The following is a 144179-nucleotide window of genomic DNA, read 5'->3' on the forward strand; positions in this document are numbered from 1 at the left end:
GAGCTTTGTGACTGCCTTCTCCCCTAAATGGATTTGGCTGCAGCAGTTTTGGGCTGTCCTTCAGTGGGAGGGCATTTTCTCAAGAAGTACTTTGACAAAAGGGTTTAGCTTCCTCTGAAAAGATGTGATGCAGCTTGTATCACGGGCAACTTTTAACCATCCCTGGGAACCTAGGCCTCAGCTGGTTAGCCGCATTTTGGGTTTTTTCCCCATAAGCCATGCTTTTAATTTGTTTGCTGTGTGTAACTTACTGCCTATGTCTTCCTCAAAGCCAAAACAACCAGTCTGAAAAGTACTGAGAGACCTAATGAAATAATTTTGCCTTGAATTCCTGCTTTGTGACTGAAAGATCTTCATTGACTTGAATGTTACATTTTCTAGTAATTCATGGCTCTGGAACTGAACTCTCTTCAGAGACTAGGGGACTGTGTAAGGGGAGCCCTTGGCTATGTATGCTGGGGGTAGGGTGTAATGGATAGTGACCTTGTTTTAGGAAGCAGGGTGTTGTCAGGGAAGTGATTTATGGCTTCCTGACAAATCAGATCTTGGGAAGGGCCAGATAGTGGCGCAAGGGTAGAGTCTCAATATCTTTACAGTATTAAAGCATAAGGAGTAATAAAAAATAAACACAAATTGCCATCCCACATCTCTAATCCATTCAGTTGCAAGTAAGGGCCATTGAGTCTTAGCAAACTAGCTTCTGGCTTTATTCCATGGTAGTGGATTGGTACATTTCTATGTTGAGGTAAAGCCCAAGGAGCCTGAAGATGACAGATAACTTGTAAAAGTATATATCAATTACTGTTGTAAAACAGCCTGGCTTGCTTTGCAAAATACAGCCATGCAAGCAGAGATTTGAAGCTACTCACGTGGGAGAAAATAACCAAAGTTCCTGCCATGTCTTTCCGGAACCTAAACGCAAGGAAAAAGTGAGTTAAAGCTGGGAAATTACACGCATTACACATACAGCCATCCATACTTGGTGCCTGGCTGAAGAAAGTTGGTTGTGATCAGAGACTGTCATGCAGTTAAAATATATGTGTATCTTGTTTCTGTTTGCATTAGTGTAACCAGTCCTGGAAAACTCTAGTTTGGGAGAGACTGGAGAAGGCCCAGGGAAGAGCTATAGGAATAAAGTACTGGAAAAAACAGGAAAGCTGTGTAGGAGTTCAGCATGATTAACTTGATGGTTAAAGAGTAATTTAGTTTTGGTTAGTAAATGCATATATATGAAATACGAGCTTTATATTTAACAGACATAGAATCTTAAAGCAGTAAGAATATGAAAATAGATGAATTCACACTAAAAATATGGATTAAGTACTGGGCCAATTTGCAAAGGTGGATTCTTTCAATACTGATATGTTTAAAATTAGATGATTTTGCAAAGGATGTGCTCAAATAAGATGCTTTTATAAGCCTTACTAGCTCATGATTATTTGAGGCATTATACATTTCAGTTGACTTTAAAGAGGTGGAGGTTTTTAACTCTCATCAGTATTCTTGCCTTACTAAAGAAGCAGATGCTGCAGTAATTTTAACTAGGGTGTTAACACATCTTTTAAACTGTCTGGAATAGATCTTTGAGGATAACTTCTGGCTTCTGAAAATTTTTGGTTTGTCAAATCTCAGTGAGTCTTGAGTAAGGCAAGGGTAGTTGAGTGGCTTTATTAGTTATTTCGGTTTTTTTCACCTCCTCAATAACACTGTAATTATGAAGAGATAGCAAGAAATTGGAGAATAGGCATTGTCTTTTTGGAGTGCAACCGGTCACAGAACTAATGTGTCATTCAAGTGGGGCTGAGAGGAAGACGCTGATTGAGAAGGTAGAGTGTTTCCTTAGTAAAGGCCACAGTGGAAGTGAGTGAACATGCAAATTAAACTGCAAATTCAATTGTCAACAAGAAAGAACAGCAATCAGATGAAGCTGGGTAGACAGGTGATCCCCTTTTTAAGAACAAGTTGAAATTTTACCTTGGATTGTAACAAGTTCTGCTGATAAATGGTATGCCTTGAACTGCAACTTGGAAGCTCAGATGCAGAGGAGCTGGAAGCTGGGGAGAAGAGGGAGTTGGGTAATCTTGGTTTTTTTCCTCTTGAATTAGAGACTGAGCTTGTTAATAATGCACAATTAGGCTAATAACTGCTCCTGTAGAAAACTAAGTTCTGAGGGGGTTTAATTGGTTTTATTTTTGTGTATGTGCATAGTGAAGTGTGTGGTTAAACTTTGCAGTGGTTTGTGCAGCTGTTTGTTGAGAAACAGGGTTTGCTCAGGGCAATATAGGTTTACTAATACCCATAGTAATCTATTTCTTGTACCTTTGTTTATAACTTTGTAGTGAGTTGACCCTGGCTGGACACCAGATACTCTCTACAACTGCTCTCTCACTCCCCTCTGCAACTGGACAGAGGAGAGAAAAAAAAAAGGCAGCGAAGGATTCATGAGTTGAGATAAGAGCTGGAAGAGGTCACTGATCACCATCACAGGCAAAACAGTCTCAAAGTGGGAATATTACTTAAATTTATTACTAACAGGATCAGAGCAAAAGAGTGAGAAGTAAAATAATCTTAAAAACACCTTCCCTCCATCCCTCCTTCCTTCCATGTTGTCCCTCCTCCCCCACCCCAGCAGTGCAGGGGGATGGGGAATGGGGCTTATGGTCAGATGTTTCTGCCACTGGTCAAGGAGAGGAGTCCTTCCCCTGCTCCTATGGGGTCCCTCCCATGGGATACGGTCCTTGATGGACCTCTCCAGCATGAGTCCATCCCTCGGGCAATAGTTCTTACTAAACTACTGTCCCGTGGGTCACTCGTCCATGGGGTGCACTCCTTCATGAGTAAGGTACCAATGTGGATCCCCCACAGGGGGCACAAGTCCCACCCAGGAATAACCTGCTCCAGCGTGGGCTTCCCTCTCCATGGACTGCAGGTCTCTGGCAGGACCCTGCTCCATCTTGGGCCTCCCACAGGGTCACAGCCTCCTTCGTGCATCCACCTGCTCCAGCATGGGCTTCTCCAAGGGCTGCAGGTGGGTCTCTGCACCCTGATGGTCCTCCATGGGCTGCAGGGCCTCAGCTCTGGCACCTGGAGATTGTCCTCCCCCTCCTTCTGCACTGACCTTGGTTGTCTGCATTATTGTTCCCATATTCTCACTCTGCTCTTCCCTGGCTGGAATTCTCATCTGCGCAAAAACTTTCTGTTCTTAAATATGTTCCCACAGAGACATTACTATCACTCCTGATTGGCTCAGCCTTGGCCAGCAGCAGGAAGCCCATCGTGGAGCCAGCTGGCATTGGCTCCACCAGGGGAAGCTTCTAGCAGCTTTAACAGAAGCCACCTCTGTAGCATCCCCCGCTACCAAAACCCAGCTACAAAAACCCAGTACAAACTTCTACTTCTCCAGATAAGTTGTAAGTAAATGGCATCATCTAAATCCCAGACTGCCCGGCTTAACAGTCACGTTAACTAAATCTGGGCGTTCATCTGCTTTCTGCAGGTGAGATCGGAGTGCTTTTGAGATTTTTATGGACAGAGGTCCTTTTTCCAAGGATTAGAAAACTCAGAGAAATTAGACTCTCTGTTAAGGTTTGGTGCCAAAAGGCTGGGTGATGCAATTACTTCCTTTCTGATTTTTTATTCGGATAAGAATTTCTAGTTCTGCCTTGTTTCTTGTGATACAGAGCTTTCCCGGGGAGTAGCAGCTTCCTTTTCCATAAGGTCTTTGGGCTTGTTACATAGGGAAGGAGGAACATTCTTGTGAAAGGTTAAAAAGTAGTGTTGCCTTTGGAAACTGAATATTGTTTTTAGAAAACAGGGAAAAGAAGAAAAAGCTTGAATCTGCTTCTGTGATTCCTTTGGATTCTAATTTATTGTACCTCCCGAGAATGCTGAAAAACATTCAGCATTTTCGTGTCAGTTGCTGGAAGAAGTTTCAGGTGTAGCTTTACATCTCTGTGACAGTACAGAGATGTTTTGGATGGCACATGTAGGTGTGTTTTAGGGATTGCCACTTCCTAGTTTTGGTTCAAGTGAAGAATTCCAGGGAGATAGTTTAGACACTTTCTGAATTGTGTACCTAAGAAACCTGCCTTCCTCTAGGGAGGATTTTTTGGTTTTACTCTTGTACAGGGGAATACTAAACCTTCAGAGATAGAGGAGTGATGAAAATAGTATCAGTAGGTCTTGCACTTGCTAAACAATGGGAAAGCAAAGGCAGCCTAGGCTCTGCTTGTAGTTGATCTGGAGGGTAACCCTGTATGTCTGTATTTCTATGTACAGAATGTTCTTTGGGTAGGAAGAGAATGGATGCTTTAATACTCCAGAGGATCATTAGCCTGGATAAATGTCATTTGTTCTCTAAATCAGGCCATCTGTAGATTGCAGTCTGTCTCTTTGGTAGCATCCTGACTGAAAGACTGTTGAATGCCACTGTAGCATGATTTGGTTTTATATTCAGTAAGGGAGAAAATGTACCTGCTAGACTGGACAACAAACTAGATATGAAAAAAATATTGTGTGGGAATCCTGTAAGTACTGCAGTGTGGGGCATCCTGGGGTCTTTGGTACTTATGTAGCTGCCCTGTGGTGCCTGTGGAAATGCACTGAGGGAAAATAAATGTCCAAAGATTTATGTGTCTTAAGGATTAGGGACTGTTGAATAGAGTTGCAAGAATATTCTGGATGTGGAAAACCAATTTGTGGATATAACCCCTGTGAGCAAAAATGTCCTAATTGTCAGCTGGAGCAGGTTGTTCAGGCAGTGTCCAGTTGGGTTTGGAGGGACAGACCATATAACCTTCTTGGGCAACCTGTTCCAGTGTTTGACCACACTCACAGTAAAAAAAAAAGTAATTTGATATGTTTAAATGGCATTTCCTGTATTTCAGTTTGTGCCCATTGTGTTTGGGTACCACTGAGAACAGTCAGGCTTCATCTCTTTTGTCACCAATTCCCCCTCCTCCCATTTCAGGTATTGGTCCACATGGACAAGATTCCCCCCTGAACCTTCTATAGCGCCGAGTAGAGAGGAAGGATTAATCTTGGAGTTAGGTGATCCTTGAAAATCAACCAGGTCTCCTGGACTCTTTTTCAGGGCTGTACCCCATGGGATTCTTCCAAGCCAGGTCCATGAAGGGGCCAAAGTCTGTTTTTCTAAAGTTGATGGTTGTGATCCTGCTTTTGCTTTTCCCCTTTCATTCCCAGGATTCTAAACCTTACCATCTTGTGGTGTCTTTGGCCAAAGTGGCCCCTAACCTTCCTGATCCTGACCGGGTGTTTTGTTTGTAGATAGGAGATCTGAGCATCTCCCCTCACCAGCTCCTTGACTGTCTCAGGATGTTACCAGGGCATTACAGAAATCTCCTGGCTTGCTTGGCTCCTGCCGTGTTGTCCCTCCAGGAGATCTCAGGGTGGTTCAAGGCCCCCAGGGAACTGGGCCTGTCCATGTGGGACTTCCAGTTTTCTGAAGGCGGCCTCATGTAGTCCTGTGTGATCAGGTGCTCTTGCAGCAGGAACTCACCACAATGTCACCTGTCCTGGTCTGCCTTCTAATCCTGAGCCAATCAGATCTCATCTGGGTCACACTCATCCCAAGGCATCCATGCCTTCCCATATAAAGGTCAACTTACCCTCCTCACCATCCTGTCTGGTCCCACCTAAAGAGCCCCTATCCAGCACTGGCAATGTTCCAGCTGTGTGAGCTGTCCCACCACAGCTCTGATCCCAGTGAGATAGTAGCCTTGCAACTGCATGCAGCCTCCAGTTCCTCCTGTTTGCTCCCCCTTTGGAGCCACCCAGGTCTCCCAGCGCACTGTGAGAGTTCCCCACAGGGCTCTGATCTTGAAACTTTGCTTATTTGGGCTCACTGTAGGTGAGCCCCTGGTTTTGTCATCTCTAGGGTTGAGCTTGACCACATCACCCTGTGCCTTGTTTACCAAAGCTGGGCCACCACTTTGTCACTTGACCAAACAGGCCTCAGTGGTGTCTCCATAGTGACCCAGAGCCAAGTCCCTGCAGACCTCCCTAGATGGCCAGTGGTGTTGGCAGCAGGAGTTTCCTGCTGCTGTCAGTTGCTGCTGCCTCCCAGTAACTCTGTCCGGACCAGAGGCTTCATGGGACACAGCCCCAGGGCTCTGGCTCTGTCCTGTGGATGCAGGTCTGGCAGTGGAGCAGGAGCTGTTCTCCAGCTCTCAGCCTTCACCATCATGGGAGTCTCCATTTTGCAACATGGTAAGTATGGGCTCTGGTGGCCCCTCCTGTGTGGGAGTCTCTTTTCCACCATCTCTGATGTCTGGGAGATATTTTCTCCTCCTTGTTCAAACCAAGAGGATGGGACCTGGTATCCTGCAGCCATCAGGCCTTAAGGCAGGCAGCACTGTAGTGTTGTTTTGGGCTCTGGCAGTGAGCTGGGGACAGGCACATCATCCTGAGTCATGGTGAGACTGGCCCCAAGCTACTTGATGCTGTTGTGGGTCTGGTGGTTTCTTTTCATATGCCCTGGTGCAGAAATTTAGGCTCCTTGATAGAGATTTTGTCATTGCTGATGGTGTATATATTGGATTAAGTCTTACCTGCAGAAAGGGACTTGCTTCACTTTGGCAGTTGTACCTTGCAGAAAGGAACTTGTTTTGTATGCTACACAACCAGACTTATTTTGGGGCCATAAAAGCATTTTCTTGTATCTTAAAACACTTTCCTTTTTTTCACTTGGATAACAGCTATTAATGAAAACAACATTATGTGCCTCAACCTCAATTAAGCTCTGCATTAGATACTTCACATGTTTATGGGGAACAGAGAGGGAACCCAAACCACTTACAGACAAGCTGCAGTCTTCATTAAAAACCACCCCATGACAGGCAGTTCAATCTTCTCCTCCAATTCTCAAGTAGAAAGTGACCCATTATGGATTTTTAGTGTTTCTCAATTGCATTTAATATTTGCTAATAGGGTAGGCCGTTAAAATGGGTGGTGCAAGAGGGGGCCTGTGATGCAGTGTCAGTGCAGCCTTTTTTCCTGAATGCTTGTGTTTGCTTTTTAATCTTGTTTCCCTTTATACTTTGTTTTGGCAAGAAAAACATTTTCCATGGCTTAAACTGTGAGCAGTGAGATGGACCTGTGCACTTTGATGTCTGTCCAGGCTTTAAAGCACAGCAGCAGTAACTTATGAACTTGGCAAAGGCTGGTGAAGTCAAGAGGTCTCCTGCCTCTGAGAGATTGGGGTCACTTCCCTTAAAAATGAAAGCAAAAGCAGCAAAGTGCTCAGTACGAGAGGAGGAGGGAGGGTTAAGAATTGACAAAAAGACTTTGTTCAGTTCAGGCTTTTCATAATTATTTCCCTGCATGAAGAACAGCAATGGCTGTGTATATCTTGCAGGTGAGCTTGGCTGTGGTTTGGTGAAAAGTAGTGGTGACCATAGGCCTGAGTACTCTCTGAGTACTGTTCAACAGGCTCTTCTTCCAGCTGGAAAGGGCCTGCTATGATGTGCGGAGGTGGCCCCCGTTTAGGTGGGTTTGGGATGCTCACAGACCTGAGCCCTGGGCAGGCTTCTTTGACTTTACAGCACAGATTGTCATTTGGGGGAAAAGCCTCAAACCGCCTATTGTGCCTCTGGCTCCTTTTGCATCCATGGCTGCTGTACCAAATCCAGGGACGATCTTGCAGAGAGGTCAGATCAGCCCAAGACCCAGCTGAACCACAGATCAGGAAAGTCCCCCCAGGGCTTGTTTCATTCTTCAGAACCTGTATTGTCTTCTAAAAATCTGTCTTTCTGAACATCAACCTGCCATGATCGCCCTGCCATAGTGAGGGTTGCTCTCTGTGGTCAGACTTCGCTGTTCTGAACCTCAGGTACTCAAGTTCAGGGCAGAGATGATCATAGAAGGACCACCCAGACTGCCTAAACAGTCCAGGAAACTATGCAGCTGTAACAGCAAAGCAGTTACTTCAGTGGCCCATGATTTCAATTCCTCTATTTTATGTGTCAAGGGTTTTTTGAGGACTTGGAATAATAGTAGGAGTTTGGTCTTTTTCCTTGTCAGATCCCGCTCCTGTTACATTCAGAATGCTTGTTTCCTGCAGCCAGCTGTTATCCACCCATCTAGATGGAGACAGGGTTGGATGATTTAATTGTGTAGCACTTTTAAAGTTGTTTTTTACCTTGCTCCAGCCTGTTGATGAAGCAAGCATATGGCTTCCTGCACCTGTTCTGGGGCTTTTCCTACTGCCATAATAGATGTGGAAGTATAAAATAAAAAAAACCCAAACATCCTGCAGAGTAGGTTTCTGGGACTTTTGTTTAAAGAGAAGACTGGCTGTAACTTCTTTAACAGCTTAGGTAGGTCTGCCGTCTCTTCTAAAATCCCTTATCTATTTTTTTCCTCATTTTTTTGTGTGTATTCCCTACCCCATAAAGATTCCAAAAGCAACCAGTGTAAATAGCTGGCAGGTAGAGTCACTCAGCCAAGCTACAGCATGCTTCTCTCTTTTTAATTTAAATTTTGTAATTTTTTGCAAGGAGCCAAAACTTCAAACCCACTATGGATTAATAACAAGGCTGGGCACATCAAGCTTTTGCTATGGTAGAACAGTTAGAGCTTGCTGCAGTTGATGGGAGTTGTGCACTGCTGCCTGGCAAATAGCAGCCTCCTCACTGCACCATGGACTCACAGAATGGTTTAGGTCTTCTATTCCACCCCCTCTGCCATGGACATTTTATTGCTAGATCAGGTTCTTCAAAGCCCCATCGAACCAGACCTTAAACATTACCAGGGATGAGGCATCTGTCACTTCCCTGGCCAACCAATCCCAGTGTCTCACCACTCTCACTAAAATTTTCTTCCTCATATGCAATCTAACCCCTACACTCTTTCAGTTCAAAACCTGCCCCTTGTCCTTAGGTCCTGATAAAGTATCTCTCTCTGTCTTTCTTACAAACTGTCTTCATAAATTGAAAGCAAGCCACAGTAAGGTCTCCCCCCGAAGCCTCTCATCTCCAGACTGAACAACCTCAGCTTTCTTGGCCTTTCCACATCGGAGAGGAGCTCCAGCACTGACTGTTTTTGTGGCCCTTCTCTGGACCCACTCCAGCAGGGAGGACTCCTGTGCAGGCAAGTACCTTGTCTGACTCAAAAGGGAAGGCTATACTGGTTTTTGTAATTAGTGAGGGGAAAAGTCAATTTTATGCTTAGGAGAGCACTGTTAATGAATACCCAGGTCTGACTGATTGCAAAGCCAGTGTGCCTTGGAGCTGGAGGCTGGATGGTTACCCAAGGCCAGATTTGCTGAACCTGCAGGGCCCGTTTGGCTGTGGTACCCTCGTTTCCTGTCACAGGGGAGGCTCTGTGTGTGTGTGCATGTGTGCTGAGCACACGCAGAGGGAGGACGGCAGCCCCCACAGTGGAAAGAAGCTCGTTTGTGCTTAGTTGGCCAGCAAGGTGCTAGACCATGTCAGCATTTCTGCTTCTCAGCTGAGGCAAAGCCTCTGCTGCTTGGCTGTTGGCAAGCCTGGTGGTTGCTCTGCTTCCTGCCTTCCCCATATGGTGGCTTGTTTAAAAATAAGACATTTACAAGGAGCAGAAATTGTAAAAGAAGGCTAACCAGAGAGGGATTTATAGTAAATGCTTGGAACGGAGCTTGACAAAGTTAGGAGAATCCCAACACTGGCAGCTGCACCTTTACTGTGTTAATGTCTTACTACTGCTCTCAGTAATCATCGTTAGGAACTGCAGAGAGAAGACAGGATCTTCCAACTACTCTTTCTCTGCCCTGAGGCTCCACCTCACATACTCTCAACAGCAAACATGGACAGTACAACCAGCACTCATTCCTCAGTGGTGCTTATCCAGCATCCCCTGGCACCTGCAGTGGATATGATGGAAGGTGGCAGATGGCAGTTGACAGAGGCTTTCTGCCTTTTCCTGGGAAAAGGCAGCATGATGCCAACACCTGGGTGCTGTGTCCTCACGTCAACCTCCTACTCTGCTGAGCCTTTCCAGGCTCAGATCCTGGAGCTGTCAGGACTTGTAGGCCATGACATTCTTTGTATTTTCACTTGGAACAAAGCTGCTGCTGCTTCTCTACTCGCAGTCACCTTGTTGCTCAGGTGGTCCCATTTTTTTCTAGCATGTGCAGCCCCTAAAGTTTGAAGAGCACTTAAGAGGATGTTGGGGGAAGGCAGGTGGCTGCTTGTGGCCAAGTGGTACTGCTTCAAAATACATCCGTGTCATGCCCATGCTGGATATGGAAACAGCAGCAGGGAACAAGGTAAGTCCTATTCTATTCTGTTGGAAGTAAATCATGGTCACTTAAGAAGACCAGAAAAGTTACTTGGAAAAGTTATTTTGTTAGTTTTCTCCATGAGCTGTTCAATTCCCAGGGCACACACTCCAATTCCTCTGAAGCAGCTGTTCTGAGATTTGTAGAAACCTTGAATCATCAGAATCAATTACATCAACTTTAATAAACTTTACAATAAAGACTGTTAATGAATTACCACTGTTTTCATCTGCTCTAGGGGTTCTGCAGCTGTTTTTATTTTAAAACAATCCACTATTGAACCAGAATATGCAACTGGAATGAAGCATATTAAATCAAGATGAACATTATGAGCGTAGAACAATCAATCTGTAATTTTACTAGGATGATGAACTGTCCCTGTTGTCCCAAGCAGTGCTGAGCCTCTACACACAGCACAGATAATCCTCTCACAGTGGCACTTGGGTTGGGAGTTACTCTGCAGCCGAGGCTGCCGAGGAACACATGCTGGACACTTCCTCGGAAGTAGGGAAGTATTGTTTATAATTCTGTAATTAAGATTTTTTTTTTTTGCCTTAAAAATGTTTATTTGCAGGACGATAGCTTTCTTACTCTAGTTTTCAATAAATCTTCATGATAATAATGCATCATTGTACATAGGGATTTCAATTGCTTTTCTTTAAGCAAAATCAATTACATTTTAAGTACCTCTGGCTTCTTGGCTTAGTTTTGTTTTTGTTTTTTTTTTTCATTTGAAAGTGTGAAAAAACTGCATTGCAAAGGATTCAAACCTAATTTCAAAACCTACATATTACAAGAAATCAATTCTTAAAATGAATGACTTGGTAGTGCAGTTTGGGGGGGGAGGGAGAGGAAGGAAAAAACTCCTCTGCAACTACAGTAGTCTTGAGTAAAAGGGATGATAATTTCAGATGCTTTTTGACCTAAAAACGTGGTGATGATTCAGAACATCCTTCATTGAACTTCTGCAATACCCTTAATTGTCCCAATTGTCCAATCAAGACAGGAGTTTGTGTGTGTGGGGGGGGTGGGTGTGTTTTTTTAATTTGTTTTGTTTGTTTGTTTTTAATCCTGGAAGTCTAGAATCTATGACCTAAAAAACAAACACATACATTTTTTGAGCCTTAAGGAACAGTTAATTGGCTGTTTTGAAGTCAATACAGTCTCCTCTTTGCTTTTAGCCTAACTGCTTCAGCTACTAAAAAGTGCTGGAGTTGATTGTCCACGAGTGTTTTAGCAACTACCAGATGAATGTAATCTAGAGCAAGTTTAGCAACCACAGACTTGCTTAAAGTTGCAAGAATCTGTTTAACGATTTCAGTGGTAACCCAGCTGGGCTGAAAAGCAGCCTGGCTATCCCTTGAGCGCCTAACATTTTTGGCATTGCAGATAATTACAGCCTGAGATGAAGAGGATTTTGGGCAAACATTCTCTGCTATGTGTACAAACTAGCACTCATAAGTGTAAATGCACCCCAGTGTAAACCTTAGGTATTTCCCAGTTAATCCCCTTTGTAGATGTCTTATTTACTGCCAGAACTGCAGCCCAAAGTCAGGAGTTCAGCCCCCCCTTAATTCTCAAGAAAGTTATACATTGCAGAAAAGGCGGCTTATTGAGCGAGGAGCTGCCAGTAGTGAACAGTAAGAAATATTGTGGAAGGAAAAAAGTTTTGTCTTTAAAAAGTGTCAGGCATCTACATCAGGTTCTCTGACGTAGTTACCAGCCTCAGTGCTGGGGCTCTGGGTGGGCTAGGTACAAAGAGAAGATTGGACTGTCTTTTCCCATTATACATGAAAATATACTGCTAAGCATCTGAAGAACTTCTCTGGCAAAAGTTGAAGTACCTTGACACTTCCAGGCTATGGGGTGGGACAACAAACACTACAGTTTTGAACAGAGCTGTTTAAAACTTGCTGAGGGTTCAGCTAGATGAACTCTGGTCAGTCCAACACCCCATCCACTGATAGCTTTTTAATGGAGGCATCAAATGCACATTAATGCTTCTTGGTGCAGCCATTAAATGATGTTCCACTGCACTCAAGAAGAAGCTGGTCAATTCAGTGAACTTCTATATTTATACACTTATTTTCAGGTACTCAGTTATCTAATAGACCATGAGGCAAGAATTAACTGAAGGTACAGTTAAGTGGTAGTGAAAAGCTTCACCAATGTAAAAGGAATATCAACCAAATTAAAAAAAATGCCAAATATAATACATTGTAAAGCATCTCCTATATAATAGATATAACTGGCTACTGACATATCCTCAAGCTGTACCAGGGGATGTTCGTGTTGGACATCAGAAGAATTTCTTCCCTGAACAGGCTGCCCAGGGAGGTGATAGAGTCACCATGTCTGGAAGTGTTCAAGAAATGACTGGACGTGACACTTAGTGCAATGTTTTAGTTGACATGGTGGTGTTTGGTCAAAGGTTGCACTTGATGATCTTGGAGGCCATTTCTAACCTTTATTATTCTATGATCCATTTCCCCTTCTTTTGCTGTAAAAGAAAAGCAGCGAGGCTAAGGGACGTGGCCTTGAGTTCAAATTTTCTAACTGTCCTACTGGATTACTATTCAAAAACTAAATGAACTGTTAGGTACTGTCTAAAACTGGTCGTGTTTATCTTTGGATGCTTGTTATGTATCAATTCAATAGCACACCAGCATTCCAGAGGGAATAAAGTTGTGGTTTTTTGTCAAAATCATTTTATTAAAGAGTTAATGTCACAACAAGCTCAAAATAACACATGCTTCAGAAATAAATGGGATGAAAAATTCTCAGAACAGAAACATGAATGGTTTGAAGGCATGATAAAGCATCAGTTTGAAGAAACTTCTGCAAACAGGTGCAAATTCTGTTGGTGCAATGGAGAAAAACCTCAGAAAAGAAGCCTCCTGGGCATGACTTCCGTTTATGTAGTGCAGTTTGTCTAATAAGTTAAATCAGAAAGGTAAAATTTTCCATGGCTGCACAGACCCAAAATTACTTCTTCAATAATTAGCCCCAGCACAGATTTTTTCACTGTGAGTACTAACAAAACAAGTTCAGTTGACATCTTAACATAGCAGTAATATATATATTACAGACATGATAGATGTTTGACTCATGCAGCCTCCTCAGTTACATGATTTTGTTTTTAATTTACTCAAGAAACATTATAAAAAAATAGGTTTGCAATTTGTATTTCACTCCAGTGTTAGCTCCGCACCACCCCAGGCAAAGACAGTGTTTTAGCAGATAATCTAATTTGGCAAGAAATCTGCCCTAATTCTTAACCTTATTTTTGTAAATCCACGTAGAAAATAAATGTGAACTCTTTATACAAAACAAGAGCAAATAACTGCACCTATATAAAAGGGGATTCATTCCCTTTAGTTTTATTATCATGGCACATACTTTATAGTTTCACAACAGCATACTAACTTTCATTTAGTTTTTTTTAACTCCAAAATAGTGTTGATGAAGGGAAGAATGTGAGTTACCAGAGGCAGCTGACTCATGCATTAAGCAATTCATGTTCTTTATCAGTTTTCCCAACAGCATCAGGGTTGGATAACGGGTCAAGGTCAGCAAAGAGACTGAACCAAGCAGTCAAGTCTTTAGGATTCTTTGTAGATTCTGGAAAAAAAAGAGAAAAAAAGAAAGGAAGAAAAAAGAAATGTACAGACTTGTCAGCTATTTTAAAACAAAACTGACTGAATGTTTGACTGAGGTCAAACAAATGCCATGCTATTGTTTAATTTATTACTAAGGGCACTTCTGACAAGAAAATCAGAATGAATGATTGCATTTTAAAACACTATCTTTATCAGAATATAGAACTTTAGTAAGGATGAATGTTTTACATCTGTCTGCTGTGTATTTTATATGGCTCCTGCCATGGGAAGTACAAGAACACTTGAATTAAAAATAGAAACAATCTCACTCTGTCTAGCTTTGTTTCATGAAAGGTATTTGAGTGAGCACCTGCATGCCTGCAAAACAGCAAAAGGGAAGTGAAGGCAAATTTTACTTTCAACCTCTCTTACAGGACTGAATTCCTTTGCCTAAATCCAGTTCATGTGACTGTTCTGTCTCCCCTGTATACAACTACACAAGGTCATTACTCATCTGGAATTAAGTTTTAATGGGAAGGCATTGGCTGGAGGGAGAAGGGTTACACTTGACAGCCAGTCCCAAGTACAGTTTCTAGTATTATTTTGATGAATATAAACAAAATGTGAAAAGGGAATATGTTCCAACAGCAGCTGGACTATTGCACCCCTGTGTCCACACTGACATACATATTTCACAGAGGTCTCCTGCTTTGCTTTGTTTTTGTGACACTATGCCCAGCAGGTATTATACTGATAGTGAAATAAGATGTGCTCTTCCACTCAGAGAGATAATGTCACATGAAAGTTTTCTTTGTGACACAAGGAATTTACAAACAAAATAGGCTCTGCCTGGCATGATGCTCATCTTGGTGTCTGCAAGGCTGCAGTATCTGCCACTTTCGTAACCACAGACTTCCAAGTAGCTGAAGGCTGTTCCTTTTGCTGGTGCCAGTTCTGTGGCTGTGTAATTCCACTGCTTTCCAAAACAGCTTCCAAAACACCTTAACCTTCTATTTTTTTTTTTCTGCTGAGCTGAAGAATGTCAGGGGAAGGGTGTCACCCCTTTGTTCTTCACTGAACATCTTCCATTTTGCTTCTGATCCAATGTGAATGCACAGAATAGGTACAAACTGGCAATAAGAATTCAATATAATCCTGGTTCACTTATCCTAGTCAAAGACATCAGGGCTTTGTCTCAGTAGATGGCAGGACTATGCACACTTGGCTCAGTTGCAAGAACTGAATTAAGTTTCAAATAGATGATTACTGACATGATGTATGTTTATAAAAAAAATTTGCAATTAGGGCTCTTCTGCCTTATCAGTAGCTTGTATTTTAGCCACAATGCTAAATCCACTTAGCTTAGACTAAGTGCATGCAGGTGCTATTCTGTGTGACTCAAAAATTAAAGTAGTATAATGAAACTGTAGCTTCAGCTCCCTTATTATATAGTAAATTACTCTTCTGACATGCTACTAGCAGTGAAGCCTAGCAAAAAATATAATGCACATACACAGACATATCATACATGTAATCAAGCTGAAGCAGAGTAATTAGGGGCATAAGATTAAACTGTAGCTACTACAAAAACAAATTTTATTATAACAAAGTAACTGAGAAGACATGATAGATACAAGAGCCACAGCTAAAAAGGAAAAGTAAGAAACTGAAGAAAATACACGACCATCACCTTTCACAGGCGTTTTGCTATCATTCACATTCAGGCTGTGTGGTTTCTGTGCTGGCTGTGGTCTCGATGGTGGGCTCACACTGTTAGCTGCCCATCCTAGAATTCAATAATACAGCAGCATTAGCGTGAAGAATTACTTTGTTAACTCCAACACCCCACTGTCTGGCACCATCAGACAGTGGAGCAGAATATTACATTTATGGCCATTCATATCTTTCCTTGTATACAAGAAATCAGCAGTCAGATGCTGCAGATGAGCAACATCCTTAACAACAGGGTAGCTATGGACCAGTTTCATCATCTCCAGATTCAGGCAACTATACTCTTTTCAAACCTTTAACCTGGCTAAAAGAGATTTTTGTTTCTTTTACTGAATCACAGTTAATACTCATTCACAGCAAGGCCAGTTCAGTAATAAGTCAAACACAGCTGTAGGGAGAAGAATATCACTTACATTTGGGTGAAAATAACACACATAATCAACATTTTTTCCACCTTTCTTTACTTTTACAGTTCCAAAGACTTTCGATTCATCCACTGTTCCAGACAAAACCTTATTCAGAGACCCTAGATTTTTTAATTTTGAAATAATTCTGAAAAAAAAATATAGTAAAACACTGAAGAATAAATTCAAAATTAATTACTTCAAGTTAACTTAAAACTACATTTTAATGAAGTATTTTTTTTGTTCTTTATTTGAATGGATCTTTACAGCAAAGAGAGATTAAATATGCAGGAAAAAGTGAAACTTAGTATTCAAAATTTTTTGTTCTTACATGCGTATTTTATAGCCACAAAAGAGTAATGATAAATACAGCTAATGAGGCCAGATGAGCAGGCTGGCAAAATGACTAGGGGTGGCATACTGTGGAAACATATTAGGAAAAAGAAAGCAATTTTTGTCCTTGGCATAAGATATTTAAGTTTTTATCCTTTATTACATTTAGAGAACTGGAGGTTGTATTTATAACTTAATTAATATCTCTTTTTAAAGTTTGGCCTGGTCAATTACCCACCCATCTCAGAGACCTAGTATATCTAATTTGCAAGTGTCACAAACACCCATCTGTGCACACAGTTAGCATTTCCTTATTCAGTTTCTTTTTTCTATAAGTTTATGCTCTCATATCCTTTTTTACTCTTCTTGTCCTTCCTCCCCTTATTTTCTGCTCTTTTGGGAACCCTGTCAGATATTGGTACCCAGTGTCCTGACAGTTACTGCAAGAGCCACGCAAGTCACATCATTCCTTCCTCTCTCTGATAGGTTATTCTCATCACTCTCTGGTCTTACCTTGACTATAAAAGGTTTGAAGCCCAAGCTGTGCTATTAAAAAGAGGCAAGAGGAGTGTTTCTGTAAAATCAGATGAAATAGGAAGGAAATTTAAAGCCACAATCATCCTCTGTGTCTCTAAGGAAACTAATCAAAAACTTCTTACAAATCTGGATGCAGAGTGCTCACATGTATTTGTTCTACACTAAGGTGATACAGGCTTGTGAGCCAGCTTGTGCCCTCTGAAAATTAGGTTTTCATCTTTCAAATAAGCAAATGTGAATCATAAATAATGAAAATTATGACATTAACTCTTCAGAATGACATACTTTTCCAGGCATTTTCTCTGCTTGTGTTACAAACAAGAATGGCAAAGGACATTATACACAACCAGAGTAGTCTGTAAGGCTTTTTAGAGATGTGTGTTTGGAGATGTACTGTGAGAAAGTGTTTTGATATGTCAATGAATGACAATGGCTAAATTGAGCTACTTAAACAAATAGGGGCAAATCCTAATTTGATAGAAACGAATGAGAGTGCTGCCTGAAAACGTTCTGTGTGAGTCCCAGTGAATTCAGGGAGATCAAGACTTGGCTCCCTGAGACATCACTGATGTTCCTTTACACTGCTGTGACTGGTATACCAGTGAACTCCTTTGCAGGCCTCCTTTTGAGCCCCTGCACCAAAGTGTGGTAGGCAGCACATCCATGAGAGATGCTGTGGCCTGGGTGTCTGTTTACTGAAATGCAGGTGGCACAAGTGCCACTTAAAAAACAAAAAGAATCTAACAACAGCAACAAAAAATCCAACCAAGAATGCTCCAGAAAATACGTGATGCTTTAGTAATGAACTTACCTATCTGTGAAGGCACTGGGAAAGACTGACTCAGAATTTTTATTAAATACTTTCACAAATTATGTCTTTAGCGAGCTACAGAGAACAACTTTGCCTTTCAAAAACAAACCACAGCCTATCAATTTGAAAGCAGTTGCTGGCCCTAAGCCTGTTTTGGTTTGCCTGTTCACAGGATGGCTTTGTTACATGACTAGACAAAAGGTTATTGCCAAGAGAGCAAGGAAACCATCAGCTTGCTTTTCAGTTAGCATCTTCACAAATGTTACCACAATGAAATTTAGAGATAGAAATGGTGAGCTGTGCATTTGCTTACCAACCAGAATTTATGCACATGTAGAGAAGATAAAGAGGAGTCCTTAATGGTATAAGTAAGTAAATGAGATCATAAACATCATCAAAAAAGAAAGCCAGTGCTCTCTAAAAAAGCAGAAAGGCAACCAAACTACAAAACTGTATCTGGAGGAGAATCTAAAAGATTTGTTAGGAGCACACTTTGTTTCTACTGCATATATATATTTATACTCATACACATTTATATGTATTTTAAACCAGTACCTGGTGGCCCCATAGCAATTCAAAGTCCTATTGTGCTAGATCCTGCCTATAAATACAGCCAGAGAAAACTCTGAGCTGGGAATTCCTGACCGCAACAGTTTATAACCTGCATAGCATTGTGCCTGTTTTACAGATTAAGATCTGAGGCAGAGAGAAAACAAAGCCCCAAAGATTTATGAGCGTGCTTAACATAAAATAAGTAAGTAATCCCACTGAAGTTAATAGAAAAGTTAATGTGCTTAAAGTTAAGCATGTGAGTTTTAAGAATCTTTATGGTCTTAAGGCCAAATTCACACAGGAAGTATGCAACATCGAGGCTACAGTGTAGCGCTTCACACTTAATAATTATTAAGTAATCCTTCCACACAGGGAAAAAAAGTGTAGGAGATGCATCACAAGCCCTCAGTAAAAATATAATCCCTATATTCTAATATTTCTTACTTGTATGTCTAGATATGCTTATATGTCAGTTAGTACTTTGTTTAAGAAAAAAGTCTCTGTTCCCATATTTATTGATAAGGTCAAATTATGAAAGAGACATTGTGAAGTGAAATGAAATGTAGTTTAAGATTAAAGCTGAGTTTTCACCAGATATAAAATGGACCAAATTTCACCTTTTGTTGAAAAATAAACAAAAAACTTAAAAAGAAAAATAGCCTATGAAAGTTAGTTTAAATAATGCATTTTACTCAGCAAATTAAGTTAGCTGGGAACATGCTGGTTATCAGATACAATCACTCAGCTGATTAGCCCTGACCTTTCAAATGCCAGTACACCAATTACCACGATCTTCTGCCAAAACCTTGGAAATCCATTTGAAAACATCAACATATTTTGCTCTTCCAGTACAGATTTATTCTTTTTTTTTAATTCAGAAATATTTTGGGATACCATGTTGACTGGACTGGATTTTCCATTTCTAATGTTCCTTGAATGCAAGATAACCGAGTTCTGATTTTGCAGTCAATGCCAGTGCCTTGTGCAAATGAGAGCTAACAGCTGTCTCAGAAAGGATACACAATCCTGCTTGCTCTTTATACCTCAAAAATATTTTTCCTATAGAAACATATTTACATTTAAAAATGTAAATTATGCTGATATGTAAAATACATTTAAAAACATGTAAAGCTGTGGAAAAACCCCCAATCTCATAATAATTCTCTTGCTATTTTCAGTAACTTGCTTAAAATCGTGTATCTTATCATAAAAATACATCTAAAACTGTGCATCATTACAAATGTCATTCCCCCATTTTCCAACTAAGAGCTGAAGTCAGTGAACCCAGACATCTTGCTCTAGGGGTGCTGGTGGTAAGTGTATTAATTGTAAGGTAAATTTGACTTTCTTATTTTTGCCAAAATGTGACAGGTCATTTTACATCATGTGTGATTCTACCAGTTGCACAGATTCCAAGAAGTAATCTTCAGGACAGAGTCAGCCTGCTAGCCTTTCCTATATCACTCTTCCACAAGTGAGATTTAAATGACTTGGGACAAAGCCCAAAAAGCCAAGGTCCTTCTCCAGCTTGCAAAGCCCTAGGAGAAATCTAGCCAGACTGTGGGAAGGATGAAGGTAGTTGCTGTTGGCTGGTTATCACCAGCCTATCCTTCCTGTCTCCCTTCCTCAAGGCCAAAGCAGCAGCAGGAAAGCTCTGCCCTAGTTCCCCTCTTTCTTTCTCCCCCAGCAGTAGCTTGGAAAAGCCAAGAGAATCAACTGCATAGAAGAAAGAGGAGAGAAAGAGTTGCATCAGCAAACAGACTGCAAGAGGAATCCACCTGTACGTTTGCTAGGATGAGACAACCCATTCTACCTTACCCATATCTGTACATGCAACGCATAGGATGCTTTGGAGGAAAAAAATGAACAAATGCAATTCTTCTTCACTATGTTGTTTAAAAATACTATCCCCAGACAAAACACAGTAATTATTTTTGGTTCCCTGGCCCTTTAACAGAGACGAGAGTTGTGATTTAAACAGTAGAACCCACTCAAACAGATTTTCTGTTTCAGGGAAAAAAATATCTCAAAGACCCACAGAACATTTCAGGAAGCTCAGTGAAAACATTCAAGACAGTAATCTTGACTTTAGGTTTTAGGTACTTAATACTTCACACATACTAAGAGAACAAGATGAGCTCTCACCATGTAAGGACGACTGCAAGTCATTCATGTTTTGGTCTAGCAGCTGTGAGGGCAAGTAGCCTGATGGTGCTGGTACCACAGATGATGAAGTATTCTCCCCATCTCTAGCTGAAGAGTTCGTGGTGAGATCAGCAACCTGTCCAAACACAGCTGTCCACTCTTTGCTGAATTCCCCCTCATCCAGGGAGGAAGCATTGAGGATCTCATTCAGTAATACCATGTCATCCTTATCACCAGGTTCTGGCTCCAAGGACCTCACAAACTGTTCCTTTGAAGCTGTCTCAGAACAAGAGAGTCAAAAGAAATAATTTTTTAGACAAAGCAGGAACTTCTTAAAAAATAACCAATCTGGGTTTTGTATGTTAAGTGAGATGGAATATTTTTGCATGAATATTTTTTTTTTCTCTTTTAGACCCAATTCTCTTGGACATCTGTGTTTGTACCTTATGCAACAAATAATTCCTTGATTATCTTAGATAACCTCACTGCTATTAACACTCACTTCTCATTAAAAATAATACTATAAGTATGCTTAAAAATCTATTAAACACACCAAAATCATTACGTAGTCTAATATTTAAATAATTGGAGAAGACTACTTTTATGTTGCTTCTTGAAACATTATGTAAAACTCCCCAAAAAACCAGATTGGTATAAACTGAAAAATAAGTAAGAGTTAGGGATTATTCTAGCATTTTGTAAGAACATACCTAAGATCATCTTTATGACCTTCTGACCACTGCTTGAATTATTGGGGTATTTCCCAATGAAAAAAGGTTACTTTAATGCACAGTTAGATTTCTACACTGTTCAAACCTATAGTCATTTTTTTCTTCTCATAAGCTGCTGAGAAATAACTGGGGCCCACTTTCCTTCTGATTGCCTGTGCTAGTTTTTCCAGTACCAGAACTGCAGCTGAAGAAGCTCTTAGATCACTTGAGCCATTACTCCTTAAAAAAAAAATTTCCTATTTTAGAAGTGTCAAATAGTTATATAAAATACACAAAACTGGTAACCAGGATCATAATCCTTTTCCAATATATTTGGAATGTTAAAGAACTATCATGGAAACCCAAGTGTTATTTTACTTGGAAACATTTGGAGCTCCACTGTGGGAGTCTGCAGTTCACAAAAATGGTGGTTAACAAGGCTGATAATGTTACGTTACTGAAATCCACATCAGTTTATCTTAATTATGCCTGTTTCAAACTTGCGGTAAGGCACAGAAATAACCTCACTTTTCCAAAGTTGGGGTAGATCATCTGAGCTCTCCAAGTTCAAAACAACTTACAAAGATGCTTTTTAACCCTTTTGGTTGGGATAAAAGATTAACAGTAACAAAGTGGTTGCAACAGGCCATTTTACTGAAATGCAACAGCATTTTCAGCAAAGTTTCCTTTTAATAGCTGTAGTAATTTATAATGAAATGGTTGAAGTTGAGTCAGAGGAGGAAAAAAAGTGCAAAACTGTGTTTTAAAATAGACTCATGCGTCAGCACACACACCTACATACTAAGAAACTGATAAACAAACACATAATAAAAGGATTTTATTCATTACTGAAGTCAGTTGTGAGATTCAGCTCCTTTCTAATTCATATTTTTATATACCTCTGTACTCCCTGACAGGGCCTAAAAATCAGAAATAGAAACATTACAAACACATCAATTCTCCTGATGTTCCCACTAGACTATAACTAAAATACCATTGAAAACAATTTATTCTCCTGAATTTTCAGGCTGTTTTCCCATCTTCAGATAAACAGCAAAGAATATTAATGTTGTCCAAGTGTTTACAATTCCCTCAAGTTATTCAGCAGGTGAGGCAGAGGGGTAAATCCTCCCACAGGGGAAACACACCTGCTATTTCAAAGGCACTTAAGAACTCTGATCTCTATGGGGCATCATCATCTCAAAGCTGCTTTCAGGAAGCCCCTGCAAGGGGAGATGCAAAGGGAGCAGCACTTGTAACAGATCCGCTAAGACACACCGCCAACACCGCACCTAACCACAAGTGCCCCAGAGCGGAACAGTTGCAGCAGCACAGCTCAGAGCAAAGCTCTGCTCTGTCGGGGTAACCACTGCAGGAGTCCCATTCTTACTGGAGGAGAAAGTACAACACAGAGCTTTACTTCTAAAGAGCAGTTAGGTCTTGCTGCAGTGTGTAATGACCACCAGAAATCTGAGGAGTGACACATTCCTTGGCTTAGCAGTCTTTCTGATGTTCCTGTGGGGACTGTGCACCCGCCGCAGGAGAGGGCAGGGGTGGTGTTTAAACTCAGGCTACCTCAAGTAAGCAGCAGCAAGTTCTACCCTTGTTTGCAATAAAGGTTATCTAGAAACCAGTCTTGCTTACTGAGATATTACTTATGCGGTATTTCTGCTAGATTACTAGAATGATATGGACTTTCTCACTTCATCCGTAAATCTTCTACTACCCTCTTTTCCTGTTTCTCTGTTTTCACTGCCCATTTTCAGACAAAATCCTTTTTTCTGTATGCACATGCTGCCTTATAAATGTCCATGAAAAAAAATCCAAAACTTCCAATAAAACACTGAAAGAACAATGTCACTACATTCTTTTTCTAGTCGTTTGAACAAGTCTCTAGCAATGCTCATATTCCTTCACAAACATGCCTCATTTTGCGCGTATTAAAAGAAAAGAAAAAGTGAAGAGAAACTAAAAAAATTACAACAGTACATGATTGGCAACACAGGATTAAGACTTCCTTCTGAAACACATGAAAGTGTACCTCTAACCATACTGGTTCACTTAAAATAATGCAATATTCAATAGCCTAAGGCTAGCTAGTGTGTAAAATTAGGGCAAATGGCTGATATTTTAAAAGTGCCATAGCCATCCTTAGCTGATGCAGACACACCACAACAGTTTTTGTATCAAGTTAATTATTTGACTAAAGAAAAAAGAATGACACAGCTAAACTTGTATGAGCAATAACTACAAGCATTTTCTGTATCTCCACTAAGAAGGCCCAACAAGGAATGGAACTGAGTAAGAAGAAAACCAGAAGAAAAAATGCCACTATCAGACATGCACTGACCTTTTTTATTAACCACAGAAAAGAAGTCATTGCTACCTTATCTATCCACAGATTAGGGCTGCTTCTGCACAGACAGCTGAGGAACTATCCCTGTTTCTGCTTTCATGGGTGATTCCCCACATGGATAATTTCCCCCCAGCGCAAGAGAATGCCCGTGGCAAATCCAAAGCCAAGGTGTTCGCAAATGTCCTTACCTACCATGAAGACAGAGTCTTAAATACAATTACACTCTCAGTCTGACTGACTAAACCACACAAAGGGATTTTTTTCTTTGCTTCATTTGCTTTTTGAGTTGCCACAGTTGGTTTTGTTGTTGAAGATTTTTTTACTCGTTCTTCTGAGACATATGAGTGAAAAGCAAATGAAAAATTACAGGCAATACTCTGACTTCATATGAAAACTCAATGTAAAACTTTTACCCAGATCTTTCACATGTTATATGGTAAAACAGCACAACCTCTTGAGCAATCATGGAAGCATAAAGACAGCATAATGGATTTAATTAACTCACTAGATGGAAGAAGTCACCAGTTCTTATATGGTTTTAAGAGGACTAAATTATTTGTTTCTGATATGTACATTTCTAACAAAAAATCTTGTGGTTACTAGTGTGTTCCCAAGAGTTGTAGTTCAGCAATTAAAGAGCCAAAAAGAAAAGTCTGTGAAATGTTATAGAAGGGGTAAGTTTTATAGTGTAACCCTCTTCAGCGGGGCAAACAGGATATACTCCAGTCTACCTAATCTTGAATTAGCTGGTACAAAACATTTTATCCCCAGTAACGTTTACTTCATATTACGACATCAGGAGTAGTGCCTCTGCTGAGTTTCCTTTAACACTTTAAACAGTGCTGTAGAATAATTTCATTCAACCTTTCAGAGTGTGAAAACATTTAAGAACTAAGATTAAAGTTACACTTGGTGACTATGATGGAAAAGCAGACGAAACAGACATGCACAATTATTTCATACCATTTTCTTCAGGTTGCAGGTCTAATAAGTCATCTATGGCACCTAAAAGAAAAAAAAAGAAAGAACAAATAAAAAAAAATTAAAAGCAACACAGGAAGATCGGCGGCACACTGACAATCAGTATGTATGTATACATCTAAAGATAGTTTTCTTAAGTCTCTTCACCTGAGTTCTGCTTGTGGCTACAATTTCCTTGTAACATGGAAATGACATCCTTGCCATCGTCAGCTGTAATCAAGATCCATAAACACGTCAAACTGCACTTTGCAGGAGACTATGCTTATAAATAACATCACTATAAGATCAACATGCAAGGTGGTTGGTATTCATGTTTTAAATGAGTCATGTTTAAAATAAGTCTGGTCACAATGGATGAAAGAGCCAAGATACAAGCATTTCGAAGAAGTGAGGCAAATTGCTGACTAATAAATAACCTGAGGGGGATCTTCCTTTGAATGCCTGCCTGTCATCCTAGGCTCTCTTCAGGCTGAGTCCACCCAACTGAGGCAACTGCAAGAATCAGACAGGTCTCTCCTGTCCTCCAGAAGCAGAGACATCTCTTTTAGAAGCTTGTACTTGACAGGCCAGGAGGGAGCGCAAATGTGCCAGGACCTTGTCATTCTCTAAATACTGCCTTCCTTGGCAGTATGTTCTTCTTAACACCAAGTCTGGGAATAGGGAAAAGGAATCTTGCCACAAAGTACCCCAGGTCAGGATATAAGTAACAACATCTCCTCTGCAGGAAAGTAAATGGGCTAAGAACAATGGGAGGGAAAATGTATACCCGAGGGTTATAAGCTAGAGGTGACAAAACACCAGCATTTTAAACTCTCAGCAAGTCTCACATGAGACATGGAGTCAAAACAATCATCTTGATTCTGTCTATCAGTGAAGAGAAAGACAACTCCCTCAGGTAATTAATCCCATTTAAGACATGTAGCAAAGCAGGAGGGATGAGCTACCTGCTGAACATGCCTTTCTCCCACCAGTAACCGTTGGGGAAATTTAGCTCCTAGACAACTAAGTCTATAGCTCTAAAGGCAAAAGAAGGGTTTGGTCACAGTATTGACAGATCTGGAAAGCCCATCTGCTGGAAGCCTCACACGAGAGACTGGAAAGGAGAAATAAAACTCTCTACAAGGAATAAAAATGGAATCCCAAACCCTTTCAAGAGAAATGCTAAAACCTTCCAAGAGAAACTTCAAGGTGTGTTCAGAACTAAAGGAAACAGAACAGCTTGCTGTTGATATAATTTTATTTTTATAAGGCTTTGCTAGGACAGAAATGTGCTATCAGAAATAGAATCAGCTGGTCATTTAAGAACCCATGATCACATCTGATTGCACTCTGTACAGAGAGAGATAGGAGAGGCATAAACACACATGAACAAATATACATTATGCTTTCATAAAAGGACAATGCATAGAGCTAAAGAGGGAAAAAGCCAATCCTAGACTGACTGGTAGAGGGGAAAACAAAATCAGAAAGAGAAGTCATGATAGGTGGGATATGGATGGCCACAATTCTGTAATGAAAAAGGTACAGCTGTGCTGGAAGCCTGCCTTAGTTGAGTGGTAAACATCATGGAGACAATCTTGAAGACATCCATAGTATATTAGGGAAAATGCAGAGTAAATGACAAAAAATGAAAGTTATGAAGTAGAAGCAGTTGGTGAGGAAAACTAAGAAGCAACATGGCTCCCTCACAAGAGGCACTATATCTGTATGACTTTTGAACATAAAGGGTAGTTTAAGGAAAAAAAAAAATCTTAGCAATGGCATAGACCTGCTAGTGTATGGAGATGGAAAAATTTAGTAGAGCAGTTAGAAGTATTTAAAAACACTTCAGTTCCTTTTCGGGGTGATGGAGAAAGAGACAGAACAAGGTATTTATATTACGATGAAATATTTTACAGTCCATAAGTAACTGAGATTCTAGAAAACATCGGCTAAGAAAATATAAGTCAGATTTTATATCCAAGAATATTAAAATATTTTGTCAAAGATATATCTGATCTAATTAATTGCAAAATGGGTGAAACTTCAAAACACTGGAAATGTCCTAATATTGTGTCATTACTACAAAAAAACCCCATCCAAACAACAAAAGTAATTAAAGAGGGTGACTCAAGTAATTGTAGGTAACTCGGGGCTGGTAGCTCACCATTACTCCTAGTTAAAACACTAACAGAATGCCATTCAGTATAGGATTCAGCAAAAGAACATGACCATAATAAATGCTCCTATAATAATTTACTGTTGTTTTTATGGCAAGCAGATCTAGTTAAAAAAACACAACTAATTTAATTCTTTGATAAAACTGTGAGTTATTTTTCAGTAAAGATATTTGTTTAGAAACAACTTGACTTTGCACTGCAGAGCCTTCCAGCTAAAAGTTACCACTGAGTAAAATGTATAGCAAACATATTGAACGGATTAGGAATGTGACAACTAACAGATGTCAAAACCACATTGTTAGGAGAAATAATTGCAAAGTAGAAGTGTTTCTAGTTTAGATCTGCAAGGCTTAGTGTTTTATCCATTGCTATTCAATGGCTTTAGCAGTCATCTGGAAGTAAATACAAAATCACCCTTGAAAAAAACTTGCCAACAACTAACAGACTATTAGAGGTGGTCAGTCAGGCCAGTCAATCAGTTTCTGTAGTCAGAGCTGGAGGAATTTAATACCACCAACTTGTAAGTTATATCTCTAGGCATAAGGAATATAAGCCATGTTTTAGAAAGGATAAATGAGTCCTGGAAACCTGTGACCAAAAGGAACTGAGTCTTGATAAACAACAAATTCAGATATGAGTTTTAAACTTGATGTTGCAGCAAAATGAGATATCCTTCTTAGATCTAGAAACAGGAATGTGATTTTACCTTCTAAAAACATGACACATGAGAACAACATCAGAAATGTCTTGTACAGTTATATATTTGAAAAGGGATTTGTAAAGTGGAATGGAAACAAAACCTTCAAAAATAAAGCAGAAGATGTCTTCAAGACACCAACATTGTGGGTCCCTTCCAACTTGGCATATTCTGTGATATGGCTAGCCTGTTGAAATAAAGATTTGAGAGGAGTCTTGATTTTCATGTAGTATCTTTTAAGTATCTTCATGGAGGATAAAATACAACATATTAAAATTATTCTCCATTAATTTAGTAGAAAAAGATATATTAAAAGCCAGGAATTGTTTAGGCTGGAGAGACCTGTGGGGGTGATCTTATCCAAGCCTTGCAGCTATGAAGTTATTTTGTCTTGAAGATCTCCAGGTGTGAAGATTCTACTTTTCCCAGCACTTCACTACCCTCACTGTAAGCACCTTTTTCTTAGTATGTACTCAGAATTTCCCTTCCTGTCACTTGTGCCCACTGCCTCCCATTCTTTCACTATGCACTTCCAAATGGAGCCTGGCTGTGTTACCGTGTAATAAACAACCCATAAGGTCATTGGCAGCAGCTGAATATGACTTTGCCTGGCTTTTGGGAAGAAGTTCCACTGATTTCATCAAGTTTTTCATGGAGTACATGTTTAATCACCTGAACAAACTAGTGAGCTAAGTGGCACACTTCCCTTCCCTCAACACCTACTAACCTGCAGAATACTTTCTTGAAGGCTACATGCCCAAGGTAAGAATTAGGCTTCAGAAGACAAGCTATTTGATCTAGCTGAGAGTGACTGAATGAAATGCAGTGGGATGTAACATGTAAGAGATTAGTTTTAAGAGATCTTCCTGGGCTTAAGTTTTATGTGTTTGTAGGGATTTGCTGGGTGAAACTGATATAGGAAATAAACAAAACAAAAACCCCCATGTTTTACAGCACTTATGAAGTTATGATAACATGAAATAAAATACCTGAATAGTTCGATTCCTTGGTATGGCTCTCCTCTTCTAATGAAATCAACCTTAATTTGAAAGAATAAGAAAAAAGATTGAGAAATTAATTCTAAGGCTCTAGAATAATAATAATAAATCTTCCTCTTTTAGGTCACATTGCTACAGAATCATATCAGTAATAAATAAACAGTAAAACAGATGGACTCTTGCATTTGCTGTATATGCTGGTCTGTTGTTACCTTTTATTGTTTCATTGGTAGAAGTCTGTTGAAAGTAAAAATTAGATTGAAAGACCAACTATCAAAACCTACCATCCTTCTATTTTTAATATAACTAAATCTGTAATGAAAAGTATAGTACATTCTGCTTTTCCACATTTGGTCTTTCATAGCTATCATGGAGGTACAACTGCTTCCCCTCTCCCCCACCCACTCAGAAAAAAAAGCGACCAAAAAGAAACCCAACCAGTTTGCCCTTCTCTTTTTAACAGCAAGTAATTAAAAATCAACAGACAGGTGAGTTTTGTCCCATTTCAGCAGATTTCTAAAAGAACAGATCAGCAGTGTTGATGAAACAAGCTCTCAACAGGAAAAAAAAAAAAGCTGTGGTTTACATCCAGTTCTTATACAAAAGTAATCTCTTCAATGAAGAATATATACTTTCTAACTGCTATTACTTTGTGTAAAGCCATTCAAGGAGTTGGGAATGAAGTAGCCACAAGGCTGATATAGTGCTGGAAAGGACTGGGTAGGCACATTCCTCCTATCTATCTCTAGTGACAGGACAGAAAGAGCCACCTCCCAAGCTCTTGAGGTTAGGCTTGTGTTAGACGAAAATCAGATTCAGGCCACATTCTATTATAATGAATGTTTACTGTGAATGGAAAGTTCATGAGGACTTTAAAAGCTTTGTTTTGTATAACATCTAGAGTCCTAGATGTTTGTTTATGATTTTAGACAGCAAAATTGTGACAGTTTTTCCCCTCAGGTTTATGCCAGACAAGGTAAAAGATAATCCATAAATAAAAACATTTGCAACCATGACATGGCATCTGATGCATTTGCTGGTAGGTGTCAACACATATATCTTGCATAAATCATGCATTCATTCTAGAACTTTATATTCAACATTGAGGAAAACAGTTATTTATTACATTCTTTATTATTGTCACATGAGATGCAACAGATTTAAGGGAAGTGCTGTGGAGACAACAACCTGCCAAATGGTACTTGGTCAAGTCCTTTCTAATCTGAATAACACCAAATCTGACCAATTTATAAACTGGTTTTGGTCGGTGGTTCTGAATCTAAACCAGAAAGAGGACTGAAAACCTGAACTCTTTAAAAATCCATTATTATAAATAGTTGAGCAAAAGCCACTAATCAGTCAAGCTGTTCTCTGCTTTTTGACAACTGATCCTTTGCTGGGTACTTCATTGAAGCGAGGACAGTCAAAACAACAGGTGGCAGCAGGATTATATCAACATTGCATCTTCTGGCAACTGAATCCTGATGGTCAGGTAGGGGAGAGATCGCATCTCACTCTCCCGTTCTCCTGCTCTCCCCTCCCCATAGCAGTCCATTCATAAGTCTCTCTCACCTCAGAGTTACAGGTAACTCAAACCTTGACAGCATCAGCTCACTTAGATATATTTTATACTAAGTACCTACTGCTTCATTGGATTACTAACTGATGGTGTATACATTACAAAAACTGATTGCTGCTCAGAGCAATCAGTAATCTATATCCTATTCCCAGGAGAAAGGAGATGCTGCTGAAAGGTGAAATACAAAGCTCATGTATCTTCTCCCAGGTATAGCTGTTTACCATTTCTATTAATAAAGAAAAAATGAAGCAAAAGCTGATAAAAATAAAAAAAAGGCTAGGAAAGATGAAAAACACGTAAGGGTTTAGTGGGTCTTTAAAGTTCTTATTTTCACCATAAAGTTAATTAGTTTTCAGAGATTACAACATTTCAGAAATTCTTATATTGAGCTAACTAGTAGGATTAGACTAGCTGTGTCTATATTTCTACTTCTAATTTTAATTTACAATTCTACTTATATTTCTACTTACTTTTGGTGACTTTAACAACCACGAAGCAGATTATAAACAAAAATATTATTATTTTAATATATAGGACATGTGACTTACTGACTTTGCTGATCTTCCACTGAATTAGTGCTTTCAATCTGCAGGTCCTCCTTTTCTGCTTTTTCAGTTAGTTTATTCACAGGATCTTGCAAGCTCTAGACCAGGGAAGCAAAAGTGTGTCATTTAAGGCTAAATCAGATTATAAAACCAACAGGAATTAGCAAGAATGGTCTTGAGCTATATCTGACTCAATGAAGCAAAATTAAAAATGTAGAAGATATTCAGTCGAGTCTGTGAACACACTTGGTATAAGAAGGTGATAGCCACTTCTAAATTCATGTTCTGTTTCCAGTATTTCTCAGTAAATATTTGAAAGATTTCTATGTAAAACCATCTATTGTATGTGCAAAGCAGGCACTGACAGCATGTTTATTTGCTGTTTTGGGGTTTGGCCTCTTTTTCTCCTCCTTGTTCTCGTTTTTTGTTTGTTTGTTTGTTTGTTTTTTAAATATGAGAAAAATAATTATTTACATCTGTTTGTTCATCATATACTGCTTCTTTTCTTATTTATTCTCTTTTTTTCCTCCACAACTATTCACACAAACTTGGCAATTACAGTGTAGTGAGTATCCTGAACCTGAAAACAAGGGTTAAAATCTTGGAAGATTAGTCTGATAGAAGCCAGGTGTGGTATTATGAAACCCTACTGTCCTTTTGCAATCTGAAAAACTGTGCTACAAGACAACGATGTGCAGTTTCACGGTCACCATTTTTATAACCAAAATTAGAACAAGTGAACAGGCCAACACATAAAGCGTTATAGACTGACTCTTCAAGTGATAAATATACTACCAGTTGCCCCTGTTATGCATTAATTAGGAATTCTGTATGAAAATTTGAAAAAATGAACACAGTAATTAAGTAATAGCAGATGTTGGCAAGTGAATATTTGTTTCTATCAAATGGTTTTGCTCTGAAGGTGAAAAAATTTTCCTCTTTCCAAAGCCCAACTCAGTTTCTGAAAAATAAAACCAGAGGAGTCCCCAAAAGGGGCATTCCAGTTTCTGCTTGGGTCAGTACTTGTCTGTATGAGGAAATCTACACTTCAGTGTTTTAGAAACCAAACTTATGGATCTATCCTGTACTGAAGTTGCTTTTTTTTCCCCCTTTCGGTAAGCTAATTCTACCTAGAAATGCTGATTAATTTGTCATAAGCACCCTTACCATGCAGACATCACAGTCAAAAGATGAGGGATCATAAAGTAGCAATAATAAAGAGAGGCATTAAAAAAGTTTACCTTATTCTGTGAGTTGCCACTTTTTTTTTGACACTGTGACAGCGTTAACCAGAATTACATGTAAGCCTACTTCTTGGATTCTGAATAAGGACGTTAGACAGCTCAGCTAGACCACCTATGAATGAATGTTACCATTTTACCTGCATTTGTACTGGGTATTGATTCGAGTGCATTTCTCGTACCACTAAAATTGATGGGCATTATTCCACTGACTCCAAGAAGACCTGGATTAGAGTTCAAATACATACAAATATACACCCCTTGCACAAAAATGCAGTGTAGAGAAAGACAGCACCTCTGCATTATGGGGACTGTACTGCTTTGGGCACTTGAACCATCTTGGACACGTTCACAGTAGGACATACAGTCCACTATAATCAGCAGGTAATGGTGGAACAGCTGGGGTGCTCTGCCTGCCATCCAGTGCAGCACCACAGAGCCTGCCCCAGGAAGGTTGTAACGGTTTTGAACAACGAACAGAACTACTTCAACCACTGCCTAATTATACAGGTCAAAGAAAATTATCAGAAGTAGAATATTCTACATCTTCACCAAGAAAAATACAGGGAAATCAGCATCCTTCTCTACGATGCTTTCTTTATTAGTGTTTCAGGAAATCCATACTTAAAGGACTGTGATCAAGCCATGGACACAGCACACAGACGTGGAGCTCAGAAGTACCTTGGGAAGGCAACAGCATGATAATAATGACAGTTACTATTTCCTGTATTAGAAAAATAAACACAGCTCTGAAATACAGCTTCGGTTTCAATGGAGATTATGATAAGATTGTTAAAAATCAGCAGCTGTATTTTGATGCAATAATTCAATATAAGAATTTGCTTCCAACACTATTCCCTCAAAGTCAGATAGTAAATAATGAAATTATTTTCCTCTCCCCTGCCTCTCTCTACTCCACATCTTGATGTGCACTACAAACCACAGTACACTTTTAAAAAGATTTTAAAAAGATAGAGAACGGGTATGAAATAACACTGAGTGTTAAAAGGACACTGTCAACCATTTTCTAAACATGAACCCACAAAAATGTGATCACTACTGTCAGGAGGCATGAAAATCAAACTATGATATTCTCTTAATTGTTTCAGGTTACATTAGAAGAGGGGAAGAAGCTCCATAATCTAGAAAGTGCAGTGATTACACAGGGTTGTAAAGACACAGACTGAGTTCAAACAAAAGCAATCACATTTCAGTAGGACATATCCCTGACTTTGTTGCTCAGAGCAGACAGATGTGTAGCTTCACTCTTATGGCTGCTCACATGAACTAACACGGATTTTGTTGTGAGCTACGCCAGTATGCGGCTTAAAGTAGGATCCTTGCACGTTTAGAAAGCTTATCTTCCTAGCTTCCATAATTTCTCTTTTACTATACAAATAAGAGTAAGGCAGTACACACTAGCAGAGCAGGTTGGCAGTCATTCACTCTGCCTAACTTTTCTGTCTCCAACACCAAAAGTCATCCAGTGATATTTTGCTTGCTCACAGTACTCAGACTAAATATCCAAGCTGACAAGCGATTCGTCCCGTGTAGAGTTAATTCTGGTTCCAGCTCAGGCTCCATTCCAAGGCTGACTGACTAAATTCCTTCACCTGCATCTGCTGCTTTCAAGTCAAGCCAAGATCATCTGGACTGCACACAAAACTTGCCCTCTGCAGTTAAATCACCAGTGTTGACAACACACTCAGCTCGCCTACAGTTCCCCCCAGTGCCTTGGACAACTAATGCACCTCTTGACTGAGAAAAAAATCAAAGCAACACAGCTAAGGGCAGTTACAGGAGCCAGGGATGCACCCCAAGACATCATAACATTTATGAAGAAGTGCAACATCACTGAGGCGACACAAACTCGGATATATTTCATTTGTGGGGAGAGCTGAAAGGGAAGTGGAAAAGCAAGTAGTCTCAGAATTTCTTCATGGACATTCATCAGGGAAAAAAATACCAAACCTTCCCAAAACCCTTAGAGATACAAAATCATAACCAATCGTGCCTATGGATAAAGTCATGGTGCGATGAACAGAAACAAAAAACGATAGCAGACTACAGCAGAGGTCAGCAGAAGGCACCAGTGTCGTAGCATCTGTTTGGACAGAGTGCTCCAAACCATGTAAGGAGCACAGGCAGCAGCAATCCACTTTAAATGGAAATAAATGGATGCACTGAGATTTACATCTTTTGACTCCTTTACCAGCCCTATTATTATTTCTAGCCTTGTATGATCTCTTCAGGTATTATAGCACTGAAATGTAAAAAGTGCAACTAAATATTTATTAAGTGACCAAGGCAAATAAATGGTAACAGAAATTAGAAAGAGGTATTATTCATGAAAAGTAGCCCCTGAAATAAACTTGAATTCATTTGATATAAGTTAATTTTAAGACAACAATACCTTGAAGGCTTTACCAAACAGCAGCCCATCATCTGTAATATTACAGCAATGGATACAGTAACAGATACTTTTACATCACTATACATGGAGTTGTTAGCACATTAATAATCATCTTTCATCAAGCATAAAACTCACAGTTGGGAAATACAGCTGCAATAGCACAATTCTACTACTCTCAGCATATACCCTGAAGCAAAGAAAACAAATGGGCTGCTTTTCATTAAGGGAGTTTGGCAAACATCTCTAAAGACAATGTTTTCTTTCCAGATACAATCCCAAGAGGCATTCCAGTCTCTTTCCTGAGGTAAACCTGGTACATGAACATATATTTATACTACAAAATACAAACAGCAATTTTCCAGTACATAGCACCTCTTAATTTTTCAGTAAGACAGTCTACATCTAAGTCAAATATTAACAGTTTACTTAATTTCTTGTTTTAAAGTAAAATGCTAATCCTACATGCATATATGCTTAGTTTAATTCAGAAGGATCACTTGTACGAGCAAAATTTTGTCCTTTATGGAATCATAAAAGACAAAAATGATTTGCAAGCACTGAATTCAGAATTTTCTTTTAAGAAGGATCCCTTTTATGATATAAGACAGGAAAAAATATTCTAAAAGGGGTAAATGTAGCAGTTCATGCAAGAACAAGTACCACAGGTAAATCTCAATTAAATGTAGAAATGGGCACACTGAGTGTATTTTAAGCAATTATATATTCTGATTGTATATTTTAATGTGTAAAGTCAACAACAGACATGGCAACTTCATTGGGTACATTTTTAGACTGAAAGTTTCTCCATCAGAAACTATACTACCCTAGATCAGCCATAGCCATTTATTATACTTCATTAAAAATTAATCTCAATGCAGAATTAGCTTGCAGCTCCTTCTTAATATTTAGTTACTCTGGCATGAACATATGATATGACTAGTAGGGGTCAGTTCCCTAACCATAATCATCTATTGTTATTCCACACCCAGGTCTAGCAGAGGAGAGATGGGACTCATGGGAGTCCCACACCTTCAGAAGTGACAAGTAGAGGTGAGATGACTTACCCTAGTAATGCACCTGAAGTAGCAGCAGACATCTATTCTCTTAGGCTACACAATCTCACCTGATGCAACCACCAGATTTTGATTTAATCTCCTTAGCAATCATTTAATGTACACAAACAGAAACTAACAGTTGGGACAAAGAGATCATGGGGAAGACTCTAATATAGAAGACAATCCCACATTCTAGAGACTGAAAGAAATTAACTGATACTGAAAGCCAGTAACATAGTCTTATTCCCAAATATTTGTTTTCTGAAAGCACAGACTTACACGAAATTTTGTAGTATAAAACTACCTCCTGATTAGCATCACTTATCACATACATATCACTGCAAAAACAGGAAATCACATCTTTCAGTGCAGGAGGCCAGCAACAAAAATGGTTAAGATTCTCATAACAAAGTTAGGCTGCATCCTAAACACACTACAATGTTCACAACCATTTCTGCAGATACTTCAAGGGAGTGCTTGTTACATGTGGACTCAATATAGATGGTATTTTTTCATCACAGATTCCCAAGCTAATTTCGAATTTAGATTGTACTGAAATGTTTCACAGGAGGAAATTCAAAAGACAACAAGCATCCCCACATGTTTCTCATCCTCTGTCACAAGGGTACTTTGCACTCCAGAACGGGTGCATTTTCTGTACAAGCTTCTCTCCAAGGTATGCAAATGTTACTATACGTCTTGAAATATCTTATGTCCTGTTCAAATAATATTTTTAGATATGAAAGAGAATAAAGAATAAATACCCAGCAACAATACAGGCTACCTACACAAATTAGACAGGAATAGCTTTGTATCAAAGCAGACATAGAAAATTCCTCAGAAACCTTTCAACATGAGGAAGTTATGAGAACAGCCCATTAGCACAGTGCCCAGGCTCCTGAGCAGGACTCTGGCCATGCTAAACCCAGGCTGCAATGGGAAGCAACAGTGGGGAAGTAAAGGGTACTTTCTTCTCTGGTTTGGCGTTTAATGGGTAAGTCTAAAGGTAATTACTAGCAATGGCAAGATAGCTGTGCCCAACTGTCTCCTGTTGAAATCTGGACATAAACTCTGGCTAAAACCCATCTTCTGTGATGTGGACTATGCAAGAAAGAATCTTAAAGTTATGTTAACTTCATAGCAAATGAGGACTTTTCCTGCAAGACAGGATTCTTCAGAGGCTGGATAACACAAAATCTCCTTTTATTTTTGTCCTCAACCAGGAAAGATTGAGCTTGAAATTTGGTTGGTTGGTTTGCTGTGGTGTTTCAAGCTGCAGAAGTAACAGTCTCCACAAGCTCTTTATGCACTTCAAAGTTCAGAAAGTGCTCCCTCCCAACACACATTCTAGAAAACATCTTTAAACACAGCAGTCATGTATAGACAAGTTTGGTATTCTGGGGTGAATTACACCTTAAACCTTCAGGTGATTATTTTCCAAGAGCTCTGAGGTAGCCACAGGCTATATAGCAGAACACAGCCCAACTTCTACTTGTACATGTCATATACACATGCATTTCAGGGATTGAGGCTATGACTTGTAATCACTTTCAAAATGCATTGTCTCTCCAAGCAAAGAGTGTCTTTGCCACATACTGTTCATTCCTCACTCTCTTCCCAAAGGTAACCCTTCCATCAGACCTCTGTCAGACATATGTTATTTTTCTCCCATGCACATAGTATTGGCCAATCACATAGTTATTTCATTGCCCAAAATAACTACAGGACAAATACATCTATGAGGAAGGTTCACAGAATTTTCCACTGTTTTTCCATTCCTCTAGTGAACCTCGAATTGCAACACACAAAGCAACTTCATATGCAGGGACAGGCCTGACCAGGAAAATACACAATGCTTAGTGATTATTATTAGATACTTCACAAAACTCTGATCTCAGACTTCCATCAGATATTGCACATATGCCATATTCAAAGATTACAAAGGATCAGCAAATACCACTAGTCAAGCAAAGCAGTATTTCCCAGTAAAGGGTTCAAAAGTGAGTAAACTATGGGAACACTGAGCATCCACTTATATTCAGTTATTATGTTCTTAAAGAGTGTGAGTTTTTAAAAACAGATGCAAAGGTTTTAGTATTAATTCATTTGTGGGATTTTGGAGAGCAACATAAACCCCTAATTCTGCTGGATTTTACAATTCCTTAGGAAAAATCAAACACAACCCCACTTAGCATTTAAAACACATAATTAAGTGCAGACCTTAATAATGTCTCTCTTTGAAATATTCCTCAGTCACTGCACTGTAGATGCAGTTTTCGAACCTACTAGTCAAAAGGACATTAAACAGAAAAACTGTAATTAAATGAAAAGACAAGACAGGGATAAATTGTCAGACAATATATGGACACAATATCAATGTGTGCTTTCTACATCCTTGTATGATCTTATTTGTTATCATGGGGCAAACATACATATCTATATATTACTTACCTTTAACATAGTGAATTCATACGGCTGATAACCTTTGAAACTTTCATGGATGGCTGCCATCGTGTGTGAAGTTTTTTCCCAAAAATGAAGCAGTGTTGTCTGCAAGGTAGGATAAAATTTCAATGCAATGTTAACTTTAATACAAATCTGTTTTGGCGCAAATTTCACATTTTCCCTCCAATAATAGTTACATATTCTTACAGTTGAATATTGCCATGGTAACTTCTTAAAAAAAACATATTAACAGGATCTTTCTTTTGGAGGTCATAATTTTCCTTGGATACCTGATATGTTGTTAACACATGAGAAAGGAGGTTGCATCTGCTTGCTCCCAAAAGATCCACTTTTTGACAGACATCAGTCTTCAGTTTGTCAAAGTTGAGTTTCGCATGTCGCACTTGTGCTTGAACCTTCAAACAAAGGGACAATTTTTTATGTAGTGAATTTTTTCTCCATTTTTAATGAAAGAGAAAGCTAATACAACTTTTAAGGAAATCAGATAACTGAACAGACTCGATTGCAACTTCTATTTTCATCAATCCCACTGAAATTAAGGTATGGGAGGCTGATATATGCTGAAATATGACTCTTACTATCTTCTGTATTATTACTTTTTGTCATATATTCAGTGAAGAAATGTTGTTTTCTACCCCCTGTTTGTATGATGGATATTAGTATAAAATATATACTAAGAACACTTGGAAAACGTATTCATATTGGTATTTCAAGAAATACCGACACAAAGCCTGATAAACAAAACCAGGACTAAAAGTTTACTGCATAACAGAAAGGTGCACAATCAGAGACATCTCTACATACCTACAGTAAGAGACAAATTACAGTGACAAACTTTAAAGTCCATCTGCAACTCTTGCTGATGATATAGCACTTCAGTATCTTTGAACTGTTACAAAAATTTCACTCATTAAAGTTTTCCTCCTAAAATGCGAGTGCCTTTCCTGTTTATTCCTATCAGAAAAATACCAAGTCCCCTTTTCTTAGGAACTAACAATTTCAGTTTGGAAGGGGTTTAGGTTTTCAAATTGTTTTTCTACCACCTGTTAAGTATATACACATGTACTTTAAGAACATGTGTAACACCCTGTTACACACACTGTACATGCTTGACAACAATACTGATCATGATCAGGTGTCAGGGTAGAAAGTTGATGTAGGTGTTTTGTACCCAGGATTCCCCATTTTTATGACAGCTTTGTACCCTACCTGAATACTATATTAACAAACGAAATTTGTTTAAACTCTGTAAACAAATTTTGTTATCTTTTTCTTCCAAGGAAATGGGAAACAATCAAATCACAAAACATTTTGAATGTCCTATAACTTTTTCACAGTTACAACAAAATGTTTACCCCCAAAATAAAACGTTTCACAGTGGAAACAAACTACTGAATGTAAATTACACATTTCCTTTCCTTTCCTGGCCCAACTCTCAGAGTAAACTTGTTTAATTCAGAATATGCAGACCCAATCAAGGATTTGACAAACTTGTATGCTCCTGATATTCAGAACTGAATCTGGAACTTTGCAGCAAGTGCCAGTGCTCCCCGTGCAGTAAGAACAAATGCCTATCTCATAACGCAATCTGAAATGTTATGGTCACCATATTTCTAATCTTATTTTCCCAAACTCACTTTGAGTATATGAGACCTCCAACCAGGTAGAAAATGAGCCAAAGATCTGCATCACAAATTCATTACATGACCTATTCATAAAAATTGTGGGACTCTTGGGTTGCTAGATAAGTGGCAACTTTATTTCACTGATCAGGTTGGCTTTGCATAAGCAATATTGCACATTGGCCTGATCTGTTCATAAGGAAGAAACTATCACAATTCAAAATTTCTCATAAATGCAGAATTTTACAGTTGAGATTTTAATCGTAGAAAAGAATGATGCCCAGCAAAAAAACCCCAACTTTTTTTTTTTTTTTAATAAATAGCAGTGCTACTCTACCTTTACAAAATAGCTTTGTGGTTAGTGCATTCATCTAGATGAGGAAGCCTTCCAGGATAACTCCACATATTACACAAAATAATCAAGGAAAAAATCTTGAGTTGTAGTAGTAACAACTACATCTCAAACTTCTGACCTGATCCAGTCCTCTAACTACACAACTACAACATCTTACTGATGACTTGTTTTGTTGTTTTTGCATGTTGAAGAGTTCCAAAAAAAGAGGGGTGTCCAGAGATGGAAGAGTTCTTGGGTAGTTAGGAGATGCTTTGGTGAGGTTGAGACAGATTTAAATTCCCTCAGGAAGAAGGAAATTACTCCCATGTGTTCCACTTCTTAGGCAAGCATGACAAATGCTAAGCTATGATATAAAAAGCCACGAGCAGCTACTGCCAAGATATCTCCCTAGAAAGTACGTTTTGTGAAAAGCCTTACCCAGCTGGAACTACAGTGGTATGAGCTGAGGCTGCCTCTTAATTTTTGATCCTTGAGAAATGCTACACTACTTTTAGCCTGTGCCCAAGCAAGGCACCATGCTATTGATGCCAGGACTGCCATCCACGCAGAACTGTCTAGTCAAAACAGCAGGTGGAAAAAGAGCTTGTGGGCCTCCAAAATTAAGCAGCAATGGAGGAAGATGGGAGCAGTGGCAGAAGGAGTGTAGAAGCTTTATCCAGTGCTGGATAAACACACTGGTCCTGCTAGGTTCTCAAATCCCTTATTTGCTTTAGCTGCAAGTGTCTGAGAGCAGGGATTTACAGCTTCAGCCTAAAAAGGAGAGTTGTGAAGAAAATCATGGGCCTGTGCAAAAAGGAACTTTTAACTGAAATCTAAATATGAGATTACCTGCAGCTTTTGCCAGAAAGAATTGCTACAACAGGTAGGGATTTAAGTAAGAGCTGTTGTAGGGCTTTGAAAAAACTAATCTCGCTTATAGCCATGAAAATCCACAGAAATTCAACTGATGTCAATGGAAACATGTCACATATAAAACTATATTTTACAATGGTGCAGCTGAGATCAAAATCCCTTTCCTACTCAGTATATCACAGCACTGGTGAAAGCACAGTAAGAACAGCTGTGGCTTGGTAGACTGAAAGTCCAAGTAAGCAAAGAATGTTAGTTCTGGGGAATATAAATACTCTGTCAGAGATGGTGAGCCACGAGGAAAAAAAAAAGTACTAGTAAACGTAGTTATTAATTCCTACAATTGCCAGTCTGCACTGCACAAGATTTATACAACAGACTGGGATTTGGGTCTACCTCATGTCTCCAACTCCTTAAAAAAGGAGAAAAAAGACCATAAAATAAAAACACCTATAAAGTTTGAGTTGTTGTCTTCCTGCACACATTCTTCAGGGAACCTAGCAAGGAAAAATGTCAGCATTTATCTTAACTGCACATGTAATCAGTGTCTCTTTTAAGAGCTAGAGCATTCACAAAGAGAAAGAGGTGACCCACAACACAATGTAGAACACAAACCCATATGTTTGTCATGCTCACACAGATGATTCAAAATATTTAATGCTGTATTACCAAATGTCACACATTTCTCTTGCCAACCATTAAATATGCAGTACTATGGGACCTATTAACTGAAGGATGCTCTTGGTTTTTTTCCATATACTGAGAGTTTATTGAGCAGAAGAAGTCTTCTTTCTTCATCAGCAGTGCAGGACAACCAAGAAGGAACACCATGTACTACATCAGCATGACCTTTTGCCTTTTACCTGTGCCAATAAATGTATTTTCAATTCAAATTATTATTAGACATCTTTTAAGATTACTTGTGGCTTCAGGAATTAGGTATAAAACCTTAATGCTTACAAAGTATAATCTACTTAATACCACACAAGTTATCAGAATGAACCTTTGGTTTTCTACTCAAGGGAAAGCTGATATAATACATACTAATCTTCTCCTTTCTCTGCAATTATTCCCTAAGACATGAGAAACAGGACCTCATTGTGGTCTAAATTTTTATTCATATATTTAAGTTCATTAAAGCTGAACACACAAAATTTCTTGAAAATCCTGGTCTGCAAACCAACAGGATTTTACTGACTGTAAGAGAACTGACATGATCCAAACAAAACTTGAACATTTTATGATGAAAGAGCTTCTAAGCATCTGAAACTGTAGGTGCCAGATGTGAGGTTTCTGCTGTACAAGAAAATCTTACGGTACCATTGACATAAAAAAGATTATTACTCTTCGGCTTTTTCTAAACAGCAACCTGCTTTTAATTTCCCAATACAAACATCTAAGTACAATATTGATGGAGAGCACATATGAAAACAAATTTGGAAAGCAATATCTTATTAAAGCAATAGCTTGATAAATTATCAGATGTCAGATAAAACTGAAATAATTACGAAAGAATATATAAGTAAGCAAATAAATGCTAAAATCCTAAATCCTAGGGGCTCAAAAGTCAGACTCTAGAATGCTTGACTGTAAGAGCAAATAGTTGCTAACACAGGTTCCTAGGCAGAATCACAGAATGAGTCAGGTTGGAAGGGATCACAGTGGATCATATGGTCCAACCTGCCTGCTCAATCAGGCCATCCTAGAGCACAGGGCACAGAATTGTCTTCAGACAGTTCTGGAACATCTCCAGCGAGGGAGACTGCACAACCTCTCTGGGCAATCTGTTCCAGTGCTTGGTCACCCACACAGTAAAGAAGTTCTTCCTCATATGCAGGTGGAATTCCTGTGCATTAGTTTCTGCCTGTTCCCTCTTGTCCTATTGCTTGGCACCACTGGGAAGAGCCTGGTTTGATCCTCTTGACACTTTCCCTTCAGACACTTATAGACATTGATGAGGTCGCCTCTCAGTCATCTCTTCTCGAGACTGAATAGGCTCAAATATCCCAGCCTATTCTCATAAGAGGATCTTTGTAGCCCTCCAGTGGACCCACTCCAGGAGTTCTGCGTCTCTCTTGTACTGAGGAGCCCAGAACTGGACACAGCACTCCAAGTGCAGCCTCATTAGGATGCAGGATCACCTCCCTCAACCTGCTGACAATGCTCTTCCTAAAGCACACCAGAATACCATTGGCCTTGGTCACAAAGGCACACTGCTGGCTCATGGACAGCTTGTTGTCCACTGGGTCCCCATGTCCTTCTCCACAGAGCTGCCTTCCAGCAGGTATGTTGGAAACCTATATTCAAACAGAAAAATCCTAATCTTCAAGCATGCTAACAAAACCAAAATAGTATTTAGACCCAGTTAAAAAACCTATTCAGTATGTTGTTACTAAAATACAGATTTGTCATGTATTTTCAAGGAATCTTTATGTCCTCTACAGTATATCTGTGTTATTACTTTCTTTTAGTCTCCTATAAAATGCAAAATTTATTTTCAGTAGTAGCCTAATTTCAGGGATGATTCATCTAGTGAAGCATCATCTCTAAAATTAACTTATGTCAGATAAATGCACTAACTCACTTTACATGCAGTATATTTTTGTCTCAGCATTTCCAGCATAGAAGCAGAAACAAATGCTTTCAGTTTAATTTGTCACCCAGCCTCTCCTTACTTGAGCTGAAAAGCACGCACAGCGTGTGTACAGGCTGGAAGGAGGAGGGTAAGGAAATCAAGAGGGAAAAACACCTGAAATATAGCAAATCTTCCTGTTGGGGGCTCTGGGTAAACTCTACCAGCAGATGGAATCAGCACAAATCTCTGCATTAAATAAGCATAGCACCTTCTGGCATACCTGACAGTTGTAAAGACTACATGAAAATGAAGTCAAACTCAAGTAGGCTGTAGTTTGAGGAGCAAGTATTTAGCGTAGAGTGTATTTTACAGGATTTCTGCATATAGCACTGAAAGCATGAAACTGTAGTAACTTCACAGCTTGAATGGTGTTTTGACAAGGAGTGCTCATTACACTTTTACACAAGCATATCTAAGTCCTTACTGATTTATTTTCCCCCTTTTTTTTTAATTCAAGATTGATGATGCATAGTCAGAGAACAAGAAAAGGTAGTGTTTTATACAAAATAATGCCTGCAACTAAACTTTTCCATGTGTAATGTAAGGACTTCCAACATCTTGCACAGTATGAAACCTGATTTCAGTGTATGGTATTTTCTACATTTAGTATATCGTATGTTCTACATTTTGCAGACTATACTTTAACTCAACTGTTCCCTTGGGTTGGAACAGTATTTATTGCATTCATTAATCTCTGCTCTATCAATTTGCAAGAATAACACACAAGAATAAGGGTTAAAGAAGAGGTGGCATACTTCTGTTCATCTGCTTCAGGTCTGGTTATTAAATTCTTCATTTATGATCTGATGAGAAATACATTAATTTTAGGAGATGAAATTTATAAAGCAAGCCATGCCGAGCTAAAGAGGAAAACTACCTGGACAGTATAAACAGATCCAAATAATATCTTTTAAGTCTGAAACTCAGCAGATGTACATCACATTTGTTCAAGAAATGAAACTGTTCTTGAGATTTGAATTAAGATAACCTTAGTGCAGAATAAGTTCCAATAATACATTTCTTAAATTTGCCATTTTGGACTTAATTATGAAAGTCTGTGCTTGTGCAAACATCCCCATGCACTTTGCTCTATTAAGCCTGATTAAGCGAATTTCACGTCATGGTGCAATTCACATAAAGGACTTAATTACCATTAAATGCCTACCAGTCTCACTCTGGAAATCAACAAAATACCTTCTAGTGGAGGGTGTCTCTGCCCACGGACCTTGATGATCTTTAAGGTCCCTTCCAACTCAAACTGTTCCATGATCCTATGAAAAGTACTGTCTGCCTTTCTTCCACAGAAGAACAATTGATAGGTCTGCTTTGAATAAGAAGTTATGTCTGAATGAGGACAGGAGAAACCTGCTCTACAGACTGCCACCTTCTTTTTTTCCTGTGCAAACCTAGCAGAGTGCAGAGTGGAGCTGCTACCTATGACTCAGATATCCAGTTGCTACAGCGGTACAAGAAATAACACTTTGAAATGGCTGTTGAAAATATGTCCTGTTTTGACGTAGCTTAAATGTATTGGCAAATTCATGTGGGAAGACAGTAGAGAGGTGAAAACTGAATTAAAGATGTATTAGGCCAGTTGCATTGCAAGAGATAAAGATTCTGGAAAGGAAAACGATACAATTTTCTGATATCCCAAAGTGGTATTATATACCAACTTCAACCAGGCAAATCTATCACAAGATACAAGATAGCACAAAGTCGTTTCAGCCACCAAAGACAATTTTTGTAATGGCTGAAACATTAATGGTGAGGAACAAATGAAATATTCAATTGACACACAGAGATATCCAACAAACCCAATACTATACTGCTCCATAACAGAATACAGACAAATGCAGCTTAATATGCATTAGTATAACAGTGGCTGCATTTCACTGTATTTACTGAGACCAGAACAATCATGTTTCTCTGCCAGACAACTCAAAGTGAAACATCAACTGTCTACAGAAAGAATGACCATAAAGTCAGTACACATTGATAAAAAGATTTTTTCATTTAACAACATTTTTGTTTCTAGTCAGAACCATCAAATCTCCATGATTTAAGCATGCTTTTTCCTCTCCTTACCCCATGATGAAGGGGTATAGAGAAAAGAACTAGTAAAAAGTCACATTAGAACCAAAATGTCATTCCCCCAAACCCAGCAGCTTTCATACCAGCTTCATCACTCAAACCTGCTACAATTTATCTACTTTCACAATCCTACCATATCTGAATTCACATGATAGAAAATTACCCTCAGTCTTCCTTCTCAAAAAAAAGAGTTCAGTCAAAACCAGGATTTTTCATCTACCTCTGCAATCACAATAGGATATTAAATAATAGTTGTAATAGTTCTAATTCACACACAAGAACAATAGCTTCTGATGATAACTCATATTTTCATTTGAATATGTGACTATTTCCTTTGATTTCAATAGTATTGTTCACTATTATTTAACATTTGTATTACAGGAGTTCCTGAAGTTTCAAGGAGACCTCAAAACCAAAAAGCACTGAATAGAGGGCTGCCTCTAGAGTTACAGAACACTTAAGCACAAACCCAAGTGTTTGAAGGAAAGGGGTCTTAAATTAAGATTGCACAGGGAAAACAAGCCCTTACTGGGTATCTACACAGGTGAGTGACTCTTGACCTTGGGATAGTGGAGTCTAACACATCAGAACATTATAACATTATAGCAGCCACTTGTTCCATTTTGCAAAATACACCAACTAAAGATCCCTGTCTTGCAAACATGACTGTGAACAGCCTGCACCATTCTGCCAGTTGTGTGGTGCAGATCCCTTAAAGCCCCATTGTGCTGTACCACACATGTGCACACACATGCAGCTTTACTATAGTTTTCTATTTCAACATCTACCAGCTAAAGAAACATTAGAGCTGCCACTGGGTGTCTGGATATAACACATTCGAGCAAACTTCAGCTGTGTTCTTGTTTTGAGTTTGATGGGCTTCGAAGTTTTCCTTCTTATTATAGTAATTTACAATTAAAATATATGCTTAGTGGCATGAAAATAAAATTGAACTCTTCTACATAAAATTCCAAGTCTTGTGAGGTGCAATTTTTTCAATTTTGCAGGGGTAAGGCCACAGGATTTTAAACTGCTCTCTCCCTTTTCCGTCTGTTCCCCTCAGGAAAGGTTAATACATATGCTATAGACTGGAGAATATTTGCATATCAGGAAAGGAAAGGATAACAGAACTAAATTTCACATGGACACTTTATACTGACATATGATAGCTCTGATATAAGGCACAGCTCTAAATTAGTATGCAGCATGCAACTGATAGTGCAACGGAATTATTCCTATTAATTTCATGGAGTTGGAAAAAGAATGATTTCTGTGTTCTATTCCCATTTCTGTCTGTTCTATTGCCATAGAACAACTGGGGGATTAATTATTTTTTCATCAGAAAAGTGATCATACTCAGATAGCTCTTACTTCTGCCTCTAACATGCCCCCTTTAAGTACTGGAAGGTGCTATAAGGCTTCCCTGGAGCCTTCTCTTCCCCAGACTGAACAACCCCAACTCTCCCAGTCTGTCTTCATAGGAGAGGTGCTGCAATACTCTGATCATCTTTGTGGCCCTTCTCTGGACTCACTCCAACAGGCCTGCATCCTTGTTGTGCTGGGGGCCTCAGAGGTGGACACAATACTCCAGGAATGGGCTCATTGGAGAGAAGTAGAGGGGCAGAATCACCTCTCTTGACCCACTGGCCACGCTGCTTTTGATGCAGCCCAGGACACAACTGGATTTCTGGGAGCTCACATTGCAAGCTCATGTCCAGCCTCTCATCCACCAGCACACCCATGTCCTTCCCTTTGTGGCTGCTCTCAATCCATCTTCTGCCCAGTTTGTATTTGTGCTTGGGGTTGCCCTGACCCAGGTGCAGGACCCTGCACTTGGTCTTGTTGAACTTCATGAGTATATTTGTTTTGTATTAAGTTTTCATGGTTTTAAAAACATATCAGATGTCATTAGCTGTAGCTGAACTACTACTTTCAGAAATACTGCAATTTTTGATACTCCAGGAAGCACCAAAAAGATGCCATATTTTCTCAGATTTTGTGATTTTTCAGCATGTCCTAACAGGACATAGTCCATTTCAGCAGTTCTTTTAGGACAGCCATTATGACTCCCATAGTAATCTTCAAAATTTTCATCACCATTTTGGTTCAGATTTTGCCAGAATTTGTCTCTGTGCACTCACTTACCCCCTTGGTCATTTATACCTGATCTGGCTTTGGGAAGCTCGCCAGGTTTCCTAGAAAAGCATTCCTAGACAGTTGCTATGTATTTTGCCAGAGAGTGAAAGGGCAGAATAAATCAGTAGATGAAAAGCACAAAATACTACTCCTGCATTTACCCTAAGGCATGCCTTCCATAAAGGTATGCTCAGTGTGCCCAGCTCAGACCTTGACATCTACCTTGTTACCTTGTGATCTGTGTTAGTGGAGACTAGACTTCAGTTCATATTACCCTAAAAGAGCCCACTTCTCTCCACTGGACTATAAAGGGAACTCCTGTTGATCAGTTTAGGTGTAGACAGCTACACAACACATGTCTGAAGTTATGCTTGATAAATCCTAACCAAATTCCAGGAAAAAAATCTCCTTTATTGCTAATAACAACCACAAGTATTTAAATACGTGCCTTATTTATTATTTGAATTCATGCAGTATAAGCTTCCAAGCCATGATTCTTGATAAACTGCTAATGAGAGGACTGAAGAATCTCAGGAGCTTATGTGTGTGCCATAGTCAAGCCAACTTTTCATCTTCTTTGTTAAATGACAGAAACGCCTCATTTTAAGTAGCTTCCTCTACTCCTCACATTACATCTTACTTTTTGATCCTCTCTCTCTATCTATCTAGTTTTTCAATCCAGAGATGTGGACTGTGATCTGTGCTCAAACTGCACCAAGAGACACCACTGGCTGACAGCTAAGCTACATCTTTACAGATCTTCACAAAATCTGTTGCAGAAAGCTTTCAACTGTAGTTGCAGAGCTGCAATTAGCAATTTGCTGCCTGAGAGAAAAGAATTAAATATACAAAAGAGATTAAATTGCTATTAAATACACAAATGAACTCTTTAATCTAGAACTTCAAACATACACTGTTTTGTTGTTTGTATCTCCAGACAATAAAGATGTGGTCATTGTGCTCAGGATACAAATATATCCCAGACAAAGTACAACTACCATTCTCTGTCTTCTTTGACCACAGAGCCTCATGCTCTTATTTACTCCTGCATGGGTATCTTTGTCCTAATTTCTAGCTCTGTCATTATCTTCTCAGTACTTTAGGTCTGACGCCTGCTTTTTTCTTCCTGTTTGAAATCCATGTCTATGGTCCTGGGTCAAGGAGAATGCCATGTTAAAGAGCAATGTATTAATGAGCATTGCTGCCTTTTTTTTCTTTAACAGAAATAGAAAAATCTAAGGTAAGAAAATATGTTGAATTAACTACTACTATTTTTAAATCTCAATAGAGGATTTTTTTCTATAAGATACACAAATATTATATCTACCAAACAGCCAGGTCGTAGACATGCACCAGGACTTCTCTAGATTCTATTTTTTTTTTCAGTAGAATATGAAATTTGCTTTGTGTCACATTTATGCCACATTTCCCTGTTCAGTTTTTCACTATTTGGCCTGTAAAAATTTTACTGCCTTGAGCCTGTTGGCTTGCATACCACATAACTCCAGCCTGGCAGTAATGAGTAAGCCATGGTCAGAACTGCTTACTTCATAACCACTGACAGTCAGCAGATGTGAGCAATTCTCCGAACCCTGTGAGGATATAAGGTTATGGCTGGCTTGAATATTCTTGCTTTTTTTTTCCCCCTCCAAAAAACAAAGGTTGGCTGTACCATCTTCTGATATATTCAATGATGGCTATCACAGAAATTGAACAGCTCTCCCTCTCTCCTTTACAGACACATAGACATTTATCTCACTCCTTTCTCTCTTCTCTACTGCATCACTTTCTTCCTAACCTTGTGTTTATTCCTGCTGTTTTATAATGTATCTTTTCCAACTCTCTTGTGTCTCTTTAAGGATAGGGAAAAATGAGAACCTCCTTGCACGTTATGCATGTGATTCCATAAATATTATACAGGGACATGATTTTTTTTTTTCACTCTGTGTTTTGCTTCCACCCAAAGCCAAGTTGGATCTGCAAAAGCATTTCAGTTCAGGCTTAGCAATGGGGAAAAAAAGGCAGGCAAGAACAAAATGTCTGACCAAATATGTAAATTCTTTTCTGTAAAAAGAATGATAGATTAGGATCTTCCAGCCCAGAAGAAAGAGATAAGTAAGAAGGAATATTAAGGATAGCCATCATATGACATACACACAAGTTGTAAAAGACCAGACTTTGGCCAACACAGGAATCAGAGGTTGTTATATCAAACCAGCCATTCGAACTCAACACAAGGGCAGTGGATCTTTACACAACATCCGTGTCTGCAGGGCAGCTCTCTAATCACACCCACGCATTGGGATGGCCAGAATTTACACTGGTTCAAAAGGCAACTAGACAATTTTATAGGAAAACAAACAAACCTGTGATGTCTTCACTGGTCACAGCACTACAAGAAAATGCCACTGTTTATTTGCTCTGTGCAAAAGCTACCAGTGGTAGCTCTGATGGCTACCACTGGTCACCAATGAAGAAAGATGATGGACAGGCAGCACAGATAATTCAAATGAGCTTTTCCACCCCAACAGTTGGGTAACTGCAGATTTTCCATTATAAAAATTCAAAATCACAACGAGTTATAAAATTTTATAACTGTTAGAGGTGCCAGGGTATATTCAAGCACTGCCTATATACATCTGCCCATCCCACTGCCTATGCCCAAACTATGTGATTTCTGCTTAAATAACAGAAATCACATACAAATGCTTCACATATTGTAACTGTAAGACAGTACGTAAGTTTTGCATTCACACAGATTCATTTGGAGAAGGGGTGGGGGCAATTTTCAGATGCTCCAACATTTCTACAATTGCAACTGCAGTGCAGAGGGGAAGTTACATCTCAGCACTTTACTTTCAAAAAATTTTGTACCCCTGTGTACCCTAGAAGCCTACATATACATTAAGATCTGAGCTCTGAATTTTGGAAATTGATTGCCAAAACCTATAGGACTTACCTGGACAGCCCTAGCTTATCTTCCAGCATCCATCATAATTCCCCTCTCCTCATTCAAGTCCCAGAGGGTGAAAATTTTACTCATGGTATTTAAGTGGGGACTGGAATACTAAACAGTGTTATTGTCTACATGAAACCTCTGGGAAAAAGTAGATAATTTTTTAGCTCTATTTTTTTAGAAGGCAGTTTGCTAAAAATAAATATTGTTGAAACAGCCTTACTACTGGGTTAGATATTTTATCAGAACAGGTCTATCAATAAAAGATAATATAAATTCATATGAAAAGAGTCTTCAACTAAGAATTGAAGAATTAAACAGTTGCTATTAAATCAACAAGATGTTCTAATTTTAGATGCCTCAAGAGAATGTGTTTTTTTCCTTGACTGTTTTAACCTTTTTTGATGTGAATTTGATATACTTCCCTCCTACTATTAACACTATAGTAGTGTAAAGACATGGACCCAAACATCTCTTTGCAGCAGCAAAGTATTGTTACATTCAAATCAAATTTATCTGAGACATGAAAACTATTTGTGGCAAGTAATATAGCTCTCTGTACTAAATAACAACATTCTGAACAGCTGCCCTGCAGCAATAGAAATATACTTCCTTCTTCATTATTAAAAAATCATTTTGTCCCCTCACAGGAAAAAAACCCCACAAACACAACAGGTTGTAAGGTACTGCCCAACAGCAACAGAAGACCTTTTTTTCTAAGGAATTAGCAGGAATTAAAGAGGTATTTATTCTTCCTCCTTCCTGATTTTTGCCGTTCTAGAATGGCCCAGTGAAGGGGGAGAGTGCCACCTCTGCAGAACCCTTTCCACTTATCCAGCAGCTGGACACAGCCCTGACCAAAGTCTCGTTTCTCAGCACAATCCAGCAAGTTCATCCAGCCAAAAACCAGACAACAAAATCTTCAGCTTTAAGTCTCACAACAGCTTTCACAAACAGAACCTACAGTGCAGCCCCAGAATATGAATTCAATTGCTTAACATAAAAAAATTGCAACAAAACATAAAAAGGAATATTCACAGACAATACAATTTATCAGCTTTAAAAAAAATTTTCTATCAAATACAGCATACAACCAACTCTCAAATATATGATGTGGATCACTTCCATAATTTCAACCACTATTTACTGTAAAATGAAAGAAAGTCTGTTAAATTTAATAAGCTGAAAGCAATAATAGTCTTCAATTTTTCAGAACCACACTCAAAGTCATTATCAAAACTATGATCACAGCACAACATAAAAAAATCACGCAACATTACTGAGTCACCCCATTTTAAAACATTCAAGAGCCTTTGAGCCCACAGCCCAAGAAATGAAGAAGGTATGTTATTTTTCTACACGTTAACTAAACTGTTTTAACAACAATTTTGAGTTAAACAGATGCTGAGCATGTTTACACAGAACTTATTTCATATTAAGAGTTGTTTACTTGAATTTAAGTTTGAGGAAATAAATTTTTAAGCTAAATAGATAGATGCTGTTCTCAAAATGCAGTGAGTGTTTACAAAGAGTTCTGCCCTGGTTCAGCTTCATCTAGGCACCACCTTTCAGAAAAGCAGCATCTCTGCATTAGCCATACATCTTCCCCAGAAAAACAGCTACATATAGTTTTGGTTTTTCTTTTCCAAAAATCTTCCCCCACTCTTCAAATACATAGCCCCATACTCCTTACATGTTGCTAAACAACTTCTTATCTCCTGCCTGTGCAGAAAGAAATCAGCTCCAAATGAATGTGCCCACACTTTATGCAGTGTGGGACCTGGCCTCAGTAGCTTTGATCCAAAAAGCTGTAGTTCTTATTCCAGAGAGAGGTTCGGGGGGAAATAAAGGGGTACGGGTCAGCAGGAACATCCCAGCTGACATTACTGCTGTCTGCACGAGGCCTCTCCTCTTATTTTACCCAGCATAAAGACAAAGTACGTATGGTCAATCTGTTTAACTTCGAACTGTATCAAAGGAGGGAGTTTTAATGCAGTGTGATATGTTACAGCTGAGAGCTGGAGCGCACACAGCCTCCCTTCCCAACTCATTCACATTGGATTGTTATAGGAATAAACTGTATATGAAAGCAGCACTACCTCTCAGAGCTTACACCTTCTGGCTACTCTCCAATTATCAGTGAGCAGAGAACTTAACGTGCTCCTCAAGACATTGTATTAATTTTTACAGCTTGGGTCAATATGCAAATTGTTTTAAAAAGGGAATAAACATGAAATGACAATTTAAATGAAGGGAAGGCAGCAAATATATAGCTTCTAGCCTTGCTAGAGAATCTGCTTCTTTTCTCCTTTAAGAAGCCTAGGTACATGCCTCAATTTTCTGTTGGTAACAGGTTCCAGTATTAGTCAAACCTAAAATGTGTGCATTACTAGGCTGAAAGGAAAAAAAATACAAAAACCATATGTTGACACTAATAGAGACCTTGAAGCAAGGACATACAAAGAAAACATTCATGTGACCAGGAGACTCTTAAATTAAATTCAGAATGACATTCATCTAAATAGCATTACTTCAGAGTTTGGGGATAGACTTCTACATTTCAAGCCTCAAATGCAGTTCCAGTAGGGAGCACGCATCTGTCAGTCTGCAGACGTAAGTCATTACCACCACAGCGTGCTTGGATATACCATTGCAAACTACAAATGCATGCACATTTTCATGCATGGATATATATCCTCTTCAGGGAAGAGTTTGGTCCTGGTAACTCGAAAAGTCTCCTGTCCTGAAATGTCTATGAAGGAGTTGATAAAATCCAACAGTTCTTTGCACAGATACAAATAAGTTTATGTAGTTTGAAAACGAAGAGTTACATTTTAATAGTATCACAAAAGTCTCTGAGTTGCCAAAAATCATTGCAAAGATTTGTAGCAAGAAGTAGGCCAACCAAAATAAATGGCAAAAGCAAAGAAATAAGCTTTTAGAGCTGAAAGATCTTATACAGCTCTAAACCAGGCATAACCTGGACTTGGTGCTGAGAATTGCTGAGTTTATTATAACTCAATTGTGCTAATCACATCAGACATTCTGAGAGCAAAGGATGGTTGGCCACATGGTGCACAGGGGAGAATGCTGGCAAGTGGAGAGCAATTAGACAGCCAGCTCCTGCAGAAAACTGAAACAGGTAATTTTACTATCTTTGAACACAAAGACCAGGGAGGTGATGTAAAGAAAATTGTAATATAGCATAAAACTAATATGTCTACTATGCCCAGGATACTAGATGTATTCATCTAGTAATTACACAGTTCAGTTTATCTGATTTACTGCAGATTATTTGGAGGTCTTCTTGACTCCTTTAGGTGCAATGTCCTCATAGTTAAAAAATGTAATTTATATTTTTAATTCCTTTGCATCCAAATTAAATTCTTCTAGGCCTGAGCAAGATTATTATTTGAATCTGGGTTCTTTCTGAGTAGGCTGATGTGAGGAATGAATAAACTGGAATTAGGCAAAGAGGCGCGAAAAGCTCAAGTTCAGTAACAATATCCCCATTGAAAGCACCGTAAAACAGTAAGCTGGCCTGCACCATACTTCTGGCCATTAGGAAGAGCAGCAGGATGGGCAGATGCACAAACTGCCAGGGAATGCCACTGACACAAATCATAGCTGCAATTATAGCTGGACGAGACAAACAACACTCCAAGAAAGATACCTTTAACAAAATCACTGTGATGACCAAATTCCTTGAATATTCAGTTCCCAGGTGCTCTCATTGTCCTTAGTGCAAAGTTACTCTGTTTACAGTGTTAATGCAGGAGTAGAATTCCTGTAAGTTGAGGTTTTGTGTTTCACTTTCTATTTAACCTTTTGGCAAAGAATACGAAATGACACCCATTAATGATCAAGATTCATTTGTAAGCCTGCTGTACATAATCCTCTGCATTGTTATTGCTGTTCCTGGTTGGCATTTAATACATCAATAAGCATGCCTTATTTCCCTCAAAACAATTTAATTATATTTTGTCAAGATACAAACTCTGAAAGAGTACAACCTTACAAAAAACCCCCAAGTCTTTCTGTAGTGGTTTTCAGACATCACACTGTGCTACTACAGAAGAAACATTTGAAATCTAAGCAGGGTTCATGCAGAGCCCTGAATCAGAGATGGTGGTATATTAGCCATTTTTTTGGTTAGAACAGTACCTTTTGTTTGTTCACTTTTTTTAATCCTGTCTAATTTGGTTTCATTATGTAAAGGAGGAAAATCAAACATAGCATCTTTTTAATCATTCAGAGCCTATGCAGCATATAACTGAAGAGCAAAGGCCTTATGAGTAAAAGCAGATGGACTACATAATGCATATGCCCAAGCATTTTAGGAAAGTATAAGAAGAATTCCTGGGCAGTGGGGACCACAGAAAAACTTGGTTCTCTTGTGTAAACAATGTTTTCCCCAACAGCTGTATTCCCCTTCCTGTTTATCCTTCTCTCCTGCAGAATTCTCTCAGTTCAGTCACATCTGTATTTCATTTATTTTTTAAAAATATTTCTTTAGCTATCCTCCTAGCCTTTTCAGATTATTAAGGCTGAGGGAATTTTCCAAGTCTCATTTCTCTTTTCACAATCTTCTCTGTTCACATTTTTACACTTCATTTAGGTTCTGAATTCACATAATGATCCACATGGGTGAGGAGCTTTGCCCACACAGACCGGCCTGCAGGGTTAGAGTTTTCATGTGAGCAACAGAAATTCTCTAGGCAATTACCTTTTCTTTCCCATTTTAAGATCAAAATACAACAGAATAAGTGAAAATAGTGTTCAGTTGTTCCTTTCTTTTTTAAAAAAATCCACTATTAAATTTAATATTTACACATTTCTGTAATTATTAGACAAGAGAAAAATACTTGGAGCTTAATTTTTATCACACCATGTTTGAGAGAGTCTTTTTAATATTGGGACTAATAAAAATTGTTACATGAAAGTTAGACTATTGATTTAAATCACTGATATTTTTTTAATATATTTGTTGTACTCTGTTGAAACATTTTAATTTCTGCTACTTAAGTGAACAGAATTTTTTTGGATGTGTCTGCCTGACTTTTCTTGAAATAAATACCAGTCTGAAAACGCACAATTAAACCAAGTCTACTCTTTTTTAATTTCAGCTAGGTTACATGAAACAAGGTTGTTAAAAAACTATATTGTATCTGTACTCTAGCACTTAATTTTATTTTACTTTACGGCCATTTTGCTGAGTCTCACCTCAAACTCTTCTTTCTTAAAAATAACTGAACAGATGATGAACCATATCTCAAGGGCAAGCATTAATCTCTGGAAGCAACTATATTCTACAAGCAGTACCTCTAAAGATGATGTAATCTGTTCCAAGAAGCCTGTTTCTATTTTTAAGTGGCGTACTCTTATTATGCTTTTAAAAGGGCATCTCCATCACACGTTGTTACTTTGCTTTCAACCCACTAACAATCATCAGTGATATGTAATATACATGAAATAGCTTCAGAAAATAATTGATTTTATATTATTGTCTACTCTGAGTCTTACAAATGGTACTTGAAATGGTAATTTAAAGTTATAAGACTATAAAATGCTTTCACTGTGAAGAATACTTCTGCTTAAGGTCACGTTTTCAAAAAAAGTACATCTTTCACAACTGCCTTAAAATGCTTGAGCATTTTGTATGTGAAGTATCTTGGAATGTTTTGGGTTCTCCACTTAATGTTACTGAATGCGACATTGAAGAACACAGAAAAATCATTACAGCATAAACCGCACAGAGAAACACACTCAGCACTGGAACTCCATCTGCTTTTACAAGGAGAGGCAATAATGACAAAGCAAGAACTACAATTTTGATTGAACTTTTTTTTGTGTGTTTTGTTTTTCACTACCATAATTTCTAGGTAAATCATTAAATTTAGCATTTCCAACACAATATACTTTCATATTTAAAAAACTCAACCTCAAAAACCATGTTTTAGCTGCTAATCCCTAACAGAAAGAAACCAAGCATACTCTTGGGTGGCACAGGCACGTCACAAGAAGTGATATGTGTAGGTGTTGCTTATCATCATATCCTAAGAGCATGCTGTTATCTCTTCATCTCTGCCATCACATTGCTACACTAAGATGAGGATCTCAGGGTGCAGTTTGACACCATCTTACTAATTTTAGAGCACGCAGCTATCTTGCAGTGAGTATTACTGGATCTCCTGGGAGCTCAGCTATTCATCTAACAAGGAGCAGCAGCAATCCAAATCAGCAAAGAGATTCGGTGGGGGCTTTTTTTTCAAGTAAGATTTTGAACCAAGAGTGATAAAAATCATATCTATTAAAGTGATAGACTTTACCATCTCACATTCCTAATAGATATTATGAAAGCCATCTTTATTTTTCACACTACAGTGCCACACATCGCATATCCAATGAGTGGTCTACTAAGACTACTCGGATCTTTCTGATACCTCTGGAGCACAAACACCATCATGTCCCCTCTCACATGTAGAGGCCTACATTATTGTCACCTCAAGGTAAACGTTTTTTTAGATGAAGTTGGAATTTAATGTGGAATTATCACCTAAAAAGAAACAGAGACAACTGCTGTCTACAACTTCTTTTTAAAATAAATTTTTTATTAGTTTTTAAAACCCAGAGTTGGTCAACAGTGACTACCCTAGCTGGCTTTAAATATCTATCAGTTACACAGCAATTTGTAACTATGGCAACGGAGAGTCTATTGATTACACCACTATGACTGCAATGGCCAAAGACACTGGTGTACTTTGCTGCTTGGAAACCAGAAGACTTTCCAGCTCAACATCCTCTGCAGATGTAATCAGCATTAGCACATTTTCTTTTGGTTGGCTTTTAATAATTGAACTAGGACATCACCAATATCCACAAAACTTCTAAGAGAGTCACCCTCAACTGAATAATATTTATTAGCTGTAGAAAAACACTCGGAAAATATATTACAGACGTACAATTTTGTCCTGGCAGGAAGAGAGTTTAGTTAAACTTCAAGTTATTTTCCATCTTTAAATTCTATGATCCTTTGAAACTTTGTTTAGTGTTCCTCAGCCAATATTCTCAACTCTCAGCTCGCAAGAGCTCTTATTTTTCTAGTAAAGTTAAATTCATTTTCCCAGTAATCAATCATAAGGAACTGCAACATCCAGATTTGCAATTTTTTCCCCATTAATAATTTGATTAAAAATGCAAAACAAAAAACCCCTCCAACCTGTAATGTAACTCATAAACCTGTGTTTTTACTTGCTCTTCAGTTTGCTGGCCTCTAAATGCCTATAGGTTTCCTTTTCTTTTTTTATTTTACTAGAAACTAAAATTTAGTTTCCAAGAATGGCAACTGCCAAGTCTGTTCTTGTTTCAAAGATCAGCATCATATTTGGTTTTTCTCCTTTCCTAGGATTTTCGCATTTTCCCACCTTTCCAAGAGTTTTCAAAAGTACCAGAGAATTAAGAAAAAAAATTAAAATAACACTCCAGTAAATTTCCACAGTGCCTTCAGGTTCCCAGGGCTGTTTGCAGTTGATGTTAATGGATATGTGAGTAGCAGATGATGCTGTAACGTGGTACAGTGCCTTCATCATCACACAAGCCAAACCTGATGCCAGGCAGTGCTAATAGTCAAGGGGGCAGCAGGGGGACAGAGATGTAGGTGTTGAGCCTCACTGAAAGGCTGCGGCAGATGTATCTTATCCAGACTTGCTGAGATCTTTACAATGAATACATATACTTCAGTGTTTCTCTTCTGACCTTTAAATCAATGGATTTATTTAGATCTTCATTATCTCCCAGCTGTCCTCACAGGCTTTAACTTTTATTTCTTATAACAACAATAGTTTAAGTTATTGTTATGCCATAATGAGTTCTTCTTGAACTTTCCTTTTTCTCACTGCCTTTTCTCTTGCCAGATTTATCTTTAAAATGCCATTTAAGTGCATTCATTTTGTTTCAAGTATATAGAGGGCTACAACTAGGAAGAAGTGGAGATAAACTGTATCCAAACAACTCAGCTGCAAGCTTGAAAGTTTCTCAACAGTTGCATGCAAAGTAACAGCTTGACATTAAAGGCTCTGTAATAATTTAGGATCTTTGAGGGGATATCTCGTCAAATCTCTTCCATAGTGTGATCTATTCCACTTAGTTAACACCTCTGAAATAGTTCAGGGTTCAGCAAAGAGGCCCAGCACAAACCATGCTACTTGTTTCCATCACAGATCCCATGCAACTATATCAATCAACACTCAACTCTTTTTGTAGACAACACCCCATCTAATGCATACTGCTTTAAAAACTCAAATATTAATTCCTGTAATATCCAAGTACCATAGACAGATACAAGACTTGCACAGTATGCCAAGCAGATCAATTCAAAAGCACTTAGAAAGTTCTGCTGCAACCAGCCCATGCATCACTGTTTACCCTTATGCAGCTTCAACCCATTCTTTGTCCCATCTGAGATTCGTTTGGTTGATACAGAAGCACAGCTCCTAAAAAAACAGATTTGGCAAAAGCAGAGGTCTACACAACAGGGAGAAACAGAGCCCAAACATCCAGGTACCCAGTTCTCAGTACACCGCTGCAGTGCAGCTTGTCCCAGGGATCCCAGCATAGCCACTGGGTATTTACAAACACACTCCAGCTTTGGTTCAAGCCTCAGAACAAAGGGAAAGCAGAGGAGTAGAAGAATGGAAGTGAAAAAGAAATACAGAAAGGATTAATTTGCTTTATCAATGTAGCACGATAAATAACCTATCATGTCACAGAGGCAATTTTTCTTACAGTTAGCCTAAAGGTCAGCATGATAATTTTTTTCAGCTCTCACTTTTTACCTGTTATGGGTGGCACCGAAATACATAGGTTTGATGAGAAAGTTTATATTGAATTGTATAAGCATCTGAGATAGCCTAGCTATGTAAAATTGAACAGCAGTCCCTTCTGTGTTCCTGCAGGCTGCAGATGGAAGGCTGTTGCCTGGTATCATAGCCTATCATTACACATTGTCACATTCCTTCTCAGAAAATGCCTGGAGAAGCTTAACTTTTTTGGAGCTGGAAGGAGGACATCAGCACTTGGGCAATTTGGTCTATATTTTTACATGACTGCACAGCTCATGTTATAGTGTACAGTCTCCAGACAGATAAAACATCCCAGATTTAAGAACCTTAAAAACCTGATCAGTGTGGAGAATTTGGTAAAGGGGTATTAGCTCATTCAGATTCTCCTAAATATCACAGCATTGCCACTGCGCTGTTTAGAATCCCTCAAGGAACACTTCAAACTCCAAACTTGGGATGGAAGACCTCTATATCCAGAACAGCACTGGATTGTTCATAAAAAATGTTAATGGAAAAAAAAAAGAATAAAGTTATATAGCATTTATAGAATTCTGCAGTGAAAGGTAAAACTTCATCTATTTCCTTATTTTGACTCAAGTAGCTACAATCACAGAGATATCTTCAAACAACAATGTAAAAAGGCTGCTCTACAGTGTTCTGAGAGACTTTGAAAGTCTGAGTCTTGCATACTTAGGCTGACGCCTTAAGAATAGCATTAGAAAATTCTTTCATGTACCTCATTGTTTTGAAAGAGAGCTGCAAAATGCCAGCGTTTTAAATCAGATTTTATCAGCTCTGAAAATACTGACTCAACTATTGATCTTTTAGCCTGAGCTATTCTGAGGGAAGGTATGAAAACCCCATCTGGATTGATTTAGCTTTGGTCTCCAAAAACAAGTACCATATCTGTATACATAATGATACATTTAGGATTATATTATAAAAGGCTTCATACTTGAAAAACAGTCCTTTAACCAAGTGATATAAATACTGTTGTTGCATTAGGTGCATTAAAGATCATTAAACCAGCACTGTTTACTTGAAATAAAAAAATTTACTGAAGTAATAATTAGAATTTTTACAATTAGAAGTCCGAAGAAAACTTTTTTCAAGTGCTCTGACAGGATCAGCTTCAATAACTATTTGGTGGTGTATCACTCAATATGCAGCTCCAGATCAAAACACTTCAATGGTATGTTTTAGAACCAAAAGCGTTATACCAGCAATTATAACATCTTTCTCAACGCAAAACTAGCATGACTTCTTAAATTGCTGTTACAGATTCAAAAACAGCCCTAAAACCTCAGCATTACACTGCCACACCATGGCACAATTAAGATCTGCAAGCAAAAATAGAAAAAAAAGACAATAAAGACTCCTCTGCTTTAATTATTTAGGACTACCTTATCCAGCATTAGTTTTCGTAAAGCACTAAAAAACACACTTGCATCTTGCTCAGCAACAGCTACCTAGGAACACTATGCTTGAGGATTTTATTTCAGTAATTTTTTTACCCAAAATTAACAAAGAAAAAGTTTACTTTCTGAAAGTATTAAAATCTTCAAAGACTAATTTGATATGCCTGTTGCACAGATGGCGTATGTACAGAAGTGAATACCAGGGGCATTTCTTTACTTTGTTGGCTACAAAATGTGGAGCTTTTTGTTCTCTGCCAATTCAGTTGACAGACAGTTGGAGAAAAGAACTGTTCAAAAGACTTTCAAGTTTCGGGTATTTTAACTGTCTGAGGTAACAGTACAGAATTTTAGAATCTACATTCATTTCTTCATGTCAGAATTGTCATGGATTTCAGACCTAGAAATATTTCAAAATACTTAGTACTTAGTATTTCCACTTACTACTAAGTTTTGTGAGAACTCTTTAAAAAAAAAAATCCTCTTTCTGCTGACCTTGAAGTACAGCAACCCAAGATCACTGAAATTTCACATGAAAGTTTTTAACTATAGCAGCTCACTGCACAAAACCTACATTATTTTAATTACTTTGTCATCTATATAATTTATGCCTTCCATAGCACTTGTTTTGAAAGAAAGTTATAAATCAGTTTTCTATGACCATTATCAGTACTGCTTTATTCATTCTAACATTCCATTTTCAAGTGTTTTCCTAATAAATCAAACAGTATACATAAGCAATCGGCTGAGGCCAAGACCATACCAATTATTTTACCTGCAAGAACTTGCCATTACAAACATTTCCCACAAGGCATAATAAAGTACATGTCTGGTGCCACAAGACGTACAGGAATATCCTGTACTGAAGCATTAAATAAAGATTAGATGACTAACTAGGGTATCATTTGCTCCATCCCTTCTTTAATTGCTATTGTCACCACTTCAGTTTACAAAAAATGGCACAGCCTAGATGCATGCCAGTCCTTTCCCGTTAGGATGGTTTATTCAAAGTCCTGCATTAAGTATCTTTTATCTCGAAACACTTTCAGTTACAGATTGCTGAAGCTATTGATGAACAGTGCTTTCTCTTTTATACATGACCCGTCTCTAAGCCATATGCACACGCATATACATATACACAATTTAATACAATTTCTGTAATTAGACCTTTACTTTCAATTATCAACAATTTCTGTAAATTTTTTTACTGCTTTTACTCAAAGAACAAGCCAGTAGGTTACACCTAAGATCCCAACTCCTCCTGATAGCCAGCATACATAAACAGCAAACCGTGAACATTATAGACTTGTAACAAACTCGGCTCTAAAACCTCACTAGCAAATGTGAAGTTCTCATGAACATTCCTGAAGTAAAAGGATCAGCTCAAATTAATTCTGTACTCAAACCTGGTAGCAAAACTGCGTACCACCACCTAGGACTTGGGATTTTGGTAGTCTTTTGGGAGGGGAGGAATTTAGCAAACTTGAGTGACACTGAACAAAGACGATTTGTGGAGAGTGCATTCCTAGCAGTTTTAGTGTTTAGCAGTTGCCCAAGAGCCACGCCGAACCGCATAAGGAACTTAAAAATAAGTTCCAGATCTACAGTTCCTCCCCAAAATACAAAACCAGCCAATTCTGAAAGTGTTAGTCTTTAACTGCACCCCAAAATTTAGCAGCAGATAGTACAGCATCTCTGTTTTTCCATACTCTCAGTTGCAAAAATCAATTTTCCCTTTCCCCTCTGACTGCAGACGTACCTTCTTCTATTAGTCATTCAGGCATCACAGTTAAGTATTTAAAATTGGATAATCTTCTTCAAAAATATATATTATTTTAATTATAAAGATGTATGCTGAAGTTGAAAACAGTACTGAAAAACGCCTTTCCTTAGAGCCCACACAGAAAAGATTAGTTAAGATAAATGGCATCCTTAATGCTTCTGAATTATGTCCTCCTCAGAAGAACCAAAATCATGCTTCATCATCATTTATCAGGCAGCCCCTTCTACGAAACTAAGGGAAACTTCATACCTTCCTGAACTTTTCCATCTGCTTATAAAGATCCGGATCCAACTCTTGAGACACATCTTTCATCCAGAGTAGAGCTCCTCTGTATTCAGTCCGATACTGTTCCATCCGGTTTACTGTCAGCCAGGTGTCTGAGATGGCCCTGTATCTGAAAGTCTCCACTTCTTGATATAATCTACTCAAAGGAGTACGCAGTGCTAATCTGGGGGAAGGCATGAAGGAAAGAAAGGAAGGAAGGGAATATGTTAAACAAGTTGATAAACAAAGGAGTAATACAACTACTGACAGCCAAAATAGTTGTCTTAGTATATGATCAGATAGTTCTGTAACTTGGCTGGGGGTGCACATGAACGGGGTAATTTTGCATGAAGATGGTGCTTGCAACCTTCCTGTTCAAGAAGTGAGGTTTTATTTACATGTGTGAGTGAAAAAGGACCCTATTCTAATGCATCTATGTATTTTAGTTTGCCAAGTCGCTTATGTGTATGTTATTACGATTCCCCTCCATAAGTTTCATTTAACAACTCTAAAAATGTTCCTTAAGCAATTTATTACTGGACAAATACCATAGTTATATCAGGATTGACATGTTAAACCCCACAAAAAGCACTTCAATTAGCCATTTAATCTTCAGATGTAAATGTAAATAAAAAAAGTCATCTGTCAAGTAGGTAATTATTGATTTTTTTTTTTAAGGAATATGAACAATTCCTTTGAAGGATATTTACCTTCTGGAAGGATTTGGACATTTTCCTAAATGTTTCTTCTGGCAACCACACTTTGGAAAGGCAGTAGGGGACACTGTTGTCTTCCCTATGCCATCACTTCAACTCCTAATGGTATCTCAGAACTAGGCAGGATTACTCCAACTTTTGCTTTGCTTCCTCCTGCTGCTTCTGCTTTCCTATTTCTTGCAAGCAGTGACCTCACTGGAATGGGTTCAATCCATTCCACAAGAGCACAGACTTAGTTTAATGTGCTAGGAAGACCTTCAGCCTAAGAGAATTTCTAATTTCACCTCCAGTAATCAAGAAATTATGTCTTCTCGATCTCCATGTACTGAGCTAGCTATTGGCATGCAACACAAATAAAAGTAGTCCCAACTTCAACATGAGCTTGACAATAGCTCAAGAGAAGAAAGACAAACAGCTGTTTTTATTTTTATGCGAATTTATTTTAAAAGATGCCCTTAAAAATGCATTGAGTAGGACATATAATAAAATGTGAACATTTAAGTGTGGCTTTTTTGATTTTCCCCGCATTTTTTCTCATTCTACAAATACTTACCTAGACATCCAAAGGAAAATTCAGTTTATGTAGATATGCCATACACTGAGATTTCTACAAACAGTTAAGCTTTATAAAGAAGCAAATCATCAGCGCTTTTGCTCAAGGGTGCCTCACATGTGCTTTAAAGATCCCCCTCATGGCTGTTACTGGAGGTGCTAATGACCAAATTCTAGCCCAAGGTAAACATATTAAATTCTCAGTGCTCTGTATGGAATATTTTATTTTGAGCCAAACAGCTGCACTGTTAAGCTAAAACTGAAAAGTATCACAATAGTTAAAAGTCCCCCCAAATCCTGTAAAACATAATGGAATAAAATTCTCCTCACAAGTGCTGATAAATTTCAAACTTCCATGGTCCCAATACTGTTAAAAAAAAAGCATCATAATGCCATCAGGTACTGTTACTTTTAAACTCCTTGAGCAAACACTGGGTCAGTGAGTCCTCAAGGGCTCTGGGTAACAGCATATGCTTGTGCGCATGTGTGTCCCTCTGGATTCCTTACCTTTTACTGATTTGCTTCTACCTAATCTACATGAGCTCAGAAGGGATCTTCTAGGATCTTCTCCTGGAGGTGGGGGCTTCATAGTGTAAGGTTAAAGCAGAAAATAACATTCAGACTCCTCCTTTCTCCTCTGTCTACTTGAGATATGAGACTCCATGGTCCAGAAAAAAAGTACTTCCTTATTCATTTCCCTCTGTCCCAGGACCCAGACACCTCTACAGTGAGCCTGCTGTAGCATTTATCTGCAGAGTGAGAACTGCCACCAAGCAGAGCAGGGACCTGACATCAGCTCCCTTACAACCTCACTGCTAGAGAGGCCACAAAGATGCACCAGTATAGCTTTAGAACTGCTGAGCTGAATAGGCACTAGAGATATAGACACAGCAGGTCCATAAGACAAAAAGCAGGATCAGGCAAAATTTGAAAAATAAGCCAGTAGTATTGACAATACTACAGCAGGTTTGGTCAATAACTTTCCTAGCAATTGGTTCCTCACACATTTCCAATGGCTAAATGAATTATGCCAACAATGACTCAACTACAATTATCACATGTACTTTGTAAATCAGACAGTAATGTCAAACCATATACCTTTGCTGAGAAGAAAAGCAGAGGGCCTTTCCTGTAGCTTGCATCATTTTTCCTGCTCTTGTTTTATCCTGAGAACCCTGTGATCGAAGAAATTTCCCCAATTCGTTTTCTTCCTGAGACAGAACTAACAAAAAATAAATGAGTGGTCAAATATGTTATTTAATTGGTTTCTAACAGCTTTAAAACTGCCTTAACATCAAATAGTTTAAGACAGTCTAAGTCCAAGCAACAAAGCAGAAGTAAATAATTTCACAGAATTCCTGCATTTCATAAGATCTGATTTACTTGAGACATTTACAGATATACTTAACAAGAGTCACAAAATTCCATCAATGCCAAAAGACAACAGGAGAAACATGTTATTTCTTGGAGAAAAAAAAAAAAAAGTAGGTTGGTTAGATTACAAAAAAGGCCTAGTCTTGATTGTAGTATCTTTTAGTGTTGGATTTTTGGGGTTCTGTCTGGTTTGGTTGGTTGGTTTTTAAATTCTTTTTCACCACTTGGACTGCCTCAGCTGATCTTTGGTAGCATACTTTCAGAGAAGCTAATTTGCCTGCTTTTCTCTTGCTCACCAGTTTTCATGCTTGATTACATAAAAAGTTTTCATATGAAAAATCTAGCACTTCACTTTAAAGAACACTTATTTTCAAATTACTTTGCAAGATTACTTGACAATTTTAGCATTCTACACAATTCAAACACTACATTTCAACTATCTGAAATATGTCTACCTCAAAGTAACTGATTGTTTTTTAAACAAGAAGAGGAAGAAAAGTGTTTTTACACTGAATTGTTGACTACTTCCAAACTGGGACCACGGATCTTCATGATCCTTACAAAAACATTTCATGATGGCCTTGTCTGTCTTCTAAAGTGGCTGTCTCCTAGAGTACCAATTTCTTCCCACTATCAAGATGGAGAGACTTCAAGATCTCTTGAAGTCCTCCTGTCATTTTTACCAAAATGACAGTCAACTCCAATGCAGACTATGGTAGAACTCTGGTAGAACATTCTGCATGCATGTCTCTGCATCAGAGATTTCACCCGCTCCTATGGAACACTTCTTGAACTCAATACCCTACTAATCTCTATTTCAATTTTACCTCCATTATCCCTGACTCTCTTTGGATAGGCAAAAGAAAAATGAAAGGCTCGAGAAAATATGGATAACATTCAAGAAAAGAAGGTAAATTGAAAGATGACTCCAAAGCTGGATTCTCTTCTCCAGGCCAAAAATCACAGCTGCAGAGAATCAAACAATTTTGATTGCAGAGAACCTTTAGCAGACATTTAATACAACTTGCTGTTTGAAACTTCCCAGATTAGGTCCCTGTCTCTTACTAATTACCGTCACTAATTACTGTACACTTGTTACAGCCAAGTCGGCATTATCAAATTCATCATAATAGCATGGATTACTTAATTATAAAACTAGTAATAAGCCAAATATTCTTCATCATCAATCCTGATGGAAAGAAAAACTAAAACAGTTTAGAAAGGAGTTAGGATTTCTAGACAAAAGACTTCTGAATGTAAACAAGCCACGCAAGCAGTGAGAAAAAGAACTTAAAGGAAGCTTTCTCCAGTAATTATTGCTACCTATCACTGCATTATATCAATATATAAAACTTAAGATCTAGGAAATCTTCAAGCAAATAAGAAAATCTGCTTTTAGCTGTTTGCAAGGAACGTTATTTTTACTTTAAAATAGGATGAAACTAGTAGTTCCCCATTTTAATTTTCCCTTTTTCACTTGTTTAATGGTTCCACAATGCAGATCTTCTTACCATTTTAATTACTGTGTTTGATCATACTTACAACAAATCCTTTTTTGATACAGTTCAATTGCTTTCAGTAACTCCATACATGTTCTCTGAATAGAATGGAACAGCTGATATTGAAAGAAAATACACAAAAAATTTGTTAAGTGCATGCAAGAAATACTGATAAATAAAATACACTGAAGAACTTAATTTTTGTAGAAATTATTAGGGATCATTATTTCCTTCTTGAACAATGAGAAATCTTTCTAGCCTGAAAGTATTTTCTTTACCAGTTGTGCTTTTCTTTCAATTAAGTTATCCACTGAAACTACAGACCAATCATAACTTACAAGAGAACAGCTGGTAGTTAACCAAACTACTTGCATTGGGCTTTTTTTTTTTTTTTTAGGTGATATCTTTGAATATATACAGAGATATACAAATCTATTTCTAAAAAACTTCCAGTAGAGCAAAGAGTTATCAAAATGTCTATCATGTTTATCACAGGTGGCAATATGCATACTGAATTTTTCATACTGTGAAGTCTAGTGGAACCAACTTGCATAGGTATCTCAACATAGAAAGCTGTTGATTTAAACTGAACGTTTTGTTGGTATAACCAAATTTATAAAGCAGCAGTTTCCAAAGGAAGTAGAGGTAAAAAATGTCAGTCTTGACTAAATTTGGAGATTGTTTCCAGGAAATAGAAGAATTACTACTCTTTCTATCTCTCCATCTAAAACCTCCAACCTGCAACTTATACCTAAACTCCACCATATCAAGCATTACACAACTAAGTAAAATGGATTACTAGCCCAGTAGCTGCCTTCCTTCACAGCTGCTTGACTTCCTATACATTTACACAGGTCTTGTCTTTTAAACTGGGAGTGCGACTTGTAGGTGAGAAAGTGCCCAAGTGAAAACATGGTTATAGTTTTTTGAAACACAAGTTTCTCTATTTCCAATCCCACTTGAGCTAACACAGCATCCTTTTTAATGAATCTGCAATACAGTAGACATGGTAGAAACTCAGGTATGTATTTAAAAAATATTGTTCCATCCGTACAGCTTGTTTTGCATCAGTACTATTGATTTACAACCCATCATGAAGACCCCATAGCTAGAATCACCATGTTATAAGTTCCCACTAGTGTTTGTTGTAAAACAGCCTCTTGTATTTCAGCTAAAACCTGAACAAACTGTGAAGTCAATTTTTTTTTTTTTTAAGAAACTGCAAGAAAACCAGTAAGGCAAAACATTTATCCTTACCTAACAGAACAATACCAACAAAACTTACATGGACACAAACTGGATGGCTACATTTCTGTAGTCCATCCTCTATTTTTTACTTTGTCTGAAATTCATTTGAGCTCTTCAATTTGCAGAACCTTAAGCTATTTTTTTTTCTCAGTGGGGCTGAGGATACTGACAGCAGGACTGTATTTGTCACATAGCAGGATTTTTTCTCTTATTTATATCTTACAGACTTTCAGAAGGTTCTTTGGTCATGTCAGAACCCACTAATATGCTCGAAAACTCCAGAGTGCAGAGCGCACTATTCACCTTGCTCCTTCTTGGTATATTGCAAGCTTTTGTGATATATGTGGTATTTTGTATCTGTATAGAGATTGTCATTTGCATACACTATAGAATAGTATTAAAAAAAATAAACTACCTTAAACTGACACAGACTAAGGATGATCTCCTGCTCCCCTCTGCTAACAAAAGGAAAAGATCTGTCCCCAACACATGAAAGTAAATCTAGAAGATGTTAGGTTCCAAACAAAGTTTGAAGGACATGAGGTTTTGTATTACAAAATGGCACTATATTGACTGACTTTACATACGTACTTTTGCCAAAATTTGGAAAAGATATTACGTGAAAATGATGGTAAAAAAATATACGTTATTATATATTATGTGTACACGTTAGAGGATTGGTGAAAATAAAAACACTTTAAACATTAACAAACAGTGAACATACATTATGTAAACATTACAAACCTCTAGTTTTGCATCCAGGTCTGCATCTGAAGCTACAACATGCTCATCTTCCTTTTTTCCTGTAACTTTAATAAGGGTTTGTTTTGTTTTCCAGTATTTCTGCTGCATTTTATTGACCACTGATTTTTCTTGACTTTGAGCATATTGATCATAAAATTCTCTTGGATAATTGCTAGAAGATTAAGAAATAAAATTGAAAACTTCAATTGGATGCTTTAAAATTAAGTCTAACGTGCTTAATTAATACCTTTGTATTAAGAATATTTCATTTGCATGCAGGCATATATTCTAACATGCATTTCCTCATTATGCATTAATAACAAAGCAAATACATCAGTACTATATTTCCAATCCTACTCTGGAAAGTAATACACTGCTTTCAATACAAATGTCTTAAGCATGCAGTACTGCCAAATAATCAGCTGCAAAGAATTCTTCCGAATGCATTATGGATTGATTTATAGCCCATGGAATTAACTTTTTATTTCATGTAATTAATAGGAGAGTTTCAAGTGAACTAGCAGAGTTGCTTAAGCAGGTAGCAATTTCCATGGCATTTCAGCACTGTCAGGACTTCACACAGTTCATTTTATTAATGGGATTAGACCATTTCTTGTTCTCCTTTTTTTGTAATTGAATAAAAAAAGAAATAGAAGAACCTTCATCTCTTTTGAGCATGCTACATGAAAGACTGATATCTCACATCTTTCTTTATACAATGACTACATGACAACTGTGGCTGTGTAATAGGTAACCTTTTTTTCAAGGATTATTTTTTTATTGACAGATGATTCTGCATTCCTGTAGCAGATCTAATAAAAAGTGTAATCTACAGACAAACTACATATTCCACAAAAGTCAAACCATACCAAGATGGTTTACTATAAAATACAGCCTTACAATGAAATCTTGACCTCTTTTAGGAGGTGTTATTCCATTGTTCATGAAGGACATTGAGGTCCTGGAGCAGGTCCAGAGGAAAGTAACTAGGCTGGTGAAGGGACTCAGGCACAAGTCTTATGAGGAGAGGCTGAGGGAGCTGGGGCTGTTCAGTCTGGAGAAGAGGAGGCTCAGGGGAGACCTCATCACTCTCTACAACTCCCTGAAAGGAGGTTGTAGCCAGGTGGGGGTTGGTCTCTTTTCCCAGGCAACCAGCAGTAAGACAAGAGGGCATGGTCTCAAGTTGTGCCAGGGGAGGTTTAGGTTAGATATTAGAAAGAATTTCTTTACTGAGAGGGTAACCAGACATTGGAATGGGCTGCCCAGGGAAGTAGTGGATTCTCCGTCCCTGGAAGTTTTTAAGATGAGACTGGATGTGGCCCTTAGTGCCATGGTCTAGTAACCACAGTGGTAGTGGATGAAGGGTTGGACTTGATGATCTCGGAGGTCCCTTCCAACCCAGCTGATTCTGTGATTCTATGATTGTTCATTTCTGCAAAAGTACACACATTTTCCCCCATATTCATGTATAAAAAGCTGCAGTAACTTTGCAGCTCTTTAGAAGTAAATGGTTGCCAAAAATGGCTATATCAAATATTCTAGGAAACTTAAAGAGGTTGAGTTTATCTTGAAAAACAATACCTTCTACCTGTGGAGTGATGAACTGTGGCTCTTTAGTGAGATACTGACCACAACACACAGACAGCTCAGAGATGCTACCCCAAGAGGTCTTCAGACCCAACACACACATCAAGTCATGTACCGAGACACACGTCCTCGCCCATGGCAGGGGGGTTACAGCTAGATGAACTTTAAGGTCTCTTCCACCCAAACCATTCTGTGATCCTCTGATTTATATATATATATATCTCCACACACACATATATATATATACACACAAGTACATATATATACACAAGTACATATATATACACATATATACATATATACATATATACACATACATATATATACATATACACACATATATACATACATATACATACACACACATATATACACATACATACACACATATATACATATACATATATACATATACATACACATATACATACACATATACATATATATATACATATATACATATATACATATATATACATATACACATAGATACACATAGATACACATAGATACACATAGATACACACATATATACACAGATACACATACATATACATACATATACATACATATATACACATATATACATATACATACATATATACATATATATACACATATATACACATATATATACACATATATACACATATATATACACATATATACACATATATACACATATATATACACATATATACACATATATAGACATATATATACACATATATATACACATATATATACACACATATATACACACATATATACACACATATATACATATATATACACACATATATATACATATATATGCACACACACATATATATATATTTGCTGTGAAATAATGCAGCCATTCTGGTACACTTCCCCAAAGGGTGGTTTCACAGGGGTATGTTACTTGCTTTGTTACTTTTAATCAGTGCGTTAGGCAATAGTGCCTTAATCACCAAAGAGAGGGTAAGAAATTAAACTGGAAGTGAGCAGGGACTAAATTTTAAAAAGCACTTATACACAGAACTTCTTGGCTTCTTCTCCAAACTTGAAAAGTGAAGATATTTACCCACTTAATTCTACATAAACACTAGTTCCAAGAATTTAATTTATGTATTTAATTAAAATTAAAATAAAGGTCTTTTGGTGATACAGCAGAAAATAAACAACACATGCAAAACATACCACATTTCATTTGGAATTCTGTACAAACAAACCATTACACACATGGACAACAGACAGCCTATCAACTTTGGTGAAGACTATATTGACTTGATAAATGCTACACCTTTAAAATACAAAATCTACAACCTCTAACAAATACCCCTGCATTATGAGAAAACAGAATATGAAAGTTTTAAAGTAGCATTATTTTTAAAATATTAATTAAAAAATCCCGTCAAACCGCTCACAGGGTATTATAAAGGCCCTAGCTGTTCTGTTTGGGTGCTTTAACTTCTGCTACAGCTGTGCAAATAACTGATATCTCATTTCAGTGGTCAAGTCAAGAAAACACCATAATTCATCTGATGTTAACTAGCCTTGATAGCTACCTCAATTGAGGTTCCCAGAAATTCTAGGGGCATTGTGCAAGGAATAAAAATGAGTTATTAATATTAGGTCACAAAAAGATTAAGAAAAAATGCTGGGATTAGTACAGATTCCTGAATTACAAGACTGATAAAACCAACTGAAAGAATAAGAGGAATATAATTTTTTACTACTACACACAAATTGAGCTTCTAATTTCATTTAATGACTTCTGTTTAAGATTAAAATAATGAAAGACTCATAATCACATTACTGAAATATTTGGTGGACAATTGGTAGAAACCTGTCAATACCTTTTAAGACGGATTTTGTGTCAAGCAACCATGCACATACTTAGGTTTTGTTAAGCAATCAGAAAATATAACTGAAAGAAGGATGTACTTTATTGTGAAGCTGATGATCACAGAATACCTCTTGAAATATGACAGTTCATACTTATTTCCATTACACAGGAAACTGATATCCTATTTTTCTATCTAGCCACTTAATTTGTTTTTCTAGTCTTTGGCAATTTTTCAGTTTTTATTTTTATTTTTTTTAAACAGCATGTCTACTGACATTAGGGACTTCATATAAATAATAGATGCCAGAACATAATGTGTGATATAGGTTGTGACAATTCAACACACCAAATGCTATTAGCTCTTTAGAATAAGAAAAAATAATCAAGATACTTACTACTTATGACCTTCCATAATTCTTGTTTTCTTCAGACACTTAAATAAGAAATTATCAGTTAATACAAACACCATTAAAACATAATTTCTAAGTTAAACACTAGAAATCTGCTACCTTTTGACATATAAAATAATTATGTTGCAGCATCTTCTTTACCATGTTACAAAAGTAAATTTTTCAATCTTGGACCATAGGCCTTCCTCAGGTAACACACAATTCTCACATAAATCGATGGCAAATGGATTCAGGTGGTGCCATCTATGATGCCAATACTTATATGTTAGCAAGTTTTCCAGGCAAAAGCAAATTTACCTGGCATAAATTCTGTGACTTTTGACAAGGCATGACAAAATTGTCCATGCTAGGGATCATCCTCAGCCAAGTTTTTTCCTCCAAGTTTTAGTCACAACAAATTTCAATTACTTTCTATCTTTTTTTTTTTTGCCTATATCCCACTGATCTATTTTTTTAAAACACTAGTTATATCATGTCTTGAACTTTATATGTGAAATTTAATGACCAGGTGATTTTTCTATGAGGGACACCACAGTTCCTTAGGATAGAATATGATATATGTGCATTAGGGCTTTAGATTTTATAAATTACTATCTCCAGCTGGATACTCAAGTCTCCCACTATACTTTGAGCTGACCAGATGGCATGCACATCACTTCCCACTGGTACGAAATTTCCCACTGGTACCAAATTTCCAGGCCAAATTTACCAGCCAAGCCAGTCCTTATAAACAACAAGCACCTGGATTCTCCTCTGCTGCTTTCAGAGAGGACTGTTCTTTAGCACATAGTTAACATGCAAATGGAGGCACTGCACCATGGTTGTGGATGAGACCAAAATGGAGCTGCTGAGATGGTGCTGCTGGGGAATGGCCTTTGATAAGAAGAGGCACAGAATGAACACACCAACAGGCTACACTAAGATATGAAGCTGATTGACTAAGAAAACAGTAATGGGAAAAACAGCCAGGAAGGTAATGGTGCTGAAACTGAACTCTGGCAAGCAAGAAAGAAAAGGGGCTAGAAAGGGGAGATGTGATGCTGGAAACATATCTAGCACAGTGCTGCTTACAGACAGTGTGGTTAGCACTGGAGTGGCAAAGGGACTGGAACAGATTGCAGGAACCCAAACAAGGGAACGCAAACAACCTGAGTGCTTCCTGCAAGTGTGAAGCACATGCACTTCCATTTGGAGCTGAATGGAGCCAAACCCCAGATTTCTGAGTCTAACCTCTCTGCTGTCAGTACCTGTGAAACTTCATGGCAAAATTCCATGAGATGCAGCAAGATTATATCAGAGCATGAAATTTTTCTGAACTGGAATTTTTGTGACATGCTCTTAAGCACTGCAGGAGAGACCATGAGAATATTCATAACTCTGTCTTCAGAGTAGAGTTTAAATAAAAAGGCCAACAGCTGAACAAAGAGGAAGAAAGAATCATTTCAGATTGTCATTTGTGTTACAGAACCACTGAGTCAGACAAGGTACTGAACAGACAGCACAGATCATGGCTTTGTTGTAGTTTCTAAAGCCACAGTCACAGGCAACGTTAACGCCAGTTTTCTAATACCTTTATGCTTGACTTCACTGTTTTCACACTAGTCCTCCTTAAGTCAACTGTGGGTGTGTTTGTGTGAGATAAGACCACAGAATTTACCTTGTATACACATCCATGACTCAGTTATTCAGTTGCACACTTGGTTTGACAGGACTCAAAGAACAGCCTATCTAGATGGAATAACATGTATATTACTTAGAACAAAGTGAAAACAACCAATATGGGAAAAAGGTCTAAGGCACTGACCTTACTCACTGTACACGTCCACCTGCTCCTCCTGGAAACCAATGCCCCTAAAACAAAAAGAAATTTATCTATCAAGGTCATGGTAAAACAGTTCTCATTTGCAAGCACAGCTCATGCTCTTTCTTCGTAAACATCTGACCTTGTATTTTGACTCTGAGATCATCTTAGTTATACTCATCCAGGTCCTACATAGCACCCCTATGCCCTTAAGATATTAGTTGTGGGAATTTTTTAGTTCAAAGAGAGGATTATACCACAGCTATTAGGACAGTATTCACATGCTATGAAAATGAGGGTGTCTATTCCCTGTCCTGCTGTGTGACATGATGGTACTTGAGGTGTTCGAGGCTACAAGGCCTGCTGGGATAGTGTCATGTGGCCGATCAGGGTGGAAGGAAACAGAAGTGGAGTCTTACCCACACTGCCTGCTGGAAATGGCTCTTGGCATGTGATATCACCCAAAACATGCCAGGAGAGAGAAAAGTTCCAGAGAGTTCCAGGTAGTATAGATAAAAACCATGCCAGGGAGATTGCAGTAATTAAACAGTGGGAATAAACAGTGGCCCAGTGCTCAAGCTCAATCTCTGGGCCCGTTTTATTTCCAGTATGGAGCCACCTTTTGGTTCTAAATAAGAATTCAATTTTCAAAGACAGTTTGGTAAGCACTAGCATGGAGAAAACAGAACTGTGGCTGCTAAGAAATAATCAGATTACTTTTTATAAGGCTTGCAGTATTTCACCTATAATTTCTATCAAGAATGTTCCTGGATCCCATTCATTCCAGATGCTGTCCAAGAAATCTTCATAAAGAAACCAGTCATGCCTCAGAAGACCCATCTGAGTTTCACCTTTCTCAGTAACCAAGAACACTGAAAAACCTGGATGTCCACTACTATTATGCCATTTTTTTAGCTGTTAATTTAGACCACAAATGTGCATTTGCTTTGGGTTCTGTCAATCTGAATGTACCCTAAAAAATTTCCACTTATACAGACCTTGTTGCAAGTTAGATACACTTGTGTAAATTAATTCATATTTCATGTTTCATGTTTCAGCATCGCAGTTAAGCTCTACTGAAAAGGGAACAGTATATATTACACAGATATCAAAAACTGAAACAAAGGTAGAGGAACATAGTATAGGAATATTTAACTGGGCCAGATGTAGTTGAGATGCTATTACAGAAATTCTCATGTTTATATCTGGGTGGTCAAGCACTGGAACAAGCTGCCCCCTGAGGCAAGGGATAGACATGGCCCTGAGCAATGCGCCCTTACTGGGCTCGGTTGAACAGGAGGCTGGGCTGTGCATTTCTAGTGCTCCCTTCCAACCTATGTGATTCTGTGAAAAAACTGTACAATGTAAAAGAAGATCAGAAGGGAGAGCAGCGAGCTTGCTGCTACCATTGGCTTAATATGAAAGACTTTCCACAAGGATGGTGTAAATGGACAGGAGAATAACACTGCCCCATGACCACTGTGCCTAAACACATACAAAAAGATACAGTATGTTTTCAAAGTTACCTACGATATTTTCACCTTTTAGTAATATATTTTCATTCATAGCCAAAACTTTTAACATTAACATTCATTCTTCTATTATTGCTATATGTGCAATGTAAATTGTCTCTCCAGTAACTTAATAATTTTTATAATCTCTAACTTCATGTGTTGTTACTGTCTATTCCAAGCCCAGGAACAAAAGAGAGTTAAGGTATTGGTTCAGCTATAACAAAGGACACTATTAAGAGCATCTGGGTTAGCTGAAAGCAGTGAGATTCTTTTTGAAGAAATCCCAAGACCTAGGTCTAGCCTCAAAAAGTGAGAGTTACTAATAAAAGAGGACTGGAAACAGCCCAGAAAAGTATCCAAGAATTAAAAGGAACATTTTATAATCATGTAACAAAGAATCCCGACAGTCACAAAATGCTGTCCATGAGGCTTCAGGAAGAAACCAAAGAACAAGCACATAACTTCTGACTGCTTTAGGCTTTGAACTCTGTTATGCTTTCGAAGAACAAGACATAAATGTCCTGAACAGAAGCAATAAGGCAGTTGCTCTTTGGCAAAGCTGACTACAATGAAAGCACATGACACTGACTTGAATCCACCAATACTTTCCCCCAAAACTGTAGTCAAATTTAAAATTAACCTTTTATCACACAGTTTTATATAAAAACTAGCTTAATTTGGCACAAGGAGTTGATGTAAGGAACTTTTTTTAGTTTTTCTTCCCAGTGTATTAAGACTAAAAAAAAAAGATGTTTCAATAAATAATATTATACTGACACTGATTAACAAAAAAAAAAAAAAAAACCTGAAAAAATAATTTATCACCCTATAGGAAAGCATTTGTATCAGAAAGTTTCCATTATCTTTGACAATAAAGAGTTACACAACACTAGTGATCTCCACAACAGTCTCTATCTTGACAAACAAAAGGTAGGGATACTCTAGATGGGGGAAGGGCTATCAGAAGCAAACACAGGTGTTTTTTATCGTGCTGGGGAAAGCAGTGGAACACTACAGATTACTGTACACAAACCCACATTTAATGCTGCAGTGCAGTAATTTTGCAAGTACTTTTCCCAGTGTTTTGAGAGAGACTGATGGTACTTCAGTTTTAGCAATAAACCTGAGCTGGCCCTATTCATAACAAGTCTGCTCAGAAAACAAGGGACCACAATGCTGAAACATCCATTCCCATACAGATTCAGCTGGGTTCATAAATCCTGCTGAAACCTTGTAAATCCCTAAGGGGCTCTTTCAGGAGCCACCAAGAAGCCTCAGGACTGTGTTCCAGAAATCGTCATATTTGCAGGCTGATGCCAGAGAAGAGTGGCACAGCCTCTCAGCCTGGACACTGTAAAACACATCCAAACTGTTTCTAGACTCAGTTTGACTTCAGGAGTGATACAGCTGCATAGCAGAATTCTTCAACCCTCACATGCAAACAATGTGTTCATCAGGAGAGACATAGAAGAGTCTGTACTTTCACTGATTGCACTGTCCTCTCATTTTATTGTTCTTTCAAAGGAGCTAATAAGTTCTGTGGCTCTTCAAATCCCCACAGTCTCTATGTATCCTAAAAGCCTTGCAACTTATAACTTCAAATATAGCAGAATCATGCATTGCAGTTGATTTACTTATTGCAACACTTTTATTAAAATGAATAATCTTCCAAGAAACTTTTAATACAGTAATAGTAGAGTGGTACTAAGTAACAACAACCCATAAAAAAAAAAAATAAGGAGTTCTATATGTAAAAGTTGAGTGATAGTTTCATTTATGTAAAATACTCTGAAGGGAAGAAAATGTGCTTAGGTGAGGGAATCAATGCCATCTGTGTCTCCAACAGCTCTTGGCTGGCAACATATCTCTCCCACTCTGCTCCCTGGAAGCTGTGATCAAACTGAATCAGGTGAATGGGCCTGCAAAGCAAGAAGCAGTCTCACTGCAAGATGAAGACTAGACTGGGCACAGTTTTATCTTTGCTAATCTATCTACAAACATGGAGCTTCAAATGACTTTTCATTTTGCCTTTTCCAAACAAAGGACAATATTAATAGCCTGAAGATCTTGATTATACATATTGCCAGTGCAGGAAGAGTAAAAGCTGTCTGGGTCTATACAGGTATTTGATGTCCAGATTATGCACAGACTTAGAAGTAGTCCTACTCTTAACTACATGAATAGCTATCACTGTAATTCAGCTAAAATTAATCTAGAGTTCAAGCTATATCTATGAAAAATTACAAGATTTAATTTTTCCTCTAAAGCTCTTAACTCTCAACATTGATGTTCTAATCCTGCAGAATCATCCATGCTTAGCTTTGAATCCAGGAGTCTTTTCATTCTGTTAGACCACACACTGATGCACTTGTTTATTAATTCAAACAGTTTGCAGATTGGTAAGTGCTGCATTAGCAGTTCCTTCCATCCACTACAACTTTTTGTCTATTCCTTTGTTTCAGACTGATCCACAGCTTTGTTACTTATCCTGGGAAGCATATATCTTAGAGATTACCCCCAAGAAATATAAGATTTCAGTATCAACAGAATTACTCTTTCAAGCTATTTCAGGAGCTGACATCTTGAAAGAAGTTTCAAACATTCTTAAAAGAAGCACAGGATAAATGGCATCTGTTATACAGAGAGAGCTCCTTTTATATTCATATACCTGGGAGGTTCTGAGAGGGAAAAAAATCATGCTGTTTGACCCCAATTATCTAACTGCAGTGTCTAAATTACCATATAAGCCTCTCAATATTAAGTCCCTGTAAAAATGGTGAATAGAACCTCCAAAGAGCAAATCTGAGCACTTGAAAGAGAGCCTCACCACTGCGTTCTGTGTACACATAAATGATGCTTTTCACAAGAAGCACCTGAACTACACAGCTAAATTATGATGTGAGAGTGCTTTTCTATTCCAATTCTCTCAAAACTAGGATTTCATGGTGGTCTGCTGAATTACTGGGGGGAAAAAGTGTCAGCAGCATACTGAAAAACACTGTGACTGGGACACAGCCATATCCCATAAACCTCCTGGAACCAGTTTTTAGTTTCATTGCAAACACTTCTGGAACTAACACTTCTATAAGCAAGTTTGTCCATTTCCTTATCCTCTCTATCAAGGCTTTTGAGACATCCCAGCAAAATATTATTTCTTTCTATTTATTAATTCGTCTTGATTCTTCAAAGAATTAAAACAAACAAATAAGCAAAAAAGAACAACAAAAGAAAACTATACAGAAACCCCCCAAACAAAGCAAAACCACAAGAAAACAATAAAACCCAAACCCGAAAAACATCCCAACCACCCCCCCCGCCCACCCCACTGCCCCCTGAAATTTCACATGCAGAAAAACCCCAACCATGTACTCACAACAACAAAATATCAAAGAAACTGGAGCCCATTCTCCAAGGCATCAGTTTGAGCTAATAACACTCCCTTCTTTCTCAAGTTAGTAAACTGCATGGAGAACAAACCACAGTAATACCAGCAGGTATCTTAAATGACTGACTGCAATTAAGGACTTGTATCATTACAAACAATGTACAAGCTCTGAAGAAATCTGAACATTTCAGATCTGCTTTCTGTCATTTTGTAGCAATACCTAGGAACCCATCTGCAAACAGTACATCCAAAAAAATACTATTGGCATTAAATACATGGTGAACTGTTTTTCACTGAATTTTACACTGACTCTTAATACTCTCTATGCAGGGCAGATGAACCATAGCTACTGCAGAGAGTACTGTTAAGAATTATTTTTTCCAAGAAACAACTGTCATGCTTCAAATGTTTCAGAATACACAATTAACATAGGAAATTATTCTACTTAATTTCCTGGGGTAGTATAAACAAAGGATGATATCCAGGGCCCTGTTTCTCATGCTATTCTTTAGTCTTTATTTTTCTATTTCCAACCATGATACATACAAGTTAATAGAAGACAGTGGCATATAAAGAGAGAAAATTTACACATTGAAAACTTATTGCTTACTTATACCTAGAACTTAAAGAGTATTCAATCCATCTGAACTGCACTGGTTTTCAGTATTAGAGTGGTTAGAGGCAAGTTTTAGCCAACACAAAAACGTAGAAATTTGGCACTATGTCAGCATGTGTTTTAAAACCTGTTTTTGCTCCCACGAAGTGCAAGGACCAAGTCAACTGTTAGCATTCCTCTCTAAAAAGTAATTTTGTGGCTATTCAGTACTATATTCCTATCATATTATTCCAAAACCTATCAAGTCAAACTTACAGGCATAAGTGATTTCCTTTCTAGAATATAACAGGTATTGGAATGACACTTGGAGCTGGGTTGGGTTTGGTTTTGGTTTTTTGCAGATTTTTAAGCAGTTGAATGATAAATTCCTGAAAACAGTGGTTTACCTCAAAAGCACCGATAAGAATAGCACATGCAGTCAAGACACAGCACATGTAGTCTCAGAAAAAATATTTCAAGTAAATACTGGTAGACGCACAGCTGGAAGATTGATGAGTAAACACTAGCACTTTCTAGATAAGTTCACATGCATGCAGAACTTAATCACTAGCACAAACCCAGAGATATTTAATCACACAAAAAATTAATTTTAAACTCCTTTTTCAGATTATACTGATTTTTCATCTGCTTATTGTGAAATAATGTAGGGACAGCAAATAGTGTCAATTTGCCCTCGTGTAACATCTTTTACTTGACTATTAAAGTATTCCACTTACATTTGTGAAGAACACTGAGTGAATGCCCTCAGGAAAGAACCAGGTAAGCATCATAAGTACTCTGTGCGTTTTATGAAAGAGTTTTTGAATATAAGTCACTGAGCGGCAGGTCTTACCTCACTGTTAATGAGCAAAACCAGGGATATATACAATCCAGTATTTAACTTCATTCTAAATGCAGACTTGCTTCATTTTTCAAAAATTATTATCAAATTGTATTGTAATACGCATTTGTTCTCTGAGTTTAGAAACCAGTGTTTGCAAACTTAGTAGCTGAATAGTATTAAAGAAAATGCCATGAGGAACACGCGGTGTGCATAGATTATAAGAGACAACAAGATTATTTTTGTGACACATTCTACCTGTCATCAGTCTAGAGTCTTAATATTATGACACTTTCCCTTGTAGAACCTCTAGGAAAAGCAACGGACAAAAAAAACCCCAAACAAACAAACAAAACCACCAAAAAACTCTTTTTGCATGTATAGGATATTACATATAAACAAATATGGGTTTAGAACTTCAAACTAAGGGCTCTTAATTAGATACCCTATTTGCTGGCACAGTCAACCCTCTCAAGTTTCTGCCTCCCTCCTGCCTTTTCATCCATGCAGAAGACAGAAAGCAATTTATACCTAAGGGGAAACAATGTTGGATGAGGGAACAGGAGAAGATAATTTTCTCTAGATTCCCTTTCACATACACGGATAAGAGATTCGATCAACAAAATAGTCTTAGCATGCACAGCAACAACAATACAGGGTGACCTCCTTTCACCACCCTTTGAGTAAACACCATCAGTACAGGCTGTATATTCACCACAGACACACAGTTTATTCAACTTTTATATTACTGTTCTCAGATCCTGGCACACCAGCCAACTGTTCCAGCAGCGGTGATCCCTACGAAGTTACTTGCGAGATGCACAAGTACTGTTTCCGACTCAGTACAGGTGGTTCCCAAGGTTGATGTAAACAATTGTGCAACTGGTCAAAATGCCCCTCAGTTTGCCATGGCTAACAATAGCCACAGGAAAAACTACTGTGAGACTGTTATTACTGCAACGCTTAAAAGGTCAAATGTTTTTACTGTTCTTCACTGCTTGGTTCTTTGTTTAACAAACTTCACCTTCCGGGCTTTTGTATTTTTAATGCTTCTGCATCACATGGCATAATTTTGTCTTTAGAATGATTTTATGGTTGATAAGTGGCAAAAACATCTTGAAGAATCAATTACAGAGCAATACTCTTGGAGGAGATTTTGCAAAAAGTATTAAAAAGAGACTTTGAGAACATTTTTTGTCTTCTAGTTTAGATGAGATATTGGCACATTTTTTTTCTGCCAACTTGTACCGACAGCTTTCAACATTAGTTGAAGACTCAAAAGAGATGTTATTATTCATTTCTTCGAGAAAAGATTACTTGGGAAATCATCAGAACAATTTAGCAGCTGTGTAAAGTATGGACAAGAGAGAAGAAATGGAAAGATGGGTGGGCCTGAAACTCTACTAAGGGAAAAAAAAACAAAACCTAACCCTGCAGTAGGCTTCAAAAGGAATTTTACTTTGCACTGTGTGATTCCCTCCACACCTCAATAATATAAACTTGTGAAAGAAAAATGTTAAAGAAACCTTTCCATACAGTCATAACTGGTCTTCTTGAACCTGAAAATCTTCAATAACATTCATATTTGAATTTCAACTCCAACATGCACAGTGGAAGAAATCACCATTATCTAAAAAGCACTTAATTTTTTCTCAACTAAGAAGGAAGCAAATTCCAATGACCAGCATCTAAATTTTTCAGTAAAGTGCTTGAACCTTTCTGGACATAATGATGTTTCACCCATGAAGTTCTGACAGTAGAGAAACTTTAGAAACTCATTTAGACCAAGGTTTGGCAGCATTTAACTGCCACATCACCTTCCAGTAGAGTTTGTCATGTGAAAAACGTGACTAGTTATACCAGTTATGGCAGTTCACGACTCAAAAGATCTGTGTGGCTCTATGCTAAATTCCTCCTTCGGTGGTATTGACATAAACCTTAAACCATTATGTTACTCAGTTTACACCAATAAGCTACTCCTGTTCAAACAGCAGTATAAAAAATTGCTAAAGTCTAAATGAGATGCTGCTGAACTTCATGCTAAGTACCACTAAAAACTGCAACTTCTAGATCTGTGTCAGACACATAGCACTGTCAAGAGGTTCATCCACTCTCTCCTTGAGAACCCTGGATAGATCAAGTAGAAAAAGAGTGGATTACCTGAAAAATCAGACGAAAGATCATAACCAAATGCAGTCTGCACTGCAGACTCCAAAATCTAGCCCACCATTTCCTCTGCCCAACACTTTGCAGAAGCAACCAAACACAGTTTTGTCCTTAAACAGTCTTGCTAGAGCAAAACACAAGAACAGTTTGTTTCCAAGAAGTCTGCTCTGAAACAAGAGTCACAGCTGCTTTCTGAGACCCAAATTAAATAAAATCTATCCAGAAACGGAAAGAAAGAGGATAACACAATTAAACATGGGAGGGGGCATCAAAACCAACAAACAGGTGCTTCATGGAAATAAAAGGTCACCTTGGTTTAAAGCAAGGCTTGCAGGCAGGGGGAAAATATTACAACCAACCAAACAGAAGAACAACTCCAATGCCAAGCTTCCAAAATACTACCACAATGCAACTTGGAGGTAAGGGGTTAAAGAATGTACCCCTGAGTTTTCCCGATTCAGTTTCACATTTATATATTTGAACTAAGACAAACCCGAGTTACTGTTTTAAGAGAGGCCATGCAGATCCTTGAGGCTATCAGCATTATGCAAAACAGCGTGGAACAGGAGACTTATTTACATTTGGCACTGAATATATCCATAATGATACCAACAAATAAAAGAGCACAGTGCCCTTCACCCTTTTCTCCTACTAAGAATTGACCCGATGTTTTCCTTTTTCTTTTAAATTACTAGAGCAGCCTACACGGATCAGGTGGAGGGATATAGAACAAATCTTATTATAAAGATCAACCTTTCACAAATTATAAGCTTTAACTCAGAAATTTGGGTTTCTTGAATTGCCATTTCCCCAGCTGTCACTGCCTCGGTGCCGGTTCGATGTCTGACATTACCTGACCAGAGGATGCCCCGCCACCCCTCTCGACCCGGCCGGGCCCCAGAGCGGCACGGACCGCAGCTGGGCAACCTGCGCCTCAGCCCGGCAGCCCAGCCGGAAACCGCCGAGGAGAACCGGCCGTTTCCCTCCCCGCTTCCCCCGGGCACAGAGCCAGGGAGGATGTACGGGAGGTACAAACGGATAAATGCAATAATCATGGAGAGACGACCGCACGGCGGGAGGGGGAACACAAGGCACAAGGAGGGGCAGATGCCATCTTGTGCCTCAGAGATGTCTCCCTGGACAGGTCCGGCCGCGGATACCCCGATCTCGGGCACCAGCGCCACAGGCCCGGCGGCCGCGCCGCCCCCCTCGCCCCGAGCGGGCTTCCCGCGGGGGGAACGGCGCCCACCCGGGGCTGCCCGGCACCGGCGCTCCCCGCCCGGGCCCGGCACGGAGCCCAGCGAGCCCCCCCTTCCCGCACTCACCTTGCGGAGGGGAGGGAAGGGCTGAGCCGCAGGCGCCGCCGCCCCTCCAGGTGTTCCAGCGCCGCTGGCGTCAGCGCGGCGAGCGGAGCCGCCTGTGCCGGCGTGGGCGCCCCCGCAGCGGGGCGGAGCCGCCGCCCGGCCCGGCCCGGCCCGGCCCCCGAGGCGGGAGGGCGCGGCCGGCAGGTCTCCGGAGCTTGGACCGGCAGCTTCCTCGCCTCGGTCACTGCCGGGGCGCGTTTCCTCCCGCTTTCCTGGCTGCGCTGGGAGGGAAGCGGCGGGAGAGTTACCGCAGACTGGGGCCCTCCTTGGGCGCTGGTAACCCCCTCAGCCCCAGCCTGCTGGGGACCGCAGGTGCCCCGCGAGGAGCATCAAGGAAATATTAAAATGTTTTGGCTGCCGTAAATTCACAGTTGTCGTCGAGATGGTGGAAACTTGGAGGAAAAGGGCCCTTTGACGTAGCGGGCAGGTGGCAGCGTCAGAGGGGGTCAGGAGAGCGTGGGGTTTGAACTCACGTCAGGAATGGGTCACTGGGGGGTTGTAAGAGCTGTTTGAGTAAAGGAGGTGAATTTTAAGCTGATTTGAGAGCTTAAAATGAGGGGGAAAGTTCACAGCTGGCATTGGAAAACGAAGTAAAGGAGAAACAGGGGAGCAGCAAGATAGGGTGAAAAATGATCCCCCTTAAATAGGGCAGTGTTAACTTACTAGTATGGCACGTGAGGAGGGCGGGGGTGTAAGCATAACGCAGGGAATGAACGTGGGGATGGAGAAGGTGAGTTTAAGTTGGTAGGGCCCCAGGAAAGGTTTGAAGAAGAGAGGACAGGAGGAAACTGTGGAAAATAGAAATTAGGTCAGTAATGAGGCATCATTTGCTGAACCTTACAGGGGTCTGAAGTGCTCATGTCAGTGTCTTGGTGTTTTTGTGAGGCACAGCTGAGCAACTTCACTGTAAGTCACCTAAGAGCAAAATGCAAGATGTTTACAACAACAGGGACTGTGCTGTGAGACAGTGGCTCTGAAAAAGACTTGGGATACTAATGAGCTAAGCATGCACTCCCTGAGCTCTGAAGAAGTCAACGGGGATGATTTACTTAAGAGCTGTATAACCTGAGGAATTTCAGGGATGATTTGGGAGGTTGGTTACTTTCCCTATTTGACGCTGGTGCGACCACTAACAGCAGGTCATATCTGAGCGGGATGTATGTAGAGCAGATGGTGTGCTGACAAACTGGAATGGATTTATGGCAAGAAATACAAGATTGTTTTCCAGAACTGCAGAAATCCTAATAGGATAGTCTTTGTGGTAAAGCACAGTAACAGTGAGCATATATTTTCATGGGAGAAAAATCTCCTAACGAAGTCCTCAGTCTTGCAGAAAAAGGTAAAATACTCTTCAGCATCTGAAAGCTTGGAATACAGGAAACCTGATGTGAGATATCTTGTTTACCTTTAGATGTTACACTGTAGGCACTCAAGCTATGTTGGTATCCTAGAGCTCTCTCTAGAGCAAAATGAGAAAGATGTATTTTTAGGGTCTGTTTTATCTAATTTATTTTAGTTTCTGATGAGATTAATCATACTCTGGACATGAGTTCCCATGACCGTGAAAGAGTAACAGGCTCAGGTGTAAATACTTACATTAGACCTATTACCCCCCTAGTCAAATAAATTCCAGATATTACTGGTTTTGAGAGAAAAATATTCATGGAGTTCTTACCTCTTCAAAGGGAAGTGGTGCTAATAAGTGACAAAAGGTATCTCTGCAGTACGTGAGGGTCTGGGATCCCTCCAGCCATGTCTGACACTGAATTGTGTTAGCTTTTTATTTCTAAGTGAACCTGAAGAACTCATTGTGTCTTTTAAAGGGATTTATATTGCAAATCTCCTAGAGGAAGGTGAAAAAAGAAAATCTCATAGCATGTGAAGGAAGTACTTTAGCCATTGCAGGAGCAGAAACAAGAAGAAAAGGGAGATTTTATTTGGTAAATTTGAAAGTATTATTTTTCTTAGTTGCTCCAGGGTAAGTTAGGTAGGAGGGCAAATACTCCTGAATAAGCCTTAACTCTGGAAAACACTGTAATTTTGTAATCATGGAACTATTTTTATGCCAACAGTCGTGTATGTGTGTGAATATACCTAAACCCAGGACTTAGGCTAGCTCTTCCTTGTTTACATGAGGCCAACATCCTGCAAATTACAGACAACTTTTTTCATTGTCCACCTTAATGTCTCAAACCATTAGCTGAGCTTACTATATAACCTCAATTAGTTTTAAACCTTTATTCCTCGCTGTAGTGCAGGCATATCTTAATCTTTTATCGTGTTTCATGTAGTTTATCACCAGACTTGAATGTTATAAATATAAGCAAGTGCCATCTGGTTGTTCTAGCACCTCTCTTATCTCCCATGGAGATATTTTTAGGTCAGCAGAAATATAGAAATGTAACTAAAGCAGTTATTGCAAGTGATACATGAAATAAGGTGTACTTATTACTTTTCACAAGTTTAATTCTTTGCCAAAGCCGCCTGGATGCATGAAACACCCCAAAGCATGGTGCTGCATACCTTCTGCTAACATTTTTCCCTATTTGGGCATCAAAGTAGTCTAGTTACTTAAATTAACTAAGCAGTTGGTTCCCTGACCTTAAACGAGTCCATTTCTGCTATTCTGTAGAATGCCACATCCTCTTGCAAACTGAGATTGTTTGGATGACATAATTAAAATTGCCATAAGATTCAAGTAAATATAAAGTAAGCCCTCTGTGGAGGAACTATAAACCACACCATGGTTGGAAACATCACATTCTATGGTAGAGAACTGACTTTCCAAGCCCCTAGTCACACAAACCTGGAGCTTTTGAGAGACTGAGCTAGTGTTTAGTCTTAGCCCTCATCTTTTAGGGCCTTTTCTGCATCTAAGCCTTATGTTACACTTTGCTCCAGCTGCATTTAATTTGTAAAAGGGCAAATAAGGATTGGAATCCCGTGTTGACTCAGTGAGACTCACAGTCTAGTCATGTTTACTGTACCACATTGCTATATAGCGTACTATGGGATATGCTCCCCTTGTCACTTAAATTGGTGCATCTCCTGTATTCCATGCTATCTATATAAAATACACTTAACAAATGTATGTAATGGTTTTTAGGTTATTATATTTCATTAAGTAATAAGACAGCAGTTCAAATAAGAAAATAGAAAACCGTCAGGGGAAAGAGAGAGTAAGCTGGAAATTCAAGTATTTTGGTAGCCCAAATTTTGGTAAGGTCCTGTTTTTCAGTTGAAGCAGCAAGAATGATATTTTCCCCTTTAGTATATATTATTTTCTTAGGGTTTCTTAAGAATAGTATGTGCTATGATTCTATCCCCCATTTAGATATATCTGTAAATTAGTTACTTCAGAAATTTGCATAACATTAGGTATCCCAGAAATGAAGGTTTCTTATCCTACCTAGACAATAACATTGTTATTATTAATTGCTGTTAAAATTTCACACATTAAGATGTTTTTTAATCTTCCCATAACACATCATTTGCCCTCTGTTTGTCACCTACATAAGGAAGTACAAACATTTCTGGACACGGTTACTGCCTGTTTGCATTTCTGCTCAAAATTTGGAAATTTTGAGGGGGAAAAAAGAAGGGAGAAGGGAAATGATGCTTCCCTTAAACTTCCTTCAGTCTCTTATATGAATACTTTCAGTCTTTTTTGTCCTCTCTGATCTATCTGCTGGTTTTTTAATTTTCCTGTTACACTGCTCTCAGTGTCTAGAACACCACTTGAGTTTATAAATGGCTTTCAATCTTTAATCTGTTTTCAAGCTTCTTAGCAAAATTATCTGTCTAGTTTAAAGGTGTTTAATTCTTCAGTTTGTGTTCTGCTGTTTCGTATTTATTTGTGTAATTTCTGTAATGTAGCTCTGTAAGGCATGTGTTTTGTATTGTTTATGTGACATGATTCCAGTTTAGTAATCTGCTGAAAATCTTTAGCCTATTGGCAGCTTCAGAGGTTTACTTAATTAGTCATTTATTTCTGCTTTCGTAAGCTGAAAAATACAGAATCACAGAACGATTGAGGTTGGGGTTGGGGTTGGGGTTGGAGGGGACTTCATCTTGTCCCTCCTAAAGCAGGTTCACCTAGAGTATGTTGCACTGGGTTGTGTTCAGGGGGATTTTGAATATCTCCAGAGAAGGAGACTCCAGAACCTCTCTGGACAGCCTGTTCCAGTGCTTGGTCACCCTCGAAGTAAAGAAGTTTTTCCTCATATTCAGATGGAAATTCCTGTGTTTCAGTTTGTGCCCATTGCCCCTGGTACGTTCTAGGATAGTGGAGCCCCTGAAATCCAGCCAAGTGTAGAATTAGAGGGCTCCAGGTTGGTGTGGTGCCAGCATCTCTGACCATCAAGGTAGAACCAAAACTTTGCCAAATAGAAGTCAATCTGTAATTGTGGCTTTCATGATGTTCACTTATCATTACCCTCCTATGGTCCTACAGACTTAAAATGAAACAACTGTGAGCACAGGGGCTTGCCTGGATTTTTCTTTCACATTTAGATATTGTCTGAAGTCCAGACTTTTAATGTTGCTGTCCAAGTGCAGGTTAATATACTTTTTTTGGCAATTCATGATCAGTGCACTCTACAATACTTTTCTTTCCTCTTGTCTGGTTGGCATTGAAAATTGTTGTATATTCTTCCACTATCCTACACTAATTCTCTCCTTTATTGTCATTATCAAACTTCCTGGATACTCTAGCAAATAGTGCACAGAGTACTTTTTCCAGTCAAATACTTTTCATTTGAATGACAGTGGTGAAGCATGTGGAGTGACCATCTATTTTTCATACCTGACATTTTGAATCAAAAGAGCTGTGTTAATTAAGCTGTTCTTTAGATGGAGCTGGTATTTGTGGAAATTCACCAGAGAATTAGTGAGGCATTCAAGACTCAGGTTTATACTTAATGATGACACGTAGACAGTAGGGACAAGAGAACAGCCGTGGTAGCAATTTGTGCTGATTTCCATCTGAGAACAATAATATATTAAAAAAATCTCCTTCTTAAGTATTTACTTGAAAATATTAATTTGAACACACACAGCCTGCAGTCATTGGTTGTATTCTGAAGAGAATATCCATCTGTGGTGGACTTGGATAAGCAATCCAGCCCCTACAGTATGCTATGAATTTATTTTATTATAGTCTGCAACAGCATTATTGAATAATTTCAGCACAAACCCAAACTTTTTGCCCAAAGAGGCTTACAGTCTGAAAGAAAATGCAAAATGGGAGAGAGACAGGAGGAATCATTGTTTTCACTTTGTAAATGAGAAATTGAGACAAACAGATAAAATGATTTGAAAAAAAAAAGCCTGTGGTAGAGCTGGCCAAGGGTTCTTACATTGATTTACCACTGCCTTTAACCATCCCATCTTCCAGTGTTTTCAAAGGCTAGAAATTTGTAAGATGTGCTTGCTTTTTCCACAAGTTTGGGAATGAGAAGGGGGCAGAATACTGACAGAAACTATGTTTAATAAATACAACTTCTTTGGAGGATATTATATCAACAAAATAGCTCTTCATTGAATAGATTTTCATGACAGTAATATGAACCAAATGGCACATTTTCTGTTAAGTTCAGTTCTTTAGAAGACAATAATATAGAAATACAGGCTGAAGCTCCCAGATGTCGTCGTGTTCTCTTTGACACCTTCCTGAGAGTTGTTCCATCTAAAAACAAAAATCTTGAAACAGTTATTAAAATATTCTGGCCCATTAAGAATATGACTCACCTAAGTTTTAAAGCTCTCCTGGAGATGTTTCATAGGTTAGTATGAAAGTCTATTAAAAAAAAAATCTGTGGACTGTAGATACTGCTAATTCTCAGAAGTGTGAGAGTAATTCTACTGCTTCAGAAAACAAATATTCTAACACAATAATTATTGCAAGCAACTAGTTTGATTTACTGTCAACCCCTCATGTATCATATAAACACTTCTATGTTAAAATGCATACTGTTCTGAAGGTATGACAATACTTAGCAAGCAATACTGTGGCTTGATATCTCAGGTTCCTATTGAGCATCCTAAAATATCTATCTGCAGATAATTTAAAATATTTGATTTTTTTTCCCCAAAATATGTTAATATTTGGTTTTGTAAAACTTTTTCACATTTGCTTTAAAAGAAACTAAAATGAAGTCATTGTGCTCGATAAACCTTTGTAAAATTCACCAAAGAATTCTTAGTGATAGAATGGAAGTAAAATCAACCACCATGATTTAAATAGTCTCTGAGATTTCAACAGTTTGAATCAGATCCTCCAGTGCTGTATAATCACTTTGCCCTCCAAGACAATCTGAACTGGCTGCCCCAAGATAACCATGTTGAGATAGAAGATACTTTTCAGTTCCTTCTGATATATAGACTTTATGTTATTTTAAAATTTGATAGAAAAAATGTGGCGTTGCTTGAAATTGAGGAATAGAACATTGGAGAAGTTTCGTCTTCTAGTATCCAGAGATCTCCTGACAGAGATACCTTTACCAATCTTTTTTTTTTTCTCAGTTGCCCCAACTGAGGAATGCAGCCATGAAGGCTGCTATTCTGAAAGTACTGCTTAGTCTAACTTCAGTACATCTTTGCATTTGAAAAACAAGACACTTAATTTTCTAAAGTGCATGTTTTTAAGTGGTTGGAAATATCAATTGTTACTGAAAATTTGATTTTCCAACCCTTTTCATACTAAGCTTTTGAAAAGCACTTCACCTCACCATAGAAATACTATTGAGCTGAACTGAGAAAAAATGGTAGAAGTGGTTTTAAACAAAGTATTCCTCAAAATATTTCTGCATCTCTCATTCAGCAATTTTTCCCCTCCTCTTCTGTGAACAGTATGGATCATTTGTCCCAGGAGACAAGCTATTTTCCCACAGAGATTCAATATTTTCTGTTTGTGCTGTTCTTTTTTTCCCATACCATATATATATATATATTCCACAGAACTAAATGTAAGTACATTTCCTGCATGTTGCTATGAGATTGTCTTCAGTCTGGTTCTATGAGGAGTATTTTGATATCTTTGACAGGTTTAACAAAAGTGAAAGTGACAAGTAAACGAGTTTGCTCACTGGATTGATGTGCTTAGCTCATTCCTTCTGAAGAGAGATAAACATTTATTTGGAATGTACATTAAAATCTTGAGGTTCAGCTTCTCTCCTGATGCAGTGTTTAAAAACTCCACAGGTACTGTTAATATGAAAACTTAAAATATTGAAAAATCATATTATTTTGTTTATTATGAAAGCACAGTAGATTAATTGTTTGTCATTTTGAATTATCAAAATCATTGATCATCTTAATACTTTTAGAGATAAAGCCTGCTAAAACTTGCTGGTTTTTTCATGATCAGCTCAGCAATTTGTACCACGGTAGATTTCTGTCCTGAGCTGCTTTAATGAAAGATCTGTCAGCTTTTCCATTATCACATCCTTTTTTTTGGAGAGGATCCTAATTAATTCATTTCAATTCCCATCAGGTTAAAATTTGGCTTATAATACATATTGTTGGTAGTTTTTAATTTGTTTGCATTTGGAAATGCAAAATATGTAGTTTTCTCACAGCTCTATTTCTGATCTGTTGCCTCTACAGCCAAAGAATTCATTAGACTGAATTCTGGAAAATAAAATATTCAGGGCTAGACTGTTCCTTTCAGCACCGCCTTGATCCATGAATGATGTGCAATCTGTGCAGCTTGAAGACATTGTGCCTTTGTGATGCTCTCCTCTGGTGTCGCGCGGTCTTGCTTCCCTCTGGTGTACACCAGCTTATTTTAGCTTCCCTTATAAAAAGTGGTTCCTGTGCAGTGTAAAGAAGAGAGAACTCAATCTATTCTCCTTCCCGATGAGTCTGCAGTGCAAAGTGTGATATTTACTACTTCTACATACTAGAATACAAGATCAAAGTAACTTGCTCATCAATACAAAGGCAAGCCTTTTACACACCTAGCTGCTCTGATAGAGGCACATGGTGTTATTGTTTCTTTTAGAAAATGCAATTAACAATTTTTCAGCTAGCTATGTATCTTTCTGTGTTTGATAGTATGTGTTATAGGGATGAGCAAGTAATGACAGTGCAAAATTTCACTGAATGTATTCATTGTGGCTAAGAAAAAAATTAACATTTGAGTCCCTTAGACTACAAATTCAATCCGAAGTCTCAATGACTTCAATGACTGCTAGTTCAAGCTCCTGTGCTCTTTCTGTTTATGTAATTTCAAAATTTCAGGCCCAGTGAGCTCAGTTCAGTCCCTTAGCTATGTTTTTTTCATTAGTTCCTTAAAGAAATGCAATGTAAACAGTCTAAAACAAACAGTAATATGGTAAATTCAACTAAATCAAGATGCATTTATGATGTCCATAATGTCATATCCCAGGTTTTCATGTCTCTTGAAACAGGAAATACTATGCAGAAATAAATATTTAAATGGGTAATGCTGAAGACACAGAGATATCAAGCCATACCAAACATCCACTAAAAAATATGACCAAGTGAAAAAAAAAGAACCCAAACAAACAATTAAAAACCTCCTTTCCTATTGGTTTTATATCTACCTTTATAAAGCTTTTCTTTTGAGCTACAGAAGAATATGTACAATCATAAGGATCTTCATTGGTATTTGTTGGCAAGATCCGTTTGCAGGCCTCCCAAGTACCTGTGCTTTATGGCAGAATCACAGGGAAGGAAGTACTACCTCTGGCAGAGCGAGGCTGGGTTAAGAACCATTTAGGCATGCTGAACACACAACAGTTCATTGGACAGGATGGGGTGCTGGCTGGTGTCATGGAGAGGGTTCTATTTGTCAGATGCTGTGATGACTAGGGGTATTTGTGATGGCTGGAAAAAGGCAAACATCACACCTGTGTTTAAGAAGGTGACCAGGGAGGTGCAACCTGCTCTGTCTGGCCTCAGTCTCTAGGATGATTGAGGAGTGAATCCTTCTGGAGGCCATTTCCAGGCACTTAAAGTCAAATAATGTAATTGGGAACAACCAGCATGGACTTGCCAGGGATAAATCATCCCTGAGCAATTTGATAGTTCTCTGTGTTGAAATAGCTGACCCTGTTGGTAACTGAGATAGATCAATGGATGTTGTATACCTTTACTTTAGTAAGCTTATGTCAAAGTCTGCCAGAGCATCCTCATAAACCAAATTAGGTATGAATGGATTACAGTGTGGCTGGAAAACTGGCTTAATCACTAGGCTCAAAGAGTCAGTGGTTTAAAGTTCAGGCAGCCACCAGTGTAACTCTTCTGTGGTTGATCCTGGGCTAATGTCTTCATTAATAACCTGGATGATACTGGATGGTAGAGTGGAACACCCTCAACAAGTTCATGGCTGCCACCAAGTTGGAGGAAACAGCTGATACACTTAAGGGCAAAGGTGCTGTATAGGGACATCTTGAAAGACTGGAGAAAGGGGTTGATGTGCTGCTTAACGTGTGTTTCTTAACTAGTAGATGCATACAACTAGATTTACTTCAGGACAGAACTGTCTGGTTCAGGAAATGTTTATTATCTATTCTGCAGTATGACTTAATTATGATAAAGTGCTCTAAGTGTAGGAACATTATTCCTGTTTAATAGAACTATTAATCAGTGACATGGTTCAAATCTCTGAACAATGGTATGCCCTGTCTGGCACTCAAGATACGAAGCAGAACACCTACTGCATAATGCATCTTAAAATGACTGTGCTGCACCCAGTATAGTCAGATTTGATAGACAGGTTTCCAAAGAGCAATAATATAACTGTTTTTCTGCCAACTTCAGTCATGCCAGGATTTGATTACTAATGGTACAATCATGTCAACTGGCTACAACCTTTGGAGAAAATACCATTACCTGATGTCACGTTGCTCAAAAGCACAGAACAAACTTTAGCATAAAAATACATATATTTTGGTGTTGTACAAATGTGTAAACACTTCTACTTGCTCCCTCTTTCATCACGTCAATGCCAAATTCTTCTATTACATTGCTATAAATGTGAAATCAATGGACTTCATTATTTCAGGTATATGTTTCTAACTGAAGCCAGTGTTTGACTTGTGAAGCTAGAATAATCAAACACCAAAACAGTCAAAAAACATTCAATGATCTTGAATTTATCAAGCAAGTGTGACTGTTTTGTGGAGAATCACAAAGAGACCAGTAGACCTTTTCTTTTATAAAGCTTATACTCAAGTTCAGTAGGAACTGATTGAAAGAAGTCCTGATATTTAGCATGGATGGGAGGCAAGATTAGACACTCTGTCGTGGCAGTACAACCACATATCCTTGTAACATGAATTTTAATTTGTTTCAAATTAACTTCTGTGACTGAGGAAAGCCTTTTTTGCCAAGAAGAAATAGTACTGTTTTGTGGTGAGGAAATAATTGCTTTGTATGTCTAGTTTTCTCCACCTCATCTGAAAAAAAATGGCTTATTTAATTACAACATATAAAAGTTGTCATTTCTATTTCAGCATGCAAATATGAGCTTATTATACTGGCTGTGTTTAACTTATTATCTTGTATACTTTTCCAGAAAGATATCATTCTCTAACCCTATCTCTAGAAAACAATAGTATATCAATGTGAAAAAATTATTACATCTTCTACATATTAGCTCTTTGAACAAAAGTAGGCTATGAGTACTTTGCATTAACATAGACTTACATTGTAGTAAACCTTTATCTGTAATGACAAACATCTCATCTTAGGTGTTTTCAACTAAGATTTAATCAATGAGAGCCATTTTTTCCCCTGTGGTATTCATTAGTGGAGCTCATGATTTCTAAACTCCAGTTTGCTGAAAATAATGAAATTAGATCAATAGAGTTGTGTTTAATGGCTTGTGTTACACAGCTCATCTGCAAGGGCTCTAAACGTACATTTTCATAAGGTCTGCATTACTCAACTCATTGACCAGAGTGTGGGGATGAGCTAATGCTGTTATTTTTAGTTCCTGCAGGTTTTATCCAAAGCATTTTGGAGAAAAAGAGCTGGAAGGAATGTCTGCGCCGAAGAGGGAAGCAGGATGCATTATGAATGATTTTAAAGTTCACTTTTCCAAGAATGAAAGTTAGTCAGACTTGAGTAGTGTTGTAACTGCAATTTCCTCATTTTAACGACTGTAGTTCATAGCCTTGGGAATATACCCATTTTCACATTTCCGTAGATTGTGTCCATCGGCTAAAGGAGCAAAGAAATTGTACTACTGGATAAGATCTGTGTGCTGTCCTGTGTCTAGCCATGGCCAGCAGTAGGGGAAGATGCAAAAACTGAGGGGAAGATGCAAAAGCTGTACAGGAACTAGTTGCAGGTTGCCTATAGATCTCAGCCTGATCCCTAATCCCTCAATTTAAGACCACAACTGTGAAGTTTTCTTACTTCTACCTATTTATTACTCATATTGACCATTATAACCCTGATATCACTAGTATGTAGACACGGTAAGGACTAAGAGGTGGAATTGAAGTGCCTTTGCAGTATCCCATTTCTTTTCTAAGAAGAGCAACATCAATATTTTAAGTCTCCCTTTGGAAAACTCCTTCCCTCTTTTATTTCTTTCATTCTTCTCTGAATGCCCTGTAAGTGCAGGGAACTTCTTCAGACGTTGTGTGTGATCAGATGCCCACCCAGTGCAGAGAGAGGGCTATTTCTGTGGCTTGTGTAACAGCCTTCTGATGTTTGCTGATTTTTTTCTAACCCTTTTCTCACACCACCTGCCAGTTTGTCTGGTTTTGTGAGAAGAGGTGCACATTAAATGAAAGCTTACCTCTTTTTTTTCCTTGCCATAGAAGTCGCTTTTAACTTTATTACTTTTATTAACATTGGGCTATAAGAGTACCCATTCATCTGCTTGGGTCAGAATTCCTTAAACTTCCCCATCATCTTCTCTGGACTTCATTATTTGTAACTGTGTTTCCAAAATGTAAAACCCAAATAATTTCTAGATTGATTATGGAGTCATAGAACAATAACAACTTTTAGTACAGTGCTTTGGATTCCTTACACAAGGTACCACGAGGAAAAAATTGAAAATTATAAGGTTATAAAAATAATTATTGGTGTTCCATTTCTGGTTTGAATTTTTTAATTGAGAAGAGATTGTGACTGATCCAAAGGGAACCTGGTTTCTTAATATTGTCTTTGCTGTGCTATGTGTTTATAAAGAAGTTAGAAATTTACATGAAGGACCTGGTTGAGTGCCTCTTAATGAACCCTATTGGCTTAGATCCAAACTGTTTTAAATAATTAGAAAAGTAAATATGGGGCCCCACAGGATATTTTCAAAGGCACAAAAGACAGCTGGGTAACCAGCTAACAGGACAGATCTAAGGCTTTCTGCAACTGAGCCACTAAAAAAAGCCCCATACTTATGTACTTCTACACAGGGTGAAAAATATGGTCCATAGACACTGGCATATTTCTGCAAACTAAACCTGAAAATATTCTAATTAAAAAAAAAAAGAATGACGAGAGATCTGGAGCAGTAGACTGTGTTGAGATGTAAGATTCATAATTACAGACAGGAAATGGCAGCAGATTATGAAAGATGTTTGGCATGAAATGATGTAGCAGAAATCTGTAAGGAGCTGGTTAAAGAGGTCTATTAACAAGTCCCTGAATTTCACAAAACATTCTGTGTTCACTTATGTGGAACCTTTTCAGCTGATGAGGACAAATGAATATGAGATAGCGACTTTGATTTTTCTTTTTATAAACAGTAGAAAGTGCTAGTAATCATCAATTTTTATTGGTTAAGCTGGTACTCCACAGCATCAGCTCAGCAAAACCAGTTTGTTTGGATATATTTAGAAAGCAAAATGGAACTTACTAGAAATGTCCAGTCTCGTTTTGGCCTGTGCTGTGCAATCTCTGTTTAGTGCACCAAGCTGAGACGTATTTGGTGATGTCTGATTGTGCTGTCATGCTGTAGGCATGACCTTGCTTCCAAGCTAATGAAATAAGATAAAACAGAGGCAAGCATTTTTTTGGCATCTTGATAGTGCTCTGATTCTCTTCTACTTAGCTACGCTGCGGCCTCTGTGTTCAGTCTTCAGACTGCATGGTGTAAATATGCCCAAAGAGCAGTTAAAATTTATACATTATCCCCTAATTCATTATTATGGATGCCAACATGACAGAAAAATACTTTATCGTCACCAAAATTGCCCATTTGATTTGATTCAACTTTCTTTTATTCTGGTCTTACATCACGTACAAATTCAAATCAGGTTACATGCGTTTGTAAAAACCTGCATAATGAGAAACCCACGTATGCTTTGGTGTCATTGAAATCAACATCTTTCACTTCCAAGTGAAATGTGGTGAAACTGCACTGATGTTAAAGTATGACAATTAATGAACTCATTATTGCATTCTAATGTACAAAGACCAATTGCCTACATCCAATATGACTGGATTTTGAAATTATTTGTTTACAAATTAAACATATTTTTCCCCTAGATTCTTTGAGTGCATAAATGGAACTGAAAAGGAAATTTGGACAAAAATTGTCTGATTTCAAGAAATGTTTAATGTAACACTGTAAAAAAAAAAAAAAAATCAAAAAAGCACAGCTAGCCTTGCTTATGTGACCAGAATTGCAGTGTATTTTTCAGTGAGTTGACATTTGCCATGGTATCTATAATTTATTAATAATGTTGTTTTAATTGTTAGCAGAATAACTGCATTGCTTGAGCACTCAAACATTCTGACAATATTGGTCTCTTCTATGTAATCATATGTAAATAAAATAGAAGGCAATATCTGACTCTAAATAATCTTAACAGGGAACACAGAAAAAGGATGGCAGAAAATAAGCAATTATAGTGGAAAGCAATGACTTATCTGTGGTCCCATCAGACATAAGTGAGAAGGCTGAAAACAGAAGGCAAATCTCCTGAGTTGCAGCAGCTGTCTTCATCCAATGTCTTGTTTGTTCATCTAATCTTTCTCTCACATACTTTTTGATCCCAACTATCTGCAAATGCCACCAATCAGAATTTAACAGACCAGTTTTAAATACTATTTTTAGTACTTGTCATTGCATAGAAAACCTTCTAAATTCACAGAACTGGGGTAATAAGGAGGCACTAATGCACAGCCTCAAAGAAAACCACATTTTTCAGAGGTCATATACTGACATTGATTTATTCATTACAGTATCAAACTTCATGTAGAGTAGTATATGCTTCCTGTGAACTTCCACTTTGACCATATTCGGTGTGACACAGAGGTTTGCTCTGCTTGATGTTGGTGCTTGTTGGCAGACATTAAAAATATTGTTGGATGTGTATTAATATGTTACCTCTGCTTTATTCTAAATGAGGAAGCCTCTGAATCTCACTCTTTCTAGTGATAAACAAAGTAGTAGAAACTAGTGTCAGGCTGGACAAGGCCCAAGTAGATTTTCAGTCAGACAGCCTCAAAATTGACCACAAATTCGGGGTATGATGTATCAGTTTGGTGCAGTTGTCAGCCTAAAGATAAATAGGAATTGGAAAGTAAAAATAATTAGAGAACAAGGGGAACCATGAATGTAGTCCTGGGTGGAAGTCCTATGGGAGAGAGGGAAGCATATTTTGAGCATATGATCAGGTGAAAATCCAGACTTGAAATTTATGAGTGGGGAACCCTCATGTCAGCTTCTGAGAAACTGATGCATGTTCTTCGTGTGCACTTGTTATAAAAAAGTATGAGACTTTGGAAATAATCTGAGTAATGTGTTACATTTCTTTTTCAAATGGAAACAAGATGGCATGGGTATTGACTAACATTTGAAGGTTTTTGTGGATGAAGCAGATTAAAGCATTTTAAAGTATTGGACCCAAGGGGCACTTTTGCGTGACTATACACTAAAAAATTATTTGAGGATCTCAGAAGAAATGATTACTGGTCCCTAAATCAAATTATGGCATGACTTAGAGCAGATAAGAAAAAGAAGAGTCAGGAGTCTTCCATAGACACATTTTGCACTGTTCCTTAGAGGTGCTTCCTGCGGGTTAGACTACTGGTGGGGGTGGCAAGTGGGTTTAAAGGATCATCAGAAATAAACAGGGTTGGGTGCTGCACCCAACAAAGTGACTGACATCATCCCTGGAAATTCAGAGTGCTGTGGAAATTGCAGTGTAGCAGGAGATAAGGAACCTTTCAAAAACTAAATTACACAAGGACTGGGCTTTTTTTCCCCTTAGCATACAGGGTGTGTTACAGCACTTTGTCTTGATAAAGCTGTGGGTTAAAAGTGGTATTATAGGCTTTTTAACAGTGGAAACACTATTTTGTTTGCACGTTGTTACACAGCAGAGTGATCACTGACATTACAAAACACTGCCTGTGTGATGTGGTTATACTCAATGGAAGCCTACACATCATTTCAGCAGTTAGAATTTGGTGTAAAATAAATATGTTTCTCAAGGGAATGCCTTGAAAACAGGCATACATATAAATGTGAAGGAAGCATAAAGGTATTACGGTCATCATTTCCCTCTTGGAGAAAAACATCACATGTAAAATGTGACTGCCAACTCAGAAGAATTGCTGTTTAGCTTTTGCCTACAAACGCTGGCATATTAATTCAATTTCTCATCAGGAAGTTGTTCCAGTCTCCTCATTCACCTAGTTATAATCCATCTGATGCAGCAGTTGCTATGGTAACAGCTGTTTCAATATTTTAACCTATATAAATATGGCTGGATATAGAATTCTTTGATAATACAGTTAACCTGTGTAACTGTTACTCCTCAGAAGAAAATTACTGTCAATAATCAGAACAAACCAATTTGCAAGAATTTGCTAGGGAGCCAGAGAGAGGCTGGTTGGATAAAGCAAGGCTGACACCTGCCGGCTCTTTCTCTCAGGCACAAATGGATTTTCTGCATTCGAGACACATCCAGCTTTATTTAAAATAGTCTATTTAATTCTTTCTACATCTGGAGAGTTTTGGTTTTCTGGCATCCCCTCCTATTTCTTATTTTATCCTTTTCTTTCTGAAGGTTGTAAACAATTTTTATACAGAGCTTATGGCTCATATTACAAACTGTAAACATATCCTTAGTAAAAACAAGCTCCCAATTCTTACTATCCAGATTGCTTATTCATAAAGTTTGACATCTAGAACAAATTCAGTGGTGTCTGTTTAGGCATGCTGATGGACTCTGTGATTCAAGGATGAATAAGGCTTTTTATATTCTTTTAAAAATACTCTTTGCTATTTTTTGAGGCAGAGAATGAAGGAATATGTAGCAAATAATCTCTTTCAGCCAGAGTTAACGCCTTATTAAGCATCATGCATATGACCAGTGCTTAAAAATCCATAAATAAATCCAGCAATAGGACATGCATAAATCCTGTACGATGCCTATTCTCCCGACACTAGCAAGGGCACAGCAAAATCATGGGGGAACTGCAGGTGCACTGCAGTGCTGGTAATTCCTGAAAGCGTCGTGCCTGTCAGCTCTCAAGGGCAGGCAGAAAGTCTCAGTGTCATGGAAGGGATTTCTCCAATGACAAGTAGTTTGTACGTCTCCTTTGTGGGGGTATAGCATAAACTCCCTCTGTTTAGTTTGGTAGCTAATGTGAGAGAAAGAGAGCAGAGCTTTAACTGCCCTCCCTTCTGCTCCACTTTCCTTTGAAAAGTGTTCTCTTGCTGGTATTATTAACTCTGAAACTCCCTATACAGCTGTGGACTGCAAGGACTGGCTCTCCTATGCAACTGTGGAAGAGGCACAAAGGTTTCCTTGTGACCACTCGTTCTTTTTGTGTCCCCACAAAAGGCCAGTCACAATGTGCTATGCTGTTAATAGCTGAAGCACAAGATGTGGTAATGTAAATGAAGCCTGAGCAGCTGAAGCTAAGGTTTTGGGGAAACTGGGGCCTAAAAGACTGTGCTTTATCTTTCTTATTGAGTCACTGCCACATGACTCTTTTGGCTTAATCCCTTCACAGCATTTTATGCAGAGGCACCCCATTCAGATGTTTAAACACAAATTCATTATACACCATGTATGCTCAGATGTCCTTGCATGTGAATATAACTTTGTTATTACTCTGTCCTCAAGTATATTTTTCACCTGCCAATGTGAATACTGAGGTATTTTGGCAAAATGCTTCATTGTGGAGCTGTGCTTCCCACTCCTTGAGCTAACATTATTCTCTTCTCATTAGCATGTATGAAACTGCACTTTTTGGTTTAATAAGGGGTCATTAAGAATCTGTGAAATATCAGTGTGGAGGCAAAGAAACTGAGCATCATTGAAGCTAGAGATGCAGTAGAGATGCAAAGAGCTCTGGCTTTTCAAAGAGAGAAGAGGAGGGGAGAGGGGAGGCTAAGTGTGTGCATGCTGTGAATGTCCCTTCTGTTTGTTAGCTCTGCAGCAGAGTCAAAGAAGCTCCTATCTGTGACAGGCAGACCTGACAGATATTGTTTTTGCTTTTTTCTATTCCTGCTTCATCTTCCATTTGAAGTTCATAGATCCCAGTGTCAGGATAGGGTAGTACTAAATAAAGTGATCTCATGTCCTGCTTTTCTGGGGCTCAGAACTCCATGATGTGGGTAATACATGTAATTCATATTTTCTTGGCTGGGACTCTGAGAGGAAAGTGAAAGGTGAGATTTTTTTTTTTTTTGTTGTTAGGATGGGGGCAAGCCACTGTGAATATTTAAACATATTTCCAGGTACAAAATATGTGGCTCTTCACAGAGTTCCTAACTTGTGTACTTTTCTGTACACAAGCTTGCCAAGCTTGGCTTTCTACAGCTTGCCAAGGTGAGGGAATGGTGGGGGTACAGACTGATGTTATAGATACTGTGAAAAAAGGTAAGGAGAAAGTCAGCCCTGTTGGTGCTGTGCAAAAATCCCAATAGGTTTATCATCTGCTATTGCAGAACTGTATCATTTTAGAACTCCTGATTACCTGACCATGCTGGTTATTATTTTCTGGTAAAAAAATTCTGTTCATTACCTGATACATGCTGCAAGCCTTGATGCCTGTGACTCCTAAAGTGGAGAGCTACTTGACAAAAGCATCTGGAGCGATGTGAAGAACCACAATAGGTTATTGTTGCAATAGCCTATTGGTTATTTTGTGAAGCTCACATGGTCTCCCATCACTGAAGTTGTAGTTCTCATTGCAAGGAATCATATACAATAAGGAATAAATATGGTGGGAAGCATTTTCTTCCCTGGCCAAAGAAAAGGATATTCCAAGTCTCAATTTTAAGTGTAAATTGGTTTCCTAAACTCTCAGATGCCCATGAAAACCTCACCCCACCCACACCTCAGAGAAGAGCATCTCTTAAGAGTGATTTCCTGACAAAGACTGTATATAGTTAAGCATAAAGCTGGAGGATCACTGAAGACAAAGGAGCATATGAAAGTTCTTTAGTTCCAAGTTTTTTCAGCTTTTCTTCCACTCGGGGGCCCTTGAGAATTGTGCTAGAGCAGGCAGAAATACTAACTTGGAAGAAATTCATCCAGCACTGTGTTCAACCTCCATGCATCCATGTCAGCACATCCTGTCTTCCTTCAGAGAAAAAAATATTTTTAAGTAAGCATTACAGATGCTGATAACTTTCAGTTACTCGCAGTGAAGTAAGCATCAAGTTATTGTCTAGAAGGGTTCCTGAACTCACAGCATCACAGAGTGGCTGAGGTAAAAAAAGTTTTCATTGTGTTAAAAGTGCAATTTCTTGTATTTCAGTTTGCTCCCCATTTCCTCTTATCCTGTCACTGGGTACCCCAGAGAAGGGTCGTCTTTATTCACCCTTGTCAGGTATTCATGCGCAGTGGTAAGATCCCAGTGAGCCTTCTCCAGGCTGGGCAAGTCCCAGTTCTTACACTGTAAATCAGGCAAACTGGGAAATCAGGATATCTGAAATCAGTTCTGGAACTGCATCTTTGAACAAATCAGAGTAAAATTCGATGTTCTGTCTCTAGAGTGGAAGCACAGAAATCATGACCCAGAACAAAGAGATGCAAAAGTAGCTTCAAGATTCTTCTGAGCTCCTTTAACCTTGAATTGCTCTGGGATCTGGTGGAAGCTCTAGTGTGATCTGTTTAGCTCAAACTCTGGTGCCCCTTCTGTGTCCTGTGGGAATGCAAAATAGGATTGCATGAAATAGAAATGTCATGGCTGAAATAGCTGTAATACGGTTTCTTTTGTCCCCACTCCAAACTGTAGTATGCTCCTTACACAAGACCTTGAGAAAGGATGTAAGGAATCAGGCTTATTGAATCCTTTCATAGTGTCTCTCTGAAGGTTTTTTGGGGCCCCTTTAGGCATCCACATTGCTTTTTGCATGGATAAGAGTGACGATGAGGGTTTTCTCTTTAATTCCTCTAGGTCTTAGGTATAAGATGCCTGAGACTTGTTGCTAAACTGTAAGCCCCTTAGGTCAAGTTTGGATTTTGAGTTGGGTTTGGACTTTATTCCATGCTTTGGGCTTAGCAGAGAAAGGTCCTCTTTTTTTTTATAGAGACTTCTACAGTGCTGGACACTAAATAATTAGGGAAAATTACTCAAAACCACAGTATATGACTCTGTATTAAGTAATTTTTACTTTTTGGGAGTGGAAAGGGCAGGGGGCAGCGGATAACTCATTTTTGCTATGGTGACTTTTGGTTGTGAGGACAGCATCCAGAAATGTCACCACAATGACAGTGTAAGTCCAGGCTTCTGGAAAGTTCCCCTTAGGAGAATGAATTGCAGCTCATTGTCCTGGTAATTTTGATGCAAGTCATCTTGGTAGCTGCTGGATTAGAAGAGTGGTAAGAGAGTTACATAGTATTTTAGCTTCTTCTGATTGGAATACTTTAAGTTAGTTTACTTTAAACAGAACAGCACAAAATATCGAAGGACTTTAAAACTTTTGTAAAGTGATACACTTTAGCACCTGGAGATTGCTTGTAATAGAACTAATTAAAGATCAGTACACAGGTAGTGACAAAATCAAGCTTTGTCCTCAACCTGGCAACATATATGTTCCCCTCACTTTTTGACAAAATACTTCTACCATACTACATGTTAAACTTTCACATAGTTACTCAGTATTTGTCAATATTCCCATTGTTATTCAAATCATATGTTCTACTCAAGTATTCATGCAGCAGTTAAAATTGTGTTTGCTGGATTATAGCAGCCTTTATCATCATAACTGAATTTTTTACCTTGATTTAATTAAAAAACTTTAATACTCCATTAATGTACGGTGCATTGAATATAAGACAGATGATGAGATTTGAATGAGCTCATATCTCTTGATCTTTTAATCTCTATGCATATGCATGGGATAAGAATATGGTCTTGAGGCCAACAGAAGTTGGAAAGACAATGGAGAGTAAAATAACAATTGGAACTATTGATTTGAATATTGGGGAAGGAAAATATAAGTAAAAATATTTCAACTCTGCAAACCGGAGATGACAAGTGCAGCATCATTTCCCCATGATGATTAGGAGCTACACTAAAAATGATCAAACTGTAATTATATTACCTGTCTGAAAAAAAATCAGAAATATAATACAGGAAAATAGAATTATTTTGCACCTTTCCTCACTTAAATTTTTCACTAGACTGTAATGATTTGGAAGGGCAGCTTTACTCAAGTTATCTCTCTATCATATTTCATGGTTTATCTTTTGTACCTTAAACTCTTGGTATGAAATCAAGTGACCAACCTGCACTTTGACTAAGTCCTTGTCTCCACTGAACACTGACAAGCCTGAGTTTAGTGGCTAGATCACTTCTAATCCAAGTTGATACACTAGGTAGAGAAAAATGTTTTTAAACAAGTCTCTTAGTCTCCTTGAAATAATACTTCCTTTTCCTAAAAGCAGGCAGGCCTACCTTCTTCAACTCCACCAGCCAATATCTGCTTAAACGTACTTATATATTTCTAGCTGCCTTTTCCTTTTCTTGCTTTATCTTCTGCATTCATGAAGGAAAATTTGTAGGCTCACTGGGAGGCTGAGACAGTCTGCCTAGGGCTGGAGAACCTCCCGTCACCCAAGTGTTTACAAAGAGATGCCTTGTCTTCTCACTGACTGTCTGCCTTGCTCATTGTGCAAACATCATATTGTTTCAACACACTCCCCCCTGCCCCCACAGTCACAGTGGAAGTGTCTTGTGTTTTGTGCCCATATTAAATGTGTACAAATCAGGACAATATTAACAGTTCATTGCAGTGCATTTTCAATACAAGTCATTCATATAAAACAGATTTTTCTAGACGATCAACCTTACCCACCTCTACAGTCTACTGATTTTTTTTCAAGTCATACCCTAAGAGCCTATTTTAAAATTCAAGGAGTGAAGATGACTCCTCATTTAATTTGTCCTCTCTCAGTGAGCTGGTGTGTGGTAGACAGCTGGCAGACCTATAAAGAATTGCTTCAGTGCTCTTGTTCTGATTTTTTCAGGCTTTTCTCAAGGATATTAGGACAGTCTTGGTTTCCAGTTTATTCTTTTGGGGTTTTATACTGAGCTCATGACCAAAGCACCAGAGTGACATGCAGGAGAGCATGGAGCAGCATGAAGAGCAGCTGGTGCATGTTTGTTCTCTCGCTCTCTCCTTTGGGGAATCAGTGTGCCAGCTGAATATTTTCCTCTGGTATTATTTTTAATACTGCACTAATAAGAGAAAAATGAGGGCAAAAGCAATGTGCTTGTGTTCAGTGAGACTTGTGAGGTCCCTATTTTCTTGCTTACCCCAAGCATTGAACATGCTTCTGGGATCTGTCTGCTTCACAGACAGGCTTTACTCTTTGTAGGTATTGTGTTATGGATATTCTCTTTGTGCTGCTTTAGGGAGAAAAAGCTGTTGTTTGTTTGGGGTATTTCAGTGAAGCCAGTGACAGTTAGGCTTATCTATAGCACAACCTCAGTGTCTGGAACAAGATGAAAATTTGACAGGTGCCACCAGTGTGAATTATCATTTTGGAAATGAATGTTGGAGCCATTATGTATTGTCTATGGCATCCTGTTTGGAGCAGTAGAAATAAACCAGAATGGCATTACTTCCATTTTATTCTCAGATACTTCTTTCTGTCAAAGGATATTCTCAAAGCTAAACCTTGTCTTAAATCAGGCAAAATTTTATTCCCTTTTCCTTATCTTGTATTGCTATGGCAACACAACATGAAATGGCATTCGGAGCTGGCTATCAGTAACTACTTCCCCCATCACATCCAGTGACCAGCCTCTGTTAAGGGCTATGCACTCCCCTGAGTGCAGGGTCTGATGTCTCTTGTTCCCACTAGCAATGCTATCTTAGCTCTGTGAAGGAGTGTGTGATGAGTCAGAATAATGCCATGGACATTTTGACATGTTTATACTTCCACAGGTACTGGGGCACATCGAAGGACTGTTAGTCTACAGTAGCAGCATGCAACACAGAGCAAATCATCTCCAGGAGCTGTGTCACTCCTCACACCATGAAGAGTCACAGGGGCCAGGGTGTAACACTAGCTAGCTAGAGTATGAGAAGCAGCCCCTCTGTGGCAGCTGAGGCTTCGCAGCTCAGCATAACCTGCAGTTTTAGGCAAGACAGTGCAGTCTGAGGGAAGCTGTGCTGCTGCAGACATGCTGCTGTCATCACCAGTGATGGGCAGGTTATGCCTACCTGGGCTGCAGTCACGCCTTTGTGTTGACCTACCCCTTAAGACTTCAGTTTTCTCAATGTCCCTTTTTCCAGAAAAGGCCTGTTGTGCACTCAGTGTACAGTGCAGAGCCAACACAGACTGGCCTAATTTTACTTACTCCTCAACAAATATGCTAGTAACCTGATGTTTCTAGTCTAGAAAGATAATAATGATTCTTTCTGGAGTGAAATTTTATCCGTAGCAGAATAATTACAGTGAATTATCTGAGGGTACCTTTCCAAGGCAGCGGTTCCCAGGCACTTGCTTTGAAGAATATACCTCTGCAAATGTGAGAAGGATGATTTCTGACAATATACTATTGATTACAGAAAATTGTTGAGTTCTAGTTTCACCCTCAAACATTTGTCTTTCTGCTGCCTTGTTTTGGAAGATGAAACTTCACAGAAACTGAACAGTGGGTCTTATTGATGTTGACTTTATTTTACCTAACAGCTCATTTACCCCCTTCCTCTCTGCTTGCCTTCCTCCCTTTCCTTTCCTTGCTGCTGCTGGCAAGCTAATTAGGCTGCTCCCTCAAGAAAAATTCATCCAAGGCCATAATAGCCATATCAGATAGAAGCTAGGATAAAACTCTCCACAGTATAGCCTTATAAGTGCCTCTCAGCTTCTCATAATGTTTCCCTGCCTGCTTTCTTTTTATTCCTCACTTTATAGGGAGAATTGTCTCATCGTGTGTTCTATGGAAGTATTAAGTAAATTAATTTAAAAAAATTATGATGTGTGTTTCCTGAAATATCCTCCTTGATTTCCTTTTATCTCTCTTATTTATACATTTTAGGTGCCAAATTTCAAGCTTTGTCCAAAAAGCCCACATTGTATATTTCTCTATCTTTCCTTTTGTAAATCCGTAACCTTCTGTTAGACTAATATATTAAAATTCTTCAGACATGGAGTAGCAATGTTCATAATCTCCAGTTCATTATCTTAATTAGATCTGTCTTATATTATCCCACAGTTTATTCTCATTACTTTAAAGGTGATCAGCCTTAGAAGGGAATGTGAGCAGAATTTAGTGAATTCTATTGTGGTAACATTTCTCTGATCTGGCTTTGGATCTTTCAGGTGTAATAATGATAATGCTGCTGGTGCTATTAATTAAAAATTGCATTTGAATGGTATGAATATTTATTTTGGGGAATGAACACAGGGGGGTAAAATGTCTGCAATGGCCCAAGGATGTGAAGTGAACCTGGATCCCCATTAAAGAACAAATGAATCATTAAAAATGATGGAAATTCAAAATCCTTCCACCCCACAAACTATTAGGAAAGTATTACCTGGGTCAAGCTGTCTCCTAAGGTGGCAACAGACATTAATGTTCATTCTTCAGTAACAAATTACACGACATATACTTGACGTACAGCTCTGCCCAGGAGCTAATACCCAGTGCTAAATCTTTATTAAATAATTAAGAAGGGCTATTGCTTTTTTCAAAATTCTCAGGTTAAAGTGCTGTATCTGTAAGATCCAGGTTACTTTTAATAGCTTTCTGTGGAAGATCAAAATTGCTTTCCCAGAAAGTGATGGTGACATCCAAGATGCTGTTGGGGAAGACACAGACAAGAAGAACAGCTGAGACCTTTGATAATGAAACTCTCTATACCCAAATCGTCTCTCTGGCAAAATGCAGGACTTTGATATTCTGAGCATGAATGTTAAAAATGTATCTTTTCTTCGTCATGTGAATAGCACCACTGAAAATATGAAAGTGGTGTCTGTTTGTGATTTTTTTCCCAAATTTATTTGTTGTCATTTTTTTCTGAACAAAGAAAACATCAAATAATGAACACCTTTTTTAAAAGCTTATCTGGTACTACAGGGTGCTTAAAAAAATGAGACTACAAACTAGAGATAAAGCCTCTTTGGTGTAGGAACGTTATGTGAAGTTTAATGGGCATTTGGCAGGGAATATTTTGCTGGCTGTTAGCTAGTTGCCAAGGGGATTCACAGGATGCATGTTCTAGAATAAAATGCTCTGTGAATAAACTGGGGTCAGTTAAGGTAATTTGCATGGTGCTTTTAACTGGAGCACTGGGGTCTGAGCTACTCTGCAGTCAGAGAAAAGTGCACTGATGCGTGTCCTCTCCTTCCTCACTCTGCATTTAAGTCCTTCTTATGTGAAACAGTCCTAAATTCAGCTCTGCACTAGATATCTGCTTGGGAAAGCCCAAATACACTCATCGCGTATCCTGTACAACACAGAATTTGGCCTTCCGTTGTGCAAGAGAGAAACAGGAATGTTGTGCCTTAGTGATCCAGGCTGTATCACTAACTAAGAAAGGAGGTTTCACAGTGAGAACCCCTTCCTCCTATCCTTCTAAGTGAGGATAGATAAAAGTGGAAGGATTCTGCTGATTTCCATGTTTTCTTGCTTGTGCTGAAGAGGAGATATGGTCAACCTTTCTCTAGGGAGGATGTAATAGGGACATGGATAGTGGGTGAGTCAGATTCTTTTTACAGTAAGGATCTCCTCTTTGACCCAGTGGTAGGAGAAGGGAGGTCTGTCCTTGGCCTTGCAGTTGTTCATGCTTAAGAGGACATCTTTTTGCTAGTCCTATGTGGCTACTCTGGAATTGAGCTATAATTTGCAAATAGTATTGTATGAGTAAATAAAGGAAATATTAGAAAGTAACAAAAAACCATTACCAGTATTTAATCTGATTTTTATTAGCAGCATTATTTTCAGTATATTAGGCTGAAGAAATGTGATAAATAACTCAGGATCATTATGTCTGGATACAGCATACATAAAATCCAAAAATCTCTGTTTGGCTTATGGGGCACATTTAAGGTTCTTAACCATGAATGTCTAGTGTCACTGAAGATGTTGTAGGGTATGTGTGCTTGGTAGGTGGGATATGGGGACCACAGTAGATCTAGTGCCTCTAGAGCTGTGATTAGTTGATTTACTCTGGATTGTCTTTGACATTTTAGTCCTTATACAGAGAATCTGTATGTGTGTCAGGACACTCAGCCCTTTCTGAAATAAGATTCCTCAGCATCTAAATACTAGTAGAGAGTTACTTAAACAAAATCTCTACCATAGCACTTTAGTACAAATGTATGCCATATGCAAACTCCATTGAACAGAGTAACATGAGAGTCTAATTTGGTCTGCTAATTAAACTTGAGAAGGAGACTCTGGCTGGACAGCAGCTGTGGGAGGAAAGAATGAACAAACTCAAAGTTTTTGTTCATCTGGTCATGCTTTTCATCCTTGTTTAACTATCTGTGCATATGCTTGTGGTGTTCTTTAAAATGTATCCTGCAAGTGAAGGCAGACAGTGAGGAACTGCTGTTTCTTTCCTCCCCCATGGTTTCATCCCACTGTGAAGGCCAGGCTTAAGGTGATGGGGTACCTGGCCTTGCATTAGTGCCAGCTGTTTTCCTTGGTCTTTCTATGGAGGAGTAATCACATTAATTTATTCATGGAATGTCATGATGCTCAGTTCTGAGGAGGAGAGTGTGCTTGCCTTTTGTATCCTGCTTCTGCTTTATATATTTTTGTGGAGTCCATGTGTCTACTCTCTGATAGCTAATCCCATGGATAGAGTGATTTAATATAAGGAAAGAATGATATGGCTGCATCCTGCCCATTATGCCCTTAGGAAAGAGATTTTTATTTGCTGTCAGATGTCACTGATGGAGCATTTGGCTTCCTTTCATCAAGTGACAATTGCAGTTTTAAGAGTACAGTACAGAGAGCCACTTTAAAGCCAAACATCTCAATTCACAAGTGAGGGAAGGATAAAGTTGTGCAGCTGGAGGATGCTATTTCTTCTTGGCAGCTGTCATTGAAAAGGCATGTGAATGCTTTACATGTCAGGTGTCATAAATTCTCCATCCAGAATTTGTCACGTGCCTGGTAATATCATGTGAAGTGTTGGAAAGAAGTTTCTGAACACATTAAAATTTTTCTTTAGACAAGCTTGCTTTGAAATTTGCTATACTGAAATTATAGGGAGTGAGAAATAAATATAAGTGAAATCTGCAGCAAGCTCTACATGTTTTACCAGAGTCACAGAGCCTTTTTTTGTACTCAGATCAAAATGTATGACTTCATGAAGAAAAATGTTCGTGACAAATCCCCTGTCCTTGCCTTGGCTCCCCAAATCCTTAGATGTACCTACAAGGCAACACCTCCACTTTTTAAGGATAGATGCATGCATGCAGTGGTGGCCATGAATTCAAATGGGGAAAAAGCACTATTCCAATGTAAGATGAGACTTTACTCTAGGAAAATGTTGTATTTTGTGCCCACTGTATACTCTATTTAGTCCTTAAGTTTTTTTCTTTCTTTTTCTCTTTTCTTTCCATTCTTCACTGGGAGCAGATGTCATCACTGGGATAGAAGAAAAGAGGAACAGCTGAAGCCATGAAGAGTATCCAGGTCTTTTCACTTGATTCACATTCCTGTTTTCTCTTAACAGGTCCTTGTTTGGAGGAGTGCAATGGTTGAGACTGCTGCTGTGTGTAGGGGGGCTGGAACTTCTGGCTGTAGGCAGGATCCCAAGTCCCCATTGTGTGGTACATTAGGTATCCCAGATTGCCTGTGGAGTTGTTCCCAAGTTTGCATTCATATAGTTTGATCTCCAGAAAGTAGATGGGTACTGAGTTGCACTCATTTTGCCCCTCTCTTTCTACAATGTATTCGATGTGATCTGTGCTTGACAGCCACTGTGCTATCCATGCACAGGAGCACTTTCTATGAGTCACTGAAGGAAAACATGAACTTGGGAATTGTTTAGGTCTGATGCCTGGTGACAGCTGGGGTAAGGAAAGGGTGAGGTTTGAATCTTATTTAGTGCTCTGTTTGGCCTTGGACTCTCGTGTTAACATACAGGTTTTCTGTAACGTCCTGTTCCTTTTCAGTTGTCACTGGTTGGCTTTCTCTGTGTATCATTTCTGTCAACTATTGAAATCAGAGAGTCTCTTCCTATTCCAGCTGGCAGTTGCCAGAGCTGTGTGAAACAGAGCTGGATATACAGAAGAACACTTTCATTTGTTGCTATGTCAGGTGAAAATATAACAATAGAAACATACGGGTGTTTATTGATGCAGGGGCCCCCAGGCACTGAGTGCTGGAATTCTGCTCAAAGCAAGCAAGATAGATGGGAAGAGAAGAAAAATTCCCACCTGTCAAGTGTAGCATCATCATAGGTGAGTCTAAAGAATAGGAATAGCATCTTCTTCCAATATGTTAGTGCCTTTGCACAAAGAATCCTTTGTTAACACATGCCTGTTGTTTGTTTAATTGATTTTTAGATGAAGATTATGAAAAAGTTACTTACAAAAATCTCCTCAGGAAAACTCATGATTTCACTTCATGTCTCACCAGTTTATAAATGGTTAATGATTGCACATAGAGACTTTTGATTTTTCCAAAACGTGTTCTATACCTCATAAATCTTAATGTAGTTGTAATGATTGATAAATACTGCATACAGATTGGAGCATAAGATTTCTTTCCCAATCTGTATAAACGTAAATGTTCTGACTGCCTGACCACACGTCTGGTCTTAGCAATTTTCTGTGACACATTTTTATTGTATGTTGAGCAGAATGTGACTTTTAAAATGAAAGCTTGGTTTGATTTTCATACAGGAGTAACAATGATAGGAAGAAAGGGATACAGAGATGTCAATCTTTAGAATATAATGAGAATAGGCTACATTTGTATTATTTCCTGTGCTTAAGTTTCATTACAGTAATTTTCCCAATGAATACATTGCATAGTATGCTATTTCCTCTTCTCATTACCATCTTTGTCATGCTGAGGCAGTTATAGAATCTTAATGATTCTGTTATTTAAACCTTTTGATACTCTCTGTATTTTGAATGACCTCTCTCTTTCACCTCCTCTCTAAGGTTACTGAAGTTGGGATTAGGAGTTTCTTTCAAATCAATTACTCAACAAAGAAAAGGGCAAGGTTCAGATTGCTATTGTCACAATTACAGATATTATAACAAGGATGAGAGGAAAAAAAAAAGAAAAAAGAAAAATCTGAATCTTCACTTGTTTTCCACCACAAAGCAGAGCAAACAATAGTAATTGTTGTATGTGAGTGATTCAAAGCTCACTGAAAATCACAGATCCCCACATACCAGTGCTACGAGATAATTCAGGCTTCAAATACTATCAAATCAGGGGTAGTTCTGGATTTGGGCTAAAAAATCACTGTCTAAACCACCGGTAATCACTGACACTGTGATTTTTAAAAGTTTTTTTATCTTGAAAAATGTACAAATGTGATTGGTCATGTGCATTTGAAATATTTCAGGAATGTTAATTTATAAGCCTTCTTTGTATTCCAATGAGAGGAGAAGAATAGATCAGCCTACATTAGGATTCAAGGTGCTGGCCAGTGATATGGATTGAAATAGGATGCCAACTGCATGGGATCCATAGTCCCTGTGGGAAAATTGCCATGTGGAAATTACCTAGTAAAACCCAAACATTTGTGTCCAGATGCAAAGTATGTTACCACACAGTGTGACTGAATGGACAGTGCCAGCCAAATAACTCTCACCATTTAAAGGCATGGTGAGTACAGACTACTGAGTAGTCTGTAGTGCTTCACAGATATCTGAGATAGTCAACAATGAACATTAAATGATAAAAGCCAAGATTAAGGATTCAGTACTTTCCAGTATCATTAAGACCCTGAATGTGTTCACTGACCATTCTAAATGGTAAATACACTTCACTCACATGCCCTGTACTTTCTATAAAACTTGATTTCCTACAGTGGACAGGGAGATTGCACGAGAGGCTCATGGAAAGTGCACAAAGAACAAATATAGGCAAAGGATTTACCTGCAAAGACATTTTAGAGAGCAGGGATGCTGTATTTACACACACTCTCCAATCTTCATCCGAATAAATAAAGTGGTGTCATGAGGCATGCTGCAATACTGATAATGAGTTTTATACTCATTCATCCTGAGAAGTTTCAACAGATATAGTTTACCTGTCAAATGGATTTAAAATTGTATTGTCACTGCTTTGCTTTCTGCACTGATTGCTTTTGTATTGCAGCCCCATGCCTCAATAGACACTTCGATTGTCTATATCTGACACTTTGTTCACATGAGTCTCCCTATAATCTATAATATCAAACTCTTTGCTTTAATACTAAAATGTGCTCCTACAATGATTATTAACTTAGGGATATGGCAGCCAAAACAATATTTTGCTTTCTATTCTCTTTTGGTTGTTTTTTTTTTCTTTCTGTGTATGTTGCATGGTAGACAACAATCCACTTATTTCAAGATCTCAGCTTAGTGAAGGAAACATTTCAGACAGGATGTTGTAGATACAGTTGCAGACATTTCCACAGGTTTGATTACCATGCTGCACACAGCTATAATAATAAACCTTGGCTACCCTTGGCTTAGCTTTTATTTTAAATTCATAGGATCTGAATCCTAACTTTTGGCAGAGTGTGACGGTAATTTAACAAGTCTTCTAAGCATGTATTCCATCTTAAACACATTATTTTAAGAATGAATGATAAATGTTTTGCAGGACTGAGATTTTAAGACTTGGTATAATACAGTACAACTGGATTTTTATCGGAAGTGAATCAACCTCCCTACAATTCTGAATGTTTATTCCTTTTCTTATACTATTTGAAGGTATTTCAAACAGGTTCAGCTCAGTTTCCTAAAGAAAGGAGGCTTATGAAATCACTGCTGAATTAATGTGTGCGTGGGTGTGTGTCTTTTACTGTTCCTTTCTCTCATCTCCTTATAGCCACTGAATTTCTTGGCCTGTTCCAACCAGCCTGAGAGAAAAAAAGTAATCACAGAATCATGAAATCACAGAATGGTTTGGGTTGGAAGGGACCTTAAAGATTGTCTAGTTCCAACCCCCCTGTCATGGGCAGGAACACCTTTTGCTAGACCAGCTTGCTCAGGCTCCATCCAACATGGCCTTAAACTCTTCTGCAACTTCTCTTGGCAACCTGTTGCAGTGCCTCACCACCTTCACAGTAAATAATTTTTTCTTAATATCTAATCTGAACCTCCTCTCTTTCAGTTTGAAGCCATTCACCCTTGTCCTGTCACTACATACTCTTGTAAATGGTCTCATCTTTCTTGTAGGCACCCTTCAGGTACAATTAGATCACCACAAAGCCTCCTCTTTTTCAGGCTGAACAATCTCAATTCTCTCAGCCTTTCCTCATAATCTCAAAGATAAATTTCCAAACATTTTATGAAATATGTAGCTGGGTGGAGACAGAAAGAAATGTCTTCCTCTGGGCCTGAGAAAGAGCTGCAGTGTGAGCATAGACCTGGTGCCTGAAAAGATACCAGAGAACCTGATTGTAAAACCCAAATCCATAGGAGACATCATCTATACTGTTGCTTTTTTCCCCCTGTTGTTTCATTGGGTTCTAGGGCTGAGTACAATTTCTTTAGAGAGGTGTTATGGTGAGAATGGCAGGTGTTTTCTATTTATAGCCTCCTAATAAAAACAAGAACAATTGAAGTTTTTCAGTCCAGTATGAACAAATATATCAGTGGACTGTGCCTATGATATTCTAATTTCTGAAAACAAATACTTTACCAGGGATTAGAAGTGATAGGGACAAGGAATAAAAAGAGGCAAAGGTGAAATTGGACTAGGAGAGCTACTTAATTCACCAAATGAAGTTTGAGCTTTGTTTCTTGCTTTGGTTTGTTACCTAGTTTTTTGCACTTAAGAATTTAATAAAACTTTATAAAGGTAAATTATACCTCATGTCTTATGCCCAATTCTGACTTCTGACCTGTCTTCCACTCTGCCAACAAGGAAATAGTACAGGGAGATCAAAAAGATGACAGAAGCAGGTCTCTTGACTGAAGCCAAATAGGTGACGACCCACCCTTAAGGGAAAGGAAGAGCTAAGATTTGTAAATGCTTGTAGTCAAAAGGAACAACAAAAGTCAGAGGGTCTGCAAACAATCAGGAAGTTTTATTAGTAAATTATGCACTTGGCACGGAAATTGGTATGTTACTCCCTGACCTACTATATAAGCACACAGCAGTGGGTTTTGGGTAAAGAAGTAGAGTGAAAGGGAAGGGAAAAAGGAAGATATGAACTCAAGGGGGGGAAAGAAAGAAAGAAAGAAAGAAAAAGAAAGAAAGAAAGAGAAAGAAAGAAAGAAAGAAAAAGAAAGAAAGAAAGAGAAAGAAAGAAAGAAAAAGAAAGAAAGAAAGAAAGAAAGAAAAGAAAAGGAAAAAGAAAGAAGGAAAGAAAGAAAGAAGAAAGAAAGAAAAAGATCATCACTCCTGGTTCCAGCATCAATCCAGCTGATAAGCATTGATCCAGCTGTGTTGGTCTGGCCAATGAGATGTCCAGGGTCCTGGGGGTGCCACCCAGGCTTGGAGGGTACCATTTTATGGACAGTTTTCTCCACCGCAACGATAGACAAAGATGAGAGGGAGAAGAGCAGAGGGACAGAGGGACAAATGCATTCTACAAGCTGGTTCTAAGCTTTGGGGGTAACATCTCTATAATTCTCCACACCTTAATGTAAAATCTGATTACCAAAATGAAAAACAGAAAGATTAATATTAAAAAAAACAATCACAGGTTGCAACATTATGTTAAAAATTCCCGTTGCTTTTGGCAACCACCCAAATAAAATGTCCCACCAATGGTGTTCCCCATCTTTCTTCACTTATTCCATCAGCTGGTGAATTGCTTCCACACCATGATGAACAGTAATCAAAGTCTTTTGTCCATTGTAGGTTCTACCAATAACAACAGGCTGTAAGGCTGGAATCAGGGTGTAGTCAGATTTCAGCAACTGGTAAGAGGTAACCAGAGCTGAATAATTAAAATTACAACCCTTGATTTGAACAAATTCACAAACAGATAAATAAGAGTGATTACTTGTATCTACAATTAGGTTGTCCACAAGTACAAAATCACAACAGATTCTCATACAGGCCCATCCATTACACTGGGCCCATAGTCTATGCTCCAGGGGACAGAGTATGGCTTTGTTGTGATTTAATCCTGACACAAGGATTTGGTATATAGTATATACCAAATATATATATATTGTTTAAAAAAAAAATGTCTCCAGAGTACACTGGTCTGAAGAAGCCCTCTTGGGTACCAGAGGCATCATAGTCATCCTAATAAAATGGTCTTTCTAAGCCTAAATTACCTTCAGCAAGTGACTTTAAACTGTAGTATATATTATAGTTATACCCTCAGTTGGGATGAGGCTAATAATCTGACTCCAGTATTTATACCTTTTAATGTATCTGAATACACTATTCAGAATTTTGTTTATTGTTCTAACCCCTGGACATGGGTTTTTAAAGATGTACAATATAAGAAACCTAACACAGCTCCACCTCTTTCCTTAAGGAAAGGTGATATGTAAAGAAAAATCCCTTATAGTGAAATGGAAACATGAGCCAGAAACCATTTATTTCACATTTTTAATTCTTCTTTGGGGGTGTGCTAGCACCACAATAACCTAAAACAAATTTTAAAACTTAATAAAGCACATTGTTTATTTGTAGGCAAAAAATAACAATTCATGTTTTTCTTTGAGGTCGGTAAGTCTTCTGATTTCCATATGATTCTGAGCATCTTCTGACCATCTACTGAAACACCAGAGAATTAAGTTAGTATCAGGCAAACATATTAATGTCCATATTAAAGCAAAAATGTACATGCTAGTGGTCTTTATGGGTTCCTTTTAAATGGAAGCTTTAAAAATACCTAAGAAAATTGGAAAACAAGAATGTCAAAGAATCACTTAGAAGAAAGATTTTATTTTCCAAATTCATGTAAGGAAGTAGCATTTATAATTGTTAATCCTTTATTTTCCATCCCCCTAACTAAATTCAGTCATCTATTTAACTCACACTTTAGGATTTGCATTTGAGCTTGATGGCAATAATAATAAGTGAGATAAATCAAATTAATATCCTTGCAAATACAGTTAGTTTAATAACTTTGCCATTTCCATTCCCTTTTTATCTGCATTATCACAGTTCGATAAAGTACTACAGTAAACCAATGCCTCTATGAACTTCTTTCTGCACTCAGCATGAAGAGATTAGAATTTCTAATTTTATTGCTCAGATTGTCATATCTTGCCCTATACAGCACCTGTTATTGCAAAAGGAAGCCAGATGCTATGATGTAAAGAGGAGTGACATTTCTCAGAGTTTGTATGTATGTACTTCTGGGGTGAAATGGAGACCTTTTTCAAAGCTACCAGCAATATCATACAACCTTTAAAACAGAATGCCCACAGAAACTGGATCAGGATGTAACAGTTTCCCTGGGATCTTGGGGCTTCCAGGACAGACAGAACATGTTCTCAAACGGAGAGACATCAGTACTCGTGTATATTCAGGTTTTTTTGATACTTATATGCTCTCATTGAGATCTGCTCTGCTTTTATAGTCTGAGTATTCAGGCTTTATGAGGATGGAATATGAATGGTCTGCATAAGACAAACTTGTTTTTTAACCTAGGGCCACTGAGCAGGACTCTGAAGCTCTTATTGCAACCATTGCAAACAAACTGCAGCCTCTGTGCTGGAGTTACTGGACTCAAGTCAGGGACAAGTCACACACTCGTCAAGATGATCTTCTCTATTAGGTGTCATGAAGAGCTTTTCTGTGATATTTTTTATGTCTCTCAGCGTGAACCAAGCACCATTATATACATACGTATATACAGAAACACTCCAGATTGGGATGTCCTTCTCAGCCTAAAGGACATCCCCAGATATCTGGGGGAGTTGTGCAGTAAAAATCGTGTTGGATCAGCAGTCTCTTAACACTAGAAGTGTAAGCCCCCATGTCCATAATTGTCCTCTGTGTGTTTACAAAAAGATTAATATATACAGGTACAAACCTTTCAAGCCCATGTGTGGGCTGGTTAATAGTTTACCAAGTGTTATCAGCTAGCTTGGTCCTCCCACTTACCCTTGTTCCCGCTGCCAAGTGTGCCTGGAGCAATTTTCAGTGAAAGGGTTATTTATTATATGAATAGCTAGTGCTTCTGTCTTCAGTGCCATTTCAGGTGCACTAGATGGGAACAAGGCATTTGAAGAAAAAACTTGAATCCCTCACTCCATCCCAGACTTCAACATGACCTTGGTCAAATCTTTGATGCCTAGCTTTGCACATATAGTTGGGTTCAGTTCTGAAACTGAACTGGCTGTGGGAGTAGAGTTGACAAATTTGAGTTAGGTGCCTAATGTATGGAGAAATTTAAGCCCCTTCTTTTGTTTATGCCTCCCAGTCAACTCATTAGAACACATAATTACACCCTTTTCTTTTTTGAAGGTACAGAGAAAGGACAGGACCAACAATAGTGCCCATCTTTTATATAATGGTTGAGTGATGAAAGCCTTCCATCAGGGAGCAGGACACCTGGGTAAACAGATTTTGTAAGTGTGTATAAATTTCATCTTGATAAAGCATAGCAAAGACACAAAATAAGTGGGAAGGTAAAATTCATATAGAAGGCTGAAGACACTGTAGTATTTTTTTTTATTAATTTCAGTAGTTTTGCCTATGAGCACAATGTCACAATTTATTACTTTCGGTGTAAATAGGCTTTTTATTCAGCAGTAAGAGGGAAGAGGCATAAAAAACTTGGATACAAAAGCATTACTTTTTATACTAATACAACTCCAGAAACATTAGAATGTTACTGTGCTCATGTACACTCTGCTGAAATAATTTTGGTTTCATCAAGGCCCTCCTGAGGTAGCTCTGACAGGCTATTTAACTCTGCAGAGCTCTGTGACAGCTGAAGCTAAGCACATTCGGCCTTTGTAAAAGAGCTTAAGCATACCAATCATGGAAGAAATGGAAAATAAAGAATTGTAGATGTTAAAAAAAAATAAAATCCACTATTTAGGATTTTTTAAAGGATCATTAAAATAATGGTTAAGGTTTTTTAAGTCTTTTGTCCTTTTTTCTGCCAGACCATTTTCCTGTTTTAGAATGGGGGATTTTTGCCACTTTTTTTAGCGTATTGCCTGTAAAATTAATTTTTAAATGTCTCCTCCTCCTGCCTTTCCTCTGTGTTGTTTCTATTCTGCATCACTTCTTTAATTTGACACTTAAAATTATGAAGAGTTAATGGCTCAGGTAGTGACTTCCATTATTTTCCTGGGGAGAAGCAGTGCAAGGCCCTGAAGACTCATTTCTGTCTCTCAGGCAGGGTCTCTTTTTGCATAAATTTATTCCACGTTAAAAATAAGTCATAAGCAGAGTTCATAAATTAATGAGAATTCATAAATCTACTGAAAAATATTCTCTAGGCCATTACACAAGACTAAAAACTAAAATGTGAAGAGTTTTTTTCAAAACTCTCTGTGATTTGGTGATTGACCTGAGAATAAACACCAGGAATCTCTATTCCCTTCATGATCACACTTACTTGCTAAAATAAATTCTATGAATATATCTTGACTTCGCACATGTTTCAAGACTTTAATAAATAAAAATATTTGAAATTGAGAGAAAAAGTAATGTAACAGAATTGCATTGGACACTGAATTTCTCTTATCCTAGCAGTGTGTGGCTTAGACAATAAACACTGTCCCCCAAAGGTAATAATTTAATAAATATCCATTGCTTCACAATTTGTGATCAGTCAAGGTAATACAAGTTCACAGAATGAGGAATGGCTTGATTGGTAGCTCAAATTTTTCCTGAAGAGATTTAAAACCATGTGCCCCTCTCCTTTAACCCTCGTGAACCTATTGATCTATATATAGCCTTCTCTGAGCCTCAGTGGCCTGAGAACAAGTGAGTCAATATAGAATGTATTTTGATTTGGATGGCGCTCTTTGGGAACTTAACTAAATGAATTTCCTATGTATTAGATATAGCCTAAAAGGAAGGATATTTAGACACTCATTGTGGATCATCTAGTGCAAGAGAGATGCCTATATGTTGTAACTAGATCTCAGACCTTAACTTTTTCATTTGGACACAATCACAGACCTCACTGAAATTCCTGGGCATGACAATCACTCCCTTTTAAGGTAAATGAGAACAGTGATAGTAGGTATTAAGCAGCAACTGACACAATGGAATTGTCACTATGAACACTGACAGCAGATCCCAGCAGCCCCAAATTTCTGGAAAGCAGTCTCAGAGCCTAAGGATCTAATGAATAAAGCAGAGAATCAGCAGCCATAAAAAAAAACAAGCAGAAGGACCAGAAAAACAGGTAACAGAGAAATATATGTGGCATGACTGACGGAAAGCCAAAGGGGAAAAAAGCAGCTTTTGAGGCAGAATGATTGTTAAAAAGACAGATTTAGAATGCTTAAAGACAAAAAGAATGACATTCTATTGCTCGTCCTTCTGTATCAGGGATTTATGCTTGTTCCTAGTAAAGAAAATGGGTTGTACCAGAGCAATCACAGACTCTCTTATCAATTTATCCCCCTAATGAAACAATTGTGAAAACCCCAAATATCTGGTTAGCTACTTGGATAAGAAGAATAAGGATGCAAAAGAGAGAACAATATTTCCAGCTGTGGAATTTGCTGGATAGGCAGTGAAGTGTGTTGTTCAGCTGAGTTTTGCATAAGAAATACATTTATGTTGCATTTCTAATGCAAATTGCTGGTATTTTACATGGACAGAATGAATCCTTGCTGGCTTGATCTTCAGCTTTTCAAATCAATAGAAGGCTCTAATGTATTTTCAATAGACTTCGGAGAAGGCCCTTCCTCCCATGCACTCAAAATGATTTACAATCAATTTATGGCAAGAATCCACTTCAGAAAGCCTGAAAACTACGAATATGCAGTTTCATGGGGAAGCTAGCATCAGTTGCCTAAAAATAGACTCAATTTCAATATACTAATCCAGATGCCCGCCTGTGAAGAATTTACTCCCTGTGCATATGCTATCTAGCTTTTAGTGGTTTGAACAAAAGAGGCAGAAGACTATGTTTAAGGAAGTGATGACAAGTGCCTCTTTTTATCGAATGTTCTGTGCACCGAAATGGAAATTCTCAAGGAGTTCATTTTGATGGTGTGTTATTTCTGCCCCCCCCCAGTGACTTGTCAGGCGACTGATACCACAGTTGTTATAGAGAAATGGATCAGCCACTTATATTCATACAGATGGGTCTGTAAAAAAACTTTTAATATGGCCTGTTCTAATGCAGTGGCTTTCCCCCCCCTGCCGGCTATACCTCTACCTTAGGATTTTGGAGTATTTTGCAAATTCTGGCTATGGAGGCACTCACTAACAGTGTCCCACCCCCTTGTTGAGGTAAGACTTAGGAACAATACCTCCCACCTGTTGTGCCTAAGAGTCCATGCAAAAAACATATTCACATGAACTGGCTGAAAGGGGGGGACACAGTTTACACCAAGAGGTCCACCACTCTGAACAGGCAAGGAATGAGGAAAGAAGATGTTTCACAGGGTTCACATCCCCAGTAATACATATATAGACTAATAGTGCTTGAATTGGGGAATAGAGCATACATGCTACCACCCTTGGTGTTCCTGGTATTTATAAAGAAAGGAAGACCTAAAAGAATAAGTGAGCAGGAAAGAGGAAAAGTTAGACTAGCAAATCCCCAAGGGCACAGAATATTTTGAAGTTCAAAAGTAGGATAAGAAAAGATAATTAGGAAAAGAGATGAGGTTTTGCTCTGAGCAGGCAGAGGGGGGAGTAGAGAAAGAATAGGCAGTTTAGAGTCGGAAGCTACCTGGAGCAGTTTGTGAGTAGAAGAGTAGGAAATGGGTGAGGATGACAAATTAGTATTCTGGCTAAGGAGCTGATAACTTGCTCCTGTGCATCTGACTACTTGCAATGTGAAATAAGGGACTTCAGGGAGTCCTAATTGGGGTTGAATGAGGTCATGGGAGTCTTATGTTCCAACAATGCTTTTCTTCGTTGTATCAGTTAAAGCAGGTCATGGCAAATCCATACTATGAACAGCCAGATGGGACAGCAGGAAAGTTGGTAGAGATACTGTCTGAAAGGTCCTTGGCAGATTTAACTATTCCATATTTAGCATTGTAAGAAAATATCAATCAATCTCATAATACTTTGCAAAAATCACAGCTCAGGGACGAACAGGCAAAAAGGACAAAGTGTTGGTACGCAACTAATAAGCTGTGTTAATCAGACAGTTAATTCTAAATTAGTCATGGGACAGAACAATGCTGGGAATCCTAACCCTTTCGACGCAAACAGCAAAACTCAGGTCAGAGTCACCTGACAGTAAGAGAGAAATGATTTCATTGTGAAATGCCTGTAACTAGGACTTGGCATCATGGGTACTTGACCAGATTCCTCAGCATAAGTCCTCTAGGAGGCAACTTTGTTCAGCAAGGAGCATGCCCAGAATGATGATGAGAGAACTGTGAGGGTACCATACACTCACTTGGGTATCTGACACTACAGCCAAAGAGAAAGCTGTACTCTGGAAGCTGATGCAGAGATTGTTTTGTCCCTAACAAATGCTAGGAAGACACTTCCCTGCTCCTTTTGTTTCATCGATAGAAACCAATATTTCTTAAAAGTATGAATCCAACAAAAGTAAAGCTGAAATGCACCCAGGCATTTCTATACCACTGCAAAAACTGCCAGTGTCCTGCTGTTATAGTCAGTGGAGAACAGAGCCAACACCTGGTGTGAATGCACCTGTTAGCAAGGGCTGCGTGGGGTGACTCTCTTTCTTTTCTTACCCTGTCTCTGTTCTTAAAATACTCCCCACGTCTCCACCAAGTGTTGATGAATAATTTTCAATGTTTACATCCTCATCCCTCCGGACTGTGGGAGAGGCATATGAGGAGATTGCTCCCTGCTCACAGACTGGGTGCTTCTTGGCATTTGTAAACTCCTGCTGTAGAACTGCAACCTGAAAAGGACAGAAAATGTTGCACCAAGCTGGTGTCTTAGTGGGATGACATAAAAGTGTTAGCTTGGTCTGTGAAAAGCATAGAGACAGATATATTAAAAAAAATATTGAGGAAATAACTGCATTTATACTATATGAGGATTATTCTGAGTATCCTTTCTTTTAACAGGGCTGGTTTTAAGTCATCAGGACCATAGCTTCTAGAAGAAAAATACATTGGAAAAGGAATTTTCTCTTCCTGTAATTTTTACTATTATTTTTGCATCTCTTTTCCTCCCCAAATCTGTTGCTTCTAGACAGTGAATCCTGGCATATACCGCCCCACAGATGCATGCTTTGATGCTGGTAGCTCAGCTCTGGACTCCTCTTTTCCTCCAGACCAGATGTTCTACTTCTTCCTGCTAATGGTTAACATGGTGCTACCTCATTATACATCTCTCTCTGGAAATTATGCCAGTGCTACTTCAGCATCAGCCAAGAGTTGTGCAGAATCAATGAGACAGCTGGTGTCCTCCACAGGGATGGACTGCTTTACCTTTTGGATTCAGGCAGTCACTGTGAGCTGAGACCCAGGATGCTGTGAATGATTTTTCATAGACAGGTGAGAACAAAAGGGCTTTGAAAACCTACTTCAATAGAATCTGGAGACATGGAGCTCTATTGATTAAAAAAAATTACAGTCTAGTTGCATTTTCTTCTTAATTGATTTTTGTATGAGATGGAAGAGTCAATTCTTTCAAACAAAAGAGTATGTAAAAATCTTTTCTTTACATACCATTCAGTAAGTAGATTTTTGCATGCACAACAGCTGTGTCGTGTTTGCAAAAATTAAATTATTCCCTTATAAAGCTCACAAACTGTAAATTGATCTCTTTGATCTTGTCCACAACATATGCTAATCCTCAAATATCCAGGGAAGAAAGAGATGAGATAATGCAAACAAAATAAACACCTGGTTAAGATAAAATATTTGTAAATTATGGTTTGAGGTCAACCTGTAGTTCCTATATTTACTTTTGAAAAAAAGAACCAAAAAGTTGAGACTTTAAAAGGAGGGTCTAAATAAGAAGAATTTGGGTTTGTTTTGCAAAGTCTCAATAAACTACAAGTTGAAAAATTCTCCTGAAAATAAATGAGAATAGACTGCACTTGATTTTCTTCCTACAGTGTGTATACTTACTTTCACAGAAGGTACTTGACAAAACTCATCAAGAATGAAGCAGTCAGTTTCTACAATCACTGTATGACTAAAATAGACTGGAGGATTCTCAAGGTTATTCCTACTCATGATACTGCCTGGCTGTCTCGCAGTTCAGACCATCCTAAGGAGCACTCTGTACATTGTACTACTTCCCCTTACCTCTGACACTGAATTTAATTTCAGACTATAAGGATAAAGACTGATCTTTGTTGGCACTTGAAAGAATCTCAGTCTTGCTGGATGCTGCCAGAAACAAGGATTAATAATAGCCGTTATCCTTCCAAGGCAGATGATCCTCCAGTGTAATAACTAGAGAGGTTTCTAGTGTCTCCCTCTACCCGGAGGGCATGGAATAACACCTAACTGTGCCCTTGCTCTGCTAAGTTGAAAAATGTTAGCACCCAATTTTAAGCACATTCCCTGTTTTAATTTTTCTCAAATGACGTCTCCAGGTCTGCAAAACTCAATGAAATAGGAATGAAATTGCAAGGTACCAATGTAGCCTAAGCATCTGCCATAATTTTCATCAGGAACTGCACTGACTGTGTGACTGCTGACAGAGATCTCTCTGTGTTTCTTTTTTTTAAAATCCTTTGGTATTCAAAGCAAGCACTAGTTTTGCTGAATTGAAAGAAATACAGCTGAGTCACATGTCTTCAAAGTAGCTGCAGGAAAAGACCTGAAAATGCATTAATATGACAGCCATCCTTCACAATAGTTTTTATACATCCTGTAGAGGTCATGCCTGGCAGAAAGAGCTATTTCCTTTAAAGAAAAGCACTGTGGTTGGTTTTCATTTCCTGTCTGGATTACCTTTCAATTGCTTTTTTTTTGATTTTTCCTCTCAAATAATGATGAAGGAAACTGAAATCTCGGAAAATTATGATCTTAATTGCAATCAAAATTTGTCAATTCATTGTAAATATACAGGTCATCTGTATACTCTTGGTGCTTTTTATCTCAATCCTCTCCTAGAAAAAAAAATGGCTTAAACTTCACAACATTCCTGCGAGGCAGGTAAATCTTTTCATAGAAGATTATTTCACCTTTTACTGAGAAACAGGCACCTCCAGGGTGAAACACTGTGGTTAACTGCCTGTAGCCACACAACACAAGAAGTGAGGGGACAGGAAATGAAAACCATCCTATCCAATTTAATTTTAAGGAGAAAAGAGATAGGATGAATGTAAGGTTCACAGCTGGGATTTCACAAGAGTAGAGGAAATAATACACCTTAGACAAAAGTGTCACGGTATTTTCAGTGACTGCAAGTAGCAGACTCTGGCTTAATGTCTTATCTGGAAGACAAAACCCTCTGCAGGTCAGTGCTCTTTACATTGTCCTGCAACGTCAATCTGAGAATTCACGTTAGAGGGGAAAATGCAAGATACCAAATTAACATTTTCTCTTCCTGAAGAATCTAGATATTCCTTAGAGGTTTGTAATGCAAACACCACCTGGGCATCACTGATAATTTATAACAGTATCACAGTGAAAGCTGGCAGGATGCAGCAGATGTTTGAAAGTGCCAGTGCAGAAAAATGCTAGAGGAAAGGTTATCTCCCAAAAATGTTTATTCCTGTTCCCTAGAGTCTCACAACCCATATCTACTTGTTTACCCATAGTTCTATAGTGACTGGAAATGTTTAGATGTCTTAGGATCATTTGGATAGTTTTCCCCCTTGGGAATGAGCTTTTGCACTTCAGATACCAGCTGAAGATGAAGCAATGAGACTTGCACTCCACAGCTTCAAAGTGGCCCAAGGTGTAAGAAAAAGTAAAAGCAGTATCAATGGGAACAAAAATATATAGTTTTGATTGACAGGGAAGGGACAGGAATGAAAGAAGAAAGGAAGGAAGGAAGGAAGGAAGGAAGGAAGGAAGGAAGGAAGGAAGGAAGGAAGGAAGTGAGGACAAGGAGTAAATGATGCATTTGAGCTGTGCTTGTTTTTTTGAGATCCCCTGTAAAGCTGTGGCCACAGAGAAATTACTTGATGGGGTTAAAGACAGAAATAGCTGCAGACACGAGCAGAGCCCATTTGATGAGAAGGGCCAGATTGGTGGCATTGGGGTGGGATCCAAAGAAACCCTGACTCTCTAACAGCCATAGGGTATTTGAATGCAAGAAAATCAGAATTGCGCTCAAGATGTACTTTTACGAAGGCGGAATCAGAAGGCAGGATATTTTATTCTTATTTGTATAGTTGTATCCTTTTCTTCCACTGTGGTTGTGTGTGGCTTCTTTAGCTTTATAGTATAGTCCTTCAGTAAGTGGTTAAAGCAATGGTTTGGATACATAAAAAGGAGGATGAAAATAATTTATGGAAACTCTCTTTTGTACTTTTTCATTACATTTGAAAGGAAACTGAGTGTCTTTTTCTGTGAATGATTCATCACGAGCCACAACAGCTATGTTCAGAGCTTGAACCACCTCTCTTTTTGTACACTTCTTCCATAAATCATGCATTTATTTCTGACTTCCCTAGGTAAACCTGAGCAATCTGCTGTACTTTTGACAAGTGGTGTTCATGCCTCCCATGTCGAGTTATAGCTCCCAAGCTATTTCCAAGCCTTCCTAGAATGTTCTTCATGGGTTAGGAAGTCTGTGGGGCTGCAGAGTACCATGGTGAGAAGGTGTGTGTTGTATCACAAGTGGTTTCTACTCATTCCCAGCAAGGGGAAATTGTTTTGAATGGCATAGTCTGCCTTGCTTTGTGTTGCTAGGGCATAAAGCTGTCACATGTTCTGCAGTTTAAAGAGGACAATAGCAGCAATTTCAAACAGATACTGATTTCTGAGTTGCACAGAGAAAAGCCAGTATTACTTATTTCCTGGTCAAAGGAAGTGGGAACTGAAATACCCATTGGGTGGTGAAAACAAAGACCTCTGGAGATCCAGCACAAAAATGTTGACCAAGTCAGTCTCTGTGAAACACTCATTCAACTGGAAGCCACGGCAGCAGCACCCACAGCTGCCCGAAACCAGGGTCAGTCCTGCAGAAACAGAAGGTGGGGAGGGCTAGATCTGACCCCATTTCAGCAAAGCAAGCAGAGCTGGGAGAAGCAATGACCAACTTGCCTTTCAGTGGTTAGAAGTGAAGGCCTTCTCCTAATCTACAAAAGAAGAAGCAGATGGAGATGTGCCAAAAGGACAAGAAAAGGAATGGTTCTGGTAATGTCTGCAAAGATTCTGCACCTGGGACAGAACAATCCTGGTTGTGTGTATAGATTAGGGAACGAGAGGCTGGAGAGCAGCACTGTGGAAAGGGACCTGGGGGTCCTGGTTGACGGCAAGTTGAATGTGAGTCAGCAGTGCCCTGGCAGCCAGGAGGGCCAACTGTGTCCTGGGGGCATCAGGCAAAGCATTGCCAGCTGGTTGAGGGAGGGGATTGTCCTGCTCTGCTCTGCACTGGGGCGGCGTCACCTTGAATATTGTGTGCAGTTTTGGGGACCACAGTATAAGAAAGATATTAAGCTATTAGAGAGCCTCCAAAGGATGACAACGAGGATGGTGAAGGGTCTGGAGAGGAAGTTGTATGAGAAGCATCTGAGGTCACTTGGTTTGTTAAGTCTAGAGGAGACTGAAGGGAGACCTCATTGCAGTCTTACATTCTCATAAGGGAAAATGGAGGGGTAAGTACTGATCTCTTCACTCTTGTGACCAGTGACAGGACTTGAGGAAATGGTGTGAAGCTGAGTTGTGGAGGTTTAGGCTGGATATCAGGAAAAGGTTTTTCACCCAGGGGATGGTTGGGCACTAGAACAGGCTCCCCAGGGAAGTGGTCACGGCACCAAACCTGTCTGAGTTCAAGTAGTGTTTAAACAACATTTTCAGGGACATGATGTGACTCCTGGGGATGGTCCTGTGAAGGTCCAGGAGTTGAACTTGATGATCCTTGTGGGTCCTTTCTAACTCAGCATATTCTATCATTCTATGAAAGGAGGGAACAGAGATGTGTCCTTGAAGCAGAGACAATACCGTGTTTAAAATGCTGGAGAGTCCAAGATGTACAGTTTTCACAGGACTGCCAAGAGCTGGCATCTAAAGATGTAGAAAATTATGTGTTATCCATAATTCAATTTCAGTATTATATGCTGGAAATTAGTGATGATACCATAGCCATGGAAAGGTCTCCAGCAACTAGCAGTGTAAACAACAAAACAAAATTTTATTGCCTTTCATTCTATTTCATAAATGCCAAGGTCTATCATGCAATTCTCTAATAGATAGAATGCTTGTTTTGAATCCATGTTCAAATACTCAGGGGGGATACTTGAAATCCAGCAACTGAGACAGAGAGAACGCGATCAGTTAGCATGAGAAACCTGAACTTATTTCAATGAAGTTTTGCAGAAGAGACTAAGCTGGAGTCTCTTACAGATCAGTCAAGTGATACCTGGACCTGGCATGAATCAAATCTACTCACGATTTCTTTGATGTATAGTCCCATCTCCATCTCTGCTTTCTACTATGTGAGCTTTTTTATCTTCTTCTCTGTCTGGTACTTTGCTTTCCCTTTAGAAAGAGAGGAAAATGGTCTGAGGACTCATTACTTTATCCCCAAGGCAACACTAGAATGAAGACAAGGGACATCATTGTTGAAAGGCAATAAAATGATGGGATGTAATGAGAAATACACTCAGAGAATGCCAGATAATGCTCACAGCTCTCTCAAAATAGTTGTAGCACAGAGTATCTTGCATTTGTCACAACAAATCATCCTGAAATCATTATGATACTTAACAAACAAAGAATTTATAGACATGCATATTTTATTATATGATCAATGAAGAATCAAGAAAGAAGTACTGCAAAGGCAAAAGAAATTTCTGTTTAAGATCAATAAAAAATTTAAAAAGTTAAAATAGGACTGTGGATAACCTGATATATCATTTCAAATGAATGTAATCTGCTTGAGATAACCAGGACTCCCTTGTAAAACAGGTATTTTGAAGCATATTGACCAAATATTAGCTCATTTAGGAGTTTTATAGGTCACTTGTTGTTACTTAGTTGTTCTCAGGTAATCACACCCCTACTCAGGGAAGCCAAACAGATGCCATCATCAGAAGGTGTAATATGGAAGGATGCTGTGATGTGATGACCTGGATCCAAAGGGAAAGGACTCAATGTCAGTCACTGTGTTCAGGACAGAACATCTTACCTCTATGCAAAGTCAACCAAGGGCATTTCAGATAATTTATGGTTTGGAAGCACCATGGTAAGAGATGGTCTCACCACCCTTTCAGTACAGCACAGAAGTAGCTAGCTGACACAATTAATACATTTTCTGTAAGCTGAAAATCTTACTGACACCTCTGTGTTTTCTTCCTGTTTATTATTCAGAGCCACACTACCCAGAGGCTGCAGCTTCCAGAGAGTCCAGCTGAGGCTCAGCACTAAAAACTAATCTCACTGTACCTTCAGGCATTGTTTTAGCTAGCATCTCTCATTCTTTTAGCTTAGCTAAGACAGATGACTGTCTTTGGAGTCTGACTCCCCTGCTTTATGTGGGCACGAACATGCAGGCAAACTTAGACTCATGAAAGGCTACAAGAAAGTGACAGGACCTACAGGACCTGCACACTTGAAACACCTGCTGTTCTGGCAGCTCCTCCGGTGGGATGAAAAAGGAGAGGGGGTTGTTTCATTCAGACTTTGCAGCTCTGGCTTATGAGTAGAGGAAGGCAAGAGAGCAATCTGCAGACTCCTCTAGACTGTGTATTCTCTCCCCGACTCAGCATTTTTGCAGGCAGTTCCTCTCCTGTATCCCTTCCTCATTCACCTGCTCCCACAGCTGCTTGACTGAGCTTACCTACTAATGCCTCACATTTTTACCACTGAGCTATTTAGGAGGCAATACCACCATTTGCACAGTTCTGCTTACTCTGAAGACATTTACAGTCTTTTTCTCTCATTATGTACTACTCTTTTTTATTCTTTTATTTTCTTACTCTTACTCTCCTAGTGCTCCCTATTCTTTCTCTTCTCTTCTCTTTGTCTAGAATTGAAGTGGAATTCAGACAAACACTTGAGCAGAAACCCTTGTGACAAGATTTGGACTACATCTGAACCCATGCAATTACCTGCCAGCTCCATGAGACTTTCTTCAGTAGCCTGGCATACCTTCTTTCCATGGGTTTGCAGGATGATTGACTCCAAGCCAACATCTCATTACCAGCATCATTGGAGACATACTTTTGCTAAGCCACAAACATTAGCCACACCTTTTGCTAAGCCACAAACACCTTCTCGCAGGCTGACCTTCTAGTAGTGGTGGATTGAATAACTTGTTTTCTTGGGAACTTTGTACAAACTCTTGCTTCTTGCTTTCTTGCAGTTCTTGATTTCTTGTAGCACTTTCTCGATGGCTGCTTTTGCAGTGTGCTCTGATGAAGAGATGTAACACTTTTATAAAGGCATACAGTAGCAGACACTTTCCTACTTTCCTAGTTCTTTAAGAAGTTTAGCAGCAATTCCATACATGCACTAGTCTTTTCATTCAATCTTTTTTTGCCCTGTTTCTCCTTGAGTAGTGTCACTTTCATACAGTCTTTCACTAGCAGCTCATCTAGCATCAGCACATACACAGGACTACAGTATTCTCATTTTCAAGAACTTGTTGCTACAAATAATAGGAATCCTTTCATCACACAGCATTCTCTTTCATCTTTGTCAGTCACTGATTCCAGTCCAATGACCTTTTCACTTCCCTTTACAATGAAGCTGTTTACAATCATAAACCATTTTTTACTTTCATCTCGCTTGCCTTGTCCATCTCCATTCTCTTCCCTTGCAAGGACAGTGCCACATCCCATCTCATTGCTGTGTTGTTACCTCTTTATTTGGACCTAGGCTTATATCTCTTTTTTCTTTTCCTTTCACCTCTACAGAGTAGTACCTGCAGTAGGATCATAGAAATACAGTCATAGAATCATAGAATGGTTCAGGTTGGAAGGGACCTTAAAGATCATCTAGTTCCAACCTCCCTGTCATGGGCAGAGACACCTTCCACTAGATCAAGTTGCTCAGAAGTCCGTCCAACCTGGCCTTGAACACTTCCAGGGACGTGGCATCCACAACTTCCCTGGGCAAAGTGTTCCAGTGCCTTGCCACCTTCACAATAATTAATTTCCTCCTTATATCTAACCTAAACCTGCCCTCTTTGAGTTTACAGTAATCAACCCTTGTCTTATCACTATGTCCTTGTAAAAAGTCCCTCTCTGGCTCTCTTGTAGACCCCTTTATGTTCTGGAAGGTGCTCTAGGGTCTGCCCAGAGCTTTCTCCAGGCTGAACAACCCCAGCTCTCTCATCCTGAAGAAGTACTCCAGAACTGTGATCATCTTTCTGGACCTTCTTGGGACTTGCTTCAAGAGATCCATGTCCTTCTTGTGTTCAGGATCCCAGAACTGGATGCAGTACTCCAGGTGGGGTCTCACCAGAGTGGAGTAGAGGGGCAGAATCACCTCCCTCGACCTGCTGGCCACGTTGCTTTTGATGCAGCCCAGGACACAATTGGCTTTCTGGACTGCAGGTGCACATTGCTGGGCCATGTCCAGCCTCTCACCCACCAGGACCCCAAGTCCTTTTCAACATGGCTGTTTTCAGTCATTCTCTTCCCAGCCTGTATTTGTGCTTGGAATTGCCCCAATGAGGTCATGAACTTCATGAGGTCTTCATGGGCCCACCTCTCATGCCTGTCATCCTTTTCCTCCAGTATGTCAACTACACCACACAGCTTGGTGTCATTGGCAGGTTTGCTAACTGGAAATTCAGAATTTTGGCACTTCTCTCCATGGAAGAAAGCATAAAGCTAAGATGAGTGAAGATCGACCAACATTATGCTACTTGTGCAGATTATAGTTATGTTTTTTGATCCTGTGACATTTTTTTAAATTCTTTTGTAGTGGTCTCTGAAACATGCAAGTTCTATTTCATTTAAGTGCTAAATACAGCTGTGACTTCTTTTCCTGTGTCGTAAGCTGCATGTCACACATTCTCCTGGGGCAAAAAGGAGACTTCTGATTGAAGAGCAGCTCAGCATGTTGTTCCTGTAATTAACACAGGAGAAAATTCAAATCTGAGTTCAGAAATGCTTGAATACCTTCAAACACAGGGATGTTTTGACAGCTGAGGATCCAGTGGGAATTGTGAATAAGAAATAGATACAAGTGGAATGATTTTTCTTCGGGCTTTTGCTAGTGAGTACAATGGATGAGTGAAGTGGGCAGCATATAACAGCCAAATGGTACATAGGTCACACAGTTTGCTTATTGACAGCAGTAAAATCATAGAATCATACAATATCCTGAGTTGGAAGGGACCCAGAAGGATCATCGAGTCCAACCCCTGGAGCTGCACAGAATCATCCCCAAGAGCCTGTTCCAAGACCCAACCACCCTTTGGATGAAAAACCTTTTTCTGATATCTAAACTAAACCTCCCCTGACTCAGCTTCGTGCTGTTTCCTCAAGTCCTGTCACTGGTCACAAGTGTGAAGACAACTGTACCTACCCCTCTGCTTCCCCTTGTGAGGATGTTGACTTAGAAGAAAGATTTTCAGCAGAGCTACACAGTGAATATTAGTCTACTAATCGATTCATCTATTATTCCTCTTCTAGAAGAGGCCAAATGCTACATAAATTTGAGTTGCTGCTTCACCACACTGGTTTTTGCCATATTTGGACCGTTTGTCATGGCAAATGTTTATTTTCATGTCTACTAGGGCATCTCAGTTTAAGAGAGCAATAAATGACCCAAGACAGAAATCCCCAAACTGGGAACTTCCAGGTACTGGCTTGTGGCAGAGTCCAAGGTGGTATTTAGAGCAGGTGTATGACTACACTACTCACTCACTTAAATCTGTTGTGTTAAACACTGAACGGGAAATTGTTTTACCTAGAATTAGGATGGCAAAAGTGCCCCTGAAGTCTTTGTGCATTATATTCTTCTTTTATTTTTAACTGGGTGGCTGAGGTGGACAGGCTTTTTAGCAGAATAGATAACTATCCCAGGGAGCTTATAAAAAAGCTGCTTGTTTACATAAAACAGCATGTGAGTAATTCCCCTGCTGAAAACACCTTGGCTGCATTTGAAAATAACTGCTTGTCCCTGACAGTAAATATTCCTGGTTTGTTCCACATATACATGTGGTGACATGATGTACATGCCTGTATCTGAGCAAGAGCTTTACATCATTCCTTAACTGATGACTGCTTAACATTTGTATTGAAGAAGAATGAAAGGCTTTGTGGTGTGATCTTTGAAGTGATTTCAGATTGGTACCTCAGGCCTTTTTGACCATTAAGTAATTTGGGCTTTAAAGTTGGGATATTAGTGTCTGGAAGCAAATTCAGGCAATGGGTTGCCTAGATATCGTAATTTAAAATCCACAGTTAATGATTCCAGCAAGTTAGAAGACACAAGAAATGGGTTTCACACTCTCCAACTTTGGATGTGTGAAAGCTAAGATCTAATCTATTTTGTCCTCTCTTCTTCAGCTGATGGAGAAATATGGCATCTTGAAACCACAATATACTCTGACTTAAGTAAGTGTCTAATTGCTGTCACAAAGAAAAATCAAATGTCAAAGAGCTCTAAATCTTCATGTTTGAGTTATGCAAGATTAATTGCTCTCTGGAGATCTCTGCCTTAGTCCTTTGACTGTGAAGCCAAGAAAGCTGGCAGGTCAGAGTTCTGATGGCTGCCCTTAAGAAACGATAACTATGAAAATACTGCCCAAACTACACCCATTTTGTATCTTTGTCCCTCTGTACTGAAAACACTATTTAAGAGTGAAGGATCAACTGAACAGTCCCTCTGGAAATAAATGCTTCTGGTTTGTGCTCAGAGGGGTATAAAGAATATGAAGCTTTTTGCTTTGTATCACGAGCTCAACAAAACCTTTGGAAATTTCACCCATAGCAGCATCTGTTGGCATAACAGTGCACCAGGTTAGTAGCTTTCTACGGGTACAAACCACAGTTTAACCTTAAGGCTCCAGACAGATATAGCTTTATGTTGAATAAACTAGAGTTTGTTTTTCTATTGAGATTTGAGTATATTCAAGCCCTTACATTTTCCAACTTGCAATTCCCTTGCCAGACTTCTCTGCTTTGGTTATTGTTGTGAGAATGAGTTGTTTAACATTTGTGAATCTCTCTACATGGTAAGTATTAAAACACATGAACACATCACACAGCTGAGAGTGAAGCACTGTGCATTATGTGGTTCTGTATTTAAGGTCTGTTAAAGTACTGTCATAACACACATATAAATACTCTGAAAAATGTCTGTTGTGGCTGCAGCTACAACCTGAAGGCTGAATTTTTTAGCAAATTTTTTCTGTGGAGGATTTCATGTTTTTCCATAAATAGGTAAAAAAATTAAAAAGAACAAAAAAAACCCAAATGATACTACAGTTAATCCAAAATATAGATAAACTTCTGCTCATAGCATATATCTCCAGTAAGCAGGGTTTTAGAAGGGTGCCCAGCCTCCCTTTGGTGAGAAGACACCAGAGGCAATCTGAGATATGAAAGATTCCATTTTGGGCTTACAGAGTGGTCTGTGCAGTGTCATGAAGAGATGAAAACATTCACCACAGAAACTACAGCAGCTGGGTAGTGAAAATAGTGTGAAGTCAATTTTGATTGGGAATCTTATGTTTTACATTACCTCAGAAAAAAGATGACATAATTTCTCTGCACATGGGCTTTTTGTAGTGAGGACTTCTGCAGATGCACAGCTGCAGTTGCCAGTCATCTTACATAGTTGTACCTGACTATACCTGCCAGACACAACTGGTCACATATCTGAAGGTATACAAGCTGTGACTCTGAAAGCATTTAAATGGTGCCTAATATAAATAGTACTAATAGTACCATTGATGTATGTTACTGCATAAGTGAGCTGAATTAAAGGAGGTGCTTAAAGGCCCTGGATTATGCAGGGATCTAAGAAACTTATCTCTTCACACAGAATTGCACTGAAGAATTATATGTTCTAAGTGAGTCTGCACAAACACCCCAGAACGGCCCATCAGCATTGCATACAGGGTCACACGAACCCCACAGGGACAGCGAGCTACTTTTAGCTAGAAATCTTTAAAACTGATATGGTTTTGGTTCTGGGGAGCTGAGCTGTGTGTCAGCTGTGTGCAATACTGAAGACTGATCACTGCATACGAATTAATAATACAAACTTTTTTAAGTTTAATTTGCAGTAGTAAAATGATTAGTTTGGGTCTTCTTTTTTTTTTCCTGAGGCTTTGGAAAACTGTTTAGTTTTCATAGTGTTCTCCTCTGCTCATGTATTTCTTCTTTTTTTCTTTGCAACAGTGGCTTTTGGGATGAAGCCTAAATCCTGCTGTAGTGGATCTTCTCTTATACACTTTGCATTAGCAATTTCCTGCTTCACTGCTCCTCCACTATGAGACAAGCTTTAAGATTTAGTGATCGTATAGCAGAGTTGAATAACAGCACTTCCATTTCCTTTTACAGAAATTGGCATCTCTCTTGCCTTAGTCACCCAGATGCACCCAAACAAAAATTTCAACAGAGAAAGGAAAAAGTGGGATCAGACATTTTAACAGTGGCATCTGTATTTTTGGAATATAAGAACAAAAGACTTGATGCATTTCAAGGGGGGATTTTTTTTCAGCCACTGTAGATTAGCAAAAATTTTCTGTTTTTTTTCTCTCCTGTGTCATGTAGTATCATCTGATTTTGAATTCTACTTTGCTAGGGTAGGGATGTAGAAGAGAGGTGGTGCTCTTCATCTCTCCTGTTCTCTTCAGGCAATGAACTGCAGTTGTGTCTTTTTGACTTTTACTAATGGTTTAAGCATAAGTATGTTTATGCTTTAAGCATATTTTTACAGCTCCTGGAGGCTGCTGATGCAGCAGATCCTTTCGGAGCTGGGCAGAGCTCAGCTGCTGTTGGAGGCCTGTCCTTCTGAGGACTGGACTCAGTGATTCAAATGGTTTCTTCCAGTCTCATGTTTTGTGCACCTGTGCTACTGTAATATAAGGATGACTGGACACATAAAAAACCTGTTTAGCCTGAAAGTCTGTCTCTGACAGTAAATACTGAAAGGAAGTGTACAAGAATAAAGTTTTCCAGCTTCATGTAACCAGCAATTTAAATACTGACTGGCCTATAAGGGTGCAGCTGGGCTATAGTCACTATTAAACAGTGAGCCTGTTGGCTCTGTCTTCCATACAGTTGTTTCTTTTTCAGTTCTTTCATATGCAACCTGTACATTCTTTGGTTATGAGCTGCACAATTTACTTACATCTTGACCTTCACTTGTCTTAAAAAATAATACCTTCTCCTTTCACTGGGTTAGCAAGTCTTGTATTTAGAAGAGTGCAAAATCATGGCCTGCTTTCCTTCTTCACATCATTTTTTTCCTTTGTCACTGGTTTTACTACAGAGGAGGTGGTTTGTAGAGGGTTTTCTTATGTGTAAGCTGCAACACAGTGGTGATCTTACCTTTTGCTGCAGCTTTTCTACTTCTGTTAAAGCCATTTGCTGATAGAGCAAGCAGACCTATGCACAATGATGGGGATGTAGTAAGTATTTGTGAGCAATGTACTCCTGTTTTCTGACTTCTTTGTTCTTTTTCATTTTTTTTTGGTGCTTAAGATCTGTTTGTCTTCATGATTTCCACAGACCATTACGCTGAACTTTCCACCCATCTCTTTCCTGAGTATAAAAAGCTTGTTTTGAGCATATGTTTAAATAAAATAAATTTTAATTTGCCTGCACTGAACTTCACTTTACATTTTGTTTACCAGTCTATATGCAAGCCACTTGTAAAAGAGATCACTTCATAACTCTTCACAGCTATCTTAATTTTTTCCAGTCCTGAATAATTTAGTATCAATATAATGATCTTTCCAGACCATTTGCAAATCTCTTGAGCACCAAAAATGCCTACACGGATCCCTATGAGCCCCATGGCTAAATCCCACCATTGTGAAAAATTTCAATTCATAACAGAACCTCCACCTTCCTCCAGGCAAACATTATGTTTTTAAAGCCCTTATGGAGAGAGTTTAACTAAAGTTTTTAAGAAATCCACATATTCCTACTGCACTACAGTATCCTTGTTTACATATTAATTGACTCTTCAAAGAAATGTAGATTTATGAAGTATGATTTTCCACCATATTGACCCTTCTGCAATGTACCTTGCTGATTTCTAAGTCTATATATTTTGTTCTTTAATGTAGTTTCTACCGGTTTATCTATGATAGAAAACAGATTTCCTAGGTTCATGTCAACAAGTATTTTAGAAAAAATTGCATCAAAGTCTGGCACAAACTCAGGCTGGCGTATGTTTTAAGACAAGAAATGAAATTGGTTCTTCAGCAATTTTCTACTTGAATTCCTTTGGGTGTCCCAGATGAATGCTGTTTAGTTCTGGAAACTGATTTGTTACAACTTATTTTGTAATTTTTTTTTTAATATTTTCTTCTAATGTTCAAGTTTGAGATAGGTCATCATATTCTTATCCCATATAAAGTGCCCTGGTGCCTGAGCCTCCCTCAGATCCTCCACCATGAACAGTAGTGGAAAAATTCATTAAACATTTTCAACCTTATCTTCCATGAGCATTCCTTTTACATCTTGATCATATATCTGCCTGACTAACTAGCTGGCAGCCTTCCTACTTCTGAGGTGTTTTAAAGGAGTTTTTTTATGAAGCATTTTTATGCCTTCAGTAAATTGCTCCTAAAAATATTTTGGGCTTCCTTGTGGTTTTCTTTAAACTTACCAGTTTTTATGATCTCTTTTCCTCACTTGGATGAATGTCTTTTTTTTTTTCTTTTTTACTTTTAAAATCTTTCTTCACCGTGTTGTTTATTATAACTGACTTGTGATTTCACTCCTTTTAAAGTTTTGTGGTAGTTGTTACCAGCTTACTAAGAGCCTCTAATGTGACATCTTAAAACAATTTCCACACCATATAAATATTTTTGCCCCTTTGCCTGCTATATTTTCATTCCTCTTTCCTATCTTTCTCTTTTTTTGTGTAGTTCCTGTTTTTGAAGTCAAGTGCCGTTCATGGTAATTCTTTCAACTCTTTTGGTCCTATGCACAGTCACTGTGCATGTAACACAAGGTTATATTATGGCCCCTTTGCAAGTCACTGCTTGGAGCTGAGTCAATCATGGGTTTTCTGTGGGCTCTCCAAACTGTTATGTTATGCAATCATAAGTGGACAATGTCTACACTGTTTTCTAAGGCAGTCCTGAGAATAGGACACAGCAGGTACCTCTGACACCCTTCTGCACAACAACAGTTTCTGGGTCTCTTGAGCACCTCTGGGAAGGCTCTCAACGGCTCACTGACCTGGCTTTGTCACACACATTATATGATTACATCATGCCACTATACTATAATGGTCTTGCCTGATTTATCCACCAGAATCTTGCAGCAGAAGCAGGGAACATCTGAAGTAAATGAAAATTCAGGAGCAGAAGTCTTTTCCCAGTCCAGTGAGGAGGAAATTTTTATCTAATGCCACACATTTATTCCTTGTGACTCCTTACTAAGAACAAATCCTTGTTTTTCATTTCCCTAGCTATGGCTGTGAGCAAAGAACAGACCCTTCAGTTAGTCCTCAAGATCATGGTGCTTGCAGGCTTTGTGTTTTTCAAGAATGTCCTAAAGTCTTGGATGCTCCAGCTCTCATCCCATCTCAGGATACTCTCTCAAGAAACCAGGTACTGTTTGTTCTCAGCTGTCAGTTCTGGAGCTGAGCCTTATGTCATGAACAGGAGTATCTGCTGCCTGTGAAAGGACTTGGAAATTGCAGGTGCTCTTGGTGTTTGAATCCCCTTGGTGTGTCATCATGGAGGCAAGGCAGCCCTGCTTCCAGGGGCTGTCATGCATATAACCCCTTCTTAATGGGAATTTATGAGTCCTCAGAGGGACAGAGCGGAGAAAGCCTCCCTTCAAAAAGCATGGCAGTCAGATACCACACACAAGAGGCTCAGGTGCCTTGCCAGAGCTGCAGACTCGGTGAAGGGGAATGTCATTCATTTGGATAGAAAGAGAGAGAGGGATAACATTACAGAGGGTTGGAAAGAGTATGTGGGTTTTTTGTGAGTATTGACTTTCCTTGACTTTTATTTTCTTTATTATATTTTTTTAAATATTGGTTTTTATTCAAAAACTTCTCTATAGCTTTAGATGAATCAATGAATTGGTTCCAGTTTGGTTTTTCCTTCCTTCTTACATAGATTTCAGCTATTCCAAAGAGTTAAAAAAATTAACCTTTATGCCTTTGCTGCTTTTGTAGCCATGCTTTTTAAATGTATCTTTTCTCTGGCTCTGTGGTGATTTCAGAGTACACTTTACTCCCCAGCACAAGAGATTACATTTTCTTCCTTTGATACTGTTAACGTCATGGTCCACAGCTACCATACCCTCCTTGATGTTGTATAAGAACTATCTAGAAGCATTCAGAGGTTCAACACTTACACGTGGCATAGAAAACACTGGCCAGTTTTCCATGGCATTGGAAACTGGATTATCTGTGTCCCTGACAATTGAATCTTTCTGTAGTGTATCTCGTTTACAATATAAGCTAGGTTCCTTGTCCACTGAGGGATATCCTTGTTGAAAAAGAATATAGGGACATCCTACAGTCCAGGGAACCCATTTACTGGAGATATTCGCTCCTTTTCAGATGAATGATGCCATGATGTAGCACTGTTTAGTAGCATAGGTGCTCTTAGTGCATGGCTGAGACTGGCTGTGATGTCTCCATGTGTATTGGTGGTGCTCTTCTGTCTCCCCAAGTTCCCTCAATTTGTCATGTTCACCAGGGTCAGGAGCTCGGTTGCTGTGAGCGCACCCCATCTGCTCAAAGGGCAGATAATTGTACAGATGATACCTGTGCATTAAGTGAATCAAGTAGCCTCTGTTCTCCTTCTGGTCTCATTAGATAGTTTGCTCCAAGCTTCTACAAAGGAGATAGTTAATTAAGGGTAATTAATCTACCGTTGCAGTGCCTAGCACTCAAATGGAAAGCAAACAGTGACCTATTTATCACTCTCTCAGACCAGTTTTATACTGAATCCAGTTAAACATTATTATCTGTAGATTTAATTCAAACTAAGAATTTGAACTACCATGCTCGAGGATTTACTAAATTTTAGTCGGTGGTGCTTAAACTGAACGAGTTCTAAAGCTGTATATCTGTTTTGTCAAAGCATACCGTACCATGCTTGTGATGTTTTAAATTAGCTGAACTTTAAACCTAATTGAACTACAAAATTCCCACCCTGCCTTGAATTTAAATGTAATTCCACCTTAAGACTAGCTGATCTATGGAATCCAAATTTACTCAATGTATTTTACTGCAGTATTTGAAACTAGCCAGCTCAGATAATCAGTTTTTAATCTAAACACGCTGTTGTTATTGCAGAGTATACCGTGTATACTATATATCTGAATCTGAAAGTAATCCAAACTTGAAAAAACAGTACAATCCATGTTTTGCTGCCTATGTATTTAGCATATGCTTGTCTAAGAAGAGTATTGTCATTCATCTGACAACTGTCCTCCTCTGTAAAGACAAAAATGAGATCTGCAAGCCTCAATTTACCTGGGAAGCTGGAATGATGATGGCTACTTTACTAGATTTAAACACCACTGCTGTTTAAATCAGGCCTCTGTCAGCATCTGATAGTCTCCTTAAATCTATGTGGGGATATAAAACCATGGACACATCTTATGTCCTCAAGAGGAAGATGAATCTTCTGAAAATGTGCTTCTTACAATTATATTTTATGATCCTATTACCTTATGAGTGGTACACTACATAAGCTCAGCACCTTTGAAAATGACATAATATATACTATCGACAGATGACAAGAAACAACAGATTTGTCAGCACAGAACTGTAAGAAGTATAGCATGAAAAGTAAAAGATGGATCTGTCAGTAGGGTAAATGGTTGATTTTCCAGAACAGGAATCCCAATAGAAGGCCTGCTGTATAATGCTTGGCTGGCACCACATAATCATCTGAGACATAATTATCCAGGACTGATCTTGATCTTATTAATAAATTCTGCCTTAGCAACCTGAAGATTATTTTCATATGTGTCATTTGTGGGTTTCATGGATTTTCAGACTCATGGGAATCAAGCCACTTGGTTCCCACTGGTTTAATTTTTTTATGTCCTCCAAATATCTTTGCCATCACTGCAAGTCTTGTAGAGCTGATATGGGCAGTTTTACAGTAGGATGTGAGGTTAGCCAGCCTGGGGAGCTGGACTGACCCTCCCCAAATCACAGCTCACAGGACCAATCTGAGCCGGTCTGCAGCTGTTGCCAATATGACTTCCACAGCTGCTGACATCTATTTACCTTGTACACTTTTCAAAGATATGCCTTCCCTATTCAAAAAGATTATGTCCTCTGGAATATTTGTCAATGATATTAATCGTTTTTATTTCTGGATGATGTATATCTCTTATCTTGCAGCTTAAAGAAGTCCACTTATCTGTTGGTGGAAAGCACTCATCACCAAAGTATTATGTGTGTGTGCATAGCAGTGCAGTGCCCTTCCATAGTAGTGTGGAAGGGCTCTAGTCAGAAACCATGATCCCATTGCTGTGAGTGTGATTTGATAACACAGCCTCAGACTGCAGCAAGACAAATCCTGGAGGGCTTAGGGAAAGAATCTTCACAGTGAGAGTAGTAAGGCACTGGAATAGGTGCCCAAATGTGATGATGCTTGCCTGTGGTGATGCATTCCATTACGCTGTGAAATAACAACAGTGGTTTAAATCAAGAAATACGTCCTTGGTGGTATATCATATGGTGTAACATAGAGCAGTGATAATGTACTTTGACATGGCCTGTTGTAAAGCCTCCCTGGGAGTCTTTCTGCACATTGCTTTGGGGAGCATCCTTTGAGTAATGCCAAAATATTAGGATTAGGTGTGATGGGTGGTACTCTGTACCAGCAAAACCTGAAATTTTCTTGTGGCAGGGGCAGAAGGTTGTTTAGTATCCAAGATGAAAACTTTCTTCCAGCTCTCAATTTGTTATCTTTATGGATTGTTTCATGGATAACTGGCCGCTTATGCTTGGCGAATGTAATGTTGGATGCCTCTTGCAGTATTGCGCTACGCCACAAGGTGGCACTGGAAGATTGCAATAATACAGTGTAATTAACACCATCACCCCCCAATCTTTGACAGAGAAAGCACAATTTTTTACATTAAATGATGTAAACCATGGAAATTGGTTATTTTTCTTCCTTCTGATTTCTGGATTCATTAAAAAATTTTAGTCAAGTTTTCTCAAGAGTAAAATGGAAATGCATCTGTGTGCAGTGTAGCTACTGCAAAGTCACAACAAAGTAACTCGACGAATAGACATCCCTTTGTTTTTAAACATGTATTCATTAATATTGGTGATCCTAACAGCTGTCTCTCTTTTTGTAGCCAAGTGTTCATACCTCAGCAGTAACTGCAATGTAAAACTAGGAATTTCATTTCCTCTGATTTCTTTGATATGTTGTCTCAAGCTTTCTCTTCCCTTATAAAGTACAGTTGAAAATCTGTTTCAGGTTTTCATCAAAGGTGAAAGCTCTACCAAGGTTTGTTAATTTTTATTAGATTTCACAATATTCTGATCTAAAATATCTTACTTTGTTTTAATACCAAATGTAGGGTTCAGTAAGCAAAAGCTGTTAATTATTGTATTGCTATTACAGGTGGAATTAGACATATTTTTGGATAGTTTTACAAAGCATATACTTCCTTCCCATATTGTCATATTTCTTTTTAATTCTCTAAATACTGCAAATTTTGAAGCTGGTTCATAGTTCAGTAAAGTAACGTGATGTCATTCGAGTAGGCCGTTGTCTAACTGAAGATTATAATTTACAATTATGACTAAGAGAATCCCCTCTAGATAACAAAGAAAATAAACTCTTGGTGCCTTTTAACCCTAATTACTGTAGCTGCAATCCAACATCCCGATCCTGAAATGCAAACACCCTTTAATGGTTTAAAAAACATTGCTGGTCTTAACACCTGGCCACATGAAATAATTTACTAGATGAAGGACTTTGACAAAATTTGTCGTTAAAAATTCTTGTCACTGCAAGAGGTATCTAAAGGAGATTTCTCACATATACTCAACTCCACCTTGTTCAAAGGAAGTCTTTGACTTATCTGATGACAAACAGACTGGTTGTCCAAATTTACTCAGACTGAGATCATTTATCCTTTTATCAGCA

The 144179-nt window shown here is 38.6% G+C and overlaps 1 protein-coding gene across 6 annotated transcripts; it reads right to left on the reverse strand.

Annotated features, from left to right (window-relative positions):
• Nucleotides 1-12964: 12964 nt before the first annotated feature.
• On the reverse strand, nucleotides 12965-84235 carry ICA1 (islet cell autoantigen 1). Of its 6 annotated transcripts, none has more exons than XM_017817781.1 (16): nucleotides 84123-84235; nucleotides 74300-74346; nucleotides 74153-74219; nucleotides 72481-72518; nucleotides 68668-68839; nucleotides 66719-66791; nucleotides 64901-65024; nucleotides 62520-62718; nucleotides 37858-37983; nucleotides 37574-37672; nucleotides 30417-30511; nucleotides 28281-28330; nucleotides 24418-24459; nucleotides 20389-20664; nucleotides 15566-15661; nucleotides 12965-13897 (listed from the first exon to the last, which is right to left on the reverse strand). In XM_017817781.1, the coding sequence occupies exons 4-16, from the start codon at nucleotides 72495-72497 to the stop codon at nucleotides 13776-13778; spliced, it is 1491 nt and encodes a 496-aa protein (XP_017673270.1). In that variant the 5' UTR covers nucleotides 72498-72518; nucleotides 74153-74219; nucleotides 74300-74346; nucleotides 84123-84235; the 3' UTR covers nucleotides 12965-13775. The 6 variants fall into 6 exon arrangements, with proteins under 6 accessions (XP_017673270.1, XP_017673269.1, XP_017673271.1 ...); XM_017817780.1 differs by having other exon boundaries at nucleotides 74153-74223; XM_017817782.1 differs by lacking the exon at nucleotides 84123-84235 and adding an exon at nucleotides 83651-83668.
• Nucleotides 84236-144179: the final 59944 nt, after the last annotated feature.

This window comes from Lepidothrix coronata, unplaced genomic scaffold, assembly GCF_001604755.1.
Source record: "Lepidothrix coronata isolate B3197 unplaced genomic scaffold, Lepidothrix_coronata-1.0 Scaffold62, whole genome shotgun sequence".
Taxonomy (NCBI): domain Eukaryota; kingdom Metazoa; phylum Chordata; class Aves; order Passeriformes; family Pipridae; genus Lepidothrix; species Lepidothrix coronata.

Bases quoted from the DNA above. Each gene is read 5' to 3' on its own strand.
- ICA1 (XM_017817778.1), bottom strand. From the start codon at position 83,852: ATGATTATTGCATTTATCCGTTTGTACCTCCCGTACATCCTCCCTGGC. The intron at 74,347-83,650 runs GTAATGTCAGAC...TTTTTGTTTTAG, and splicing joins GCGGGGCATCCTCTGGTCAG to GGGCATTGGTTTCCAGGAGG. The intron at 20,665-24,417 runs GTATGAAATAAT...GTTCTGAGACAG, and splicing joins CCTGCAACCTGAAGAAAATG to CTTCAAAGGAACAGTTTGTG.